A 105445-nucleotide genomic window follows, 5' to 3' on the forward strand; every position below is an offset into this window, starting at 1 on the left:
GCAGTTATCGCACCAAATGGAATAAATGGACCAATATTTGCCCTGGAATAATTTTCCAAGCCGCAGCAATCTTTCCCTTGCTTCGAGATACGAATCGCTCCTTGCGGATGGGCAGCATGGGTGTAATTATTAGGCCGCACCGAACCAGCCTGGTGCTGCAAGTTCTGCGAGGGATTGATGAAGATGAAGTGCCCGATCGTAGCGTAGCGGACCCAGCAAATCCGAGACGATGAGCCGAGCGCAATCTGGGTTCCAAGCAGCCGGAGGATGCAGCAGGGGTTCTGGTTGGCAAAGCTGTCGACAGCAATGTGACCTGTAACAAGCCCAGGCATGGAGGAGCTCATGCGGCCGCTCCACGCGCGCGCGCCCGTTGACTGGGGCACCTCATTTCCAGTGAGCATCGCCGAGGGGCCAAGGTGAGAGGAAGAGCCAGTCCAATTTGTTCAGCGAGGGGCCGCCATGCTCAGAGCTGAGGACGAACGAACGAGGGGCAAATGCCGCAGGGCGCATTCAGGCTGAGGCGCCTTGGCTGTGGCTGGGACTGGTCCTGGGATGCATTCTTGCTGCAGCTCACAGTGGCTCGCATTGGGCGGTGAGATATTGGAGATGGGAGACATCCATCCGTGATGGAGTTGTGTGGAGGTGGAGGCTCAGAGAAATACGACACGTGACGGACGCCATATTGCGATCAGTGCAACATTAGCTCTGGAACCGGCAACCGGAACAAGCGGGGAGTTTTTCTTGGAAGCTCAAGGATCAAGCCTTGAAAGAGAAAGGATCTCTGGGATAACGGGCCGGAATGTTGTGAATAGATCAACTGGCTGTGATGAGATGTTGCGGTTAAAGTACCCGCGTGTCAGGGCTTGGTCGGGTAGGAGCAGAGTACTAAAGTGGCAGCTCATAGACATTGACACAACTATCCATCCATCAACAACAATGGTAGGTAGTTGTAGTTCCACCACTGGATTAGCCGCTGAACTATTCGCCGGACCGGCACTTGTCTCGAGAGCGTTGGTAGGCAACAGACATCAGACTCATCAGACAGACGTGGGCCCGCATGCAACTGCAACGTTGTAGCCATTGAGAATCAGAGAAGAAGACGAGCGACTCCCAAAAGGGACTGATGGGATTTGTGGATGCAGCTTGGCGGGATTGTCGATAGCCTAACTTGGCCGCTGAAGAGGGGAGGGCTTATCACCACCATCGTCATATTCATGCATCTCCATCATCATGCCTCAGGGCCATCATGAGGGGAGCTGTAGTAGGCTGCGCCTCGCCGGGACTACAGGCAGAATGGCCCAGGTCAGCTCCCCCAACAGCCCTGTGACCAACAGCCCGGGACTGCCGCACTCCTTGATAAGTCATGACCAACACCATGGAACACGAGACACAGTGACAGAAGCCCGTGCCGGTCCCTACGTGGGATGAAGATCGGCAAATACTGCACCGCCAGCCGGTCAGGGCAGGGGAAGAATGCTCTCCCGCGCGAGTGCCGCGGCGGCAGTCCAGGTCTCTTTCAGAGCTCCTAGCTCGGAGGCCCCCCAAAGTCGCCCCAGACGCCCACCATGTGTGTCTCACGGGAAGGCGCTAAGAGGCAGAAGTCGTTGAGAAATGCGCGTGGTCTCAATTGACATGGCCGTTGTCTGCGTGCCTGCAGATCACTGAGGGGAAGAGGGCGAGCTCGGCGGTGCTTATCGCGGGGCACATTTGCTCAGTGGACGATGACGAAGGAAATGCAACCCCACAGGGGATCACCAAGACATTGGATCCATGAGAAGCGTTGCTGTTTAGCCTCGATTGCATCCCTTGACGACCGCAGCAGCGTCCAGTAGGGCCGACGTCTCCAGTATGTCATGCCTTCATGGATGGCACTCCCCGAAGACCGGTGAACCGAGGGAAGGAGAGCAACCCCGGGAAACAGAGTTTTCAGGCTTGGACTGAAATGGTCGAAACCCGAGAAAACTCCCTGTTGAGCTAACTAACGCTGGACCTTGCTGGCTCGGCAGAAGGTTAGAGATCGAACCCGACGACACGGTGATGGCTCAACTTGGGGGGCAGGGGGGCCATTGCCATGACTGAGGGACCAGGGGTTGACAGGAAGCCATCTCGATCGCAAGACGGGCCTTCTGGGTCCCAGGAGAAGAAGGAGAAGAAGCAAGCATCTGCGATGGCGTCTAGACGAGGCTGGACAAGGGGAAGGGGCCTGACGTCGTCTCCGGGCGCCGCCCCTGGGGAGGGCTTGAGGTCTAATTGGCAACGCCGTACTCCGTAGACCGGCTGGGCTTGTCATGTACAGTAATGTCAGGGCTCTGGTTTGACCGATGGCAGGGAGGGCAGTTGGTCTTGGCAACCTAGCAAAAACAGTTTCGTTCCGGACATCCAAGGCAATTTCTCGAGTCCTGCTGGAAGAGGCTCTCACAGCCGGTCTTGAGCGAGTCAAGTCGAGTCCGGCGAGTCGAGTCCAAATCTGCTAATTACGTACCAGATCCCCCAACGTTGAAAGGATGCGGCTACCTGTTCCCAATGAAAGCCCACTCCCCAAAAGCTCTGACGGGATTTTCGGGGAATTTCTCATCTCGGTGCGGCAGTTGAAGAGCCACCCACTCACGACGACTCGCATCTCTTTTGGGAACCCTACTTCCGCCAAGATGCGAGCGCACAAGAAGATGCCATTAGAAAATTACATTGACTTGACTGCGGTCCTCGCACATGTACAGTAGCGTCATGTGTACGTCCACCTTGACCAGTTAGAAGAGAAACCGCCCGGTAGGTAGCGAGCCGACGGCGGCTTCCAAGGGGGCTGGCCGACTACGACGTACACAAAAGCAACTTGTCGGAGGTCGGCCATGGATGTCATGGCCAAAAGGAGGCCATCAAAACGCGGTGGGCAGATGGCATATCTCGGCGACTGGGATCGTCGAGAGCCAGAGGGTTGGGCTTCAAAGTCGACATTCAGCTTGACTCACCGGTTGATGCCCTATCGAGGGCGTCTCGTCGAGTCGGATGGAATCCTCAGCTTGCTTTGCTTACCGACATCTTGTTCCCTTTCATAAGAAAGCACAAGGCAGCGCCGGCCGACGGAGGACAAGGGGACGTGACCGCGGCACCGTTACCCATGGCGTTCTCTAGCCGGCTTTTGCTGCGGCTTCATGCCTGGGCTCGGCACGTCTAGGCTGGCACTGGCCTGCCATCGGCACTAGCGTGTACGACTTGACTTTTAGGCTCTTGGAGATGTGGTTTGTGCAACGCAGGTTTACATCAGAGAGCGGTGTTGCGGTGCGTATTCGGACATTTCATTTCATCCATCTCGAGGCCTGGCCTGTGCTGTGCTGTATGTTGTTGATGAGGCTGCGCTCCACCATAGCCCGGACCATGCTCACGGAGAGTTTGGTAATGGGTGATGGATCCGCGGCCTTGCGCCCACGCCGGACGACCCCAGCAAAGGAGACCTGCACGAGCCATCAATGAGCCAGGGCACGCGACGAGGTCCCACTATCATGACCCGTCGCCATGGGAATTCATGGACCAGAGGCAGAGGGATTCGCTCGCCTTTGTGCCCGTCCCGGGGAAGGTCGTGACGAATGAAATAATTGTGCAAAAGAACCCGAACGACACACACTTGGCTTCCGTGCTTGGGATGGCTCACCCGGGCCTTGAGGCCTTGGCCACACCGGGAAGGGAAGACCCCTGGTTGAGCCGACGACACAAATCTGGTTGCTTTCACCGCATTTTTGGGGGTCAGTAGCCTTGGGGATGGAGCAATGGCTTTTTTCATACATACTGGACGGGGGGTCCTTTTCCTCATGTGTGCTTTTTATTCCTCTCTGTCAATTTCTGCTTGACAGAAGCAGCAGCCGGGCTCCAAACCTTTGATGGAGCAGCTCCTCGGGGCAGCAGCTGAATGATCCACCACTGCTTGTCACATCTTTGACTTGACAAACGAGTCGATTCTTGGGCCTCGACCGACGACCCGGCCCTCTTTTTTATTTTATTTTATTTTTATTTTTCTCATATTTTTACTCATCATCTTTCTTTCCTACTAACACCCGTTACCCACGCAAACAGCGAGAATACCAGAGCCGCTCCCGTTGCTGTGCTGGGCCCGCCGTTGTTTCCCCTAACCTCCCTCGGGACAGCCGCTGTGGAATGAGATCGCGCACACCGACGATTTACTTATTAATTCCGTATTAGCCACGCCCTCCATAGTCGCCTCCTGGGATCCGATATTACCTAAATATCGCCGCTCCCGAAAGACCTAGTCATTGAACTTGCGTGTTAGAGAGAGAATCCACACACCAATGACTATGGCCTCGACTCAAGCCCGTGCTTGAACTCGACACAACCAATCAACCGACCAGCAATCTGCTTCTAAAGGAATAACGAAAGGGGCGCTTGTCTTGACTTTGATCCAAAAGTCTCGGCCCCCCGGGTTTCAGTGCCAGCCACTTACCTTTCCCTTGTTCATGTCCAGACGTTTTCTGTCTCGACGTACGTCTTGTTATCTGTCTGGCAGCCAATCCAAACATTGTCGTCATCCCGGCATCAGCATTCTCATCACTCAACTTCTGAGACTCTGGGGAAGGCAAGCATAGCATTGGAAACAAACATGCACCCCCATTCCACGACTTGAACCCCTCCTGGATCTTCTCCTCTTTTGCCTCCAGCTCCATCTCTGCTCCGTTCCCCTCTCCGTCTCCTCTCGGCCAAGGTAAGGTAATCCACATTTCTTGTCCTGTCCTGTTGATGGTTGTCTGCTCTATTCCCTCGTCCCGCCCCTCCGATCAATATCCACCCGTCCGTCTCCATCAGACCAAGTCCCCATTGAGCTCCAGTATCCATCCAATCCAATCTCCACTGGGCCTACCTATCCATCCCACCTTGCCCGCCTGGGCCCTGCTGACGACGATCTAAAGCTCGAGCTAGGAGGTACCGGGCGCCTTGTACCGCGTGGTTGAGCCGCCACCAGCGCCAATCCCCAACCGCCACTAACGAGTACTTACACTGCGGTACCGCAGCCGCCTTGCTCCCGCTGGAGTTGCACCTTGCCTTTCAGTTACCTCGCTCTCTAGTGGGCGCTGGCTTGCTGCCACACACACACACCAAAACTCGCTGCCACCCGCCCGAGCTGGCGGCGTCCCGGCCATCTGGATCAACCACCAAACATCGATCTCTCTCACCTCAACCTGGACGCCTTTTACACCCTCACAAGTTGGTTATTGTTTGCTTCGAGAAGCAGCAATAGCAACAACACCAGCAGGAACGCCCCCGAGTAACACGGCAGGATCAACAACTACCACCCCCCACACGTAACCTGGGCCTCCCAGCTCCAGTTTCTCCTGTTGATCACCCGCCCGCGAAACCACCTCCCACCCGCGCATATCGTCGCCTCCACACACGATCAACCCCTCACGCTTCGCTTCGCTTCTCTTCTCACAGAACTCGCGCAACTCTGACAACAAAAATCCCTTGTCTACTCCAGCTCCAGCTCGAGCCCGTGCCCGATCCTACTTCAGCTTTGAATGTCCTAACCAGCATTATCGTCACCTGCACCTTACCTACAGCTCATCCTTGCTGTTTCTTCCACCTCTCACGTCTCTTCAAGGCAGCTTGCCACGCCTTGCCTCCCTGTGTGTGGACGCACGCGCCACAGCAATCAAGCTCCCTGACGCCGCCACCTCATTGCTCTCGCGACGTCGTGAGCTCCGGTTCATTCATCCATTGCTTGCATCTAGCAAACAAACAAAGCTCATAAATCACCTCCATCCCCGGATCTGTCGCCCTCTAGGACCTGCCCTGGGCTTTGCCCGCCACCTTGCGCCCGCTTGTTCCGCTAGCTGGGCAACTCTACTGGAAGCTTGTTCGTTCCATCACCTTCACATGCCACGCGCCGTGGTTACTATGCGATTACGCCCAGCTCAGAATATTTGGTCCTTCTCCCTGATGATGGCTCGCCGTCGTAATTAATTTCGACGGCCGCCCTCTTCACCAACCCCAACACTGCCGCCCGTTTCCCTTGGTGCCGCCCCCGACATGCTCGGCCGGCTCTTGCACCTGGGCTCCGGCGGTCCTTCGGTCACGCCCTCTCAGGCGACGGCCAAGACGTCGAGGCCGGTATCCTCGCTTGAATCTGTTCAGGAGGATATTCATACTCGCAATCTTCTTTTCCCAGACGCTCAAGCTTTATATCAACACCGCAATGACCAGGTGTTTCCTCTATCTACAACCCCAACTACCCCGGCAACATCCACAGCCAACGCTTTCGACTATAGCGGCGATGTCGACCTCGATGTGCGCGACGTCCGTGTCATTATTATGCAGGATGCTCTAGGTCCTACCAACGCCTCTCTCCTCTTTGACAGTCATCCAGCTCCTCCAGTGTCTCCGATAGAAAGGCCCGTTGTTCCTCAAGAGCTTCGCCGTACTCCAACCTCACCGCGCAAGAGCAGTCTTAGTCAACTCTCGCGCCCCCTCGTCATCCAGCCCGAGGGTCCTCAACCGCCTCCGCGGCAAGGCGCTTTTGACCGTCGAGCTTCCTTGCAGGGACGCAGCCAGGTCCATATTGAGACGGACGGTCAGAAAGCTGCGCGTGAGTATCGGGAGGAACTGGCAACCTTTTCTAGCTGCATTTTTGGAAACTCGGAGTTGATGTCCTACAAGGGGACCTCAACAAAGGTACATGTAGTACCAGGCGACTCCCGACCTGTCGATCCCTCCGGCGGTATTCTAGGTGATGGTAGGAGCTCCATTGGCCGCTCCAGTGCTCGCTCCAGCCGTCTTTCGCAGTCGTTTTCCTCAACGACCTTCTCACCAACCAACGTCTCTGGTGCAGCGCATGCTCATGCTCATACACCACGCCAGAGTGAGAAAAAGAAGGTCCTCATCACTCGCCTCTTCCCCGTGAATCTAGCTGCAGATGACGCCGACACCAACGTCTCGCCTCCGAGCCGCTACGCAGACGAAAGCGCCGGCTTCCCGTTTCCTTCGACGAATGACGAATCTGCGCCAAAGAAGAAGAAGCCGCAGCCCAAGCAACGGCGCACACCAATGTATGCCGTGGTTCTAGTTGTTCAGCTCCCCGCTGCTCCCCCTTCGACGCGTACGCCTGCCGCATCCCAGTCAAAACAGCGCGAATCCAGTTCCTACGACCAGGAGTTCTTCTCTTCATCATTTAGCTCAGCTCGACCTTCAGGATGGGCCATGGTTGGCTCTGGTAACTACGGCGATGGAACCGAGTCAAACTTCTCAGTCGATATGGAGGACCGAATCGATTCCCTAACCCGGCACTGGGACATTATCATGAGGACCTTGACGCATCTCCAATCCGTAGTTGCAACCATTCTAGGAACGATGCTCAGACACGTCGATATTTCTTCTCCCGGAGCCATGGCGACCTCAGTCACCTCGAACAAAACCGGCAGGACGCCGTCTTTCTCGGACCGACGCCCTGATATGCCTCGGGTTAAGCCCCCGAAGAGCACCACAAAGCTGGTATCATTGTGGCCTAACTGTCTTGCGGATGATGCCAATGTTGCGGGCGAGGTGGATGCCGCGAGACATAGAATTGTCATGGGCCTAAGCGCGGCCAGAGTCGTTACCGGTCAGGGGCGATGGGGAATATGGCGCGATGAAGCTCGATGGACGTGCAAGTGGACTTCTGGGATCGACCATCAAAACCAATTCTTCTACAACCTCCTGACCGGGTTTCTCGCTACTCACACCGACTGGCTTCAGGCTCTTTGCCCCCCTTCGTACCGAAGACGCCTCTTTTTGCAGCAGAAGAACCGAAACGAGGAGGATCTGTCCCTTCCGGCACGGACAATCATTGTCTCTGAAGATAAGATGGCTGCTCGACGCATGATCTTTCTCCTCTCGGCCTTCCTCCCCGCGAATTCCCAGATTCCTACGACCCGGGCCCATCGTCCTAGCACATCGACTTCAGTCGGCACGTTCTCGAACTCTCCTCCGACCTTTGTGATCCCCGTTCTTCGAGAGGAGTCTCTCCGCCGCAAGATTAATCGTCGTACTGGACTTCGTCGAGCTTCTCACTCTCGGACAACCAGTCAGAGCGCAAGGGCTTCTGCTGTGCCCATGCAGCTAGCTCACCTTACCATGGATCGTAATCATGAACGCCGCGTTTCGGATGCTGCCTCAATCCGACCATCTAACTTTGGCATGTTTGGTAGCGACATGGTTAGCAGGAAGAGCAGTGCCGCAACCACCACGACCGTTCTGCCCGAAACCACGGTGCCGCACTTTTCCACTATTCAGCGCGTCGATACGCATAGGAGGCCTCGACCGAGCAGCAGTGGAAGCGTGGCCACGGATGACCTGAAGCGCTCCCTCAAGCGAGGAGAGAGCACGGGTGGGATGAGCAATGCCAGCAGCGACTCGAGGAGCCAGAGCTCGCGCTGGGGCAGCGTTATCAGTGGTCTTTGGAGCACTCGCCGCCGAGATTCCACCACACTCAGCAGCTACGGACAGATAGATCCGAAGTCCCCCACCAAGCAGGCTTTCCCCAGGACAGACAAACTATCTCAAATGGTGGAGGAAGTGGCTCTTGGCGAAGACCTCCACGCCCCTTCGTCGTCGGCTGCTTGTCCTTCGACGGAGGCTCGCGAGACGGGCACACCACGAGAATGCAAGGGTCACAGTAGGGAACCATCGATCCGACCGGAACGAACACCAGATCCCAATGGTGCTTTCGAGTCACCGGTCAAGACATCCATTAATGCCGATGACGGGGTCATCGACGTGGACATTTCTTTCCCGGACTACATGACATCTTTTGAGTCTGCAATCAGCTCTCCCTCCAGCAGTGGCTATCTTTCCACCCCAGGATTCCAAGGAGGACTAGATTCTTTTGAACAAGCTTCCCGCCTGTGTATCGATGGAGACCTCCCGCTCAATGCTGCGGGCTGGCTCAATCGCTATCACCCCGACTTCGCAGTTCAAGCAATCCCCCCTCAGGAGGACCTCATGGAGCAGGTCAAAGCGTCTCTTCGGGCCGAGCCAACCCCTGCCCCAGCTTTCCCTCTGCTCGACCTCTCGGAGCGTTGGGTGGAGGTGAGCTGTGTCATGATTGCTGACACTACAACTAACTCGATTACTCGTCTCCGTTATCGCCGACTGGTGAAGCCACGGGCACCAGTTGATCGGCCAGCTTCCGGACCTGCAGCCTTCTCCACGTCATATGGAGGAGTTTTGACTCCCTCGATTCTCCCCTATGAGACCCAGCTGGAAGAGGAGTGGATCGAGGAGCCTGTGCTACACTCGGACGAGACTCTGACTGAGGCTGTTGAGAGGGTCATCAGCCTCAACCAGGATACTAGCAAGGACCACTCACTGGCCTCATCGCAGACACATAGCGAGGTCCGCATGAGCACCGAAGCTGAGGAGCCTGTCTCCATCACAGTGCCCGAGACACCGGCATTGCCCAATGCACCCTTGGAGATTCCCCGTGTCCAGTGCAAGACTGTGGTGCTCTCTGCGCTGGAAGACTGCATTCGCGAAGTTATCGACGTGCGCGAGAAGAGGCACCTCGAGACAAATGGCAATGCGAGAAACACATCATCCCGAAACCTACTTCATGATGCCATCAACATATGGCTGGACAACTTGGATATTACCGATGGATGAGGCTGATCAAGAAGCCTATTTAACGACTTTATGACCTGTTTTTCCTTTGCGTTCGTTATTCGCCTGTTTCTTTATTATGCGCAGATGTACCATCACCACTATTTCCTACCAGAGACGTCGAATGATACCCCCATGGAGGTGCGTCTTGAGCACGCACGAGATTTGGAAGAGGCTGCGGCCCTGCCTCGAGAGGGAAGTGGATACACACAGACCTCGTTTCTTTTTTTTCGTTTTTGTTTTTCATTGTTCATGATTTAAAGATTTCGAGTTGATTTCATCATGCATTCGGCATGTCTGGTTGGGTTCATACGGATGGAAATGGAAGCGTTCGGCTAGCGAAGGATTTTGCTTGCTTGTTCTTTTTGCACCTGAGGCTTGCTTCCTGGCGAAGTTGACCTGGATGGGGGTTGGGTTGGCGTTTCGCAGAGGGAAGGGATAGCCTAGGAGTCAGGCGAGCGATTCAACATGGATGGATGGCTATTACAGGGAGTAATAATAGACTTGCCCTTTTTTTCTCTGAATTTGTTCTCTCCGTGACTTGATGGGTTGTTGGCCCGGGTTAAACTCAAGATGGATGTGTCTGTTATTGAATCATCCCTTGTGATAGAGGTGACCTTGAAGCGGCAACTTTGATCTCAGTTGCCTTCCGGATAGTGACATGAAACTCGCTGCCCTCGGAGTGTTGAGGACTGTTCTGAAAAAGCGAAAGAGCAAGAGGGTTCAATAGACACTCGGGCCATAGCAAGCCACCTTGCAATACCATAAGATACTCCATATCTCCTGGGGGGTTGACTGTATTGAAGATAGGGGTCAGGGGTCAACTCGGAAAACTTATGACTTGAAAAGTTTAGCCGCTGTCTCACTCCAATATTCATCATCTAAGGACATAATACTAGGCAACATAAACACGTCCTTGAATAAGAAAAGTTGAGCCTGGCTTGTCTTTGGATTCATCGTAGGCAACCTCGCAACATACCTATCCAGCTATTCTGCATTGTCATGTAGGGTGGTGATCATTAACATAACGCAAACCAAAAGGAACGCAGGCATCGTCAAAGCCATACAGATATGGCTCAATTTGATATTCTACACTGTCAGTTGTCAAGTCCTTGAGGCCTGATGCTTGGTAACCTGACAAAAATATACAAAGGTGAAAAGATATGCAACAAAGGGGGAAAAACAAAGGAAACCAAGACCTTTGGGGTATATCGACCAGTTATTCCCGACGCCCATCCATCCATACGACCACTCAAGCGTGGCTCGTCATTACCCGTGTCCCATCATCCATTATATCCTCCCTGATCCAGTCACTCACGTCCGTACATGCCGGGGACTGGTGTCGGAGGGGGTAGTATCTCGTTACTTCCCACCGAACCTGCTACGCTACTTCTTCTCCCGGATCGTCCCGACTTGCGAGTTGAGAACCGGGATAAGACACCGCCTGTGGGCTTGTTCTTCTCGCTGCTAATGACGCTTGCTCGATCGGAACCAACGCCGAAGTCTCTCAGTGTACCAATATCGATAAAGGCCTGTGGGAATATTCCCCATTTGCCTTTTTGATTTGTTCCAGACCAGCACCAAAACTCCTGATACGGATCTGTGTTGAGGTTAGCGGTTGTCACATGATACACATGCGGTGCCCCGGACCCGGACCCGGCTGTGGTGGGCCCGGTCGGCCGGTCACGGAACTCAAGATGCCGATAAAAGGGAAAGAGGTTGGGTGTGTTTTGAAGGTGTGGGGATATACATGACGGGATCAGTCTTGGGGCAGGAAACTTACAGCTGATATTGGTGATGATCTCGTCCTTCTCAAACTTGAGCCAATCACCCTTTGTCTTGTCCTTGACGTTGAACCTCCACCTCGCCGTGACTTGAGTTGGGCTGGTCCCATCCATCTTGATATTCTCGGGAGATGGAGGATCGAGCCTCATTATCTCAAATGGCACAGAGGCGTAGACAGCATCATGATAGCCCATGCACCACTCTCCCAGGTATTTTGCTGGCCATTCGATGCCGGTGATCCTCGCGCCTTGCACCATCTCGAGCGCTGGCGTCCGATCATACAAGAGCCTTTGACCGTACATCCTACGTGCCGCCTCCTTGGACGTGGCCGTAGGCATGTTGCAGATCTCGTTTGACTTTTCCACCACGGGATGTGTCTCGACAGGGCTCTTGAAATGGAGGTCATAGTCATTTCGATATCGATCTGGTACTTCGGCCTCTTCAATGACAGTGAATCCGGGAACGGCTGGCAGAGGTCTTGGGTGACGAGCCAAGTGGGCAAACAGGGCCTTTTGGGAGACAAAGACTGTGGCATCACTGGCGTGAAGGGTCCGGCCTTGATGAATGCAAAAGATGCACCCATACATGACATCGTCAGAGCGTCGTGTCGGCAGATGGCTTTTCTGGAGGAACCTGATACGGTAACCAATGCCATTCTTGATAAAGTTGCCGCGTGCTGTGGGAAAGTCAGCATTTGAGCAATGTTGAGTCATTGTTCAGTAACACACCTGCTTTGTTGACGTCCAAGTCAATTTCGTTAAAGTCAAGTTCAAAGTGACACTTGACACACTTTGCAATGGAAGCAGCAGAAGCGAAGCCCTACATTGGTCAGTATGTGATATCAGAGGAAAGGGGAAGCAAACATACAGCCTTTACCGTCTTCTTGACACCGGCTCCTCCATTCAGAATCTCCTTTGCGCCATCGCAGAACCCCTTGTGAGTATAGAATGAACTCTGAGGACTGAGCTTGCAATCAACGGCAAACGGGTTTGGAGGGTGCTCGGGTGTAGGTGTCTCAGTCTCGACAGGAATAGGAAGATTGTCAATTTCAGGCACCCGCACGACCTGAGGCAGCTCAACCATGCCTTGGTAGTTGTTCACCGGAGGAGCTTTGAGCGGGAGAGTGCTTAATTCAGAAGAACCGAGAGTCGGGCTCGAGTCGGCAGCCGAAACAGCAGACCCGCGGTGCTCTGTAAGGGGGGTGTTGACTCCGTCGGTTCTAGCAGGGTCAAAGACGGAGCTCTGGTTGGTCTCGACTGACTCTGGACGAGACTTTGGCAACGAATGGGTTCGAGGTGGGGGGAGCCTCGATGATAGCTGAGCGATGTAACCTGCGCTGGATCTATCCGACGCGACATCCTCGGGAATGGAAGTGGACATGATGGAGTTGGAGTTTGAATATCGGCCGCGAGGAGTAGGGAAGATGCTATAAGTCCTCTCATAAGATGAGGGTTCGGCGCCTGTTGGGCTGAGTCTCGAATCATTGCTGATTTGAGATGAACGGTCTGAACCCATGTATAGAGGTCGTGGTCGAGATGTCGGGGACTCTCTAGCTCGCTGCGGGCTGAGAGGCGGCGAAATCGGCTCGATTGGGGATTCGACCGGTGCCACAGGTGCCCTCCTCTCGAACGAAAAGTCATCTGGGAAGCGTTGCTCCCGGTGTTGCGGCGGAGTCTTGACGTCCCACGGGTTCGCCGAGGGAGGTCTTGGAGGCGGCTCCATGGGTGGAGGTCCTTGCGGAGGCCCAGGCTTGAGTGACTCTGGAATATTGGCATAGAGGCCCTCGTCCGGGCCGGATTGCGTCTGCATCAGATGCCGTAGTTGGGCTGTAGCTGCTTCGACGGTTGGGGGGTCATGGACGGAGCGGGAGTCGGTGACAGACTCGGGAGCGCTGCGCTGGACGCTGGCGGGAGAAGCTGAATCCTTTCTCATGTCTGAGAATGGAAATAGTGGTGGGATTGGAGGAGCGTCTGGAGAGATTGGGCGTGATTGCGGGCCGGAAAGGCGTGTCATGATGGAGCGGGTATCATGGTCGATAGGCACCTCAAGCTTCATGCGCATTAGGATGTCGTAGATCTTGGGGGCCGCTTTTCGCGAAAGGCCTTGTAGCTCGGCAAACTTTTCGGGTTCAAAGTCTTCGAGCTCGATATAGTCGTCAAACTCCCACAGCAATTCGGTCAAATCTGAACGGAAGGTGGCGATGTCGTCTACCATGGTCAGTCAACCCAACGACAAACACAAACTGGGGGATACTCACCATTCTCCTTAAGGGCGTCGAGGAAATTGGAGCCATACTCGTCAAGGTGTTTACGACAGAGCGGCTCGATTCTCTTGAGGGCTCGCTCGCCTTCCTTGACGAGGCTCTGAGCGGCCTTGAGCATGACCTTGTCGTCGCCAGCATTCTCAACAGCTGTGCGGCCCTTGTCGACAATGTCACGAAAAGGGGTGACAACGAGGTCGGCGACGTCATCCATGGCGAGCTTGAGGAGAGCAAGACCCGTTATGGCAAGTCGCAGAACAGCAGAGAGAAAGGATGTGGTGTTGAAGGATCACGGTCGCAAACGGGGTGTGTGCGGGCGTGTAAGTCAATAAGAGGACAGAGGATGAGGGGCGCCAGACAGGGAACAAGAGACTAAGAGGGGGCACCATCACACGACAAAGAGATGGAAAAGGGAAATAAACGAGGCGTCAAGGGTGCCTGGGTAGGACGTAGACGCAGCGGGCCCGGAAGCCAACGGTATGGTATGGGCTTCTGCAGGACTACTCAGGACTAGGCTAGGATCGAGATTGGGAAGAAGGAAGAAGAAGGAAAGGAAGAGCTCCAACAAGGAGCAAGGGGGAGGCAAGGCAAAAGCCATGGGTTCTCCCATCTTGTCGGAGTTCAACTCCACCGAAAGGTAACTACGCCAGGGCACTCGCCGGGGCTCTCGCCAGGGCAAACCAGCACATGGGCAAGCTGAGGAAGAGGCCGTTTCCAGATGGATGTCAGTACAAGCCAAACCCCGCGCCTGTGCCATCCATGGTAGGTCGCTCTCATGGGATGGGGGGCGTGTCATGTCGCATGAGGGTGCGTGTGCGACGACGACGGACGATTGGCCGGCCGGTCTCCGGGCCCCGGAGGACCTTTAGAGCTTTGACACCCAAGTTCCCACTCATGGAGAAAGGAATTACCTGCTAGAGATTCGGATGCAGACTGAACTGATTAGCTAGCGGTCCATGACCCCAGCAAAATCACGACAAGGCGGAACGGCTGAATCGTAGGTGCCCCACTTGCCGCCGGGCACGTGTGGTAGATGATTGGACTTTGAAGACGGGGATCTTACACTATTCACTACCCATTACTCTTCCAGACTCCGAGAGACGAAACGAACCAACGGACGATGTGGGCAACCTCGCACCGTTTTATCGAGTCCTTGGCTCGGTCGATGATCTGGGCAATGGTGCATGGTTAGACATCTGACCGAGGCCTCTTTCTGGTCAAGCCCACCGTTCGTTCATTACCACTCTCCCATCTACAGATGCAACTTTGAACTGGACCCTGCGACACAGTTGCCCCTGACTTGGCGTTTGACACCCCTGGTTGATCCCAGTGGGGGAGGAGTGTTTCTTTCTTCTGGTTGCCACGGCATTCATTGTCTTGCCTGACGAAAGCAGAGCTGCGAGATGTGAGATTTGGGAAGTACAAGATGCATGTAGTGAGAGTCTCGAGTCAGCCAGCAACAGCAAAAGATGCGTATCAAAAGGACCAAGATATCTCACATAATAAAAACCAGACTCTCAAGACAACGTCTGACGCTTGTCAAGTTAGTTAGGGTCCATGTCGTCGGGTTTTTCTGCAAACCAGGCCAGGCCCTCTTGACGATCCATCCATCCAGTGGACCAAATCATGGGGTAAAAAGACTGTAGGGCAGGAAAAGCAACCTCGCGAATCGGGTCTTGACAGCGCAGATCACTTTTTGCCCTTAATCAACGGGCGGGCGCTTGACGACAGTCTTTATAAACAGGCAGCAGCAGTCTGATTGATCAATGGGGTCCGACGATCCTACGGTTGCCTAGAGGGGTTTCAACCTCTCAGACATGTTCATCTCTACATGTCTCTATCACGATCAGCTGAAAGACGACCAAATCAAAACGTCGAATCCTTTGCTGCGACCAGGAACACGAAACATTTACTATCAGGGGGAGCCTGGCAAACGCAACCCAAGACGCCGATCGCAGAAACCTGGACTTGCCGTTTTACACATTCCTTGCCTCGGCATGATAGCGCACACCGTTAGTTACTGTATGCCTCTGATCTACAACGCTTTTGCAGCCGCTACTTGATTCTGCCCTCCCCTCTACATGCAAAGCGGGCGACACAGCCTCCGCCCAGCTGCAGCGGCATCTTTCAACGACTGTATATTCACCTAACCAAGAGCAGCCAGAACATTGACGTGTCACCCACCCACGCAACGGCAATATCAATGAATGCCTTGGCTGGTGGCACGCCTGCCTCAGACGGCTGTGGCTCTTGTCGGGCGGGAGGGTGTCCCCGTGAGCCAAGCAAGCCAAGCAAGCCAAGCAAGCCCCCAAGGCCAGATCGCGAGGCAGCCTTAGCACGCCCTCTTCTTGATTAGGGTCGACAGGGCGTTCTAGAAGGTTACCCGTGACGCATGAGGCTGCTACATCTCTGTCGACGAAATAAGGTACGTATCTCCCGCCTTTGCTCTCTTGTTGGCCGAGATCAAGCACCATCTTTTCAAATACTGGTCGATAATATCCTGTCCTTCAAGGGGTTTCAATCTCGAACCGCACGAAACTCAATTCCAGGAAAGTACCCAAAGTTCAAGCCAATCATAACCTCGTAACCATCCATATGCCACCAAGTCGCCATCCCAACCCCGTCACTCCTCAACCAATGTCGACCCTTACTCAACATCGTGTCAACTCCTGACCCATTGCCTCACATCAAATGTTTCACGAAGCCTTTTCGCTTGGGACAGCGGAAGCGCTCTTCTTTCCGTTTTGGCTGGCAGCAAGCTGTTACCACCATCGTTAGCCTTTTCAACCCTTGTACTGAGCATGGGTAGATACTTACTTGCTGCTCAATCATTCTTCGCCCAACCTCAATTGTCTCCTGCATACCCCGTTGGCGTTGCCAGAACCTGCACCTTCCTGTCAGTATACCGAAATACATGGGCCTAAGTCAAACCTACATCTCTTCAGGAGTTCCATGGCCCCGGATCGACGCCTGTCGGGCCTCCTCCTCCAGGGCTTCACGAGTGATCTTCTCGCTATGCTCAATGCCGGGCGCCGCGGCCTCTTCAGCGGCCTCTTGCCCCAAGTTCTCTTCGAGCAGTCGCTTCTTCATCTGGAACCGTTCCTTGCGCTCCTTCTGCAGCCCGGGGCTGTCAAGTTTGCTGAGCACAAAGCGGACCGCTAGCTGGACAACCAGGAAGAAGTGCTCCGCAAACAGAATGCTCAGTAGTAGACCCCACGCCTTCAGGGGAGACGGCTCGCCTTGGGTGCCGTTCTTGGAGTTGCTGCAGAGGTATACAATAGCCGAGCTTGTGATACTGCCTAACCAGGAGAGGAAGCTCAGGGCCGTCAACCAGGGGCCAATCGAGTCGGTCCGCCAGGGGATGGGACGCCGGCTGCTGATGGCGATCTTGAGTGCGTCTGATCGCAACTCAACCCAGTTGTTGACAAGGAAGCAGCAGGCCGCCAATGGCCAAGCGACTGAGAACATGGCGACGTATCCTTCACGCAAGTCAGAACAGCGGCATCACGCATCCTCAATAACGTAAGCTTACCAAACTGCATCACCACCTCACGGTAATCTCCTGAGACGTCGTACTCCTCCAGAGTGCACTCTTCACGGACACGCTCAAGGAATTCGGCCTCCTCCTCGTGGTCCTCCTGCACCTTTGACCCGGACTTGAGCTGCTTGACCTTTTGGAATGCTTGTTGCTTGACGTAGGGCACCACAACCTCGGTCGCAAAGTTGACGATCTGGGCTGTCACGGTAAAGTAGAACATCTGGTTACTAATTCGAGCAGGGTTGATCTGAAACTCCCGCGTTGGCAACTCCTTCTCACTAAAGGTGAGGGTCTGGGCGGTCGCTCTCCAGAAGTTAAGGAAGGGATGCAGGATATGTCCAAACGGAATGTAGACAAAGGCCGTGAAGAACAAGGCCATGTAAGAAGTCATGAAGTTGAGCACAAACTGCTTCTGGATGAGAGCAGCATCGTGGGCTAGCATTGGTCAGTTCAACCGCGTATCCAGAGACAATACGAGTTCCTACCATCTACAGTTGCATAGTTTTCCATGACATTCAACTTCTCAGCAGCTCCCATGAGGACGCTTGAGATTGTTGGGGTTCCAATAACGAGGAAGATGGTGGGCAGAAATCCCTAACGAGGTCAGTGGCGCTCTCAGAGGCGAGGACTGGTACTTACAAGATACTGCTTGCCTGGGCCACTATAAACCTCATTGATGAACACCTCGAGAGAGTTGCAGGTCACGATGAGGGCACCCAGGGCAATGACACAGGCCAGAGCGAAGGGGATCTGGAGCAACTGGGTCTTGACTCGCTTCATAGGCGGGTAGACCTTGACAGGCTCGCCAGTGATGGGGTCCTCAGCCTCATGCTCCCACTCAAATTCGGGTCTGGACCGTTGAATGTTGGAGACTCCTCGGACGCCCCACTGGACGGCAAGATCGACTTCCTGCTTCTTCCAGTACTCGAAGAAGACTACAGACCAGAGGCCGCATAGAAGGGCGTAGAGGTATGAGAATTGGCCCAGAAGCAACCAAGCACCAAATCCAAAAGCGGACGGGATGACGAGGAATCGGAAGTAGGACCGCAGGAAGGCAAAGTAGAAGGCGACGCTCTCGCCAAACTTGTCTCTGATGTTGTCGATATCGGTCTGTTCCAGAGTGTACTTGCTACTCCATTTCTTGATCCATTCCTTGTTGAAGGAATGACTGTGAAGTGGAAAGATGGAATCGACGTGCTTCCACCTGGCATTGGTGGGCGTGACTCCAGCGCCGCCCTCCTCCCGGGGCTTGGTGATCATGAGGTAGATCAAGCGCAGACGTTCGGCCTCGACGACGGGCTCATCTTGCAGGGCCTGTGCGATATCATTAGGGGGAGCCGAGACGCGGACGCCGTGAAGCCAGTCGCCGAGGCGAGCGCGGTAGACTTGCTTCGCGAAGAGGGCGGGAGATGCGACTTTGACAAAGACGAGGAGGGATTCGTTTTCTCCATGGCGAACTTCGGTAGCTAGGCCGACGGCGGTGAGGGCTTGGATGAGTTGCACAAAGCCCGCTTCAGCTTCGTCGCGCTCTGTGGAGGGGTCATTGGTTATCGGAGGGGTCTTTGGCAAGGGAGAATGGCGGGAGAGGAATTACCTGCGGCAGGGACCTTGTAGTGAATTACAAAGTCGACGCTGGAGCTGTCAGCTGGGATTGATAGAATGTTGACCCTCGTGGACAAACCCAAAGTTGCTTTCGTGGCCGCTGCCGGGCTTGCTAAAGTCCTTTAGATTGGACATGGCTCGTAGGAGATGCTCATGCGAGGGAGATGTTGAAGCTGAGCTATTCAGAGGAGAAAGAGGAGGAGGTTATCGACAGAGGGAAAAGAGGGGGGAAACAGGATACGGTCGATGACGCTCCAACAGAACCCAAGCTTTGGAGAAACAAGCTTCAAGGCAGCTCAAGAGCAAGAGCTTGGCTCTTGGAGTCTTGAAGTAGCAGAGGGGAACATGAAAGTGGGAAGATTGGCGCGGGAGGCGACGTCACCATCCGATCTTAGGGCAAGAGCTAGGGAGGGTCCGTGCTTTCAGCTGGACATGGGTTCAAGTGAGAGGTCATGATGTATCAGAATTGATGCAGATATTCAGCTGCTGTATAAGATGAGGCCTCCTTATTATTCGGAGTATTGATAGATACAATAGTTGTTGTTCATATCCCTCTGGCCGTTACATTTGCAGGTGAGTGCAGCTTATTATAGAGCTGGGCTGCTGATCAGTGACAGTGACATTCAAACCATCTCATGCTAACGGACGCAACATGTGATATTCACATACTCAAGATGAAAGACTCACTCTTGTTCTACCCTCTCATCATGGCTCTCATATTTACATAAATATAACATCCTCGTCTCAACTGTCCTCTCACCCAGTGGATTCCTCGCTAAATACTCCGTAATACGGCGTGTTCCAATGGATCGCTTGGCCACCAGTAGATGCCCCCCTAAATGTCACCCTGGGAGCGCCCCGCAGTGACGCTAAAGGCTCAGTACCCCGTCGTCACCACCACGACCAAGCTCCATCATTCCCTGAAGCTCCATCTCACTCAGCATCACCTCTATTCTTTACTCCTGCCGACTCGCAATTAGACGCTCGCTCAATTGACACACTTCACGCTCATACCCTCCTCGGAGGCTCATCGCCAATCCTACAGTATTGCCATCATGGGTCTCCTCACCTGTCTTCGCCTCAGGCGACGCAACCAGTGGGAGCCCATGACGCTCATTGACCACCTCCTCTCGTCGCCTCTTACATACCTCTCATTTCTCTTCTACCAGCTAGTCCTCCTCCTTCGTGGTCGTCCCTTCCACCCACCTCGAGACAAGCCCGCCATCCGTGTTGTATGCATCTCAGACACGCATGACCTCACCGTCGATATTCCCAGGGGCGACGTCCTCATCCACGCTGGCGACCTCACTAACGCTGGCACCGTCGCCGACATCCAGAAGCAGCTCAATTGGCTCCGCGCGCAGCCGCACCCTGTCAAGGTCGTCGTCGCAGGTAACCACGATAGCTGGTTCGATCCCAAGAGCCGACCCGAAGAGGATGTTCGCTCTGGCGCCAAGCCTGACATGGATGGATTGATTTATCTTGAGAGCGCATTGACTGTGCGGAAGATCAAAGGCCGCACTATTTCCATCTTTGGAGTCCCAGACATTCCAGAGATCGGTCCTAAGGAATTTGCGTGAGTCCACCAACCACTGTATCTGCGATTTTACACTCAGACGCTGACTCCGCTAGCTTTCAATACACCGATGAAACTCAACCTTGGCTCAGCAAAGTTCCCCCTCAAACAGATATTCTCATCACCCACTGTCCTCCAGTAAGTTTTCTCGCCATCTATTTCATAGCAACTCTTCCCCGTCAACTTCAACTTACACCGCTCTCAGAAACATCACCGCGATCTTGGTCTCGGCGACAGTCATCTCCTTCGCGAGGTATGGCGCGTAAAGCCCCGTCTCCACGTCTTTGGCCACGTCCACTGGGGCTATGGTAAAGAATCTGTCTACTTTGATGATCTCCAGGAGACCTATGAGCGCCTCATGTCACGTCCCCGCCGCGGTCTCATCCGAGACTTTATCCCTAACGAGGCGTGGCTTGATATCCTCCGTCTTGTGATTCACGGCCTTCACAGTGTAGCTTGGAAATGGCTCATGTCTGGACCCGGGAGCAATAATGGCAGCCTGATGGTCAACGCAGCTCAAATGTATGGAAGCTCGGGCAAGGTAAAGAACCGGGCCGTTGTTGTGGACATTTAGAAGTCAAGGCGAGTTCGTGTATTTGTATAGAAGATCCCATCATGGCCACATCATAACATGATCACCAAGCATCATGGAGAGAAAAGTGTCAATATCTCGTCTTTGCATTAAGATTTATATGTAGTATTCCGGTACTTCGTAACGTAACCAAGACAAAGGAAAGAAAATGTTTGCAAAGGGTATACCCGCCTTACCAATGCCCGTCTCTCAACGTTATCACCCATTACATCTCGCGTAGAGACATCAAAGAAAACCAAACAAAGGAAATGGAATGGTTTGACAAACAGTCATGACAGCTCCTCCATTACAGCAACATTGCGAATGTCAGGGTCACAACCACAGACAGCGCAATGCTCGTCTTGAGGCCCTTGGTCGGGCTCCACGCCTCACCAACAACCACGGGTTGATTCGGCGCCCCCGGCGTTCCAGCAGCGCTGGGTGTTGCAGCAGCTGCGTTGGCAGGTTCTGTTGGAACAATAGGTTGATCCGGCGCTGTAGGCTGCGCAGGAACAACATCTGGGATGACATTGGTGTTTCCAGGAGAGTCGATCTGTGAATTGGCACTGTCTGAGGGCCGAACAACAACAACGATCGTCTGCTTTTTCGTCCTCGTCACCACAAGATTATTGTCCAAAGTTTCTTCGATTACCACTTGAATGGTCTGGTATGAGGTCAGGACGGTGGTGATCTCAGGTGCTTGAGCCTGGTTAGGCTGGGTCGGCTGGGGCTGGTTGTGAACAACTTGCTCTTGACCAGGCTGTCCCTGATTAGACTGATCTTGGCCAGACTGGTCTTGATCCGACTGCCCATCAGGTTGTCCTTGGTTGGATGGTTCCTGGTCAGATTGATCTCGATCAGGCTGTCCCTGGCTAGATTGGCTCTGATCAGATTGGGCCTGGTCAGATGGACTCTGGGGAGACTCTCCCTGGCTGTCTTCTCCATTTCCAGGCCGATCTTGTTGAGACTCGCCACCATTTGGTTGACCCTGACCAGTACTGCCTCCCCTCGCGGGCACAGTAACAGAAACTGTGATGGGAACAGTCAAGGTGACAGCGCTCTCACCGTTAACACCGCAGCCATCGCACCCGACGACCTTTGTCTCCATGGGCAGCTCCATCAACTTGGGGGTCTCGCAATCGCAGTCTTCGTACAACAAGGTTATGACGCTCTCTTGTGGGACAAGCGCGGCTGGATCCGAGGGGAAGACTGTAAGATACGTGACTGTAGTTCTGACGCCGGGACGGTTCAGGTCGGCGATGATGGGAGACACAGCTCCCATTCCAGAACGGCTAGGATCTCCAAGTACTCGAGTGACGGTTGTTGCGCCAGGAATCTCGAGCTGGGCGATGCCGTTGGTGGGGAAGTTGGCCGCTCCAGGGAGACCGAACTCAGTGATCGTCCGAGTCAAGGTGGTCGCTCCAGAAGCATCAGGCTCGACAACGACTTGAACTCGGGTGTTGACGTTAGGCTGAGCCAAGTTCCCGATAGTTCGAGTGACTGTCGTCACTTCAGAGGGACCGAGTTGAGTGATGACACGAGTGACGGTAGAGTCAGCGAGGGTATTCGTTACCACCACGACCTCCGTCACGTCATCAGTGACAACCGCAGTAGGCTGACCATCAGAGTCAGTCTCCCCAGCCTGGTTATCAGAATCATTCAGATCAACTCGACCACTGGACGTAGATGGGCGAGACGCTCCCATGCCGGGCGGTGGCTCAGGCGTCTCCGTGTCAGCGAGAGAGGCGTAGACGGTAAGGAGAACACTGCTGGGAGCATCTCGACGGGCAGGCATCCAACGACGGGAGTTACCGGTGCTTATAGCAGCAAGGCCACCACAGAGCTGCTTGTCATTGCCAGGGCATGGCACATCACAGTCGCTCTCGTCGGCAACAGCACGGGTATTGGCGTCGAGTCTATCAGCACAGTAGCAAGTTCTTCTATTGTTAGTATCCATGTCCACATATAGGAGGCTAAAAACTCACTCCTGATAGACGCCGATATATGTTGTACCATCGCAGGCCTGAATACAGCTCTCAATGGTCATATCAGCGCTCTGGGTCGTTTCGTCAAAGGTTAAGAAACCAGTTCTTGAGCCAAAGCAGCCGATGTATGAATAGTTGCCGATACGGTCAGGGTTGACTGAGCTGCCGCCGCCTACCACAGGAAGAGGACTGACAGTCGGGCTGCTAGTTCCCTGCCCGGGGATAGTGACCATGATAGTTGAGTGAGTCGTCATCGTCTTGGTCATGGTAGAGGTTGATTCCCCTGATATTGTCTGGTTCGAGAACATGGTCCGACGAGTTGAGCTAGAGGGATTGGCCGAACCAGGCGTGTCGGGACCGCTGGGGTTAGGTCCGTTGGGTTCACTGGGGTTGGGTTCGTTAGGTTCGTTAGGTTCGTTGGGATTGCTGGGGGCGGCGATAGGTGTTGTTGGCGAGATGTCATCCGATGACTCTTTGCTAGAGGGGAGAACCGGTGGGATAGTCTCATCGCGTGAGTACACATCGATGTAGGCGACATCCCAGTACCTATAGTTGTCAGTATCATACACTACAAATCAGACTATTCAACTCACGTATTCTCAAAAGCCTCAGGGTTGTTGGCGACATATTCTCTACAGGTAGGTGCCAGAGCTCTACACGTCTCAAAGCTCTGCCAGGTTCCCTCACCATAGTCGCCACAGAAGTTCTAACAGGAGTCAGTTCAGCCATATCAACTCTCTACCAAGTATAAACTCACGATATTGAGAACAATGTTCATATCTTGGTAAAAATCGTCGACATTGCACTTCCTCCCTCCAAAGAGGGCCTGTGGAAGTCCCCACTTCTTGGGATCAGGTCTCTTGGCTTCAATATCGGCAGGGATGGCACCTCGTGGAAAGTGCCAGATTTTGATGTAATCGGAGTCCCACTCCATGGCGTAGACTCCTCCGTTGGCTGCATTGAAGCCATCGCCATAGGACGAAGTATCACTCGAGGGTGGGTTGAAGCCGCATCCAATGTTGTCCGTACCAACAAAACAATCCAGATTTCGTCGTTCGCCTGAAAAGAGGTCCTCGTCTGCAGGGTCTAGTTGACAGCCCTCTGCAGTATGGCCAGACATTGTGTTGGTGTAAGCAAGGTTGGCGCCTTCAATGATGTCGATCTCGCCGCCCCAAGGCCAGTTGGGGCCATAAGCCCAGTCTATTAATTAGATGTTAGCGTAAAGTCCAGCAGAGTAAGTTTGGGGACATACAAGCTGGCCAGGTACCACATTCTGACGGCGGCATGTGTAGAAAGTCGGCGATGAAGAGACCATGATGAAAAGCCTGTTTACTCTCGAGTCGAATACTCGGTCTTCCCTCATTGAGTCCGTACTTCTCGGTATTGTCAACCCCTAGGCGGACGACTTGCGAGAAAGGTTCAACTGAATAGAGACCAAGATCAAGGGCGTCTTCCTGGCTTTGGTACCTATTCTCATGTTAGCCTGCTAGGTCGTCTCTTCTCGACGAGTACTTACTGAACAAATCCATTCGACAGGTCCATGCCATTATGCCAGTTGAACCCATACAACAGTTCCTCCCCAATATAGGAGGTGTTTAGGGAGTAAGCCATATCAGGCCACACAAATGAAACAACAAAAGAAAACTGAAGAAAAGACCAAAAGGAAAGGGGAGACTTCAGAAAACTGTTTGGAAGATAGTTAGGGCCAACATTTGAAAACAACGGCGGGCATCAGCGCCTTCTTTAACCTATTCAGTCGTCCTTGCCTGGGAGCGGCGAGCCCACCAAGGACGCATGAGGAATTCGATGCCTGGCTGGGCAAAACGTCTGAATGCATACGTCTGCGAGGCTGACGACGATGAGCCGTGATGAGACACCACGAGACTCTTTGGGCCAAGACTTGAGCACAATGGTCAGGTTATGGGAAAGAGAATGCTATGTGAGTAGACCGACCTCTTTGTTTGCCATCCCATACATTCCACCTCGGGCTGCTCCGTCTCAACATTGCACTCAAGTTTCTTGGGTCAGCTGCCAAGAATAGGTAACCAGAAACGTTCATCTTTCGAGGAGAGGACTTGGTGAGACATTTAACTGATAGTTCGGGGTGTGAGTCGGATGTTAAGTGAGACATGACATTCCAGGCATGTGGATGAGCAGGTTGGTAAATAGATGAGACACTAAAGGGCAGCACATAACTCGGTTGAAGTGCTCCTCGGCAGTATAGTAACATGCAAATAGGTAACAGGATGTAATATCCAAAGAGTTTTATAGTAAAAACCAATGCTCTAAATGCCTTGTTGTCACATCATGAGTCTCATGATCACTTCATATCCTTGGGTGTAGAGAGAACGATGCCTCTGATGCATCTGTACTGGTGTCTCATTTTAATTAGATTCCAATATCAACCCGAATTGAGACTCGATCAAGCCTCCTCAATTAAGGGTGAAACAACCCAAGACGCCCGGGTATTGAAAATTGCACGCTTTTTTTCCCACCCAATTCGCGTACTCGACGCATGCAGCTCGTTCCCTCTATACCATGATCCGTCTTAAGCCCTCAGTTCCGCCCAGCACACGCTTCCCAGTGACCGCGCATCTCCCTGCTCCGCTCTCCCACTTTCCTTCGTGGGCCTCCATGAACTCCTCCTGTTTCGGGTGTTGTCCTTCCAGCCACTTGTGGATGCATGTGTAGCAGTAGACGACTCCAGTCTGGCAGGCTGTCGGCGTGACAATCTCGTCAACGCAGATTGGGCACAATGCCGAGTCCTCTGGGAATGGGACTGTGAAAACAGGGAGCAATGATGGAGTGGCAATGGGTGCATCTTCGGCTGAAGGAGTCGTCTCGCCCTCATTGGCTGTATCTTCGCTCTTCTTCTTATCTGATCCTCCCTTGCGACCCAGCCCGGATATCACGGGTGGAGGGAGATCAACACTCTCCGTGGCCTTTCTTGATAGTTGCTTTGCAAAATCAGACTGATACCACCACTCTAAAAACTTCAATGCAAAGATGCTGGTCGGCAGCAGAAGAGACAGGCCAGAGAGTAGCCGGGGTCCCATCTCACGAGGGTTCAACAACGAGCGCAACCCAGGTCTATGTCCCCTCTCGGGTGTCTGGGTCAAGGCCTCGATGGCCTTGTAATCGGCACCCGTCATCCTCCGCACACGGGTGCCTATCAGCCACATGAGCGGGCTATGGTACTTGCTACCGTCGAAGAGGTAGGCAAGGTTGAATGCCAGCATGGCAAAGTAGTAGCCAGCATTGACGCTCGGGTATATGTTCCGCAGGAACCATCGGTAGTAATACAGGAAGCGGTCGCGAAGGGTCGGGTTATCGGGCATTCGCGTGTATGCCGCGCCGAGCAAGGCTCTGGGCGCATTCACCTCGTAGCTCTCGTCTAGCTTCCGCTTGAGATAAGGGATACCGACGAGAACGAGCAGATTCTTCCACACGTCCTTTGTGGACAGCTTCAAGGTCTCGCGCACGAGATCAGGGGCCGACATGCTCGCGCGGGGGACCTCGGCATGCAGACCCTTCTCGCGCTTGAGGCCGTAAAAGTGTTCTGTAAAGGAGCCGCCGCGGGTTCGCAGGTAGTGGCGCTCGACGAGCAGCATGGCGGCGGCGTAGATCTCATCGAACGAGTTTAGTATGCGCAGGAGGTATCGCGGGTGTCGATGGGTCGCGATGGTGAGGAGGTAGCGGAGGGTGGGCGGGAGGAGGGCGTTGAGCTGCTGCTCGGAGAGAACCTCGAAGAGGGACGGCTTCTGCTCGTCAAAGGTGCCCCGAAGGGCCGTGACGAACTCCATGAGGTTGCTATAGATGCGCGACTTGGGGGTATTGATGGATTGGGGTGATGAGAAGCTGGGACACGCGAGTTGAAGAGTTGCACGTGGTGGATTCGCAGATGATGGTTGATGATGGTGGAGTTGGGAGGTGGATTGACCCCCGAGAAACCCCAGATTCCGACCGCGATCCATTTCCCTTTCGGCGCGCGTTGCCGTTGGTGGAGGCCGGGGGCGCCTGTGACGTTGGCCGATGTGCCTCGGCAACTTCTGGCGTCTTTCCTAGAAGGGGTAATCATCAGCAGTTGGGAATTAGTTATATCAAGCGTAGTTATCAGCTTTTATTGTTAGTATTTGGGTATTTCTCTTGGCTCCTTGGTAAAAGGTTTCACCTGTTCATCTACCTCGGCCGCTCCCAATTCGGCAATAATACGGAGCACTCTCGATATCAACAACGTTCCCCCATCATCACTCACTCACTCACCATTATCACTCATTCACCATAATGTCTGACACACAGGAAAAGAACCTCAAGGCAGCAGCCGAGTCCATGAAGGGCCACCGAGAGGCAATCCTAGGAGGCGGACCCGAGGAAAAAGTCAAGGCATGGCTTCAGCTCACTAAAGATGAGAGCGGCCATCTCAAAGCCGGGGTTAGCAATGACCTGCATCTCGTAGAGTACATTTTCTAACACGCATCCCCAGGACTGGATGCACTCCCTCATCCCCCATCTCTCCCTGGTATCCGCCAACGCCAAAGGACCTCATCCGTCATGTGTCTTTTCTTACACAGTGCAACCCGACAACTGTAACCGCCTCAGGAACTTGCACGGAGGATGCGCGGCTACTCTGTTCGACTGGTGCACCACGTTGCCGCTCGCCCTGGTGAACCGGCCTGGATTCTGGTTGGGCATGGGCGTGAGCCGTACTCTCAACGTCACCTACATGAGGCCGGTGCCGGTGGGTGAGGAGGTGCTCATTGAGTGCGAGATTATCCAGGTTGGCAAGAAACTGGCAACTTTGAGGGGAACGATGAGAAAGAAGAGCGATAACTCGCTGCTGGCTGTTTGCGAGCATGGAAAAGTGAATATCGACCCCGAGCCAAAGGCCAAGATATAGATTTCATACGTCAAGAATCTCAAGGTTCACCCGAAGGTCGATGTTGGGGAGGCTGTGTGAAGGGGTGAGATAGTAACTTCCTCAGCTGGCAAAAGGCAGGGTGTTCATTTTCAATACAGCTGCTTAATGCCCGCCATTAAGATTATCAATACTATTGCATGAAATTTTTTGATATATCTAATGAATCGTTGGACTTAGGTTTTAAGCCTCCATTGTAGATATTAGTGAGATTGTTGTTGAGATGCAGGTCTGATTCCAGATTCCCCGTTTAGGCAGCCCAGATATCATCGAAATATATTACCCACGAATAGCACTATGACGCGTACACTGCAGGATATTCACGTGTGCAAGTCCAAATCTATTTAAACATTATTTACGAACAACTTATCTACATTGTAACCGCTATTAAAGAAATCCTATTATCAAATTCAACGGCTCTCATGTCAATCTAGGGTAGCGCTGCCGTCATCTCACAACCCCCACCTGCATGGACGTTTTCCGGCTCCGGACGAACCGCTTGGCTCTAACGTTAACCTCCACAAACCAGACAGTGGAGGCGTCCGCTGTCGAACAAGGGCCCCTCCGTTAAGTCCGAAGAAACACTCGAGTACAACAGAAACCCCGTCGATATCGTCATCTTCACCTTTGTTCACCTCTTCTTTCACTCACCTCTGAAATGGACGACGCCTTCTTGCCCGGCGCTGGTGAATCCAAGCTCCTCACTCTGCTCCCCGCAGAGGTGTTGCATCATATACTGCAGTTTCTCCCCCCCGCTGATCTGGTGTTGAGAGTGCCCTGCGTGTGCTCGGCCCTGCACGCTTTCATCAAAGGGAACCGTAACTTGTTCCGTCAGGTGTACCTGGATGTGCTTGTGCGTGCATCTCAAGATATACCTCTCAGAGATGATGGTTAATGAGATGTAGGATGAACCCACTGATAATACCGGTCTGAACTGGGAGCAAGAGGTTCGAGATCTTGTCCGACTTGAGACGATATGTAATCGCCAAGCTGCGGCGGACAAGGTGAGATTCAAGCGCGTCGCCGTCTTGACCACCGAAGAACGTCTGCTGAAACTCACCAGAGACACGAACTGGACTTTGTTCATCACATTGTCACTCACCTCCTCAAAAACGCCTCTCCCTCGGATGAATCCGTCAACCCCTCCCGCACACACGCAACCTCTCGCAACGCCGCCCTGCTGCAGCGCATCTTCCGCGATGGAACCACGTCAGAGGCCTTTCTCCAGCGCTCTTCTCTGTTTGAGCGTGTTCGTGACCATCACCACCACTCAGCATCTGCAGCTCCTCAGTCAGTAAATGCGGACCGTAGGGCCATTCAGCAGAAGAGCGCTCATCTTCACTGCCTCCATGGGCGGCCGATTCTGAATGCGGGCCGTCTGCGCTCTCACAGGACTTATCCATTTGCGTGCTCCAAGGTGTATGACATGCGCGAGTACACCATGAACTCCAGATGGGGCCCCTTTCTGGCTGACGGCTCCGATGGCGTCGACTGGGAAAAGGTCGAGGCTATCCTCGTGGTCCTGAGCAACAACGTCGGCCCCAGACGCAAGGTTCCTCAGATATTTGGTGAGATCTGGGACAAGCCATTCTCAGGCTCCTGGTCAGACAGCTTTAAAGTCCCTCCGCCGCGCGATCTGACCTCCCTCGAGGCCCGGGATCCCTACGGCGTCACAGGCACATGGTACCGCGTTTGTTACCCCCCCTCATCCCTCATCCCCTCATTCTTTTCCCACTTCATGATCTGGGCGAGACTGACCAACAAGGCACCAGATTGTCTGCTTCCTCGACTACAGCGACTTCTTCGCCTTCAACTTTCCTGATCACGATTTTGTCGCTCCTGATGCGCCACGACCTGCCCTTGACGTCGGCGAGGCTACTCGTTTAATAATGCTCCGTCTCCAAGTCACATCCATTCAGAACCCCGGACCGGACGATGGACAAGACCTGCCAGTTGTGCACTTCAAAGGCGTCTCGCGATCCCTGGATGACTCGTTCGATCACAACGCCAACTCAAACATCCGAGGTAAGTCTCTAGTTTCCTGTCTTGGCCAGCTTCCATCATGACTAGCAGCATGAGAGCTAACAAGTGAGCATTCGCCTCGAAAGGTACCGTCCGTCTAACCCGGGAGGGAGAAGTCCGCTGGACAACCTTTTCCATCTTCCATGGCGTCGAACGCTGGCGCAGCGAAGGCGTCCAGATCGGTGGCGTGCGCTCAGCTCGCGGTGTAGTAGGTAACTGGTTTGATAGGTTTGTCTTTCATTATCCCATCCAGTCTTCAACAGCTACTTACCCCATCGCAGGGACTATGATGACCATGGCCCCGCTGGCCCTACAGCGTTCTGGAAGGTAGGAACTGCTGATCAGGTCGCCAATATGGAGGATGACCTCCTGCCGAACGCCCTCTTCCTCCCATACGCAGCTCTCATCGACATGGATGCCGAGATTGACCTCGAGGCTGACATGTCGTACAACTCTGACGACGAGGATGAAGAGGATGAAGATGACGATGAGATGGACGGAGAAGAACTGTCAGAGTTGCTGCACGATGCAGAGTTACCTCTTACAGATGTCGGCGTTTCCGACTTGATAATTGTTCATCACCAACAACTATGAATGAATTGGCATTGTTAATTTATTAGACTCATCGAAAGTATCATGGACACGGGCAACACATCACAAGCTACACGATTGAAACAGCATAATGAGTGAGGATGGCGAATGCGCCCATCAGTTTTGTACTTCTCCTGCAACACCGAGGAGCTAGAAAGGAAACGCGCTGTCGTAAAGACATTGGGGGTATTCTAAAATACAAAAGCAGTCCATCATATGAAGCCTCCCACCCCTTCTAATCGCGACATGCATGTCGCGTTCATCATCAAACGTCTTGTCTCAAATCCATCATGCCCTTCCCTTGTGCCCTATATATTCCATCTCTTGATTCCATACGCCAATTTCCGTATATCCCAGTATATGTGTCCCCACGCCTTCAAATCACACCCAACCCCCTTTTAATGTATCGTCCCGCCCTGGTTGAGGATGATGCAGTTGTTCAACAGAGTTGCCGCTTCGTGCAAGAGCTCCCATCGTGTTCCCTCAAAAGTGTCCTTGAGGATCATTAGGAGTGCCGTGTTCGCGTTGATTCCTGTCCTGCCCTGCAAGTTGCCCGGGTTCTCGATGGTGCCGAACTTGATAAAGTAGTTTCTCATGTGTTGAAGTTTCTCCTGGCGATTTGTTGGTAGCGGCACCTCCGGACAAGCTCCCTCGAGAGCAAAACCGTAGCTCCAGACTACTAGTGCGGCAAAGTATAGCACCCAAGGTCGGTTCAGGAGAACGTCGTCACGCGCATCGTACGGCTCATCCAGATGGTAACCTCCTGCATGTGCGGGTGTCACCTGGTCAGGGGCCAGCACAGAGCACAAGAACTTGAGTGCATAAAAGGCCGCATCTCTCGCTCGAGCCGAATGGGCCCAGTGGTCCTTGATGCGCCTCTGAGCGCTGTTGAACTCTTGCGGGCCAATAGCACGGCCAAGAAGACGCTTCGCTCGCGCAAACATCTGGCAATCCACAATGTCCGCATGCATGGCCATGTGTGCCAAGTGGTGCAGAACCGTACGGCTCTCAAACACAACGTTGAACTCGTTTCGCTTCAGGGCGTCATCTCGATAGGGATCCGAAGATTCGCTGCGATCCAGATGCTTGTCAAAGTCAACCTTCCACGTGTCGTACGCGCGAGTAAGTGTGGCACGCCATCGGTCTCGGCCACCAAGAGCCTGGATAATACCACCGCCCAGCACATTGACTTGAAGATCCCGCTGATGCATGTGCCACGACACGCTCAAGAGGCCTGCCATCAACACGGTTCTCCCGAATGAGGTTGTGTGTACCTCCTGAGCGCTTAGCGTTCGCTTAAGACCTTCCAAGAACGAGGTCGGCTTGATTCCATTCGACATCAAGTTTGACTCGATCCGCCAGACCTCAGAGCTACTTCCAGCCCGCCACATGGATTCGTCACAGGGAAGGGGTAGTCTCATCTCGTGAGCGACCATTACCGCCGAGTGGCCAAACATAGTAGCGTGAATCGAGTCGACAATAAAGGCGGCAAAGGCTGCGCGCCTAGTGGCTTCGTTCGTAACCCAATGCTCCCACCACTTGTCGGCAGTTCCGGTCGAGCTCGAGGTGGACGACTGCCGTGATCCATTGGATCCATCTCGAGGGTTCGGCGGTGAGTCTAAGGCCGACTTTCCGATTAGGGAACGGCCTCGCCGCATTAAAGTGATGGTGGTAGCATGGTGGATATGAGCTCTCTCGTGCAGTTCTCTTGACGAGTACATCTTTTCGTATAGCTCGAGAAGAATGAGAGCTTGGAACACCCATAGCTTCGCAGGAGGCCGGAAGCTGACGTCCATGAAGATGTCCCAGCGCAAGTGCCAAGCAAGGAAGTTCGAGAGCTGAGCGCCAGCCTTTGTCACCTTGTGCCCATGCGTTCGATCTAGGCACGCAGCCCCGATAGCCATCATGGAGAGCAAAAGGAGGTTTGGTGTCTTGTCAGGAGAGAACGTTGGCTTGTGAAGGATAGGCATCTGGTCGCTGAAGTGATACCAGTAGGAGCCAATGTATGCCTGCATCATCCTCTTGCTGAGCATGTGGTCGTTGTTCATGCGGTCGCCTTCAAGAATATCATCCCACTGGCGTTCGGATGGAGAATGCTTGTTGTCATGGAAGCGCTCCCTGATAAAGTCGAATAGCTCCTGGCTCTTCTCCTCGGATATTGTCGCTTCTGGCACTTGTTGATCTAAAAGATTGTTGACGGCCATCACCTGCTGAGGAGCAGTCGGGAAATACCCCATCGAAGCACTGTCGGTGCCGAGAAGAGACATATTGAACGGGTTACCTTGCAATTCACTGTAGCTGAAATCATGTCAGTCCAAGAATCCCAGATATTCGTGTTGCGTGATACTAACTTTGTGTAGCTTGGGCCGACTACCGGGGTCATGGCCTGGCCGGGCGAATTGAAGAGATATGCCATAAAGTCCTCAGGCATGCCGACGTAAGGTGACTTGTTGAGATCACCAGCTTCTCCAAAGACAGGCACAGTCGCGGGCATAGCCATCTGATCCAACATCATCAACTCACTCGCCTGAGTTGTTCCAGGCTCCGTGTACTCTGCCGAGGTGCCGGTAACCGAGTTCTGGGGGTTGGAGTATTGTGCTGGAGGCAGGTTCATGGGCATCACATTCTGCTGACTGACAAATGTGCTGGCCTGGGCCATATTGTTTTGCTGGTTTGGAAAGACTTGCTGGTTTGCGATCGGCGACATCACGTTGAATGGTGTGTTACTGGCCGACATTGACTGTCTCTGTGTCACCGAAGGGGACTGTGGCTGGCTAAGCTGGGGTGTGCGGTTATCATAGCCCGGGTTTGGAGACATGTAGCTGCCCATGCCGTCGGGTAGTTGCCCATTTGGATACATCCCGGTGGGAGTATTTGCCATGGGCGAGTAAGGGTTCCCGTTCGCGTCTAGGGCTGTTTGATACGGCATGTTGGAGGGGTGAGCCTTTGAATAATCGACCGGGTTGCGATTAAAGTCGGGCGAGTTTGTACCAGCACCAACTCCCACTCCAACACCGGCACCATTTCCAGGAGCAATCACCGGGGCGATATTCCCTGCTACAGAGTCCCTCTGGTTGAGCTGAGAGCCTTTCGCAGCATGTCTGTCCATATGCCGCTTCAGCAGATCTCCTCTCACGAAAGTTCGCGTGCAGTTGGGGAAGTTGCAGTGGTAGGTCTGCTTCGAGTTGTGATTTAGCTGGTGGCGGTACCTGCGTATCGTTTGTCAGCATACAAGTCCAAGTGTTGCACTGAGACAAGACGTACAGATGCTCTGCTCTTGAGTAGCTCTTCCCACATCCCTCAGCAGTGCACTCAAATCTCTTGTCGAGACCTTTCCGGCTTCGTCTCCGTTTCCTGGCCGGTCCAGGGCCGTCCGAGTTGGAGGACGCACCGTTTTGGCCGTCATGGTGGCCTTCAGCTTTGATATCCTGCTCGGCGCCCTCATTCTCGAGTGAGCGACTTCTTTGCCGACCACGGCCAGAAGGATTCGATGCGTCGATGGGCGAGGGGTTCTGGGTATTCCCCATTGCGCCGGAGCTAACCGGAGATATGGGGAGGATCTGTTTCAGGTCGTTTGGATGTGAGGCTAGAATCGATGCCATGACCTGAGGTGAGAATGGAGGGAAACGGGGTCGAGAGCGGCGCGGGACGGGTGTCGAGAGGAAGGGTCAGATGGCCCAAGGTTGTGAGCTGTAGACAGGACTCCACCAAGGCAGGCAGTCATAAGCCCAGAAACGACGGGGGCGCAAAAGAGCAAGCTCCAGCAGTTGAGGCTGCACAGTCGCAAAGTGTCGCGGCGGCGTTGCCGCAGAGGATGGCGGGGTTGTGACAGCCGAGGGGCCGCGAGAGTGGGACAGGGCGGAAATAAATCGATAATTGCTTCGTTTAGACCCCTACGGATTGATGATTGGATATCGCGTGTGAAGCATGACAGCGCGAAGGGATCAACGCCGTCGAGCTGGCGGGATGCGTGAAGAAGAACAGCAGCGCCGCAACGGAAGGTCGGCGTGCGGCGTCGAGGTCTTGGACTCGGGGTGGCCCAAGCGGATGGGTCGAATGGGAGCTGGACTGGTTCCTTAATGTCAGCAGGCGAAGTCAAGAAGAGGTGTCGCGTGTTTTTGCGGGTAAAATGCTATGCGAAGTGGATCGAGTAACGACAGGCCAGCTTTGGGGAGACCGGGATGTGGGCCGCAACTGGAGACTGGGTGATGCCGAAACGGCGCGGAGACCACTTTTTAGTCATGGGCGCCGTGATTCGCCGTCTTGCCTGCGTCTTCAGCTTGTGACGTACGGAGGCTGTTGGGAGAGGCGTTGTCGAGGCGCGAGTGAGGCTTTGGTTGTCTTTGTGGTCCTGCCTGGGCCATGGAATAGTCCAAGATTTGGGTGTAACAGTCGGCTAGAATGCGGAGACTCCACGAGACGTAGTGGAGAGGAGAACCCTGGGAGGGAAAAAAAACACCCTTGTCCGCCCGGCAGGCAAGCAAGCAGGGTCGAACGATACACAGCAGGGACTCGGGCGGGTGCAGAGAGAGACAGAGATATATCCAGCGCGACGGTTCAAGGTGCTCGACGTTGACGGGTAGTGTATAACGGCCCGTTGTTGATGAATGTCCAGGCAACGGCAAGCTGCATTGGCGCTGCGCATGCAATGGACGGCGGACGGATACGGCCGTTCATGTGGAGTCGGGAGATGACCGAAGGAAGAGAAGAGGGACAGATGTGAAATGCGACAGAGGCCGAGGTGATACAAGATATGAAAGCACACGAATAGCTACCTTGGATGTATGTATGCGATGATGTGCAGAGGATGCAACACTGGACAAGTCGAGGCTGAGGCAGATGTAAAGATGGATGGCTGATGAGATGTGATGGTTCACATGAAAGGGTAAGGACTCGAAGATCGAAGGGCGGCAGGACGTGACAGGTGAGATGAGGAGGCGAGCGAGCGAGGACCAAAGGCGTCTTTGGCCGAGATGAGATGAGATGAGATAATGATGGCTGAGATAATCAGGAACCACGGCTGCGTAAAATGAAACGGGCCGTCCCCCAAATAATAATAGCTCAGGCACACGCAGCAAATGCAACAACAAGAGCCGCCCAGAAACCAAAAGAAGCAACACAGACTCTCCGAGGCTTCGAAAAAAAAAGGTGGGATGGATCAAGAAGTTGCTCTGGGGAAGTGGCAGCAAGCGGAAACGCGTGGACGCGGGTAGGGTGGGGGGTTCAAGAGGTTCTTTATGGCAGAGACAGACCCCTTGGACGACAGAGTCTCACCAACCGTCCAACCTTTAAACCCATCACCATCGCCATCACCCCCAATCCACACCCAAGGGTCCCAATGTCCAATCCGAACCTCGACAATCGACAAGCCTCTGCCCTTTTCGTACCAAGGCCTTGCCCTCCTGGTAAAGCGCCCGTCCGCCCTCCACTTGATCCTCCACCCTCGCCTCTCCATTGCTCCACCTTCGCCTCTCCACCCTAACTCCTTTTGCTCCGACAATGTGCTTCGTCTTGCGCGCGCACGCTCGCTCACGCCTCTCGCTGGCTACCACCTCCAACCATCAACCCTCCATTCCGTCTCCGCTCGTGACTAGCGTCGCCTCGTTCACGCCCTGGCCTGGATGTCCGCCCGGCCTCCGATCATTGTCGCCCTGATCTTGACGATTTGGCCCATGCTCCCGCAGCAGGCAACCTCGATATTGGCATCTGTGGATAGAGCAGCATCTCGAGTACGACAAAGCTGAACAGAAAAGGGCCGTCCAGACTCGGTAGTCGGCCGGGGGGTCTGCGGACCCATGACCGGGGAGGGGATGCCGGCAGGGGTGTAGCGCTTTGTCAAAGACTCTTTTGCTCGCCGTGGCCGGGCATCCATGATCCTTCCCTGACGATTTGGTTGTGCACTCATGGCTCGACGCCTAGACCTCCCACGGTCGACGGTTCCATGTTGCTGCATGGAGACCAGCAGGGAAACCCGATGCCGGGTTCTTCCTCAAGGCACCGCACCGCACCATGGAGCCCTGAAGCTGCGCTGTGCTGCGCCCAAGAGTATGTACTTGATCCGTAATGCTCATGGTCCCGTTGGTGGCTGATGGCAGTTGGTATGTTCACTCTGAGACATTCGCATGGGGGTCAGCCAACTGTTGGTTCTTCGCGATGTGGGTTGTGCTGGTGTTGACCGTGCTGGTCGTTGGACCTGCCTGCCATCTTTCAGCTCGATGCACCATGTCCTTGATATACACCACACGACAGGATGGATCGTCTACAAGCAGACCAGTCTGTGCTCGCTCCCGCCGCCGCGGGCAACCGTTGTTGATGGATGACGCCTCGAGCTTCTTCTTGACCGGCTGGTCAGGCTACGATGGGGCTAATGTCGTTCCCTCGCTCACGGGCCACCTCGACCTGGCGCTGTCACGTCGCCGCACAGCACCGGCCCTTGCGTGATGGGCTGCTAGTCAGCGGCCCGCTCTAGGCTGGCTGCTGGCTTTTCATCAGCATCAGCAGCTCGTTGCCCGTGGCATGAGCAGTGGCGTGCCCATCTGTACCCTCCTCCCGGGTCCTCGGGGTGGAGACGCGGCATACGGACGGACCACATACGGACTCCTGGGATTGTTGATGACGCCGGCGCCTCCACGGAGACGGATGCATCTAGTAATACGTTCGGGACTGAGCCAAGGCGTTCATCTAGCCCCTTGAAATGCCATTTGGCATGAGCCGGGTTCATCGGCAATCTGGCGCTTGGTCGTGTGCCTAAGTGCCCGAAGAGAGAGCCCTGGACAAAGCAAGCAAACCAAACATGGATCTATCAAAGCAACTGTAAATGACCACCGCCTGGGCACGCCGGTACCGGTACTGGGGACTGAGACATCCACCACATGAGCGGTTCGCCATGCGTGATGATGCTCCATGGCAGCGAGCCGCCACCGTACCTCGAGGTCTTTGCGCTCAACAGGACAGAATACGGCTGGTTGCAGCCATTAGGTATCATGCAAATGCGTGATCCATATGTCGGCACCGCAACCCCAGGTCAAGGCCCTGCATTTATTAACCAGGTGTGGTAGCATGCCATGCCTCCCAGCGTCCCCTCGGTCATCGGTGTGGGTTTGTCGATCGCTGATCTGCACCAAGACTCAGAAAGGGCATCTGGCAATGCTTCGCCGAGCAAGGCTGGAACAATGCTCCATCCAAGCTGAAGTGGATTGCGGTGAACGATATCGGAACCGCCGTGCTCTTCGAGAAAATCTTGCGATGGCACATCCTGGCCCGGCTTACTTCGGATTGTTCAAAGTTGGACGCACTTGCTGAGGACCTGTCATTGTGCTCCGAGGGATCTCGATAGTCGGACGTCAGCGCAGCACACAATGGAGCCAAGCCAATATCGAGATCTTGGACGAACGAATCGCATCCGCGATTGACAACTGGGCAGTGGCTAATTGGATCCAGGCGTGCCGTCGGCCTCTGATATGGCCCTCGGGCTTTCTGTTACGAGAGGGATTCGAGAGAATGAGGCTGTCGTCCATCAAGCTGGAACTGGAGCAACCGCCACGACAGCCAAGGCTCCAGGCGGCTGAGTTAGTGGGGTGCTGGCTGAAGCTTGGGCGGCCAGGGTGCGCCATTTTCTCCAACGCCCAACGCTCACGCGGTTTGCCAAGGCCCAGCGGCATGGTTAACGAAGAGGAGACTGCAAGGGATTGGCACTTCTGACGAGCATGTTCCCCTGGACCCTGCAAATAGAGAGTTTCAACTGACATGGGGCATAGGACTGACCTCCACGATGATCTGATGGTCCGGCTGGCAACCAGAGAGCTGGAACGCCAACTTGTCAACCAAGTTAGATGACAGGCTACCGAAGTCTGCCCGTCGAGACCGAGATCGGTCGACCTGCTGTTCGGTAACTATTATGGCTGCACTAACTAACATAGTCAGGCCAGCCCAATCAATCTCATTTGCTGCTAGTCTTGTTTCGAGACAGCCCATTAAACCGCTGACCCAGCGGTTCCATCGAAGGCCCAGAGAAACCAGGCATGAGTGGATGCAGAGATGGTGGGATTTCAGAGCTCACTACCCTTTCATCGCCTTAGTGCCAGCAGGTCGCTGCTAGAGTGGCCCCCCCCAGATTCTCGCTTCTCCACAGCGGCCGGCACGTTTGGCTGGGAATGTTGAATTACGATGTACCCAGACAGCCCTGCTGAACGCTGCGTCTCTCGCGTCTGCAGCTATTTCTTAGGCACGCAGGACCATTATAATCCGAAGAACCCTGATTTGCTGCCTCCTGGGGCCAGCAGTTGGGTCGTAGCACCCCTTTCGACAGAATCCTTATCTGCTGGAGATTGATTGGGCCCCTGATATCATATACACACAGACTGAGATTTTGTCGGCTCATCGAAATAGTCATACCGACGTAATGAACCCAAGGCTTGGATTCTGGGGTCTAGGGTCTGGGGTCTGGGGAACATGGCAATCAGTCACTCGCTACCGCCTCCTTCGCATGCACGTTGCGTGTCTGCCCGCGGCAAAGCACATGGTGCCATGACCCCCGTGACGAATTTCCCACTTGGACGTTGGACATGTTTCGAGTGGAGGGATCGCCATGTTGTTCGTTGATGAGGGACGATGTTATCCCTGCATGAACCGGTGGCATGCTAAAATCTCCGTCAGCAGTGGTCCACCGGTTGACTTGTACCTACATCGAGATGAGGCTGGAGAAAGCCTCATCGTCGAGTTGAGATTACGAGCACACTTGTGAGCCGTTACCCAATCGGCGCAGGAGATGCCCTCGCAATGTGCCGAATGTCGACTGATGGGCCGGCGGCCATCTATGCATCGAGCGAGTTGCAGTAGCGTGTCTGTATCCCAGCATGCAGAGGCTTGACCAGACTCCTCGGTGGCCTGGATAGTAAGGTGTTTAGGCAAGGTTGGCGACCCAACCATCGGGTGGAAATGCGGCACTGGAGGATTAGGGCGTTACCGGAGAGAAGCCAGCGAAGGACGAACTCGAGTCTCAGACGCCGGCAAAGTAATCAACGGCGTGCTACGGTTCATGATTTGTCGAAGCATGGCCTTGAAGAAGCAATTCTCCAAAGCCACATGGTTTGGACAAGATGCAGGTCGACGAAAAGGAAATGCGCTTTGGGGCGCCCCGTCCCGTCGGATCAGTGGTGGAGAATTGGGCCCTGGATCTTCATCCAAGTGCTGGGCGCAGCTGAGATTGGCGGCGATCCAGAGGAGGCTAAGATGACGAAGCGTGGGAAAAGCTCAAGGCCGCGCTTTGCGAACGAGTTAACAAAAGATGGATCGGAGATATCACATAGCGATTCCTTGGCCTCGGCCTCCCGACCCACACGGCAATGAAGCTTTGCAGCGTGGGGATCGTGGGGGTTATTGTTGGAGGAGATCCACCAGAGAGTGGGAGGCCATGTTGGGATGAAACTTGGAGCGTGTTGTCAGTCACATGGAGGTCTCGTGATGGGAGTTGGAGACATCCATATCCATGCGTTGATGAAGAGTGCTTATTCATCTGCGCCCTCTTTTTTGATTCCATGCCGGAATTTCGAGTCCTCCTCACGCTCCCTCGTTCTCCCGCTCCGAAAGCCCCGAGCTTTGCTGGCTCTCTGTTGCCTGCATCGTCTCAGACGCAAGTCCCTGGACCCTGGAAAACAAGTGACCGCGGTAGCTTGCCTTGGAGAGCATGAACAGACAGCAATGAACCAACGTCTTTGCACCTCACGAGCCTCTGCAGATTCAGAGCGCATGGCAAATACGAGATGGAATTCTTGGCTCACAATTTCATGTCTCATCTCATCCCATGGAGCAGCATGTATCGAATTCTTGAACAGAGATTCAAGAATGCCTCACTTCGACATTGTTCATGAGGGGCAGAAAGAAAGCCGTTCAGGTGATTGAAGTGGCTAGGAACAGATGGTGCAGTCAGTCCCTGGCAGCGGCAGTACAGACGCCGTCGCTCCGTATTCCCGCCCGGGCGGCCACATGACGAGGAACAGTTTCTCCATCTACTTATTTTTCGACGTCGCCTGTTCGGTTCTTGACGCCTCCCAATAAGAACGAGAAAAGGAACCGTCCTCCTTTCCACGCCTCCCCGAGGCTAGATGGATGCAAGACTCTTTCATCTAGCCCTGCAGAATGGCTTTCACTGTCGACAAAGGCCGGAATAGGGGCGATCTGCGCCAGAAAGCAAAGAGAAGCGCCCCTTTGGCAGCTTCCACGGGCTTGTCCGACGGTTGGACCACCGGGCCGGACCCTTCTTTTTTTTTCTGGTGCCGCTTCTGGACCCCAAATTCCTTCTGTCCCTTTAACCGTTTCTGGTCTTCTGGGTGAATTATGGACGAAGTGGAAGATGGCACGAGGGAGCGTGGGAGCGAAGTGGCCCCACTCATGCTCTTAACTCTGGCCTCTGGCTGGTGAGATTTTCTCTTCCAGATGCTGTGACGTCGGAGCTTGGTGCGGGCGGTGGGCGGTAGGCGATCAATCCAGCACGCGCCCCAGATCCCCGAAAATTGCCCATACCCACGCCCTCGCTCACGGTCACGCCCCCCGACGCCGGCCACTTCTCCTCCTCCTTCTCCTCCCACAAACCGTCGATCGAAGCTGTACTGCTATGTGACCGTCTGCTCTCTGCGATCTATTTGTCTGCTGTCTAGCACGAGTCCTACACATTTACGCACACATCAGCGCAGCTAGCCTTCATCATGCCTCCAGCAAAATCCTCGCGAAACCACGACGACTCCAAGGCCGACGGCCCCAATTCCAAGGAAAAGGGCGGCAACGGCCACTACTCGACCAAGATGCGTCGGGGCGCCAGCCAGCAGAATCACTCTCATCTGCGCGAAGTTACAAACGCTGCTGCCATTCCTCCTCCTCAGCCTGCTGCTGAGCCTTCTCCTCCTAGTGTTGGTCACCCCTCTCCGTCCTCGCACCATGATCCTCTCCGTCTGTCTCATGGAGCCCCTCCCTGAGCCCTCACACCCGGCTCCCCTCGTGTCTATTAATTATCATGGAACTGACTCGTTTTCTTCTCTTACAGCTACAATGGGCCACCTTCGAGCGAGATATCCTTCATGCTTACCGTCGCGAGCATCGCCTCAACACCCCGAGCTCCTTCTCGAACCCCTACCGTCAATGGATTCTCTCGCAGCCGAACGGAATTGGCCTCCATTCCCCAACCATGGTTCGACGTCAGCAAGCTCGTCGCCAGAGCAAGGACAAGCTTGCTCTGGCCGTGCGCAAGCATTTTAACGGAATGGGTGTGCAAGAGAACGACGTGATCGTCGACTTTATTTACAAGATTCGTCACGACACCACCCGCATCTCGAAGCCGTACTCGACCCCGACGGCCACGACGAAATAAGGTATTTTTTTCATGCAGGGCTTTTACAAGCAAGGGACGGACAAATTGGAACGGAGTTTTTAGGCGTTGGGCCATGGCATCACCAAGCGCAGTCGCTTTGGGACGACTTTTGATTTTTTACGCAAAGCTGCATAGGCAGACAGGCACGTTTGCATTGGTCGCATGCGCAGGTTATAGATGGGTATTGCGGTTTTGAATTACATCAGATACCATAACGAGCTGGAACAGAGTTTCTTTTTTTTTATGCCTTCATGCTACAGTCTTCCCCCTGAGTCTCTCGTACGTATTCGCTCTTAGAGAAAGTGCACACGGTAATTGTGTTTTCGAGAGCAAAATGGTGTTGTGGGCGCTTAGTGTCCGAGGCGCCCAGATCCCTGAGCTGACCGGTTGCGCCTGACGACCGCACACACCAACAAATACCGGATCTAATGCGTGCCATCTTGCTTTGGAAGTAGACAAATGGATGTTGACCGAGGACCTTGATCAACTCGCAGAGGTCATTCTGTAGGCCACTTCTTGAAGACCTTAAAGTAGGGAGCCTTGATCGCTGGCTACAGCTGGTCCCAGCGCTGGCCAGTGGCCACCAGCATCGGGACCGGCGCCTTGCACTTGAATCATGTTCTTACGTGGTATAATAGAGAACATGAGCCAAGCAAAAATATTGGTTCGTAAATAGTAGACCCGTTTACTCAGATGTGAATCAATTCCACTGAATATTGAGACACCTCTACCAAGAGCCGCTCGGCTTGTGACGGTGCGAATACCTCGGGGTAGTTTCGGCATAAGTTTCTTGATTGTTCAGCATGGCCGATATCGTCACCCGCTGGAAGATCGTCAGTTGTAGAATGACTGCGCTTGGAGATAGATCAAGCAGCGCAAATAGTGTTTCTGCTTGCAATATTTCCTACCTCGCCTCCTCTAGTATTTATTGATGCGAAAGTTGAAAATCCTCCATCGGCTTTGCATCGGCATTTCCCCTGTTCCTGAATTCAATCGCCTCTCAGCCAATAACTAGCCGACCTTACAAAGCAGGTGATCCGGCGTCGGCCCTATGACGAAGTTTGGTGGATGTCTGAGGCACCAAAAGCTCGGCTCAAGCCCGGTTGGGAGAAGCCTCGAACTTCAAAGATTTTTGAGGAAGCACGGCGAAGCTATTCCTAGGTACTAGTTTGCCTTGTAATGTTTCCCCGTTTTCTTATTTCTGCTCCTCGATATTTTCTTCGTTTTCGGGGCAGATGAATCACTGTGGTACAAGATGAATCCCTGCCTTCTATCAAAGGCCGCCGCTCCCGCGCGCGCTGCCCTGGCGCAAAGCCATCTCTGCACCTCCAAGATCCAGTGCTTAAGCAAAGGCGCACAGTTGCATACCGCGGCATTGCGCATCGGTTCCCGGGACCGGTCATCCTTCAAGAGAGATACCCGAGTCCCCTCGACCAAGCGGGTGAGTAATTCCCCTCAATGGATCAGCCCGGCATTTCTGATCTTGTGTAAATAGTTGTTCCACGCCACAAACCCGGTCCAGCAAAAGGATCCCTACCAGGCCCTCGGAGTCAGCAAAAGCGCATCCGCCGCCGAGATTAAGAAGGCATACTATGGCCTAGCAAAGAAATATCACCCTGATACGAATAAGGACCCCACCGCAAAGGACAAGTTCGCCGAGATCCAGTCCTCATACGAAATCCTCTCCGATCCTAAGAAGCGTGAGCAATATGATCAATTCGGTGCCGCCGGCTTCGACCCCAACGCAGGAGGGGCTCCCGGAGGTGATCCCTTCGGTGGTGCTGGAGGTTTCTCTGGTTTCGGCGGCTTCGGCGGACAAGGAGGATTTGGTGGTTTTGGAGCACAGGGAGGGTTCGGTGGTGGGGTCAACTTTGAGGATATCTTTTCGGCATTTACTGGACAACAAGGATTCGGCCGCCGTGGACGACAGCAAGCTTATCAACAAGAGATCCTGGTCGGCGAAAATATTGAGGTCCAAGCCAGCATCACCTTTATGGAGGCCGCCAAGGGCACCAGCAAGACCATCTCCCTCACACCACTCAGCACATGCGGAACATGTACAGGCAGCGGCATGAAGCCCGGCGCCTCACGAGGTGCTTGCAAGGCTTGCAATGGAACAGGAACCCGGGTTCACTTTATGCAGGGAGGTTTCCAGATGGCGTCTACCTGCGGAACCTGCGAAGGCACCGGCTCGACTATCCCCAGAGGCTCCGAATGCCGAACATGTTCAGGAAATGGTGTGGTGAGGGAGAAGAAGACGATTACCGTGGATATCCCAGCTGGAATTGAGGACGGCATGCGACTCCGCGTCGACGGAGCTGGCGACGCTCCCGCTACCGGCCGAACCGCCGACCCCAATGTTCGCGCCCAGAAGGGAGACCTATATGTCTTTGTCCGTGTCGCCAAGGACCCCAAGTTCCGTCGAGAAGGATCGAATATTCTTTATACCGCCAACATCCCTCTCACAACCGCTCTGCTGGGTGGCCAAGTGGAGATTCCGACGCTGGATGGCTCAGTTAATGTCAAGGTCTCTACCGGTACCAACACCGGTGACAAGATGACCCTGACGGGCATGGGCATGAAGCGCCTTGGTTCTCGACGTGGTGGCAGTGGCGACCTCAAGGTCGAATACCGAGTCACCATGCCCAAGTACTTGAGCGCCAACCAGCGGACGATTGTGGAAATGCTCGCAGACGAGATGGGAGATAAGACGGCCAAGCGTGTGATGAACGTCGGCTCTTCTGCAAGGTGAGTGTCCCCGCTGCAGGGAAGCCGTCGTCGACCTGCTAACCATACCCAAGTGTTGACCCCAACAACCCCGACTCGCACAAGAATGAGGGCTTCCTCAAGTCGATGTGGCACACGCTGACCAACAACCCGGCGCACCAAGAGGAACTTGGCAAGGGCACCGAGGGTGAGAAAAAGGAGGACCCGAACAAGAAGTCGGATGGCAGCAGCTCGAGGTAATGAATGGCCTGTATCATATGAATTGGAAGACCACGACATACTAGATGGGGAGCGCATTTGCTGGTGTTAAAAAGGTTGATATTATTTGTGTATGGCGTCGGCGGAGGTCACGACAAAACCCGACGACTCGTCTATGTAGATCTGCCAGATCTGTTGTATACCAATCCTGTAGTATAGAAAGAGGGGGCTCAAAGCTCCATCGGAGGCCACTCCCCTCATGAAATTGTAGTCGCATGACTGAAGGACAAGACCGTGGTCCTCTGGTTGCTTTGAGTGAATGCTACGCGAACATGGACATGTCATTCCACGATATGTAGAACCCGAGACATCACGTTGACAGCTTCATACTCACCTTGGAGACCGTAACAAACCTCTTTGAGTGGGACGAGGAGCATGGCCTGTTGGCGGATCTTGTCTGACTTGATTAGAGTCCAAACCGTTGTATATCATCATTTAACTCACATACCAGGCATCCATCGCATAGTTGTCCGCGTAAAACTCCATTGCAAAACCCCTTTCATCGCCCTCAGCCGATGGGCTTGAGCTTCTTCTTCTTCTTCTTTTCACCCCCAGATTGCCCTTTCTGAAATTGTCGCCAGCTGCTGATCCGCTCATCCCGGGTGGCCTCCCAGTCCTGCTCGTGCTGGCGCTTCCGCTTGCGGTCCTCTATCTCGGCGTCGGCGCGGCGCTGTTCGCGGCCCTCCTCCTGCAGCTGGGCCTTCATCTGACGTCGACGCCGGTGCTCGTTGTCGATGAGTACCTCGCGCGACTTGTCGCGCCACATGCGACGGAACTCGTCCGTCTTGAGTTCTTCGCTGTCCACCGTCCACTTGTTCTCGCGAATGAGGAGCATGCGCGCGTCTGCGATGGCCTCGTCTAGCCGTGCGCGATGCTTCTCATCCATAAGCTCTGTCTGTGCCTTCTTGAGTCGGTCGAAGGCGTCGGGCGCTAATGGGTTCTTTGTCTTGTCGGGATGGATGAGTAGCGACTTCTTGCGGTAACAGATTTTGATATCTGAGTCGGGGACACCAGGCTGGAGATCTAATACAGCGTAGCTATGTCATGGTCAGCCTAATTGCGTATCAATAGTCATGCATCAGGCCAGCACTTACGCGTCGAGTCGAAACGCCTTCAAAATTCGGTCTATCTCTGCATCCTGGAGCTGGATTAGCGGTGGTCATGATGTCGATGCGCCTCTCGCAGCGAACCTTGTCAAACTCCTTGGCCTCAGCCTCAAGGGCATCGAGAGCATCCTTGTCTTCTTTTGAGTCTTTGCCGGCCATTTCGATACCAAGATGTCTGATGCGATGTAGTATTTGTGGTTGAAAGAGTGAAAGGAAAGAACAATGGGAATGGGAATGTAGGTCAGCTTGAGTGTTGGTTGCGGCAGGCGAAGCCGGAGGGAAGGGACCCACTTACCCCACGAGATAAGATAAGGCACCCAGAAAAAAATATTGGCTGGTCGACATTGAAGCTCTCACCATCCGCTAACACTTGAACAACCTCTACAACATTGCTTCTTAAGGCGCGTCAACATGCCACGCCGCGGAGCCTCACCAACCCCTTCAGAGGGAGAGGTTGATATCCTCGGATCCCTCTACCCCGGCGACGGAGACGGCGACAATGGTACCAACGGCAACGACGCTGGCCTTGATCTCGATTTTGACGGTCTCTTGAACGGCCCCGAACCTGGCAATGATGACGGCGACGAGGCCTTTATCGCCCTGCAGCAGGCGGCTTCCTTTCGAAAAGCTTCCAATCTTAAGGGAAGGACGGTGAAGAAGGGTGGAGGCTTTCAGGCGATGGGTAGGAGTTTTGCGCGTCAACTGCAAGCTATGTACTAATCTTTCCCAGGTCTGAACAGCAATCTTCTAAAGGCCATTACACGAAAAGGATTCTCGGTCCCAACTCCGATTCAGCGAAAATCAATCCCCTTGATCCTCGACAGGAAAGACCTGGTGGGCATGGCGAGGACAGGTTCCGGAAAGACTGCCGCCTTTGTGATACCTATGATCGAGCGATTGCGCGCCCACAGCGCCAGATTCGGAACGCGAGCCCTTATTCTCTCACCGTCTCGAGAGCTTGCGATCCAGACCTTGAAGGTTGTCAAGGAGTTCGGCCGTGGAACCGACTTGAAAAGTGTTCTGCTGGTCGGTGGTGACAGTCTCGAGGAGCAGTTTGGGTACATGGCCGCCAATCCTGACATTGTGATCGCTACACCTGGTCGATTCCTTCACCTCAAGGTCGAGATGTCGCTGGATCTCTCTTCGATTCAATATGTCGTGTTCGATGAAGCCGATCGCTTGTTCGAGATGGGTTTCGCTGCCCAGCTTACCGAGATTCTCCACGCCCTGCCCCCTTCGAGACAAAGTCTGCTGTTCTCGGCGACGCTGCCCGCATCTTTGGTTGAATTTGCGCGCGCCGGCTTGCAGGACCCCAGCCTTGTGCGACTAGATGCTGAGACCAAGGTTTCCCCCGACCTTGAAAGCGCCTTCTTCTCCGTCAAGGGTGCTGAAAAGGAGGGCTCTCTATTGCACATTCTTCACGATGTGATCAAGATGCCGGTTGGACTTCCAGAGGGCGCAAAGGAGAAGGAATCTGAAAAGGGGTCCAAGAAGAGGAAACGAGGACCCGAAGGTGGCAGCGGCAAGCCAACGGAACACTCCACAATCATTTTCACAGCGACCAAGCATCACGTCGAGTATCTGGCAAATCTCCTTATTGAGGCAGGCTTTGCGGTTTCCTACGTTTACGGATCTCTCGACCAAGTTGCCAGACGTATGCAGGTTGAAGACTTCCGACGAGGAAAGACAAACATCTTGGTTGTCACTGATGTTGCGGCGCGTGGTATTGATATCCCGGTGCTTGCCAACGTCATCAACTTTGATTTCCCTCCTCAGCCCAAGGTCTTTGTTCATCGAGTTGGTCGAACTGCCCGAGCGGGTCAGCGTGGTTGGAGTTACAGTCTCGTGAGAGATACCGACGCTCCCTACCTGTTGGATCTGCAACTATTTTTAGGCAAGAAGCTGGTCATTGGTCAAGAGAACACGAGCCCATCGTTTGCCGATGATGTGGTTGTGGGAGCATTGAAGCGAGACTCGGTAGAGACTCACGTGGAATGGTTCAACAAGGTTCTCCACGAGAACGATGATGTTTCTGCACTGCGGGCAGTTGCTGGAAAGGCAGAGAAGTTGTATCTAAAGACAAGGAACTCGGCTGCTAGCCAAAGTGCGAAACGAGCAAGGGAGTTGGTTGGATCCCAGGGATGGACGCAGCTCCATCCCCTCTTTGGCGAGGATGTGGACGGAGCAGAACAAGCGCGAGCCGATATGCTGGCAAGAATCAGTGGTTTCAGACCCCAGGAGACAATCTTCGAGGTTGGCCACCGCGACAAGTCAACGACGGAAGCTGCCGAGGTTATGAAGCAGCTGCGCAAGAGGATTACACCCAGAAAGCGACAGGAGAAGAAGGACGAGGAGGACGACTTTGAGGGTCTGGACGATGTACCATCTGGCGCACAGATGGATGTCGACTCTGACGAAGAGGAAGAGGAAGAGGTTGATATGGAGGACGATGAGGAGGATTCGGATGACGATTTGGAGGTGACCGTCTCCAACAATAATTCCAAGAAGGGACAGACGGATTGGCGAGACTCGGAGGTCTTCATGTCATACACGCCACGGACATTCAACGCCGCCGAGGAGCGCGGATACGGTGTCCAGTCTGGTGGTCAGGGCTCAAGCTTCGTTGAAGCAGCCCGTGACGTGACCATGGACCTGACCAACGATGAGAGCGCCAAGGCGTTTGGAGCACCAACTCGGGCCAAGATGAGATGGGACAAGAAGTCCAAGAAGTACGTGTCACGCGAGAACGACGACGACGGCTCCAAGGGCGCCAAGATGATCCGCGGCGAGAGCGGCGTCAAGATCGCGGCCAGCTTCCAGAGCGGCCGCTTCGACAAGTGGAAGCGCGCCAACCGCATGGGCAAGCTCCCGCACGTCGGCGAGGTCGAGCGCACCGGCGGCAACACGGTCGCCCAGCTCCCCTCGGGTCCCCGGTACAAGCACAAGCAGGAGAAGGCGCCCAAGGAGGCCGACAAACACCGCGACGACTACCGCGTGCGCAAGAAGCGGGTCGACGAGGCGAGGGAGAAGCGCATTGGAAGATTCCGCGACGGTATGGGCAGCAAGAAGGAGCTCAAGGGCCGCGACGACATTCGCAAGGCGAGACAGGAGAAGGAGAGGAAGAGGGCCAAGAATGCTCGGCCGTCGAGGAGGAAGTAGTAGTTGCGAGCGTGGTGCTCCAGCGGCGAGGTTGTGGTTGCCTGTGCATGGCGTTTATTGGTTCACATGTAGAGAAAATCATGACATTATTTCGAGACCGAGCTCAATCAAGATATGTTGGATGTCACCTTGTTTCCTTCCAACCACCTCTGATGCATCATTGAAGGGAAACGCTCCCCATTTCCGACACATGTGTACTCTCCTTTTCTTCAAGTGCCTCGTGGAGGTCTCAAGGTTCCGACCATAACATGCAGAACCTCACCAACAGCAGGACCAACCCCCGACGCAGACCAGCCGCTCTTCAGTCAGCACTAGATGGGCTTCCCACAGTCTCCATCACCAACAACACAACATCCCATCCTCTCGAACTTCTCCAAGGGCGAAATTCGTCGTTCAGCAAGGGAAATATTACACGATCCTCACGTAAGTAGTAGGTGCCTTGAGCTCATTACTTCTCTGATGGAGATACTAGATGTGGAATCCACTTGCGCACCTCACCAACTCTTCTTTTCTCAACGACCAACGAGGTCCGCACAAGAAGCAGAGCATGTTCAACAAGCAATCCCGGAGCCCCCGCCCTCATGTCTCCAATACCAAGAAGGATTGTATCACTTCGATCTATTCGGTGTTAAACTTGGCGTTTTGAACAGATCGAGGTGAACCGAACCCATCCGCAATAACCACCAAGACAAACCCGGCTGCGAAGAACACCGAGAAGCCAAACCTGCTGGTGAAGAGCGCCGAGATAAGCCGTGTGGTGAAGAAACAGCATCACATGGCCAAATTACAACGTGAGTACCCACCATGAGCACTTCTCCCTCTACTAACTCCGGCAGTAGAGGTTGCCCGAAACTAAGGAGGGTTGACTCCGGCTCAGGCTATAAAGCCCCTCTGCCTCGGAATCGATGGTTATCCCCTCGGGAGTGGGCAATGAATGCGAATTTGAATATCCATGGTCACGTCGCTGCAGAAAGACGGGCGGTGGTTAGGTACTAGATCCATGTTAATCATAGTTAATCTACTTCTAGGGTTCCACGGTTCAAATAGAAGGAGAGTGCAAACCCGGGCTTATCGATACCGCCACTCCTGGGTGCATTTCTCCATCTCAACTGACTATACCAGTACAATTCGCAAGAGCAAAGAACACGCTTCACCTGGCTCCAGCGTTCTTGAGCTCTACTTGCTCCCATCCATTGAAACCCGATATTGCAACACTTGGCAGCCGGTATTGTCAATCAGCCCGCTGAAATAATCTTGTGTGAGAAGCCTTGTGTAGCCTCCTTTGGCCAGCACGCTCATGTCACTCCTGCACGACACAACGTGGCTGTTCCGTATATTCGTGTAGGGTGGTGATCATGGCGATATAGACTGTCGGACGCAAGTTGTCGGTGATGAGGGATTGGGATATGGGAAATTGTTGGTACATGGCAATAAGACGAAAGAACGATTGAAATGTGATGGCTCATAAAATGCCCCAACTTCTGCAAGTACCCATCATAGATTGTCTAGAGAATGTGCGCTGGTCATGGAGGATAAAGAGTGGAGGACTTGCAGAATGGGGTGGATCTGTGACACCAACATTCATGGCTCCATTACCTGTTCGATGACCATGTGTCTCCGTGTAAAAAGACTTGGAAGATTTTATATCATGGTGAGTTTAAGATTGTATCTGCTTGAGGTTATTTTTATTTTACTTTAGGTTGACTTTACCCTAACAAGACAAACAGATATTGATGAGGGTTGCTGAGGATAGACTCCTATCCATCTTGAGAGATTCCTGGATTCAGTGGAACAACTGAGGTGCTCAAGCTCCAGCGTAGTAACATCAATACCCAGGTACCTCCCTGCACAACACATGCCGTGCTCCATCAACGAGATCTTTATTAGGGCTAGCTCCGCCTGGTTTGTTTCGGAGAAAAAGACAGGGACCGAAGGGACGCTCGAGCGTGGGTCGATTTAAACGCCTGTACGGCTGGCTGCCGTCCTAAATGCGGAACATACATGATCAGTGCTTGCTTCTGTTGAGAGGGCCTCGGCCTTCAAAGAAGCTCGTGGGTTCTCTGTAGTGTGATTCACTTATAGGTAGAGAACGGTAGATGGAGCTTTGACTACCTCAGCTGGATTTCAACATGAAACGTACAAAATCCTCTCAGTGACAGCTGGCACCCGCTCACTGCCTCTTGAAAGTGAGCTGCGCGACCTTGAAAGATCCATCTGCCTCCCCAAAATTCTCTGATCCATGCGATGCGTTGGATGCTTGTACCTCTGGAAAGATGGTCCGCTGGGAGATCGGCACGGGGACCTCCGTGGCATGGACTGCTACGACTGTGTAATTACACAAGACTATGCAGAAAGTTCCATTGTTCGATCATGTCACAGAGCGCTTGTTCGGGGATGTTGTCTGGCCAGGGTCAAGGCATTCTAGCGCCCGTCAGGTTGGCGCTGAATATAGCAGCACTTTGGCCAAGTCTGAGCGGGAAATCCCCAGGGCTGCTCGGGGCGCTTGGATGACCCTCCCGAGGCCAAGGCCTCTTGCCGATTTGAACCCCAAAGGCCGTGCTTCTCGCCATACTATTCGTAGGTGCAAGGTTGATGTTGGAGTGTCAGGTTTATCAGTGACCGCCGCCATGGCCCTCTCGCAACTTCAAGCCAACATGCCAAGATAAAGAAAGAGGGTACAATGAAGGGGCGGCCAAGTTATGTTTTCGTACTAGCAAAGTACCCGGGCAGGAAGGTCCAGTTTCCATATCTTGATGGCTAACTCAGTAAGCCCTCAACGAGAACTCGACTCTTCAGGATTGATCACACCGTCTTTTCCAAATCCTTCATCCTCCTGGGCTGTACTCTTCTCATACCAAGGTATAGAAATTAACAGAGAGAGTATTGCAGATTTACAAGAAAGCCTGCCTGTCCAGCCACGAAGAGTCTGACGTGATGCGATCAGCAAGGCAACTCGACCTCACCAACACTGCCATGCTGACCAACGAGGCTTTTCACATCTGAGTTGGCAATGAAAACGCAGGATGGGATGATTCCGAAGCATGTCAAAGGGTATAGCACAGTCGCGATAAGAGATGCCGTCGGAGGTTTGGGCGAATGGCGCATAAGGATGCTCAAGCTTGAAACACCAGACCCTGGCTCCGAGCCAAGACCATTCCATTGACAGCGCAACAACAGGAAGAGGTGATGCCAATGCGACATGGTTCACACACACACTCGCTGCGCATGACGTCTGAAAATTCGGTCTGCATGGGTTTGCTCCGGGCGTGATACCCGAGATCCTCCCCCAAGAGACAACGCATCGCCTGGAGGTTTCAATCTATGCACAAGAGGAGATCTTGGGCTTGCTTCCATGAGTCTCGACCCAAAGGATCTACCATGGAGAATGTCCCCGTGTTCTTAAAGAAACATAGCAAGGAACCGTTGAGTTGCAAAGCACCTCGACCTTGATCATGTACCTGTGTATCAGGTTCAGCAAACGGCTCGCGCAGAAGCTGAAAGCACGTGGCGACGAGTGGCACAGCGCCCGGCAAGGTAACGCCGACGAGATGGATGAATGCGATAGAGGAGCATCAACCTGTGCCCTGAGGCTCTACGTGGGAGGACAGGGGACCGGATGGAGAAGCATGGGCATCACAGGGGTTGCATAGGGTCCACATGGCAAAAATAGCTGCAGCTTCTCACTGCACGTAGCGCCAGGGGCCATCCATTTCTTCACTAACACCGGGCCTCGCCAAGCACGGCCAATGCCCAGGTCCTCGGCACCTCTTGAGTGTTAGCATGACAGCTCAATCTCTCTCTGAAACATCACAGCCGCCCCATCACAAGTCAACGACCAGCTTCTCGGCGTCACATCTTCACCATCAGCCGCCGCTTCTCCAATCACCGTTCCGCGCCCGGCTCCGAAAGTGTCCACCTGCTCCACCGGCATCATGGTACATCCGCCACCCCTTGTTGGGGATGCTTAGGTTGTGCTCCCTCTTGCTCCTATCTCCATGGTTCTGTGTTGGCGGCCGGACAGCTCAATAATGCAAGTCATCGGGAACCCGGCGTGGGTCTTAACATGGAGACATCCACTTGGCTGGGCGGGCAAGAGTTGGGCTTGTATATAGTCTCCTTGGTTGTCCTGTCTTTTCAACAGTCATCATCGTGATTAACCCATCGAGCCCTGGGCCGAGTATATCAAGGCCACTTTCTCCCTATTCTTTCTCCCCAAACATTGCTCATTAGCGGCTTCCTTCACTTGTGCCTATCTACAAGATGCTTCACGGCTTTTCTTGGGGAGGGCTCGTCGCCCGAGCAAGTCTCCTTGCCTCATCCACAACCCATCTCGGAGCTCGAGAGGTTGATACATACACCGAGAAAGCCTCCATCGCTATTCAGAGGCTAAACGACGACTGGTACAACGCTGCCACCGGAATCTGGGATGGCGCGTGGTGGAATAGCGGGAGTGCCATGGCAACACTCGCCGATTTCACGATGCTGAGGCTAGATGTGGCCAATCAGCTCAACCTTGGAGGAATTATGAGGACTACCTTTAATAATGCCCAAAAAACACAGGTGAAAACCCTCAAAACAATGACCAACGGGCTGGTTTTCTCCACATACTGCATCGATTCCGACTCGGGCTGCATGGCCAAGCGGGACTTTCTGGGCAAGCGAGGCTTTGATGATTTCATCAATGAATTTTATGATGATGAAGGTAAGTTTACCAGGCGGTGTTGGAGGGTATAAGACTAATGAGACAAAACAGGTTGGTGGGCGCTGGCTTGGATTCGGTGTCACGACGCCGCGGGCGATGCCGACTTCCTGGAAGCGGCAATTGACCTTTTTAATGACATGGGAACGGGCGCGGGTACACCCTGCGGCGGTGGCATTTACTGGAACAAAGACCGGAAATATGTCAACGCCATAGCCAACGAGCTGTATCTTTCCGTTGCCGCCTCTCTGGCGAGGCGAGTCCCTGGCAACACCACTTATCTGGAGATTGCCAAGAAGCAGTGGAAATGGTTCGAGGCCAGCGGCATGATCAACAAGAACGGTCTTATTAATGATGGCCTGAACGGTTGCAAGAACAACGGCCTTCAGACATGGAGTTACAACCAGGGCGTCATCCTCGGTGGACTCGTCGAGCTTGCACTAGCGACTGGCGACGGGGCTCTGATTGAGAAGGCGCATCGAATCGCATACGCAGCCATCAAGGAACTTACCAACGACGCCGGCATCCTCATCGAGACCGACGACTGTGAGCTCAAGGACGGCCATTGTGGTCGAGATGGGCAACAGTTCAAGGGCATCTTTATTCGAAACATCCACTATCTTCACAAGGTCTCGCCAAAAGACCTGTATCGCAGGCTGATCATTAAGAATGCAGACTCGATATGGAAGAACAACCGGAATAAGCGTAACCAGCTGGGTGTCGCTTGGACAGGTCCATACGTCGATGCCACAGGGCCTTCACACAGCAGTGCCTTGGACGTTCTCGTGGCGGCTATTGGAGTGGCTCAGTGAGAGATTCATGACTGATAATATGATGGATGGGATATGGGTTATGGGTTATGGGAGTTTTTTTGATACCCTTGATAATGATGAATTTAATGTTCTTGTCCGCCTTTTCAGAAAGGAGCTACTCCAACGTGTGTACCCACAGCTAACCGCTCCTACAACGGCGTCACGTGCAACCGCAACTGTTAATGTGAACGCGGTGCAATGATACTGGATTTTACATGAAGACCTGCGTGACTCGTCTTGGGTTATAGAGGTCTTGGAGACTCATTGCCCTCTTGGAGGTAAGTACAGGATACATCAACATCCTTGTGATCGTTGAGGATACTCCGATTTCGGGAGGATGTTTGAAGTCTGAATTTTTCTCATATGAGGGCTAATGTTCTCATTGAAATACATCATGATAACGAATAATGATCTTGGTATGCTAACAAAGAGATATCATGAAAGGCAACAGTTCTGATGGCAATGCAAAATTTGGAGGCCTGGTGTTAGAGCTGGTGTCCCGGGTAGCTACAGTGTTGACCTCTATATACACTGTACAATCAACCACAACCTTATGAATAGTGGCTCGTTGCATTCTTAAATGTCATTAATATTTCACACGAAACAAAGCTTCTCAAAGCCTGTGCTGTTCAATGCAGATTTGCTGAGATAACAGGTTGAACCAGATTGCCTGCTGAACAGCTGTCAATCATCACGCCTTGGACCCGCTTCTCCAGCATCACATTTACCTTGGTGCCTAGAAGCTCCAACTCAGTCATGAACACATCCTGAGCTGCACACACTCTCACAACCACAGAGGACACACAAACTCGCCCCTTTGCGGCGTAGATACGAAAATGGACGAACCAGAGGCTGACATCAAGCTGCAGAAGATCTCGGCCGATCTTCTCAGCGACTTTGACCGCTCCCTGCCCCATTTTCTCTGGAAGCCGGATGGCCACGGCGGCACTCGAGTCCGCTCGCGGGTGCGCGCAAAGGAGACGTTCCGTCTGACCTCAGCTGTAAGACTATTCTATCAGTGATTGAAACTTGTCTGACCATTCTATACAGCTTCTGGACCCCTTCCAGGAACTTCCTCAGTTGCTGGATCCGTATCTGCCCAAGTGGATTCCCCTCCTCGCCGAGGCGTTCCTCAAGCATCTGCAGACACGCCACCGTGGAAAGACGCTCTCGTCTCGCTCCAAGCTGTTGGTCTCTGTAGAGTTTGCAATCTGCAAGATTCTGTATACTTTCTGCAAGATTCGTGGCGAAAAGGTCATTGTCCGCTTCCTCAACGTTGAGGCCAAGTACCTTGAACTGCTGCTCCTCGCCATCGAGGAGTCGGAGCAGGCCTCGACAGATGAGGATTCTCTTGGGAAGTGGTCATGGGAGGAGCGCTATGTTGTTCTCCTGTGGCTTTCCCACCTTCTTCTGGCGCCCTTCGATCTTTCAACCATCTCATCAGTTGACTTGCAAGATATCACGGCACCGGAAATCCCGGGTATGGTTTGGCCTGACAACCTTCCCGCTATTACTGTCCGGATGATCCCTCTGGCCATCAAGTACATCGGTACACCAGGAAAGGAGAGAGATGCTGCAAAGGCTCTCCTGGTTAGGATGGCTACGCGGCGCGACATGCAGCAACTTGGAGTTTTGGAAAGTCTCGTCAACTGGTCCCTGGCATCTCTACGCCTGCAGAAGGACCGGTCTCCGCAGACAACTTACTTTTACCTCGGAATCCTGTCTTTTCTTGCTGGAGTGCTACGGTCATCGTCAGATACTTCCGACATGAACCCCTACTTGTCGTCCATCTTCTATGCTATTCACTCTATAGCCACCGGCGAAAACGAGCTCTCGAAAACCATAGTTTCCTTTGCCCTGGCAAGGAAAATGATCCTTAAGGTCATCCGATCCGTTGTCGTGCTTCTGCTCCGTCAGACACCCCAGGACATGGCTAGCACCGAGATCACGGAGACGGCAATTGGGTATTTCCTCGACTGCGTAGCTGACAACGACACACCAGTGAGATTCGCAGCGAGCAAGTCTCTGAGCATTATCACTTTGAAGCTGGATCCCGAAATGGCCTCTCAAGTCGTTGAAGCCGTTCTTGAATCACTTAATCGAAACGTTCTCTGGACCAGACCAGCGGGAGGCAAGCCAGTCAGAGACCTCTCTGCCGTCAACAACCTTGAATGGCATGGCCTTATGCTTACACTTTCTCACCTACTCTACCGACGATCCCCACCAGCTGAACAACTCTCGGACATTGTCCATGCCCTTCTTCTGGGTCTATCTTTCGAGCAGAGGAGCATGTCTGGTGGTAGTATCGGCGCCAACGTGCGGGACGCAGCATGTTTCGGTATCTGGGCACTCGCCCGCAGATATGCGACTGATGAGCTCCTCGCAATCCCGACCCAGTCTGTCTTTGCCGCCAAGGCGCACCCTGCCACAAGCTCAATCCTTCAAGTCCTCGGAACTGAGCTTGTAGTAACTGCGTCTCTGGACCCTGCTGGAAATATCAGACGCGGTGCATCAGCAGCTTTGCAAGAGCTGATCGGAAGACATCCGGATACAGTGGATCAGGGCATCTGGGTCGTCCAAGCTGTTGATTACCACGCTGTTGCACGACGATCAAGGGCTGTCGAGGAGGTGGCCGTCAATGCGACTAGGTTGTCCAACCAGTATGGCGAGGCCATCATTGATACTCTGCTCGGATGGAGAGGAATCGGTGACCTCGACGCCCTTTCCAGACGTGTTTCTGGCACCGCATTCGGCGTTCTAACCTTTGAGCTATCTGATACTAAGTCCGATGACACCCTTGCTCGCTTCAGGGATTCAATCCAGCTTCTCACTGACCGTCTCAAGACCCTTCAAGTTCGTCAAGTTGAAGAGCGTCATGGTCTCTTACTGTGCTTCGCTGCAGTCTTGGACAAGTTTCCCGCCTTGGCCGCCTCAGGCACAGTGAATCTTGACTCGTCACTGATTCATCAAATTCTCTCGACAGTTTCGACCATGTTGGAGGAACTGCAGTCGACGGCTTACCGCAAGCCAGAGCTACTAGCTGAAGCTGCCAGTCGTCTCGTTGTCTCGACGCTGCCGATCCTTCAGGTGGCACTTCTGGGCATCAAGTCAGAAGAAGCTCTCCGCCCTGGCCAAGAACTACTTCATCCCGATAACTCGTCTAGTTATCTGAGCCTTGTTTCTGCCCTCGACTCGCTCGACAGCACCGCGGATGAACACGTATTGCGGCTCGCCTCCTCACTACGATCCATTATTCCAACTTGGCTCAACCGCAATGAGCAAGAAACTGTTGAACCCGCCGCTGCTGCATCTCTTGTTCTTCTGATATTCAGCGGCCCAACAGAGCGCAAGGCGATCCTGGATGAGTGGGCTGAGACGGTCAAGCACCGCCCTACAAGCCGTACTACAGTGCATGGCAATGGCTACTTCCATGCCCTCACCATCGCGCAGCCATTAGCCGAGCTGTCCGAGGATGTCGCCTCCAAGGCACTACTGGAGCGTTGGGAGTGGGACACAGAGGTCGAATCGAGGGTCGCTATCCTGCAGAGCCTCACACAGAGCCGCGTTCTGCGAGATAAGCCCATGATTTTCCTCGATCTGATCGCCGCGGGACTCAATGATTACACAACCAATGCCCGGGGAGATGTTGGCTCACATGTCCGTGTTCAAGCTCTGAAAGCAGTTAGGGCTCTATGGTCCAACCTGGACGGGGTAGTTGAATGGACAGGGGATTCTGTTAGGTCCCTCTTCTTCAGTACTCTTCGCCTCTCTGCGGAGAAGCTTGACCGCGTTCGTCCAGAAGCCCAGGCCGCCATTGCACTTGTTCTCAAAGAAGGGTATGTTGATGAAGGGAGATGGTCTCTACAGCAGTCTACTAACACCGTTCTAGTGATGCTACGAAATTCCGCGAACTCACATTCTCTTCAAAGACTTACTTTCAGAACCTTCTGAACCTTCACGTCGGAGACCGTCTTCGACCCCTTCTTCACGATGTAGCTGAGGCAGACCCAAGCGCATGGATGACTGAGCTCATGGCTGGGTTCGTTACATCGGCCGATACGGGTAATGAGGACTTGGTCATCGCCAGCCGAGCCGCACTCTGCGACTTCTGCGAGGCTAGTCAGGAGAATCTCGAACTCGTCTGCCAGGCGCTGCTTCAGAATCTCAAGACCCGTCAGGGGCAGGACAGGGTCATTGTGCCGACCCTCGAGATCACTGCATTCTTATTCCATGTGAAGCTCTTCCAGGGCAGTGCCGTCAATTTTCGCAGTCTTTGCCTGCAGACACAAAAGGCTGGCTACAAGACAGGTAACGTGCGCAAGCTCGAGGCGTGCATCAGGGTCTACAGCGGCGTCGCATCCATGGGTGACCATGAGGGTGCCGAGACAGGCGTGCAGGAGGCTAGGAAACGGCTGGGTGCACTGTTGTATCATCCCTGGCCCAAAGTCAGGAGCATGGTGGTGGATGGGCTCTGGGGTCTCGTTGGGGATGAGGAAGAGGCTGGCGAGAGGCTGAAGGGTGTGGACTGGGGCCGGGCTGGAAAGGAGCAGATCAAGACGGCCGTGGAAGAGCTGCGGTTGGTCTAGCGTGCTTGTAGATCATGGCCCGGCATGGCAGCTGAGGGTTTTGTTGAACAAGTCGAAGGACATCTGCATTGCAGCAACACAACGCATACTATGGTTCCTGATCGACCCGCCTTGACGGGGGTAGAAGATCACAGCTGCCGCTGGAAATCCGGTATCTACCGATCGCAACAGTGACGTCCAACAAGTGTCAGCCTCGCACGGTTGACGGGTTGTAAGGGTCTATGAGACGCTGTGTCCGAGAGAGGAAGGTGAGTGATACAACGACAGCCACACGAATCTGCAAGTAAGCCTAAACGTGACGATGATCATCGGGCTTGGACAGGGTGACAGGACATCCAGTGATGACGGATATGTTGGACGGTGGCTTGTGTGGAGATTGGGGTAGAGCGAAGCCACGAGGCCGCTAACCAAGCCAGACTGATATCGACGACTTGTCAACACTTGTTGGGAATCGGGTTGTGGGCGTTTGTTCGTCTCTCTCCTGAAGCTGATCGAGTCAGTCAAGGCGTCCCGGTATCGGGCCCATGGCAATCTGGTTTGAGTTTTTCGTCGTGTTTCTAGTCATGTTCTAGCCAAGCCCGTCCAAGCCATCTGCTGCTCCATCGCTTCGCTAGTGTGTTGCATGACAAGCTAATTATCCCTGGGCGACCGTTGCGCACGCAATAAGGTGGCGGCCATGATCAAGAGGACGCGGGGAGGGAAAGTTTGTAGAAGCCCAGCTGCCAAGCTAGGCAAAGGCATGAATCATGTCGTGGGGGACGGTGGCATGCGCCAGGCGAGATGGCGAGGCAATGCGAAAAGACCTGTTTATCTGCTACGGATCGCTCGGCTGAGCTGAGAAGCCAGAGCAGGGTAAAAGCTTCCGGAGGCTGAGATGGCGCTGGTCTAGAAAGCTTCCAGATGCTGAATCTCGTCGAGCTAGTGGATAGAATGGTAACCCAGTCGCCAGGCCTATCATGATGGCGAAACCTCCATCCAGCCTTCAATAATATTCAGAGTTAAGGGGTCGCCAGTGCTCCCCACCTCGCGTCCGCTGGCCAATGAATGAATGCCTATGAGAGCAGCAAAATGGCAACGAGCCTTGAATTCAAGCCTTGACCAGAAGGCGGTCACCAACTGACATGGTCGAATTGCCGGCATCGTAGACCACCATGCAGAGGCGTGGCAGACCAGGGCGCAATACTCCGGAGAGAATTGTGCAACAGGGAGCAGACAAGGTGGAATTCGCTAGCTATGTGCCTGGCTCTTTTGGGGACCGTAGACGCGCCGAAGGTAGCAAGGGCATGTGGCTGATGGGATGAGACGGGACATGGCCATCACGAGTACGCGCATGCCCCTCCTCTGCCTCGGCTGGGGCTTGGGGAGGCGGCACAACGAGACGAGGCAGAATGAATACGTGAACGAGCCGGTGATACGTGTTACAAAGACACCCTGCGTCGCAGTCCCAGGTGTTTGGTGCAAAGGCCTAGCGAACATGGAACGGAGAGTATGAGCCTGAGCGCAAACTGGGCGCGTGCTGTGAACGGAATCGGGCCGCGCAGCGATCCCCTCGAATTCGTTTGGAGGGTAAATTCCAGGGCTGAGGGCATCACCCGTGTATCGAAGTACGGAGCACTGGAAAGCCTGAACTCTGTTAATCGACAAGGCCAGCACACGAGCACGGCTTCTCGGCCAGTAGCTGGAGGGCTTGGCACGGGTAGAGATTGGAGCTGTGGCAGGTCTGATATGACCCCCTGACTTGATATCAGACAAAAACCACACCTGGGATCATTGCTGGGAGTCGCATCGCTGTGCTTGGTTTCTTGATCAAACGGTAATAGCTCTCTGCGCTGCGGGCGCCAGTCGACGGGAACGATGGAGACAGAAGCACAAGCGCAGTCCAGGCACAGACAGGCCGCAGGTGAATCGCCATCAGGTGCAGCCCAGGGAATCCACCCAAGAGATAGGACAGATGCGCGCATCGTGAGGTGTGGAGATGGGCGCAGATAAGAGAGGGGCGAAAACCCATTCGGGCGGGAAGCTATGATTAAGTGGTGATACGTAAGAATCCAAGACCCTCGTCAGGATCGTTTTTCGACATGTCGTGTGAAGGGGTCGTTGTGGGATGAGGCGTTGATGCTGCTGCTACTTCTGCTTCTGGAGGGTGTGTTTCCTAAAATCTCAGGCACCAAGTTTCGATATTGGTGATGGAAGGAGCAACGAGAGGACCTGTTCGTTTCAAGGAGAACTCAATTTGCCCTGAGTGGTCTGTCACAACTTGCACAATCAATCATTCCCCCTCCAAACAACATCCTCTTTAAGCTCCCACCCGTTGCCGATTGAGCATGCTCGCACCCAGCAGATCAGTCCCAGCAGAACGGTTGGACGGGGGGCGGGTGACGTCTGGAGCAGCCACTCGGGAGCATACGCGGTACGGCTTGAAAGCACTTCTGGGATGTGACAACCGAGACGAGTTGCTCAATCAAGGGGCCGGGCTTGCTCAGGGCAACTTGGATGAATCCCAAAGGATCAAGGTACGACGTCAACCAGGGAAGAGAAACTGGGCTGCCTGCTTGGCTCACATTCAGCGGCGGGCAGTACGACATTGTCGCGTGATGTAATGGGCCCTGTTGAAGGGATCCCTGCTGCACGTTTGGACCTGGGGGGAATGCCCGCCTCGTATTGGACGCTTGATTTCTGGCAGTGTCTTTGTTCCAGCCATCCAAGCCATCGAACCAGCAAACGGGCATATCCCCCACTGTCACCTGTGCTGGAAGGCTAGGACAAGTTTCAAGCCGTGAGCCATGATGAAAGACATCGATGTCCAACGACGGCTGACAAGCAACAGAACAGATAGATACTGTGTCTGACGGCTGGTAACATGGCACGCCATAGCCCCGCCTTTCCGCGAACAAAAACCTAAAAAGAAAAAGCTCATCATGCTCGAACCGAATGGGTGAAAGCGAAACCTCGAAATTCGCCGCGGCAGTCTCTCGGAACACCAAACATGGTAATCAATTTTCCGGCTCCAACAGCCATCGGCCACTTCCGCCTTGACAGGTGAAGAAGCCTCACAAGATTCCCTCAGTTATCGGTGCAGCATCTCAGCCATCCTGGTCCAGCCCAGGCAAAAGGCCTCAGTGACGGATCTCGAGTCGGCCAATCCCCGGCGATTGAAAACTCAGGCCCCGGTCATGACTATCTCTCGGCATCCGGGGGGGTCGGCTACGGAACCGCACCGCCCACCGAGAGGCAGCCACAACGGGGCAGCTATCGGTACATTGCCTGGTACAAGAGGGCAGAGTGGCAAATCACCAGTTTCCCTCTCCTCTGCGAACAGCATCAGGTATCTGCATGACCAGTTCCAGGTACCCCGGACCCTCACAAAGCCTGACCCGCCCTGTCGCCTGCGCCCAGAGCTGCAATCAGTAATCCCCGTTCAAATTTGAAGCAGCAGAGGGAAACCCTGAAAAGATGGGGGCCACGAGCTGTCCTGGAGGTGGACTCTTGAGCGTCAGTCAAACCGTGCTGTCGGCACTCTTTTGATTCCACAACAATTTGGGTGCAAGTCTCACTTGGCGCAGAGACACACTTTGACGCGCGGAATGTGATCGACATGGCGCCGAGATCTCTTCAACGCAACGGTTTCTTCAAGTATGGCGCTACGGTAGTCCAAGACCATAGCCAGAACGCCCACGTCGCTTCGCCTGCCCCCTCGTTGACAGGTCCCCGGCCCCTGCCCGAGGTTTTCATCAACTTAACCGGCTGAAGCTGGAGGGCTGGAGTGGCTGTTGTGATTCTCTTGCAAGTATCTATGCATTGCTGTACTGTGTCCTGGGACCGCGCGGCTCTAACAGCCGCCAGCGTTGTTCACATCAGACACATGTCGGTGTGAAGAGTGAGCCTAGCTATCTTTGAAGGTTCTTTAGAGTTCCGGGTCACCGAGCTTATCTTTTTCCTGACTAGGCAGGCTATGCTAGGGATGTGCAGACGGTCAATGTCTAGACGCGGATGTCGTGTCTTGGGACGTCTCCTGATCCGATCCTCGCATCAAAGGTGGCTTTTGTTCGCTCTTTGCCTGCTGCTCACCGTCGACGGTCGTGTCAACGCAACGCCTCATGGCTGAGTGAGCCGCCGAATCACCAAAGTAGCGTGCCCCCCAGGTCGTGCGAGTCCCGCGACCCCAAGACCCCAAGACCCCAAGCGCGCTAAGCCAACAACATCTTCGTCAGGACTTGTTGGTCTAGCCCCGGTGGAGCACGGAGCAGAGGCAACGGATGGGTTGCTCTTGGATGCCCTGGCCTCTCACTCCCCATCCTTGGCCCTCCCCACAGGCCCAGTCAGTGGGTGGTGGCCAACGCCCAAGACACCCTCCTCTCCAGAGCCCACAGCCCAGGGCCACAGATGACGGACGGGGCTCCGGGCCTTGGGTGACGGGCGTTGTCGTCTGTGTGCAACTCGAGGACTCGACCGTCGACGCTACTGTGCCCTCCGGATAGACAACCGGGTCGAGTCGATTCGCCCACACTCCTCGCCTCCGCAATATCTTGGGGACCAGCCGCACCTTGTCCGCATCCACTCTTGGACACTCCCACTCATCTCTTATCTCACCCTCCCAACTCTCTCCTACATTCATTCTTCTTGACATCCTCTTGGGCCTTGTCCACAGCCTTCTGCCTCACTCCTTGACCGACTGCGAGACGATTGACCGGCGCGAACCATCACCTTGGCCCCTTGCCACTCGCAGAATCAAGTTGGCCATCCCGGATCGACCATCTTTGCGAATGCGTCCTCAACGACTCTCGCTACCCAGTCTTTGACCTCGACCTTGACGGCAATCCTGTCCTAACCCCCCATTGTCCGTGCACCGATCTATCGATGCTCTTGATCTCGCACCGAAGGCCTCTATTTTCATGCATCCATCGCTTGTGCCGTTACTACCACCGCTCAAGTGCCATCGCCGGCCGCCTCATGTCGAGCTGAATCCTCGAGGCGTATCAGATCCAACTGCCGGCCCAACAGTACCGCATCCTCGGCCTCCTGCGTCGGCCCATCCGCAACCTCTGATCGAGTTATAAGCCCGAAGCCGTTTCGTTCACCTCGCTCGTCGAGCCCTCTGCGGAGGACGACGAGCGCGGACCGCCGACGTAGCCATGACGCTCTACTCGGATCCTCCAGCCCTCCGCGAATTCAAGTACGACAAGCCGACATTGCTTGTCTGCTGGTGGGCAACCTCGTTTTGCACCCTCATTATCCTGTTGCGACTTGCTGGCCGCTTCATCCGAACCGAACGACTCTTTACCGAAGACCGTGTCGCAGCATTAGCCCTGATCCCATTGTATGCTCGCATGGCATGCGTCCACTATATCCTCATATACGGAACGAACAATGCTCAATTCGACGGCGTCCATCTCACAGATGAGCAAATACGTCAAAAATCCATCGCAAGCGGCCTCGTGTTGGCCAGCCGGGTTTTCTACGCCGCAACGTATGTGGCGCGCCCTTTTCTCATCCCCTTGCCTTGCCCACATCCCGCCACGTCTAACCGTGCGCCAACGTCGAGTTTTAGATGCTGACTCTCCTTGAATAGTCTCTGGGTGCTCAAGACGGCCATTCTTGAGTTTCTCCACCGATTAACCCGTGCCACGTGGGAACGAGCATGGCAAACTTCTCTATACGCCATCCGAATTATCCTCGCAGTCACCTTTGTCGCAGTTGTCATTAGCGATCTCATCGAATGCCGCCCTTTCCGCGCTTACTGGCAGGTGTTGCCCGACCCCGGTGGCCAATGTCGCCAGGGTTATGTGCAGCTTATTACCATGGCTGTCTGCAACGTTTTGACGGATCTGCTGCTCGTCATTTTCCCCATCCCGATCATTGTGACGAGCGCAATGACGCTCAAGAGAAAGTTCCAGCTTGTGCTACTTTTCTCTCTCAGCTTGTCGGTTGTGGGCGTTACTCTTTACCGAGTACCACACATTATCAGAGAAGATGGCCGCCAGCAGTACCGATCACTTCTCGCCTCAGTGGAGCTCCTGTTTGCTACGGCCGCGGCTAACTCACTAGTTCTGGGTTCCTTCATGCGAGACCGAGGCCTGAAGAAGCAAAAGTTCCGACGAACCTCCGTGGCCGAATCTCTGGATCCCTCGCTCCATCCCAGGCGCCCAACTCTGCACCGTCATTGGGGAAGTGACGAGGACTTGGTCCGAGATGTTGGCATGACCGTTGACCCCGAACTCCGTGATCAGCCAGACAACAACAGCGACAGCGGCATCTTCCAATACACTCCCGCTCCCATCGCTCGGAAACTCGACCAAGATCTTGAACGTTGGCAATTCCCACAGCGGCAGCGCAGCAATGCAGAGCGAAGTGACGACTCTTTGTTGCCGCATGATGCTCTCGCTCTCGCCCAGGCAAGGAGTGATTCCGGTATTACACCAAGAAGAGTCTCATTCTTTGACGTTGGTGGGCTACTGGACACTCCTAGAGAAGGTAGCGGAAGCTTCCGTCATGACAGCCGCGATTCTTCCAACAAGGACGAATCAACATCAGAGCACACTCCTCCTGCGCCATCATTGCCGGCTAGCACGGGAGGATTCCGCCGTGGCTCTACCGCGCTCCTCCAAGACCTCGGAGGGATGTTTGGCCCTCTTAATACGAGACAAGGCCGATCCAAATCCAAGTCTGGAGGCACTGAGCTGCAGCCGATACCCCAGTCGCAGCAAGAGACACGGTACAACGCTCACGGGAAGCCCGAGGCGGAGCTCAGGGATCCAGGAGGTCTCCTGAGTTAGGAAGCTAACTTCCACCAACGATGAGGTCGGAGATTTCTGTCCTCTACGATATACTTATACTATGGCCGACGATACGCCTTACGACGATAGCGACATGTTTTTACCACGATTCTTTTTTTCCCGGTCCGCTCTTGGAGTAGATATAGCGGCAACCGGTTGGCGTTTATAGCATGGTGTCGGAGGATCCTCACGGAAAGGGATGGATGGCACGACGGGGTAATAATGTGCAAAGATGGATGCCATGATGACTTTTCTTTATCTCAGAGGCATATGAGAGAGGCGCGGGCTTTGGGCGCCTGCGCAAATGGTTGATACCTAGGGTTTATTATTCCGACCGACGTTTTTCACGTCGGCTTCTTTTGGTTTTGGGTCATCCGGTTGGTCTGGATGAATGGACGAATGGGTTGATGGATATTGGTTATATATACCCCGGCGAAAGCCAAGTTTACATTGGATGGAATTGGTAGGATTAAGGACATTGTTTATTGGCTCTGAAGAGCATCCAAATAGGATAATATTGATCCATATGATGGCATATGTCTTATCCACATTTATTGTATTGCCTGTGTTGATGTTTTGTGATTAACGTGATAATGGTTGCCTGTTGTGGCTACCTAGAGATGATATGCTCTCGAACACTGACATCGCACATAGCAGCTCTCAAGGTAGATGATAATCCTTCATTGGCTCTGCTACGGCATCGCGCAACATACATAAAACCCCTGAAACGCCAGCTTTTTAGAACCTCAATTACAGTTGATTGACGCCTCCATCCTTCCTTGATCTAACCAGACCTCTCGTCTCCGCAAATATAACATCCCCGTTGCCTCCTTTGTCCTTCGTCTATACACACAGCCGGTAACTGGCATACCGTCCGGCCGTCTCACTGTTACGGATGATCTTGACGACCTGGCCTCTCTTCAGGCCTAGGTAGCGAGCGACAGGATCTCGCTGCAGGATACGGGGCAGCTGGGTCTCCTTGAGGCGGTACCGCTTGAGGAGGGCAGTCTTCTCGTCGCGGGAGAGCAGGACGTGCTTGGGGACGAGCTCGTGGTGGGTGATATTGACCAGCAGATCGTCCTCGAGGAAGCACTCAATCTTGGCCAGGGACTCGACGCTGGCGAGCGACTTGCGGGCGGCGGGAGACAGGGGAACGTGGGTAACCATGATGCCCGTCTTGTAGTGGTTGGTGATGACGTACGTCGCGAACTGGCGGATCTGGCTCACGCCGAAGGTCTTGTCGGCGAGGAACTCGACCCAGATGGGGCCGCAGTCCGGGACTGGGTCGGGCTTGTCGGCCGTGGCTGGGGGGGTGAACTTTCTCAGCATGGACTCGCTGGGACGGGCGGAGAACTGAAGCTTTGCGCGGCTAGATGTTTGCGAAGAGATGTCAGCTGTGCTGCCTTGTGTATATGTGGTGTGTCTTTTGCAATCGCGAGAACGGGGGTCTTTGTTTTCTTACTTGATGGAGCCGTCGGGGTTGCAGTACTCGTCGCGGAAGCGGTCGAGCGAGATCTTGACTTCCTCCTCGGCGAGCTCGTATTCCTTTAGAGTCCATGTCAGTCTCGTGTGTTTCAAGGCATAACAAGAGACGCGCGACAGGTGTTGCGCCCTCATTCAATCAAAGACAAAGACATACTCGATCCGCGACCATCTCGTGGACGGTCCTCCACGCTCGCCAGAGCCGGACGACCTCCTTGGACCTGGCATCCGTAGGCACGTGATCGATATCCATGATGGTATGTTTCGGAACAAGATAGCAATTCGAGGTCGAAGGTTGTGATCGATTACGAGGGTGTAATTGTTTGGTTTGCGGTCGCGCGGGCCTCTCTGCTTCAAAAGTCAAAGTTTCTGCGGTCGCTCACAGCCTTGCATGCGTCGGCGCCGCAAAAGTCCAAAAAGTCCTTGAGCGGGTCCAAGCGTCAGATAGGGTCATGTGATTTACGCCACAGAGTTGGCAGATACGCCACAGTTGGATTGTGGACGTAGGGGTGCACCAGCCACGACGCCCAAGTCTAACCTAGAGTCAAAAGTGGAAGGAACAGCCCCGACCCCTGCCCACCAGTGCCAGCCCGCCCCAGACGGACGGCGACCAGGTCCGTCCAGGCACCGGAGGACCAGGTCCAGCGGCCGGGTCCAGTCCCTTCAGTGGTCTCGGGGCTTCCCTTCCAGTGGACGCTAGGGGAGACGACCCGACTCCAAGGGGAGGGGACACCCCTAAAAAGGCCACCGGCAGGACCTGAGCAGCCCCCGGAGACAAAGAAAAACAGCCCGTGAACGCACGGGCCAGAGCCCCAACGGCGGGCTCAAAATTGATCGCAAGTCAAACTGGAACCAGACACGGGTCCAGAAGCAGAAAGTGGTGACTTGGGTACCTTAATTACCTACTTTGGGGGGGCATATCCTTTTTTTTTCGTCCACCTCCTCCCGCCATCTCTCTCCTCTCTTACTTTGACACTTTCCCTTCTGACAACACGTGTCGTCGCCCTCACCTTCACTCTTGCTAGTCAAAGCCATCTCGAGCAGCTTCGCTCCCGGCTTCAACCTTCTCCCCGTCCTCCTCACCGTATCCTCTCCGGTACCCGCTTCTTCGCAATGGCCGAGACTGCGACTGCTCCCGCCCCTTCGGCGGACAAGCAAGCCCATACTCGTCCTACCAAGCCCGACGAGAATGCCTTTAAGGAGGCTCTCGCAAAGGCTGAGAAGGACCACAAGGTTTCCATGGACCACCTGGTACGGCTTCAACCCCCCCCTTCCTCGAGCAATGGTTATACCTATCAGCCCAGGTTCCACACCTGTGGGCTCATGTGCTGGCCAAGGGGTTTACACCGACTGACACTCTACTCTCTATAGGCTGCTGTCAAGGCCAAGATCGAAATTGCTATGCCCAACAAGAACAAGGACCAGCCTAGCCCGACCCAGAAGCGACGACAGGAGCTCATTGCCCAGGCCAACGAGATCCGCCAGAAGCAGGCTGGAGGCAAGAACGCCCGCACCACCAAGCTCGACCAGATCAAGCGCCTCGATGAGCAGGTTCGCAGCAGGATCGCCGAGCAAAAGACTGCCAAGGCCAAGGTTCCCTACAAGTCCCTCGAGGATGTCGACCGCCAGATCGCCACTCTTGACAAGCAGGTCAACTCCGGTACCATGAAGCTGGTCGACGAGAAGAAGGCTCTTTCCGACATCTCCAGCCTCCGAAAGATTCGAAAGAACTTTGGCCAGTTTGAGGACTCTCAGAAGCAGATTGACGATCTGCGTGCCAAGATCAAGGAGATCAAGGACAGCATGGATGATCCCGAGCAGAAGGCCATGTCGGAGCAGTACACCAAGATCCAGACTGAGCTCGATGCCATCAAGGCCGAGCAGGACGAGGCTTATAAGGGTCTGTCGACCCTCCGTGACGAGCGCACCAAGCTCCAGGCCGAGCAGCAGGAGAAGTACACCGCCATCCGCAAGCTCAAGGACGACTACTACGGCCAGAAGAAGGCTTTCCAGGCCTACGAGCGTGAGGCCCGTGAGCGCTACCGCGAGAAGCAGAGGGCCGAGCACGAGCGTCACATCCAGGAGCGCAAGAAGGCCGAGGCTGAGCGCCGCTTGGGCGATGCCAGCGACCCTGCCTACCTTGATGAGATTCGTCGCGCCAACAGCCTTCTCCAGTTCCTCGACCCTAACCACAAGGTTGAGAAGGGCCCCCTGATGGCCGATACTGGTCTCGGAGCTCAGGCTCAGCGAAGTGTCGATGAGGCCGGCCTTAAGGGCACCAAGCTCGTCCGCAAGGAGGACCGCGAGGAGGAGTACTTCTCTGCTGTTAAGAAGGGAAAGAAGGGTAAGAAGGGTGGCCATGCTGCCTCATCCAAGTTCTTCAATGTCCCTCCCTCCGTTGTCGAGGACTGCGCCGCCATGGGTATCGACCCTCCTATGAGTGCTCTGGACATCCCCGGCGTTACTGAGAAGGTTCGCGCCAAGCTCGACTTCTGGAAGAACGACCAGGAGGCCCAGACCAAGCGTGTAAGTATCCTCCATTTTACCCCCGAGTTAGTCATGTGGAGTCCAGTATACTGATGTCGAATGCAGAACATTGAGAAGGCCAAGAAGGAGATCGCTGAGCTTGAGGCCGCTGAGGCCAACGGCGAGAAGGTCGAGGAGGTTACCTCTGGCCTGAAGGAGACTTCGATTGCTGAGAAGCAGGAGTCGTAATCCTCTCCCACGCAGTCTCTATTCCGCTCGTCGGTATTCTCCCATGCCGACCATGCTGGGGCCATCCACAAATCTTCCTACCACCATCCTCACCACTTACTCCCGTCTTTCGTCCTTTCGGCATCCACCTCTCTGAACGTTCCTCGCGCCACCCCTCGGTATATCGAATCAAATGTTGAGGCGCCCTCAAACGTTATTCGAAGCTCATCTGGCCACTGAGTTAATTATGCCGAGTCTCTTGCCGCTTCCACCCTTTTCCCTCCCTCCCTATATAACCTCCTGGTCGAATATAAAAGCGCTTGTCGTGCTGTTTTGTAATTAGGCGCTGTTTTTTCACGAAGGTGATGCGCAAGAAAGAAGAACGAGAGATGAAGAAAAAATACAGTTGGTTCAATCTGGGAATGCTTGAATATTTGCGTGATGTGATTCATGTTCGGCTATCGAATATCTTGCCGATCTCGACCCTCCCCCAAGTCAATCGCTCGCTTACCACTCTATGGGGAGAACCTGATGAAGGGTCATGAGGAGTCGAAAAGAGTAGACTTGAGTTCGCATGCATCGGGCATATGCGCTCGCTTGGTTGATCGTCTCCTTTGGTGTTGCCCTGCATGCGTGCATCAATGACCACCAGCCGCATTCGAACCTTACAAAAGCCCCGTCGTCTCACTGCATTGCAGACACATAGATCCGCGGATAATATGTTGAAGCAACATGCAGGTATGGGCATGACACTAGCCAGCCCCCAGCTCGTCTTCGGCCTATCGCCATGGCCTCAGCTGCTCTCGGACGCCCCTCTTTTGATCAGCCATCCCCCACTCCTCCAGCCAAGAAATGCTGCTGGCCTTGCTCGGCCGCTCGCTCGCTCGCGTGCGTGCGGCAACTGTCTCGTTCGGCAGGCCATTGGGTCTGTCTGTGACCATCCATGATGGGTTGGGGGGTGCTCGTGGTTGAGTGAAATATTGCCTTCTGCGGCGTGGTATTTTGCTTGACTTCAAATACAAATATGCCCAACTTTGGTAAACCCCAACCAAATACTCCAAATGAAAATACTGCCAGACCGGGGAGGCTTCTAGTCCAACACAGGTGGAAACTTTGGCCCAAACTTTGAGAATCCTCGATGATGATGCCACTTTGGTCTGTTATGCCGGTAATACTCCACGCCCCAATTATGCGATGGTCGTGATGTTCGTAGTAGTCGTAATGATATGATTTGGCTGCATTGTATGCATGCCTTGCAGCAGCTGTCTTGTGTATGGATGGCTTTGGCAATGTCCGTCGGTCGTGGCCGCTTTCAGTAGCTGGGATAGTAAGACGCTGCAGGCGGTGGTGGAGGAGGCCCGAAGCCAGCAGGTCGCCTGTCTCGGGGGCCTGGAGTGCGGCGATCGAGTCGGGGCATGGGAGGAGGTGGTGTTTGAGAGTGAAGTGCGGCCGGGTCGCGGTATCCGACGGGTGCAACGGCTGCAGAACCACCGCCTCCTGGACCACCACCGCCGGCGCCGCCGCTTCCGCTTCGACGGTTTACTTTGCGGAAGTTTGACAGTGAACCTAGGGGCGGATCCTTGACCGCGGGCTCATCCTCCGCCGGCAGGGTCAATTCAACGAGGCCAAAGAAATACTCAAGAACTTCGGGGTATCGCTGTACGCTCGCTTGCCAATCTTCGTCAATGCCGCGCTTGAGGGAAGCCTGAGCTTCAGCAATCTGCGTCGGGTGAGGTGGTGCGTGGTAATAGTGATATGCGTGGGCGGTGATACGGTCCAAGTGGGCAGAGTGTGCCGTCTTACGTTGATCGGTGAGGAGGCGGAAGTACTCGAGGATGTAGTCCTGTGCGTGTCCTCGGACCCAAGATCTGTCAAGAGGTAGAGTTAGGATTGATTCGACGTCGGGATTGATAATCAGTCGGGCTTGCGAACCGTATCTCTGTGTATATCGACCGCATCATGCGGTCTTCGGCCTGCTTGACGGCGACGTCAAGTCCCTTGGCCTCGCAATCGCATGCCATTGACGCCGGAGCGTGGCATATCGCGCAATCGGGGTCCATCCTGTACGTGGTGGGCTTGCCAAACGGATAATTTCTGGTATACATCTTAGCGGAGGCGTCAGACAAATCGGCGGCGACGAAGCCGGAGAGAGTCGAGTCGAGTCGGGGAAAGTAGTAGGTAGGTAGGTAGATGGGTAGGATCGTGTGCAACGGGGCGGTCAACTCATGACATCGACGTGAAGGTAGGTTTGAGATCCCCCTCCAGCCCCGCAGGCGTATTTCATGAGGTGTGATGTAGGAGAGAGGGCCAGTGATGACGAGATTGCACGACGTAGGCCGGGGATGGGGGCCAGGAAGTGTAATTGCAGAGGAGAGAAGAGTCAAAAACTGACCTACCAGTAGCTTAAAGGCACGAGCCGTCCGTGTTAGAGTCTGTCGGGCGTGGCGGTAAGGAGATAACGAGACCAGGCGTGAAAATGGTCTGGTATGCCCGTTCAACACCAGCAGACGGGGGAAGAGAGCAGCTGTTTCGCTGGAGCCAGTATGTATCCTGCAAGGCAAGCACCAGCAGCTCTCGGGGCTCGAGCTGGAAGGGGAGGGAGAAACTGAAGAGCGAGATGGAAGAAGTCGCGTGGGGAAGCGAAGGAAGCTATGTGGAGAGATCGAATGAGGACGGCCGGACCACGTCTACAGTCGTGGCTCGAATGCGGGACCACGGAGCGTATGCAGGCTGACCCAATGACCTCGAGCTGGTACAAGGGAGGGGTCGATGGCGGCGAACCGTCGTTGGGCGATGCTGCGGCTCTCAGGTGTCTCTGCCGGGAAGGGTGGTGTTGATGAGCAGCAGCAGCAGCAGCAGCAGCAGCAGTACCACTCTGGGAGGGGGTGGAGGTCGAGCGCGAGTGGAACGTGGACGTGAGGAACTGGGACGAAGTTGACCAAGTCCGAGAGATGGAGGGCTGCTGGGCTGGGCTTCATGTAGAGAAGCGAGTCTCAGAGCTGAACCAACCGACGAACTTAAAAGAAGGCGGGAGATGGTCAGGCTTGACAAATGAGGAGTCGGTTGGGCTGGAGGTGGTGAGCCAGGGCACCGTTTGCCAAAACTGGACGAATAGAGATCGAGGTCAGCAGCAAGGAGCCCCAGCGAAGAGGCAAACCGGCGGCAGAGAGGGAACAGAGGGCTCAGTCCACGGATGTGAGTGAGAGCACAAGAATCTCGTTTGGTTTCGTTGGCGCTGCCGTCCGCTGCAACACCGATTCACCGCATTTTGGCGTCAGCAGCCGCTTGCTGCTCCATATCACTATCGGGGGCTGGTCGGTCGGTCTCAGTCCACTTGCTGGCCGAATGGCAATCGGCGCCAACTATGGGCCATTACGGTCTGGCTGCAGGATCCCGACGGGGCGAGGCGAGACGAACGACCAGGGGACGTTGGAGAGTCCATTGATTGGCAAGCCATCGAGAAGGGTCGCTGATTCGCGAGCTATCAGCATTCACTGTTAGTTTCCAATACTAGATGAAAGACAGAATCCCATCAACAAGATACTGACATTTGCGTGGTTGTACAGCCTGGCTTGTGCGTTCAGAACCGGCCAAAGCGCTCGGCAAATCGTACAGCTACTTCTCGGGTACAAGGTCCGTGAGGACAATGCATCGACTAGTGGCAATGGGACGTTGATTGTGTCAGATGAGCGAAGACGGTCGAAGCCCGGTATCGGCTATCGTCTTTCGCTTCCGGCGAAGAGGGACGGAAGAAGAAAAGGAAGAAATCCGTGGCTTTGAGATGAACGATCCTGACAGCCTTAGTAGTTTCACGAGAGAGTCCTAGATAATAACCTGAGGCATACAGTGCCTGGAGGCATGCGCGGTTGCCTACATTCACTAAAGTCCTCTTTCCCCTTTGGGACGTATTCCTGACCACGGCGGGGAAGCGCGGTAACATAGCGATGAAGATTGGACGAGAAGGAGTAGAGCAGGGCAGTCTTCTACAAATAGAACGATTCGAAGACGTGATTCAACTTAGTCCTCCCCTTCTTAACAATTAGACTTTCCTAGGCTGAGATATCCGTGAGATATCCGTCATGGATGGCTCTCCCGTGAACGCACCTGCCCGCCCAGGCCCCGCTCTTATCGGAGAAATTTTGGCCAAGCTTTGGCGTCAATGAGCTTCAACATCAAATCGTTGCTTGATTCAAGCACGAGCTTGTCGCTCAATTGTCAGCCATGGCTCCGCGTTGTCCGAGCGCGTCGGCGCCTTTCCTCCCCTTTCTCTACCCGTCGCTGTTTGCGTCAAGACACGCTTTTGCAAGCGTAACAGCTCTACGACGACGCTACAACTCGACCGTCAACGACCTCCCAGAGACACGACTCAACCCAGCTCCCGACGACTATGCCGCCCCAAGCTTCTCCGATAAAGCTCAGCTAAGCCTATATGCTGGCCGAGGTGGAAACGGTTGCATCTCCTTCTTGCGTGAGGCATATCTCGCCGAGGGCCCTCCCAATGGCGGCGACGGTGGTCATGGAGGTAATGTCTACATCCAAGCCGCCCATGGCGAGACCTCGCTACACAAGCTTGCGCGTAAGCGCTTTATCCGTGCGGGTCGGGGGAAGCATGGCCAAGGAAGTGCAAAGAGCGGTACTCGGGGAGACGATGTCATCATAACGGTGCCTGTGGGAACGGTTGTGCGTGAGCTGGAACGTGAGGATCCCGTCGCTGAGGAGGAGATGGATATGCGGCTGTGGCGTGTCCAGGAAAAGCAGCGCAAAAGGGAAGAGCGATTGGCTGCTATGGAAAGGCAGAAGAGGGAAGAGGAAGACGAGGAAGTATATGAAGAGGAGGAGAATGAGATTGAGGAGGATGAGGAGGAAGACCAGAACCCTGAGCGTCGCAAGTGGTTGCTATACCCCGGCCTGTCCAAGACTGATGTCAAGCAAACCGTCTTCCCTCGACTTCCGAAGCGCCATCGCCTCTATAAGCAACCTCCGCCCAAGATCCATCTCGACCTGTCTCGTCCGACGCCCAAGCCCATTCTCCTCGCAACCGGCGGTATCGGTGGCTTGGGGAATCCTCACTTCACATCGCGAGCGCATCCCCGCCCAATGTTCGCGACCAAGGGAGAAGACGCCATCAGCATGAAGATTGAGCTTGAGCTCAAGCTCCTCGCTGACGTTGGACTGGTGGGTCTCCCCAACGCTGGGAAGAGCACCCTCCTTCGTGCCATTACCAACAGCCGTACTCGTGTTGGTAACTGGGCTTTTACGACTCTGCAGCCCAATATTGGCACTGTTGTTCTTGACAAGTATTCTGGTCGACCTACAATCAAGAGCTATCGCCGCTATCCCGCTCAGATGGGACTGCCCGAGGAGGTCGAAACTGAGCCTCGCACTCGTTTCACCATCGCTGACATCCCCGGTCTGATTGAGGGTGCCCATCTGGACCGTGGTCTCGGAATTGCTTTCCTGCGTCACGTTGAGCGTGCTGGTGTCCTCGCCTTTGTCATTGACCTGGCAGCAGGCAATGCTGTCAAGGCTCTGGATGCGTTATGGCGTGAAGTCGGCTTATATGCGCAGATGCGCGATGAAGAGGAGGCAGACCGCGAGATTGACTCACGCGTTGACTGGAACCTTGAATCAGACCTGGACGGTCCCATGAATTTTCCCCCTGAGTTTGAGACCGGACTTCCTGACTCTACGATGACCCCGGCTCTTCAGATTGCTGGAAAGCCGTGGTTCGTTGTGGCGACCAAGGCCGACCTACCAGAAACCCAGAGTAACTTCAGAGAGCTCAAGGAGTATCTCGACGGCATCACCAAGGGCGATAAGCCGCACCCCAGCGGCGTCGAGAATGCCTGGACCAAGGACTGCACTGCCATCCCGGTGAGTGCTATCAACGGCCAAGGCGTTGACAGAATTGTGCACTGGACCGTCGGTCTTTTGGACGAGTAAATGGACACGTTGGGGAAGCCCCATGTATTATACCATCTGTATCAAGAGTTCATCCCTGGCCATGATTTAAACATTGTAACAACACCAAAATTTAATCAAACACGTTTACACCCAGTTTACCATTCTCATTTCACGCGGCCTCCTCCGCCTTGGTCTCACCCGCTGCCTCCTCCTTCACTGGCTCCGCAGCAGGCTCCTCAGGTGAAGGAAGATCCGCAACGTCGACCGCCTCCTTCTCACCAGCCTCGGCCTCGTTAGCTTGCTGGGCGACCTTTTGCTTCTCTAGAGTAACGTTGATAAGAGGGGAGGTGTCGTTAAAGATACGTAGAAGCATAGCAGATCGGTCCTCCTTGGGCAACATGAGGTTGAGCGAGTGAATGCTCTTCCAAATAGGCAGAGCCATACGCTCAGCAAAGTCGGGATCCGAGCCGTCAGGCTCAACACGGAGGACGGCGCAGCCCATACCGATGTCGCGGACACGCTCGCCAATCTCATCGAATCGCTCCCACTTGCCATCGTTAATACGAGGGAACATCTCGATGAGGAGCTTCCGGAAGGTCTCCTTGTTATGGAGGTGAACGACGCGGGGCTCGCCAACGTAACCCTGGAGGATGGGCATGCCCTCAGCCTGGATGCGCCATCGGCAAACCTCAGCGGACGGGGCGTCCTGCTTCATGTACATGCGGACACCACCGTGGATGAACTTGATTCCGCGGCCCTCGTTCTCAGTCAGGATATCCCTGAGGAGAGCGCTGGTGTAGTAGATAGCCTTGGCGGGCTCACCCATCTCGTTTCGCACCATGTATCGATCATCGGGGAAGCGGCTAGAGATGTGGTAAAAGTCCTTGATGTTCTGGACGGTTGGGTGAGCTGGGTCAAGGTACTTGAAGGGCTCCTCAACGGGGCCGTTTCGGCGAGGCTTGCTGCCCTCCTGGTTCTTCGCCTGAGCCTGAGGAACAGGCGTGGCACTAGCTGACGACTCAACTTCGGTCTTGGCCTTCTTTGCGGGCTGATCCTCGGCATCCTCAGACTCCAACGGCCTCTTATGTCCGTTGGTGGATGCATCCGCCATAGCGACATCCTCCTGCTTGGCTTCCTCAGCAGCAGGGGCGGCCTCAGTGGCAGCGGGGACAGCCTCAGCCTCCTCCTTAGCGGGCTCCTTCTCTTCGGAAGCAGCCTGAGCCTCGCCGTTGGCCTTGGGCTGGGCCTGAGGCTTGGGATCGTTCTCATTTCTAGCCTTGAACTCTGACTTCTTTTCCAAAACAGTGATGAAGAAGCCACCAGTATCCTGCATGTGGGGGTAAACTCTCATGCAGCGTTCCAGAGGCAGATCAGCGCAGTCAGAACCCTCAACCCGAGGGAACATGGTCTCAACGACTCTTCCGGGGATGACGTTGTCGGGGCTCTCCTTGGCAAAGTCCTCAACCTCCTTCCAAGAGCTCCAGATCCTGGCGCTCTTGTCCATAATCTTCCAGTCCCTCATGCCAGGGTTTCGCTTCAGGTTGGGCAACTGGTCACTGCAGTCGACGATCTCGACATTTTCGGCGCCGCCACATCGCTCAATGGCAGAAACAACGACGGACTCGTTCTCGACGGGGTTCATGCTGCAGGTGGAGAAGACGACTCGGCCGCCAACCTTGAGCAGCTGAAGAGCTCGCACCAGGATTCTGATCTGAGTCTGGTGCAGACCCAGGGCGCTTCCAGGCTGCCAATCCTTCCAGATGTTGGCGTTCTTACGCAGAGTTCCATCACCGGAGCAAGGAACATCGGCCAGAATACGGTCGAACTTGAGATAGGTGGGCTTGCTGTTACCCTCCCTGGGGGGAAGCCTGATGGAGGGGAACTGAGTAGCGTCGTGGTTCGTGACGAGAAGGTTGGGGGAAGAGAGTCGCTTCAACTGGTGAACAAGCATGTGGCCGCGCTTGTAGTCAGAGTCGTTGGCGATGAGCATACCAGTAGCTCTTCCGGCATCGCTGGGGTCGGCTTCCAGATCGGCCTCGAGCTCGTCTTGCGTCTCAGCGCCCAGATCCAGACCGTCATCCTTGGCGAAAGATCGGAGAACCTTGCGAACACGAGCCTCCTCGCCCTGGTGGATCATCTCAAGCAGCTGCGCCGCCTTGCTTCCAGGCGCGGCACACATGTCCAGGACGGTCATGCCAGGGTGGAGGTCCATCAGCAGAGGAGGAATCATGCTGACGACTTCCTGTCGGCTAATGTTTCCAACGCTCGTCTCGGAGACCAGGAACTTTTGGAACGCGGCGAAGGGAGGGAACTTGCGGATGACGTTCTTGGGAGTGGTCATCCACCAAGCCAAATCGTCGGGGTACCAGGGCACAGGCTGAGGGGGCTCGACAGGGCGACCATCCTGGTGCTCGATGTTAACGATCTCGGGAATGTATCTGGTCTGAAGGAGGCCCTTGACGGTGAGGGCGTGACTGTGTGGCGATCAAGGTTAGCAGGCAGTTCGCGACACCGCGACACGTGAGACGCACCCTTTGGAACCGCAAAACCTGAAGCTGTTGGGGAGCTCGCGTCTGAGAGCCTCCCAGTAAGCGTTCTTCTCCTCCTCGGGGAGCTGGAGCAGGGTGTCGTAGAAGCGCTGGAGCTTCTCGTTCTCCTTGGGGATGACGGGATAGTCTCTCCAACCGCCTCCGGCCTGCGCGCCTCCTCGGCCGCCGCCGCCGCCTCTCCTGTTCTTTCCCTATGTGTCGCGTCACGTCAGCAGAGCGCAATTGGCGCGTTAGGGGTCGGGGGAATGCGTACCCTGAAGCTCTTCTTGCCCATGGTCGCAAATGTTTTGGAGTGATTGAGCTGAGCTTTGCGACAGAAATTTTGACGGCAGAAAAAAGACCCAGGCCATGCCCCGCCGCTTTTACGCTTTTCAGCACCCCGCCTGCGCGCTAATGCTAGGTTTGAGGCTGGGCTGCAGGTCCGTGACCCACAGATTATCCTCAGGGAGAGCATATGGGTTGCAAGATATACTCAGACTTTTGTTCGAGGTATGTCACATTTTCTCTTGTTTTCTCCAATTTTTTGCGTCTAGTTGGTTAAGCATGGGGACAAGTGATTATCAGTTTTCTCAGCCCTTGGTGGGGGCCGCCCACACCTCCCAACGAGAGAAGAGTGTTGGTATGTTCTCCTCCAAGAGCAGCTCTGAAGATATTATAGAAATACTAAAATCTGAAATAAAAGATCTGAAGTATCACCTCTCATTAGGATATTCATTTATCATTTCAGTATTTTTCTTATCAATTGTTCTCATAAAACTGAGGCCTTTGAGAGGAGTCAGAGCTCAACCTTGCACCATGGGCTAGTGCGCGACTCAAGAAACCAGGATGTGATATATCTCGGTATCCGAAAGACTGGCATAGTTGGAAAAATCACATTCATTGACGATTGGTCAATTGTTGCATCCTCAAAACGATATCTGAGGCCAATAGAAATTGTTAAGCAGGCCAAGCCGAAGCCGAAGCCGAAGCCGGATACCCAGTTTTCGAGGCAGAATGAGCCAGTAGCATCTTCCTCTCATGGTTTCGGTCCGAGCTACTGCAGCTTAAACACGAGGAGTTCCTCACCTTCAGCTTATACGTGAACTTCACCTCATAGTTGAATCTTTTCCAGAACATGAAATGAGAACCACTCAAAATCATCCGCCTCGAAGGCCGAACGGTAGACCGGAAGCTTGTGATCCATGTCGAGCACGCAAAGTAGCCTGTGATCACACCCGACCCAGCTGTGATCGATGTCGAAAGCGAGGAGAGGCCAGCCGATGCGTCTATACAACAACTACTTCACGCTCGAGGAGCAGAATTCAATTTTACTCGGAACAACCTGAAGTATCTTCTCCGTCATCTCAGTCTTCCAGGACGGTAATGCGCAACTCTGTTTTTGGTCCAGGCTACCTCGGGTCTACAAGTCATGCTTCTGTCTTTAAAGAAACCAGAGACAGCCTCTCCATCCTCGAACAGCCCGACTCTCAAAATATTGAGTCAGAAACATCTCGTCAGCAATCCCAGTTGGACATTGGATTTCGCGATCTGCCTCTCCCGACTCGTCAGATGTGTCTTCTCGTTCTGCAGTACCTCCCAGGCCAACAAGACGCCTGCATGGTTTTCCACGGTGATCCTTCGTCCGCCAGCAAGAAATCCTGGACCCATGTTGCGGTAGCTCGAATTATTCAATCGCTTCAAGACATATTTAGGTACTTTGCTCAACACGATTCCCCTCTGGAAAAGGTTGCCGAAGTGCTATGCCACAACACAGCAGGGCCTATGAGAGATGATTTGACCAGTGCAAAAGACTGGATGGATCAATTTTGTGGTCACAAGCTACGATGGGAAGCGATCGGTCTCCTTTGGGCTCATATAGAAGGTCTATCAGATGCTCTTGGGTCTCTTGATCCTCGTCAACTGCAGTGGGTGCCGGGCAAAGAATCAACCGAACTTGCTTTAACTAGCCTGGGCTACTGCATCGAAATCTCACGTCACTTTACAGCGGGAAACGCCCTCCTTCTTGATCTCTGCCGTCGAAAGGGTACACTTGGGACGTTGATTTATGGAGACGCGAGTAAGTCCATGGCTGCATGCCTGAGAACTAGATGCTGAATCAAGATAGGCTCTACGTTCTGGGAGTCGCACAGCTTAGCTGTGTCCATGATGATTTTCCTCGGGCTTCACGCTCAGGACGGTGCCTCAAAATCACAGGTCCAGAAAGAAGTACCTTCATTCTGCACCGAATATAAGCGGCGTCTTTTTTCTTATATCTTCTTCACCGACAAATCCGTCGTTTCCTTCTCTGGCAGACCCCCACTCATAAGTCGCCGCTACTGCTCAACTGCGCTACCCTTGGATCTTCAAGATGAGGATTTAATGTCGGACGAGGCTACTCTGGCCGAGGCTATGAAGACGCTGGACGACAGAGGATGGCAAACCCAAGGAAGGGTTCGCAGCGTCACGCTCATGAGGGCACGCATAATGATGTCTTATGCCCTCGATGAACTGGTCGAGGTTGCACTCGGTAACGATACTAATATCACACTCGATTACCTCGAGTACGTTGACTGGCTTCTTAGAGACACATTAGCTGACATTCCGCCAGAAGCATCAAGGCACGCCAACTAAAAGTCTTTTCTGAATACCCCTCGAGCCTAAAATACAACCACGAGGATCTGTCTGACCCCGATCTTGACATTAAAATTCTTTATGTCAGGATCCTGACTTATCTGGCTCATCTGCGAAACATCTTTTTGGTGGAGAGGCTGCTCCTCCAGCACGGTGGGGTTGACGAGGGCAACTTGCTTGCCACCAGCTTTGATTTAGTCAGAGTCACGGTTGTCCTCTGGATACACAAGGATCGATTCGCCGAAATGCGGCGTAATTTCGAATGGCTGGTGAGTTGTTACGGCTCAACCAAGTGTTGAGTGTCTAACGGAATAATAGTTAATGGCTTATGCCGCTCCAGGGGGTGGCATCCTCTGTCAAGAGTTACTTCGACCAACGTTTTATGGCATTCACCCCCTAAACTCTGAGCTATCACGGTCGAGTATCGTCCAACAGCTGAGTTTACTTGCTGCATTTCTGAATTGGGTTGGCCCAACTGCGCCAAATAGCATCATGTGTAGCGACTGTCAGGTCATCATTCAGCGCGTGCTTGATCAGCATCTAAACACCGCTACAGAAAACGACTGGGATCTGGAGTCTCTGGGATCACTACTACCGCATTCATTGGGGTTTCGGTTTGATTTGTTGAATACCTTTGACTGGCTCCAGAGTGGCATACAATAGTACAATGCTGCTTGTCACGCAACTCTTTGTTTGCTCCCAGACATACTCCATAGAGAGGGCAGAGCAACTTTGAAAGGGCACTGAGAGAATTTATTTGCCAATATTAATCTATTTATCCGTATCGCCAATGACTGCTCATAAGCCCTTGCAGCTCCGCCGATCAGGGGACTTGGGCTGGGCTAGTCTCTAGCTCGGCGCGCTATTGATCTGATATGCGCCATTCTCGATTTCTGGGCCAGCTGAAACAATAACGGTCTTTTTTTCATTTATCGGGAGGATTTAGCTGGGGTGCAGAGTACGAGTAGTTCAGAGACCATTAAGTACCCCTGCATTAGCATTTCAACCACTTGATCGCTTCTCGCCATGAACCAAGCTGCTAGATCCTCCAAGTCAACTCCACAAGACCACACGACATGCTCTCCATCTCGTAACAACGCCCCGTTGAAATTGTGGAATGTCGCCAATCTTCTTCATCGGGAATATCGGCCGTTGAGAGGGCTTTCCAAATGCCGTATGGGGAATGGATAGCCCGGAGCCGTCCGCGAAACTATTTGAAAGCCACAAGGCTTCGCATGCCACTATCGCCGTTCTAGCGCCTCTAAATGAGCTCGCCCGTGTAAGCCAGGTCAGGGGCGGGTCAAGATGCTCCCTATATGAAAGGCTCATTCATTCTCTGCCGGATCTTCGAGGCTCCATCATCCAACTTTTGTTGTCCACTCTTTTGATCTTTTCATTCTCTCGTTAACCACTCGCTCACGATGCGTTCCATCGTGTCCCTGGCGGCCTTGGCCCTCTCGGGTTCTGTCCAACTCGCCTCAGCTAGTGTTTGCAGACCCAGCGCGACTACGGATCTTGCGACCACGACGACGTCTACGAGTGCTCCTGTGGTGACCAACGAGCTCAAGGGCGCCAAGTTCGCCCGCAGAGCTCCCGATGGTGGCATCGTTGACTTTGAGGGTAGCGGTGATGCTCAGCATGCGGATGAGGGATACAAGGGCGACGGTAGCAAGGATAATGGCTGTGTTCAAATGCATGCCGACTCTAGTCCGAAGCGAGCTCTGGGTCCGGATGTTGGCATCTCACAGCAGGTGACTGGTCTGAACCCGTCTACCCCCTACACTATCCGATTCTATACCGCCATTGTCCTCTATCCCCAGACCACGGATAGCTGCTTTATCAGAGCTTACCTCGGTGGTGATCCCTTCTACGAGCAGGCGCTCTTCACCTCGGGCCCTACTGCGGCCTACAGTGCCGTCGTCAAGCAGGCCAGTGCCCCGGCCAGCTCCGCTACCTTTTCTATTCAGATGCAGTGTAGCGGTGGCAGCGCTGCCATGATCTACGTCGACTCCATCTTCATGTCCAACCAGGTTACTCCTCAGAACATTGACGACTATGACCTCGTTGGTGATGACGACGATGTCGAAGCCCCTACAACTACTGCCGATGTCGAGACTTCGCAGGCCAGCTCTACAGGAACTGTGCCTCCTGAGACTGAGACTGAGACTGCTACCAGCACTGAACTTCCCGAGACGGAGAGCCAGACTGTTACTAGCACCGAGCTCCCTGAGACCGAGACTCAGACTGCTTCCAGCACTGAGCTTCCTGAGACGGAGAGTCAGACTGTCACCGGTACTGAGACCTCGCAGACTGAGAGTGCTGAGACGAGTGCCACTACTGGCGTGGAAACTTCTCAGACTGATGTCGAGACTGGAACGACTACCGGTACCGAGACTAGTGATGTCGAGACCAGCACGGCTGCTAGCACTGAAACCAGCGATGTTGAGACTGGCACCACCACCGCCACCGAGACATCGCAAACAGAGGACTCTGAAACTGGCACGACTACTGCTTCTGAGACTTCACAGACTGAAGATGCCGAGACTGGCACAACTACTGAAGCCCAATCCACAACCGAGAGCGAGTCTACCGTCACCTCCCAGGAGGCATCCGAGAGCACCACTGCTTCTGAGGAATCCACCACGGCTTCTGAGGAGTCGACCACTACCTCGGCGGAGTCGACCACTGCTTCTGAGGTATCCACCACTGCCTCGGAGGAGTCCACCACCATCAGCTCAACTACATCCTCTGCATCATCGGAGCCTACAATCAGCAGAATCTGTGCCAACGTTGGATCCAACCCTGATGCCGGCAAGGGCTGCGACAAGAGACCTGTCACAGCGGACCCAGATTTCTACTTCTCCTTCGTGGGAAACATTGAAAAGGAGCAGTGTGCGGCCCGCTGCCTCGGCGATGATGAGTGCGGCCATTTCGAGTATCGCTATGTCAATGATTGCCACAAAGAATGCCGCATTTACTCGACCAGACTGTCCGCCGACTCGCCCACCGGTCCTTCTGGCGATACAAACATCTGGGCCTACGACCGCAGCTGCGCCTGGCAAATCCCCTGCTGGCAGCCCCCAGCTGATAACGTCTGCTTAAACAAGTTTGCCGATACGCCAGCGCCGACTTGTGTCCGCCGAAAGGCCACGCTCAAGCAGTGTGCGCAACCCTGGCTCAGACTCACCGCGCCAGACTGCACGCCCGAAGAGACGTGTGCTGGAGCCTGCGCAACCTACACGGGCTGCGTTGCCTTCTCCCTGTCCTCCGATCCGAATGATCAGCGCAACTGTCTCTTGTACACGGACCGCGTTGAGGATATCTCGGAGGCCGACGATTCCAGCCTCCTCGAGTTTGTTGACCTCGACTGCTATGCCTGCAACGGCAAGAACATGGCTTTAACCACCTACGCTCAGCCTAGGAATGACAATACTCCCAAGCCTGACAACACGTGTGCTGCTCCGAACAATGCCAACTTCTTCCTGGCCACCCCTGGGGCTAACACCGCAACAACTCTCTTGACCTCGACCCGTGCTGCCACTACAACTGAGGCTGCAAACTTTGCCTAGAACCAGTTTCTCATAGAAAGGGAGAAGCTAGATGTGTATGAGGATGGAAGATCGTTCAGACGACTAGCCATAGAGAATACAAGGGCCTATATATGGTCACCCTTCCTTAATGTATACTTTTCTTTCAGTTCATTTGCATGCTGTCGGCATGTTTATAAACTCATCAAGTGTATTGATACATTCTCAATTGATTTGGGTATTCAAAGTACAGTCATTACATGCTGGCTAGCAGCTGTGTTTCAACTTGGATCCCTTGTGAATGGCTCTAGGCCGGCGATCCGTTTTGCTCTTGGCAGTAAAATTCCTCCATTCTCACAGACAGTGATCATTCTCATAGTCTGAGACCATCCCTTTTAGATGTCCGTTTACATCATCAGACCGCCAAAGAAACCAGCCATGGCGACACCCAGGCTCATGAGTCCCCAACGGATCTCGCCCCGGGCCTCCATGCCGGCATTGGGGGCTGCGCTCTCGGTCGAGCTGGCGGTGCCGGAGGCGGCGCTTCCAGTCGATGTGGAACCCTCAGAAGAGCCTGAGGAGGCCGTGGCAGCAGGGCCAAGCTCGCCGCCGCCAGTCGACTTGGGCTCGACGGTCTCATCAACATCGGCAGCGGCCTTCTTGTAGGCCGCGAGGGTCCTCTGTCCGCTGGATCTAATTTAAAGGGTCAGTATGCCATCGAGCTATTGAGTGTCGGAGCAAACTTACGGAGCATTGATGACACCAACCATGCCATTCTGGCAGTGGCCCTGAACGGCGCAGTAATACCAGATGGGGGTCTCGGCCTCGACGGTGACGGTGAAGACCTCATTGCTGACCTTATCCTTGACGTCAAAGTCACCGCTGAAAAAGCTGGTGCTGTTGAGGGGCTCGCAAGGCTTGTCGAAGCTGCTCTGGGCGACAGAGTGTGTGCCCTGGTAGAAGTGGAACTCGACAGTGTCTCCCACGGCGGCCTTCAGATCGGCAGGCGAGAAGGTGAGGCCTCCGTCGCCGACCTTGACCTTATGAACTGCGGCGAGAGCGGCCGGGATGAGAGAGAAGAGGAGGGCAGAGGAGTGCATTGTGATTGGTTGATTGATGTGCTTGATGGTGAAAGACAGGTGGATAAATAGAGGTGCAAGGCTGGCTTGTATATACAAAAGATGAGTGTGATTAAATTGATTGATGATCAAAACAAAACCGAGTCAACCTTCAAGCTCTTTATACTCTGAATATCAAGACCAAAAACAATACAGCATCCCCAAACCCGTCGAGGGGTTAGCCTCAAACAGGGATGAAGCAAGAGGCGGCCGCCCCTGGACGCATCTCTTACACAGCCACGACGACGGACAGTTTGATGTGCCCGAGTCGGGGTAGAGCCAAGCAGCGTTTCACTCACTCAAAAGGCGCGCTTGATCAAACCGGAAGCCCCCAAGAGCCGAGGCCTCACCCTCTCGTATGCACTAATTGCCCTTGAATTGCCTTTGGCGCCGGCAGATGCATGCCGTCGAAGCGACCCCCAGAAAGGGACAAGGTTTCGCCAGGGCAAGGGTCTCAGGCCCAATTGGAGACGATGCGACAGCCGTCATATCCAGCACAGCCTCTGGCCAGCCAAGCTTGAAGCTTTGCATCCATGCTAGTGAGGAATTTTGGTTTGGCTGGTCGAATTGAAACTCTCAAGGCATGGGCAATATTTCAAATCAAGCCGGGTGGGAGAAGTTCTCTAGGCCTCCAAGGTGCCGCCATTCCCCCTCCGTGTCTGTTTGTCTTGGAATTCTCTACCCCAATGGCAGATGCATCGTGAATGCAGTGTAGACACAGTAATGCTGACGTGTGCCATGACTGCTGACAGACAGCACACACCTTTGTCTGCGAAATTCAACCTGCACATATACATGGCTTAGCTCCTGTGCATAGCATATAAGACACGGGCAACTTGATGCGCTGTGTTTCAGCTCTGCAATGTTGGTCTCAGGTTTCGTTTCCATAAACAGATACTTGACCCAAAAATGCAACTTGCAAACAGGGTTAATTAGATACCTAGCTTAGAATAAATCTCGACAGAAGACACTGTTAGCCACCCTAGAGCATCATGAGAAAGGGCGTACAGGATGATGTACACAACCACCAACCCTGCAGGTGACACCAACAGTAGAGAATGAGCCAAACTATGATGCCTTTGACAGTTGATATCGAGTTAGGTTATTTAGTGTTATTCCCGTCGGCGCTGGCACTTGGTTCGTATTATATCCGATGTTTGAACGTAACCGAGACAACCCTTGGCGTAAAGGATTAATATATTCAAACTCAAACCCCAACTTGATTTTTAATGGTAAATCTAGACTATCAGCCCATTAAAACTTTGTATCAAATTACTAAGTAAATAAAAAATGGCATCAAGTCGTTGCATATTTCAAAGCATTAGGCCTCATGGTCTGGGACCTGACAACAGTTTGAGTGGCCATCTCGGCTGAGTGTGTCTTAGATATAATAATACACAGAAAGTGAAAAAGACTTGGTTTCGTTCTTTGAGATCGACCTTTACCCAAAGAGTGCCATGAACAAATCTCAAAGCACCAGGGGCCCAGGCCGCCGTCAAGTAGATCAATATTGGCCATGCTTCAGCTCGACCTTATACTAGACAGCTTTGCAGGCTCACGCTCATCCACCAGAATTACTCTACACAACTCCAGGCCTCAGAACCCCTCGGATCGCCCCCTCGGTAGACGTTGTGCAATGGATAGCGGCAATGCTTGCGCTGAAATTCCTCGCCTAGACTGATCGTATCGTTGATGTATTTTGTCCCCGTGAGCGTATCGGGCGCGATGCCCTGTTCTACCCAGCGGACGATGGCAGTAAGGACGTTGCGTTCGGCGTCCATGTGCGTGGTAGGACCTGACTGTCCAAAGTTCCATGCCCCTGGACCCAGGGCACAGTGATTCATGCCGCCGATTCTGAAGAAGCGGTAGAATTCGTCTAGCTCCTTTGATGAGGACTGCATGGACCTGGAGACATACTCATAGTATGTCTCTGAAATCCCAGACGTAATCACCGAGTTCATCTGACCGTGGTAGGTGATGACTTTCCCGCCTCTGTTGCGGAAAGGGCTCAGATCACCTTTCCAGGCGTTGAACCCAAAAGGGTTCTCGGCCCAAAAGTATGAATAGTCGGATGAGTTGAGCGTGGCTGAGTCCCATTCCGGATCCTTGAGGTATATGTACCGAATCAGCTCGTATGACAAGGATACAGGGGCGCCGCTGAACCATATGGACGCCGTGTTGTCTTCGGAGCCGGGGTTCATGGCAGGGTAGACAAAGTTGCCATGGTGGTCGAGGAGAGGGCTGTAGATCTTGGCGACGGTTTCTGCCTGCTCCTTGGTGAGACAGTCTTTCGTTTGCCCGTCTTTGCAAATGAGGCCGCTCGGATCGTAGCAACAATACTCAGCGGTTTCAATGACTCCGTCGACAGCCCCATCAAGTCCATCACACTGGGCATATACGTCACGCTTAATGGCGAGCCACATGGTCTTGGGAACAAATCTGGGGCTGGTGATGTTACCAGTGAGGGGGTAAAAGTGGCCAGTCCAGGATGTCAGGTTGCCCAGGGCATGTGCTGGAGCCCCGGCGATGATACCGTCAAAGTCAGCCGGGAAGTCTTGTGCCTCCTTAAAACCTTGGCGTCCCCCCATGGAGCAACCCAAGTAGTACGACTTGGTATGAGGTTGGCCATAGAATATTTCTGTGATCATTTCCCCCACAACCACGCCAGTGTGCACTCTGTAGATCGAGTTCAATTCTAATAGAAGTGTGTTTGAGAAAGGTACACTCACGATCGATATGAAAAGTCCGTAGTCGACTCTGAGTTGTTGAGTAGCGTTTTTACCGTTGTTCCATTGTGCCCCTGGAGATGTTATTAGTCTCGGTAGCAACCAGACACTTTTGATGCACACACGCTGTTTGCACCAACTGATGTAAATCCTTGGGACGTAGTGTAGGCCATATCTCCATACGAGATACCTACAGTCATAGTTTCATTAGCTGTGTGGTCACCATTTCGCCGAGGTATGCAACTGACATCCACCTAGTCCTCCATTGCCGACACTCAGAAATCTACCGGTCCAGTTCCGCGGTAGCCAGGCTTCCATGCTTATCTCACTGCAGTGAGAAGTCTTGACTACGAGCGCGATACGGCACATATCTGCACTGACTACCTACCACGTCGCGCCGCAGGACGGGTCCAGGCCTTCAATGGTCAAGTTCGTCCCTGAGGGTACATACTCGGAGAACCAGACGGTTGTATTTTCCAACTGTAGGTCTGAGGCGATGGTGGAGCATGTGGAACCGAAAGGGGTTGTCGCGCCGGTGGTATATGGTGCCAAGGTAAGCCAGGCTGCCCAACCTGTGAGGGAGAACATGGCCTTTTTTTTTTTTTTTTTTGACGATATCTCGGCGATTCTCTGGAAAGAAGATGAGTTTAGAGGCCGGTATATAGACGGAAGGCAAAAGAAGGTGTTCAAAGAAGCCTTGGCTCTTCAAGAGAAACGGGTTGAGACCCTTTTATACCCGGTACCTAAACGAAAATAGCATCCCTTAAAGTTACTTGGCCCCTTGATTCTTTAGTTCCTTGCACAAGATGGGCCTTCTCAGATGCACCGTGTCATCCAAATCAAATGAGACGGCCTTTACGTCACGGCATGGCCATTGTTCTACACATAGCTGCCCACTAGCTTGAGAGTATGCGCATAAGGCACGCTAGAAGATACCGTTGTTAAGGCGACTTGAATTTTCGTTTATTCGTATCAGGCGCCTCTGAGATGATGGGATCGAGTCTGCTGCTGTTGATTCATGCCACCCAATCGCGTAGTTTCCGCTTGTTGGGGTGGGCACCTCTTGACAGGGGTTGAATGAAATCTTGGGGATTTGGGAGGGGCCTTCGACATGGAGGCTGAGCAGGCAAACGTATTTTATACTGTGTGATGCGTCATATGGGACGTTAGCTATGCCGAATGCCGAGCCAAGGCCCGACTGCTGGCCGGCTCATGTCCCTCGCCTAGATGGAGATGCCCCCACATCATGTACGGATTAACCAGAGAAGATGAAGGTTGCCAATTCAGTGATCCAGGCTTCGGCTAGCAGTTGAGTGCTCTGCTAGAGGATTTGCAGGGACCCCAGACTCTGCACTTGCAAAGTTGCGCTACCTCACCGGAGAGCAAGCAGCTGTTGCGGGGGGATAGACTCCCTTGGAACCGAGCAAACCAGCCCAAATAACAATAAATGAAGACATTGGGTCAACTTGCTCATCTCACTTATTTTGTGTGCCTAGGGGCACATGTATAGCCTCGCTAACCTTTGTACCGAAGCAGCGAGGGTGCACCACACTAACCATGATACTCACTGTACAACCTACAGGCCACGATTACCCCACACAATCAGCCACTTCACTCTTCCCGATTCCTTGCCTGGAAGAAATCCCATGGGATGGGTATTCTACAGATCTAGGGAACGAAGGCTAATCTCATAAGAGAGCTGAATCCTTTAGCCAGCAGCTCGGAGAGGGTCGACATCCAGGCACCTTTGATTTCCTCTCAACGGGGTGCGCTTCGAGTTTTCTCATAAGTTATAGATAGCATCCACCAAGTACGAGCAGCCTGTACTCTTGAGTTAAAGAGGCCAGTCAGATGCCGATCACGCCGGAAGTCGATAACCCTACGCCTATACGGGCAGCTCTTCTCGCCAAAACCAACAGAGGTTAGTAGCAAGATGTTCTGCTCTCATAATATGAAGTAATGCTTATATAATTACGAAGCGTACTAATCTAACGTCTGTTTGATGCAGATCGAAACATCCCTAAAGGTGCACTCGCAACTAGCGTCCCCTTTCTTGTTCGTGGCAAAGACACCCACACAAGGACCAGTAAAGTCCCGATCTGTCAGATCCAAGATATCAATATTGCCAGCCAACACCCAGCCGGTGTCTCCTGTCTCAGGGTGCTCAGTCATCCACGTGAAATCAAGGTTTGACTCCGAGTACATCAACCTGAAGTGAATGTCAAAGGCGCCTGTTGGATTTCCCGTGTCCTTCGGCGAGGCGACTTCGGTACGACTGCATATGGCCTTGGCTCTTCCGGCGTTCTTGATTTCAAAGTGAATATGATGGTCGGAAAAGTCATAGAAGACTCTTGCGTAGCGGTGTTCGTCCTTGAAGCAAGCCAGACCTGCGATCACCGAAGACGAAGATTCCGCCTGGTCTATAGTGAGAACCGCACGATCTTCTCCGTGAAGAGAGCGTTTTCTTCGGCCCACGAAGGACACGGTAGCCGAGGGTTCGGAGAGATCTGTCGAAGATGCTTGGATGGTGATCTGTCGAGCATCATCACTGATTTGATAGGCGCTGAGGTCTGGGTCGCGTAGGTAGACCAAATCAACCGTGGGATTCAGACGAGAGGGAATACTATCCTGTTTGCCCTGAGCGGGAAAAGACTCAATAGGTTGCTGGATCACCGGCCACGAATCTCCAGTAGGCCATTGGACTGGCGTCAGGAAGGTTTCACGGCCCATTCCGTATCGTCCCTGCTGGTCCTTTCGAACAGCTAGGCACACCATCCACCAGTTGCCCTGAGTATCCTGGACCAGGTCTCCATGGCCGTTGTGCTGAATATATTTGTAGCCACTGCTCCCAGGGCTTGGTGCCAGAACGGGGTTGTTAGGACAGTCCTCGTACGGCCCCCAGAGGTCTCTAGAGCGGGCAGCTGAAATCTGATGGCCTTCGAATGTTCCGCCCTCGGCAATGAGGAGGTAGTACCAGCCGTCTCGCTTGTAGATGTGAGGGCCCTCGGGTGTGATCTTGCTTGAGCCAGTCCACATGAGCCTCGGGGGTGCAAGATGCTCGCCGGTATCGATATTGATCTCAATGCCGTGGATGGTGGGTTCCTCTACAAGATCCTTGCTCCATAAACATCCAGCGATAAAGACCCGACCGTCATCATCAAAAAAGAGGTCCGGATCAATACCCCAGAAGTCCACATAGACCGGGTCACTCCACCGGTCAGACGCGATATCATCGGTGAAGATGATAAAGTTCTTTGTCTCGACCAGCTCGGAAGGATGCGGCGGCTCCTCACCGGGCTTCAGCTCTAGGTCCAGGTGACAAACGTTTGTGCAGATGATATACGTCCTCCCACGATGATGGCGAATGGTTGGAGCCCAGAGGCCTCCTGTTTCAACAATGACATCGCTGGGAGGGCCGTCTAGCTTGTGAAGCCGTGTGGTAGCTGCTGACAGAGAAAGCTGAGACGGCCTGTTGATAGCGTTGCCTACAACAGTCAGTAACCATTGCTTCGTACCCACGAGATGGGATTTGAGTGAGATGGCCGCGTACCAATATGTTCCCAGGAGACAAGATCCTTTGAAGCGAAGATGGGCAGGCCAGGGAATATGTGAAAGCTCGAGTTGACAAGATAGAAAGTGTCGTCGATACGGACAACTGAAGGATCCGGCGCGAAGCCGGGAATAATGGGGTTACTCTCGCCCATGCTTTACCAATAAAGACAAACGATGCTAGTATTTCTCTGGGCGAGGGGCAGGGTTTGGGTGAAATAGGTACAAAAGAACTTGAGATGCCTCTGAATCGCCTCAACAAAGTCACCGCTTTAAGGAAGGGCAAATAACCGTCCGGCTAAACAGAACAGCCCACTACTCGGTTAAAATGATCCCGAAGGCGGGGCAAGTGAAGAAAGAGACCAAGGGGTGGCCTAGGAATGAGCGCAAGCTGCATGAATGCATATGCAGGTGACTGAATAGCACAAGACGTAAGTCACCCGTCCTGAGGGGGTCAACATAAACCCCAAGGAGCAACCAAATTGCGTGCACCTGTTCAAATAGAAGCTCGGGAATCATTCAAGAGTGAATAATACACCTTATTTCACTGACCATCATTTTAGACAAACTGACAACTCGGCTAGAATGCCTAATACGTGATCTGCTCTATGGGACGATGCATTGTACTAGGCGCCGAAGGACTCCAGCTTACCATGATCGGCCCGTATGGCGTCGTAACCGTTCCCCTTGCTACCTCGACAAGTTTCGGTGCCGGATTTACCTGGGCCACTCTGAAGCCCTGGTCTCCTGGGAGGACGCCAAGAATTATCGACGATATCACATAAAGCGGCGCTGAGCAGATTAGCATCGAGGTTCAATCTGATAACTAAAGTGAGGCGGAGTGCCTTTGCAAGGGTCGACGCTGATGCAGTGTCCATTGAGGAAGAGACGGTAGCGAGTATCGGCGATAACGGAGATGCTGAAGGCGGAGAGTTGACTGGGAAGACGGAACTGGCGTCGAAAGAGAACAATACAGCTAGGGTTCCGGGTGTCGTCATAGTCTGGGAGGAGGATCCAGCTCGCATGTCTGTCCCGTGAGTCATCCATCGTATGTTCATGAAAAGAGTCTCTCTATCACCTTGGTCAGATATTTGGCAACACGACGCGACCGACTCTTGTACAGGGCAACAGTGCTGGTAGCAAGATGCCCATGGCGGGATCAAATTATCCGAGGTTGGTCTATTTCGCACTTCTTTCCCCCGAAACATGCCAGTTTTCCGGGATATGGGTAGTAAGGTGGTGCAGCCTTAGCGGCTTGCATGGCGCACTATGGCCCTTGTGGTGTGAATCCTGAGGGCTGCTCTTGGCGCATCACTCTAGGTGTTCCAAGGCTTGATCAATGGAAGTCATAAACCCGCTCATTGGCCCTACGGTTAACTTATCCTTCTTGGCTGCCAATCCGCCAAAAACCAGTAGCCGTAAATGCTGCGATTGGCTCAATACGAATGAGCGGCCAAACTGATCAACCACAGCTGAACCTTGTTGCAATATCTATGCATGGCATTCAGCCAGAGCGGCTGATCCCGGCTAAAGTCTATTCGGGCTCAGCTATACCGATTAGCGATGAATGATGAGAGAAAAGACGGCGAGTTTATCAACGCACTCAAAGCGTTTCATCACGGGAAGCCTTTCCTTGTCAGGGGAGCCGAGCTGCAAAACCCGTCACTTTCAAGTGCAGAATACATGGAACGTGTGTGGCCCACCATGGTAGAAGCCAACATTAACACTTTGCTTGGCTCAGTCGGTTAGGAGCAGATTGAGCCTGAAGAGGGCGAGTTTGACTTTGAGCAGCTCGATCTCTCGATCCAGGCGGCTCGAAGACACGGGCTTCACTTGATTCTTCTCTGGTTCGGGGCATACAAGAACGGTTCGTCCTCAGCTTGGTTTCACTACTGGGTAGTCACTAATACATATGAACTAGGTGCTTCGACGTACACACCGTCATAGGTCAAGACGAATCCAACACGTTTCCCCCCCAGCACTGGTGAAGAACGCATCCGGTGGTGTGGATATCACTCACACTCTCTCGCCTCTGTCTTCTAAACTTGTGTCGGCCGACGCCAAAGCATTTACGAAATTGATGCAACATCTGAAGCAAGCCGACCAAGAGCATTCTACTATCATCATGGTTCAGGTTGAGAACGAGCCTGGACTTCTTGGGGGCTCCCGCGACCACTCTTCGCTGGCCAACAGAGCGTTCACGTCCCCAGTGCCTAAGGACCTGGTTGACTACTTGCGTGAGGACTAGGGTGACCTTGAAATCACTTTTAGAACAGAGTTTGGGGGGGGGGGGGGGGAGGGCTTCAAAGACCGCCACATTTCTTCCCATGACCCCTGGGGGTCGGCGTTTGGTCCCAACACAATAGCAGATGAGCTGTTTATGGCATATCACTTTGCCAAGTATGTTGAGACTGTGGCTGCAGCGGGAAAGGCTGCCTACCCGCTCCCCTTGTACACCAACGCTTGGCTCAGTGCCGGAGACGAGGCGGATCTATAATTGCCCACGCCTGTGACTGGTGAAGACGTACCAGGAGAATACCCATCCGGAGGCGCGGTGGTCAAGGTCCTTGGCCTATGGCAGCGTTTCAGTCCAACCCTGGACTTTATCTCCCCAGACATCTATGTTTCAGACTACGCCAGTATCTGCCGCAAATACAAAGCTGATACGATATTCGGGATAGTGTTTCTCGCCCCTCCTACACGCTGTGCTACTTTTTGACCCACAGCTTTGTCACTCTGGCAGAGCCGCTGAATCAAAAGCCCTCCCGGCATATCTTTTTGGTCGATGGGGTGTCGGCGTCCTCAGTAAGCTGCCGCTTGGTAGACTCTGTTCGTCTTAATCAATATAACATCTCACTGCCTCGGAAGGTTATTAAACTCACTTCCGGGTGAATCAACCTGGTCTGACTTGTTCAGCCAGCCCAAAAGGGACGTCTGTGCAGTCTTGACAAAATTCTCCGGCCGCCATCCTCCCTCGCGCTCTGCCGCTGGCCTGCACAGCTCGTCGAATGCAATCGATAACGACCGAGTTTGCAGACAGTCTTCCAGGCCTCGATGATTGAGCCCTATAAGATGGTGGCGGGGATAGAATAGAGGAAATAGGAATTCTAGCGCCAGAGGGAAACACCCGCACCCAGGTGGTGCCTCCTTGAGGTTCATTCGGAAAAGCTGCAGCAAAGATATGCAGTTTTCATCGGGCGGCAGAATTGCATCATGCCCGGCCGGTTCCAAGAATCGCTTCAGTAATCTCAAATCAGTCGCCCCTGAATGCTATACAAGCGGCAGCGAGGGTAGGCCGAAGGGCGTTCAGGGGCGTCATTTCTCGCTCACCTACTACTTCCCCTGGATGGCAGAGAGGTTTGGCCTTTCGGGGCGGGACAGATTCACGATGCTCTCCGGCATTGCCCATGATCCGATCCAAAGAGACATTTTCACGCCGCTCTTTCTGGGTGCCGTGATAGTCGTCCCTCCAGCTGAGGTCATCACGTACGGATTGCTAGCCGAATGGATGCATGAGCACAAGACCACCGTCACTCATTTGACTCCTGCCATGGGCCAGATCCTTGTTGGTGGTGCCACAACTCAGTTCCATTCCCTTCGGAATGCCTTCTTTGTCGGAGATCTTCTCACCAAAAAGGACTGCAAGAAGCTACGCGATCTCGCACCCAACACCACCGTCATAAACCTCTTTGGATCGACCGAGTCACAACGCGCAGTGTCCTTTTCCGAGGTCCCGAGCAAAGCCAAGGATCCGGCCTTTCCCGAGTCCGTGCCGGATATCATCCCGGTTGGCCAAGGCATGAAGGATGTCCAGCTCTTGGTCGTTGACCGTGAGGACAGGCACAAACTGTGCGGAGAAGGCGAGCAAGGCGAGCTGTGGATCAGGGCTGGAGGTTTGGCCGAGGGATACCTCGGCGATGACGACAGGACGGCAGAACTCAACCGGTCCAAATTCGTTCCCAAATGGTTTGTTGACCCTGCCAAGTGGGCACAGCAGGACAAGCACCAGAACTTCCCCCATTACAAGGGTCCGCGAGACCGTCTGTACCGAACTGGTGATCTTGGCCGGATCCGCCCCGACGGAAGTGTCGAGTGTACAGGCCGGATTGATTCTCAAGTCAAGATCCGCGGCTTCCGGATCGAGCTGGGCGAGATCGACATCAATTTGTCCCAGCACCCATTCGTACGCGAAAACGTCACGGTTGTTCGAAGAGACAAGGACGAGGAGTAGACCCTTGTCACGTACTTTGTCCCAGAGACGAAGCGGTGGTTCCAGCACCTCCAACCCCATGACGATGGGGAAGCCATCGAGCAGGAAATCGCCTACGAGACCATGGCCGGAATGCTCAGACGATTCAAGCTGTTGTCTGACGACTGCAAGAAGTTCCTAGCGACCAAGGTTCCCAAGTACGCTGTTCCCAGCATGTTTATTCCTCTAGCCCGAATGCCCTTGAATCCGAACGGCAAGATTGACAAGCCCGCACTCCCCTTCCCCGACGAAGCAGATCTTCTTCAAGTCGTCAAGAGGAGGGCTTCGTCAGTGGTTGCCAGCATGACCGACACTCAAGCTCGACTGGCCAAAATATGGGCATCAGTTCTCCCTAACCGCACTGCACGTATGTTTGTGCCTGAATCCAACTTCTTTGATGAAGGTGGCCACTCAATCCTTGCACAACAGATGTTTTTCCGCCTCAAGAAGGAGTGGAAGGATATCGATGTACCAGTCAACGTTATTTTCCGGTCGCAGACTCTCGAAGCCCTCGCCGCAGAGATCGACAGAGCCCAGGACCCTATTGGCCTGCGGCTGGACGCGATGCCTCTTATCGGAGATGGCGCCACGGAGGACGAGGCATACGCCGCGGATGCGAGGGATCTAGCGTCTCAGCTTCCCGAGTCCATCCCGCAAGCACCCGGGCCTCAGAGCTACACAGAGGCTGGGCCCACGGTGCTTTTGACGGGTGCGACAGGCTTCCTCGGCTCCTATGTCCTACACGAGCTCCTCGAAGGCCCTAAGAGAGCGCATGTAATCGCGCACGTCAGAGCTAAGGATGCAGCGGCAGGCTTGGCACGCGCCGAGGCGGCAACAAAGGCCTACGGCTTGTGGTCCCCAAGCTGGACGAGCACAAACAGACTTGAAGTTGTGGTGGGAGATATATCCAAGCCACGCCTCGGCCTGCTCGAGGAGACATGGGATCACCTCTCCAATACGGTAGACCTAGTCATCCACAACGGCGCCCAGGTCAACTGGATGCTGCCGTACTCCAGCATGCGGGCGGCCAATGTGCTGAGCACGCTGGACTGCATCCGACTTTGCTCGACAGGGAAGCCCAAGCGACTGGCATTCGTCAGCTCAACTTCGACGCTGGACAATGACCACTACGTGCAGCTCTCTCGAGATGTCGAGACTGGCGTGCCTGAGGCTGATGACCTTGAGGGCAGCCGCAAGGGCCTTGGCACAGGCTATGGCCAGTCCAAGTGGGCGAGCGAGTTTGTCATTCGCGAAGCCGGGCGGAGGGGCCTTGTAGGAGCCATTATTCGACCCGGATACATCACAGGCGATCCAGCATCGGGCATTTCCGTCATGGACGACTTCCTAGTCCGCCTATAGAAGGGCTGTCTGCAGGTGGGAGCGCGCCCTGACATTGCAAACACGCTCAATGCAGTCCCTGTTACGCAGATCAGCCGCATCGTCGTTGCCGCAGCGTTCCATCTCTCCGCTACTACTGAGCAATCACTGGGCGTGGCTCAGGTCACCAGTCACCCACGCTTAAGACTGAATGAGTGGATGGGTGCCCTCGAGCTGTATGGATATGGCGTGCCCAAGGTATCGTACCAGGAGTGGTGCACCAAGGTCATCGACTACACAAGTGACGATAGCAAGGAGGAACATGCTCTGCTCCCGCTGTTCCACTTTGCGACGGGCAACCTGCCCGCAAACACCATTGCTCCCGAGTTGGATGATAGCAATGCCGCAGCAGCTCTGCGGTCATATGATGAAGAGAACGAGAGTCGGGATGCAAAGTCTTCTCCAAGCAGACTTGATATGGACATCCTTGGCATGTACTTGGCGTATCTGGTTGCAGTTGGATTCCTGCCACCGCCGACAGAGAAGGGCGAGCATGAGCTGCCAAAGGTTGACGAGGCAAGGTTGCAGGCCATTGCTGCAGATAGCTTGGGTGGTAGATCTGCAAGGCCGTAGATGTCGTAAAAGGGATAGTACAAGGACCCCATCAGTGGGCCAATGTTTAAGCGGGCATGACAACACTGTCGATTGATCTTGTTGAGGCGCGAGGGGCATGAACATGCCGTTGCGTTACTGCAGGAATGAGACATGCAACCGGTACAATCACTCCAGACAAAGCCAGGTATAGTAGTGTATGCTATTGATCATGGCTGAGGTGCCGTGCTACCTTGGCAATCATGTTTCATCTTGGGATATTGCACTAGCTGACAACCTACCTCAGATATGACGAATAGATACCATGCGAGTAGGTAAGAATGAGTTGGTGATTAACTCTGTGCGCAGGTATACACACGCCCGATTCTCCAACAATCAGCTTGCTTTTCTCGACCACAGTCGAACTAGTCTATCCCTTTCTCTTCCTAGGAGGGGTCCATCCAAATTGGCCTCAATCTCACGCCCAGAACGAGTGCAAATATCAAATGACTTGATCTCTAGACTGAACGGAGATGGGCAAGGGCTTGGAGACTGATTCTACATTTTGAGTTTCAAAAGGAGTGGTTTCATTCGTTCCTCATACCGGTAGGTTCTATTTAACTTTGAAAATAGTCTATTACCTAGGCGCCTCTACATAGTAACTAGTATCCAACCATCTCTTGAAACTTAAACATAGATCCCCACTTGGCAATGACATAAATCATACCTCCATTGAATTTAAATCGAGTCCTTGAAATCAAGTGATACCGCAGTGCAACAGGCCCATAGTGGCGGCTACAGAGCCTTGGTATTGACTCTGTGGGTGTGTATTAACATTGGATGGGCCAGGTAGTAGGGGCGAGCAAGAGTCAGACTAACCCGGAAAACTGGGACCCTACTCCAAAGAGTTCAAGGTCCATCTCAGCCTGGGAACGGCCACCAGAAACGCTGCCAGCAGGTACAGCATCACCTTTTGATAAAAGGGAGCCTCGGCGGCATCTCATGCTGGATGTCTCATCCTTGGCCCCGCTGGAGACAATGATGCTTGCACAAGTTAGCAAGAGGGTGTATCCACAGCCGTGACATACTCATTGCTTCCTGAGTTGTGTGTCTGAGGGTCCATGTTGGCTGTAGGTGGCAAGTGAAGGAGGAAAGGAACGATGGTGGGGAACGTGATGTTGAGGATAGGGATTCAAGCGAAATGGACTATGCTGGAGAACATGGATAAAGGGAAGAATAGAACAAAGGAACAAGGGAATGATCGAGTCCCTTTAACGTTTCTCTAGCCCTTTCCCTCGCCTGCTTTCTTCGCCCGACAATGGCGTCCTCATGCTAACAACAAGCCATTCTCCCTCTCGTTTTTGAAAGCATCCCTGCTCTGGCAGGATCCAGCTCGGTCAATGCACCAGAGACGAATATCAATTGGGCAGTCTTCTTTTGATTTCAGGCATCCTGCAACCGATCCCTTTCTTGCCCTGATTACGTAGCTGGCAGGTTTGACGGTGAATGGACAGTCACTTTTTGCAATTGACTCCCGAGCCTCACTCTGTCGGGGTGTGATGTGTCGTGGGAATCAGGGGGGGCGGTCTGGTCCACAGTGGCTGTCAAGACTCCTCGATAATTGGGCTCTCGCCTTTTGCAATGCCGCACAGAGCAGGGCGGTGACTTGTTTTGAATTTGCAGTGCACTGCCAGCTGACGACTGGCCGAGCATGTCACAGAATGGCAGGTCGTGATTGGCTTCTCATCTTTTGTATCGAGCCGTGATTGACTTCTCATCTTTTGCAAACGGTCTTGGCTTTCTCCCCTAGTAGTGGGGGCACCAAAAGCGCCCGAAAGGCAACCACATGTCCGCGAACCATGGGTCGTTACACAGGCAGGCAAACATTGGTGTATAAGAAGGCTCCCCGAACACCTTTCCTCAAATCATCCAACACGCTCCATAAACTCCTCAATGCACTTTCCATAAACTCATTAGCCACTCTTTATAACCTCATTAATCTCTTTTTACAAACTCTTTAATATATTCATACCGTTTATTTACAATTTTCTCCTATGCATTACCTCTTGTTCTTACCCAGCCTCTTTCTGGTCCTTTCTTCACCATGCTGCTTTCGCAAATCCACGCCTACATACCTACACACTTCCCGCCTTCAAGGTACAAAAGCGCACCTCAGCCTGACCTCGCCAACATGGATTCGGACCCCAAGTTCTTGCACATCCCGTACAACCAACGATGGGAGTACCTGAAGGACACCATCATCCAGCTGTACACTGAGGGCAACAGCGCGGAGAAGGTAGCCTCCAGAATGAAGTCGGAGTATTCTTTTGATGCATTGTAAGTCCGGTCTCGACTTGAGCTTCCAGTAGGTACTAACCTTGGCAGGCCGAGTGCCTACAAGTATCAATTTCGAAAATGGGGCATCAAGAAAAGCACTTCATCTGCGGTCAAGGCGCAGGTGGTCAAGGTGCAATTGAAGAGGAAGAGAGATGCAAGTACCTCGGATCTCACCATTGTTGAAGGGGGGCGTGGGAAGGCGTTGAACAAGAAGAAGCTGAAGCGCTTTCTCCAAGACGACCTGAGACGTCGCCATGAACCCACACCGGCAGGCGGCATGTGAGTTCTCCCAGCTACATCCAAGCCCGTTGCTAATTATTTACCCTAGCTTCTTGCGTATGAATCTTCCATACAATGCCCTTGTTGCCAATTTCATTCACTCAGGCGGCCCACCATCACCATTTGCTCCCGTCTCTCATGCCAACTCTCCGGCGAACATCATAGTCAACAGCCCCGGCAGCCATCGTACCCCTTCTTCTCGGCCAGTTGAGCCTTCGCCAACGGCCCAGCTGATACGAGATAAAGCGCATCTGGAAAGAGCAGATCTCTTCATCCAAGGGCAGTATCAGGAGTTGCTACTCCAACTAGGTCGGGATGAACGCAAGTGAGTGGCTATGAATCATGATAGATGGTTTTGTCGAGCATGACTAACTTTACTCTCAACATAGAGTCGTGGCGGACTGGTTACATGACTTCTGGATTCATTCCTTCATGACCGCCAAGTACTGGGGCAGCCTGATACCTGGACTCCTGGCCTCATTGCTGCAAAGACGCTTGATTCAGTCGAGTCGGAAGGCTCGTCTGCTACTCCCGGTGACGCAGCATCAACACCCAGAGCTTCTCGCATCGCAGTCGATCCATCATCCCAGCTCTGTCGATGGAGTATCCACTACCGCAGTAACATTCGATATGAGTCTGTACCGTCACCGCCGCCAGAGAGTGACAACGAGCAGGACATCGAGGATGAGTCAACATGGCTGCCATGGGATGCTTCCCGTGATCGCCCCACACCTGCAGACACAATGAGGTCGGCGCTCTCAGACAACAGTTTCTCACGCATCGACGAGCACGATGTCCCGCTCTCCACGTCGTCGATAACGAAGGCGGTACATGGCTCTCAGAACCAGATCGAGGTAGACTCGTGGGGGTTTGCCATCATGGCGAGGAATTTAGATGCTCTACGGGGCATGGAGCCTCCTGAGGGCTTGAAACATGTACACCCTTACCACCTTGCTGCCTCACACTTGGATGGAGCCCACAGCTGCTGTTTGATCCTCGATCATCTAAGGAGAACTCTCCAACATAAACTTCCCTTAGAGGACGATTATAAGAACGATCTCGGACACACTGTTCTCGACTCACTCATGGTCAACATACTCCGGTCGCACACCTCAATCAGCCCTAGTGAGGTTTGTCAAGGCTTCGAAAAGCAAAACCAATTCCCGGGAGAGGAGGTGGACATCTGCGGTCGCTGGGACGCTGATTCGAAGTGTATCCGACAACTCTACTCTTCGGGCAGATGCACAATTCCCTTCGAATGGAAGCACCCCTACTGTCACACGTCGGTCCAGGCTATTTGCCATTCAATCATTGCCTTGTTCATGTCAGACTACGCTCTCGATATTAATCTTCCCAGTGGTCTGTTTTCAAAGCGTTGTGGCTGCTGCCGCAAGGACCTGAAGCTCTTTCCGCTCCATACCCTCGTTATGGCGGCATTCTATCTGGGAGACCGTGGGGCCTCGGGAGAGACCATGTTTGGCGCAATTGCAACTCTAAGCTGCATGCTTGCTACTGGTGCAAACCCTTGCCTGAGGGCCGAGATATCGGTTTCCGCGCTACTTGAAACCGGCACGGGCGAGGAATGCACCCATAGCTCCGTCACGCCTTCAGAGCTTGCCTCAAACGTGCCAAATGAGATCCTCGAGTCATGGCCGCATGAGCAGCAACTTGGGTGGAGAGCATTTGTTGCCGTACTGGACTTTGCCTCCTCTGTAAACGGCCCTTTTTCATCTCTTTCAGAGGATAGATTCTTAGGGAGAGAAAAACTTGGAGTCCTATGGGCAGCTTCGCAGACCGAGATGCTAACTTATCGTCGAATCAAAACCGTTGACCCTTGGGTTTCCGGCAGATTCGACATCCAGCAGCTACTGCAAGGCCTCGACGATGGGCAAGGGTCAACCAACGTCCCACTCTACAGGGACGGTTTAATGCGGTCTTTTGACCTGTATGGCTGGTTCAACGGGCTCCTGCCGGCAGCTGAGGATGTGTGTGATCACTACTTTATGAACTTGGAGGACTGGGGCCGTACAACCTTCATCTAAGCGGACCATGGTCATAATACCTGGTAAATGCATAGGTAGTTATTAGACAGCCTTTGTCAAGTGCCCTTGGACCTAGCCAGCTGAGAAATGCACGCTCTTCTCATTCTCACAATAGTATCCCCTTGAGATGCGCCGGACTGTGATGATCGCCCTTTACGCTGCATAGTTTGGCCTCTGGGTCTGGATGTGCCAGTTGCACAGAGGATAAAATTGAAGAGTGTGTACAATATCCACTGAATAAGATGCCTTGAAGCGAGATGATGAATCTCATTGAACCGAGATGAAGAGCTCGGTCGAGATGGGGAGCATCAGTGGGTCGGTCCGACTTGGCGGTGGTTGCCTAATCAGCTTCCCATACCGCCCGGCAGAATCCATCTATAAATCTCCGCCTCGCACCCGGCCTTTGCATGTTTTTTCTCTTTCTTCTTCATACTTACCTTATTCCGATTTGCCTCGCTCAAGAAGGAGGGAAATCAGCGTGGAGGGCCTGCATTGCACATCGCGGAGTCGCTCCATGCTCCATTGTCCTTCGGGGCCATGGGGGGTGTAATTTTTGATTTATCACGTTTTCATTGTGCGCTCGGCTTGATGCTGGGACATGAGGAAGACGTTGAAGTGAAGCCGAAATGCAACCCTGCATAATGCCTGATCGCAGATGCCTGGTGGATGGAAGGCATAGACACATTTCGAGTCAACAGGCGCGCGGAGAGACGCGTCTGTTTTAGAGTTTACCGTTGACGTGGTGACAGGATTCCGCCACCTCAACACAAAGGATCATCAACCACAGGGCGATGGTATGTCACGGAGATTTGTTCTACAGGTCACTTTACACGTGGTGATTGAAGAAACGTTGCTCGCATTCATTGATCGTGCAAGTTGTTGTACAGAATAACCCAAATAATCCTACACTCCATCCATACCAGTCCATGTCCCAATATCATTACAGTCTCCCATTCCTCCCATCATAACTTTGTGTGTCCTCCATTACTGCTTCTTCCATTGTCCGGCATTCTCGACGCCCTTGGCGACGCTGTCAAGTCCGCCCTGGACGCCGGTGCCCAGGTTGCCCACCGCGTCGCCGAGGGGACGGCCAAGGTCGCCGGTGGCAGCTGTCACGGTGTCGCCAACGCCTCGGGTCGCAGCGCCGGTGACGTTGCCGACTGTGCGTCCAAGGCCGCCGACCGTGTTGCCCAGCGTGCTGGTGAGGAACTGAGCGGCTCCGGTAACGCCTTCGGTGGCCGAGTCGGCCGTGGTCTTCTTGTCGTCGGTCAGACCCATTGTGGATGTGTGGTTTGTTTGTTTGGTAGTGGTAGGTGGTTTGTTTTGAAGTTGATTTTTTGTAGATGGCGAATATTCGCTTGATGATCTGGTAGAAGATTCTGTTCTTTCCGTGGAAGCTTTCGCCTCTTTAAATCCCCTTGGTGGCGCCCATCTCAAGATCTCGCCCAAGTGAAGCAGGTCGAATTACATCACCATATGACGTCAACCCGGGCTGTCATCTCGACGCCTCGATTGGATTCGCAGGATCGACAATTAGCCGTCAACCACCCCCCAGGAGCTCTAAAATGACGTCCTTGGACACATAATTACGCGGTCAGCGTTTGAGAATCGCCTGGAGGTGCCCATGTCCGCGATATTATAGGGTAGCCGAGGTCCGGCTAGCATCATCTCGAGACCACGGCGTCGTGAGGCTTGATGTCATTCTCCGAGAGGCGTCACTCTCACCGGACCCTTGATGATCGATGGAATTTGTTGGGGACACCCTCTCGCGACTGACTTCACATGAGGATAATGTCAGATTAATGGGACGGACTGTTCACCGGGATCTCTGTCAATATTCCGAGTGTTGACTTGTGGGACTATGCAACCCTCTTGGATGGAGGCAGACGCAGTTATCACGGTAACCTATCATCAAAGCCATTACTCGGGGCAGATGACGGCAGAGAAGTAACTAGATAGGCATTCCTGCGCCGATATGAGAAAGAGGTGGCATTTCCACGAGTAGCCCTTAACAGCCTCCACGTTCCATCAATAGCATCATTCGAGTCTATAACATCAGCGATTATCCCCCAGCATGCAACCAGACCCATCTTGGTTCGAAAAGTGAACTTCGCAATGGATCATCAAGTGTTTGAGTTTGTATTTGAGCTCAAGACACGGTTGCTTCTTGGTGGGTGGTGACGGAACTGCCCGCAAGCTCGTTGACGAGGCGATAGTCAATCTAAGAGATGCTTTTGGACTCGGAATGGAGGAGAGGAGAGCCACAGAGCCACAGACACATGGTTCACTTGTGGACAGCCTTCTAGATCCGATCTGGCCGATTATTCAACCTACAGCGTAATACCGTTGGGTTGAACCAAAGCTGACCCGAGAAGCACCCCGGCTGGGTGATTGAGCAGAACTCGTTCACCGATGAATCGCCCCCTTGTTATAACATGATATCTCACAGAATGGTTTGCTGCATTGCGTGCTTCCTCACAATCTACTTCCTGCATGCCTGCTTTCTGGTTT

At 53.8% G+C, this 105445-nt stretch overlaps 28 protein-coding genes across 28 annotated transcripts; 15 read left to right on the forward strand and 13 right to left on the reverse strand.

The window, feature by feature from the left end:
- Positions 1 to 6030: 6030 nt before the first annotated feature.
- Positions 6031 to 9636, forward strand: LRP88_13661 (folliculin-interacting protein N-terminus-domain-containing protein; the record flags this gene model as incomplete). Its single annotated transcript, XM_083250019.1, has 1 exon — positions 6031 to 9636. One exon carries the CDS (start codon positions 6031 to 6033, stop codon positions 9634 to 9636), a length of 3606 nt encoding a protein of 1201 aa, XP_083094353.1.
- Positions 9637 to 10943: 1307 nt separating this feature from the next.
- On the reverse strand, positions 10944 to 13892 carry LRP88_13662 (uncharacterized protein; the record flags this gene model as incomplete). The annotated part of the gene is made up of 6 exons (XM_083250020.1): positions 10944 to 11233; positions 11417 to 12094; positions 12147 to 12237; positions 12289 to 12314; positions 12372 to 13625; positions 13676 to 13892. The coding sequence occupies 6 exons, from the start codon at positions 13890 to 13892 to the stop codon at positions 10944 to 10946; spliced, it is 2556 nt and encodes an 851-aa protein (XP_083094354.1).
- Positions 13893 to 16374: 2482 nt separating this feature from the next.
- On the reverse strand, positions 16375 to 18953 carry LRP88_13663 (calcium-activated chloride channel-domain-containing protein; the record flags this gene model as incomplete). Its single annotated transcript, XM_083250021.1, has 8 exons — positions 16375 to 16437; positions 16496 to 16562; positions 16614 to 17157; positions 17211 to 17651; positions 17702 to 17810; positions 17886 to 18745; positions 18811 to 18848; positions 18898 to 18953. The coding sequence occupies 8 exons, from the start codon at positions 18951 to 18953 to the stop codon at positions 16375 to 16377; spliced, it is 2178 nt and encodes a 725-aa protein (XP_083094355.1).
- A 920-nt stretch (positions 18954 to 19873) lies between these two features.
- On the forward strand, positions 19874 to 20968 carry LRP88_13664 (Metallo-dependent phosphatase-like protein; the record flags this gene model as incomplete). Its single annotated transcript, XM_083250022.1, has 3 exons — positions 19874 to 20394; positions 20451 to 20532; positions 20600 to 20968. 3 exons carry the CDS (start codon positions 19874 to 19876, stop codon positions 20966 to 20968), a joined length of 972 nt encoding a protein of 323 aa, XP_083094356.1.
- A 304-nt stretch (positions 20969 to 21272) lies between these two features.
- On the reverse strand, positions 21273 to 24561 carry LRP88_13665 (uncharacterized protein; the record flags this gene model as incomplete). The annotated part of the gene is made up of 6 exons (XM_083250023.1): positions 21273 to 22902; positions 22951 to 23496; positions 23544 to 23656; positions 23708 to 24150; positions 24203 to 24417; positions 24467 to 24561. The coding sequence occupies 6 exons, from the start codon at positions 24559 to 24561 to the stop codon at positions 21273 to 21275; spliced, it is 3042 nt and encodes a 1013-aa protein (XP_083094357.1).
- A 920-nt stretch (positions 24562 to 25481) lies between these two features.
- On the reverse strand, positions 25482 to 26753 carry LRP88_13666 (pex2/pex10/pex12 family protein; the record flags this gene model as incomplete). The annotated part of the gene is made up of 1 exon (XM_083250024.1): positions 25482 to 26753. The coding sequence occupies one exon, from the start codon at positions 26751 to 26753 to the stop codon at positions 25482 to 25484; it is 1272 nt and encodes a 423-aa protein (XP_083094358.1).
- Positions 26754 to 27234: 481 nt separating this feature from the next.
- LRP88_13667 (HotDog domain-containing protein) lies at positions 27235 to 27847 on the forward strand (the record flags this gene model as incomplete). Its single annotated transcript, XM_083250025.1, has 2 exons — positions 27235 to 27381; positions 27434 to 27847. The coding sequence occupies 2 exons, from the start codon at positions 27235 to 27237 to the stop codon at positions 27845 to 27847; spliced, it is 561 nt and encodes a 186-aa protein (XP_083094359.1).
- A 676-nt stretch (positions 27848 to 28523) lies between these two features.
- LRP88_13668 (F-box protein) lies at positions 28524 to 30481 on the forward strand (the record flags this gene model as incomplete). The annotated part of the gene is made up of 6 exons (XM_083250026.1): positions 28524 to 28718; positions 28771 to 28869; positions 28929 to 29555; positions 29638 to 29890; positions 29974 to 30115; positions 30169 to 30481. The coding sequence occupies 6 exons, from the start codon at positions 28524 to 28526 to the stop codon at positions 30479 to 30481; spliced, it is 1629 nt and encodes a 542-aa protein (XP_083094360.1).
- Positions 30482 to 30876: 395 nt separating this feature from the next.
- On the reverse strand, positions 30877 to 34080 carry LRP88_13669 (transcription factor domain-containing protein; the record flags this gene model as incomplete). Its single annotated transcript, XM_083250027.1, has 3 exons — positions 30877 to 32776; positions 32830 to 33687; positions 33743 to 34080. 3 exons carry the CDS (start codon positions 34078 to 34080, stop codon positions 30877 to 30879), a joined length of 3096 nt encoding a protein of 1031 aa, XP_083094361.1.
- Positions 34081 to 41181: 7101 nt separating this feature from the next.
- LRP88_13670 (uncharacterized protein) lies at positions 41182 to 41840 on the forward strand (the record flags this gene model as incomplete). The annotated part of the gene is made up of 2 exons (XM_083250028.1): positions 41182 to 41382; positions 41517 to 41840. 2 exons carry the CDS (start codon positions 41182 to 41184, stop codon positions 41838 to 41840), a joined length of 525 nt encoding a protein of 174 aa, XP_083094362.1.
- A 1255-nt stretch (positions 41841 to 43095) lies between these two features.
- LRP88_13671 (uncharacterized protein) lies at positions 43096 to 44807 on the forward strand (the record flags this gene model as incomplete). The annotated part of the gene is made up of 3 exons (XM_083250029.1): positions 43096 to 43281; positions 43336 to 44588; positions 44642 to 44807. 3 exons carry the CDS (start codon positions 43096 to 43098, stop codon positions 44805 to 44807), a joined length of 1605 nt encoding a protein of 534 aa, XP_083094363.1.
- Positions 44808 to 45333: 526 nt separating this feature from the next.
- Positions 45334 to 46090, reverse strand: LRP88_13672 (uncharacterized protein; the record flags this gene model as incomplete). The annotated part of the gene is made up of 3 exons (XM_083250030.1): positions 45334 to 45862; positions 45920 to 45963; positions 46016 to 46090. The coding sequence occupies 3 exons, from the start codon at positions 46088 to 46090 to the stop codon at positions 45334 to 45336; spliced, it is 648 nt and encodes a 215-aa protein (XP_083094364.1).
- A 252-nt stretch (positions 46091 to 46342) lies between these two features.
- LRP88_13673 (ATP-dependent RNA helicase DBP10) lies at positions 46343 to 49090 on the forward strand (the record flags this gene model as incomplete). Its single annotated transcript, XM_083250031.1, has 2 exons — positions 46343 to 46613; positions 46662 to 49090. 2 exons carry the CDS (start codon positions 46343 to 46345, stop codon positions 49088 to 49090), a joined length of 2700 nt encoding a protein of 899 aa, XP_083094365.1.
- Positions 49091 to 53350: 4260 nt separating this feature from the next.
- LRP88_13674 (glycoside hydrolase) lies at positions 53351 to 54601 on the forward strand (the record flags this gene model as incomplete). The annotated part of the gene is made up of 2 exons (XM_083250032.1): positions 53351 to 53792; positions 53844 to 54601. The coding sequence occupies 2 exons, from the start codon at positions 53351 to 53353 to the stop codon at positions 54599 to 54601; spliced, it is 1200 nt and encodes a 399-aa protein (XP_083094366.1).
- Positions 54602 to 55437: 836 nt separating this feature from the next.
- LRP88_13675 (tubulin folding cofactor D C terminal-domain-containing protein) lies at positions 55438 to 59187 on the forward strand (the record flags this gene model as incomplete). Its single annotated transcript, XM_083250033.1, has 3 exons — positions 55438 to 55599; positions 55652 to 58437; positions 58491 to 59187. 3 exons carry the CDS (start codon positions 55438 to 55440, stop codon positions 59185 to 59187), a joined length of 3645 nt encoding a protein of 1214 aa, XP_083094367.1.
- Positions 59188 to 64319: 5132 nt separating this feature from the next.
- On the forward strand, positions 64320 to 65960 carry LRP88_13676 (uncharacterized protein; the record flags this gene model as incomplete). The annotated part of the gene is made up of 2 exons (XM_083250034.1): positions 64320 to 64654; positions 64757 to 65960. The coding sequence occupies 2 exons, from the start codon at positions 64320 to 64322 to the stop codon at positions 65958 to 65960; spliced, it is 1539 nt and encodes a 512-aa protein (XP_083094368.1).
- An 843-nt stretch (positions 65961 to 66803) lies between these two features.
- On the reverse strand, positions 66804 to 67695 carry LRP88_13677 (DNA-directed RNA polymerase core subunit RPB5; the record flags this gene model as incomplete). The annotated part of the gene is made up of 3 exons (XM_083250035.1): positions 66804 to 67329; positions 67423 to 67505; positions 67600 to 67695. 3 exons carry the CDS (start codon positions 67693 to 67695, stop codon positions 66804 to 66806), a joined length of 705 nt encoding a protein of 234 aa, XP_083094369.1.
- An 860-nt stretch (positions 67696 to 68555) lies between these two features.
- Positions 68556 to 70157, forward strand: LRP88_13678 (uncharacterized protein; the record flags this gene model as incomplete). Its single annotated transcript, XM_083250036.1, has 3 exons — positions 68556 to 68693; positions 68814 to 69968; positions 70035 to 70157. The coding sequence occupies 3 exons, from the start codon at positions 68556 to 68558 to the stop codon at positions 70155 to 70157; spliced, it is 1416 nt and encodes a 471-aa protein (XP_083094370.1).
- Positions 70158 to 71448: 1291 nt separating this feature from the next.
- LRP88_13679 (uncharacterized protein) lies at positions 71449 to 72196 on the reverse strand (the record flags this gene model as incomplete). The annotated part of the gene is made up of 2 exons (XM_083250037.1): positions 71449 to 72004; positions 72069 to 72196. The coding sequence occupies 2 exons, from the start codon at positions 72194 to 72196 to the stop codon at positions 71449 to 71451; spliced, it is 684 nt and encodes a 227-aa protein (XP_083094371.1).
- A 2161-nt stretch (positions 72197 to 74357) lies between these two features.
- LRP88_13680 (protein MTG2) lies at positions 74358 to 76079 on the forward strand (the record flags this gene model as incomplete). Its single annotated transcript, XM_083250038.1, has 1 exon — positions 74358 to 76079. One exon carries the CDS (start codon positions 74358 to 74360, stop codon positions 76077 to 76079), a length of 1722 nt encoding a protein of 573 aa, XP_083094372.1.
- Positions 76080 to 76209: 130 nt separating this feature from the next.
- LRP88_13681 (tRNA (cytosine-C5-)-methyltransferase) lies at positions 76210 to 78863 on the reverse strand (the record flags this gene model as incomplete). The annotated part of the gene is made up of 3 exons (XM_083250039.1): positions 76210 to 78514; positions 78572 to 78780; positions 78843 to 78863. 3 exons carry the CDS (start codon positions 78861 to 78863, stop codon positions 76210 to 76212), a joined length of 2535 nt encoding a protein of 844 aa, XP_083094373.1.
- A 3757-nt stretch (positions 78864 to 82620) lies between these two features.
- On the forward strand, positions 82621 to 84768 carry LRP88_13682 (PAN/Apple domain-containing protein; the record flags this gene model as incomplete). Its single annotated transcript, XM_083250040.1, has 1 exon — positions 82621 to 84768. One exon carries the CDS (start codon positions 82621 to 82623, stop codon positions 84766 to 84768), a length of 2148 nt encoding a protein of 715 aa, XP_083094374.1.
- Positions 84769 to 85133: 365 nt separating this feature from the next.
- Positions 85134 to 85826, reverse strand: LRP88_13683 (Cupredoxin; the record flags this gene model as incomplete). The annotated part of the gene is made up of 2 exons (XM_083250041.1): positions 85134 to 85419; positions 85474 to 85826. 2 exons carry the CDS (start codon positions 85824 to 85826, stop codon positions 85134 to 85136), a joined length of 639 nt encoding a protein of 212 aa, XP_083094375.1.
- Positions 85827 to 87418: 1592 nt separating this feature from the next.
- Positions 87419 to 88432, reverse strand: LRP88_13684 (uncharacterized protein; the record flags this gene model as incomplete). The annotated part of the gene is made up of 1 exon (XM_083250042.1): positions 87419 to 88432. The coding sequence occupies one exon, from the start codon at positions 88430 to 88432 to the stop codon at positions 87419 to 87421; it is 1014 nt and encodes a 337-aa protein (XP_083094376.1).
- Positions 88433 to 90553: 2121 nt separating this feature from the next.
- Positions 90554 to 92274, reverse strand: LRP88_13685 (glycoside hydrolase family 43 protein; the record flags this gene model as incomplete). Its single annotated transcript, XM_083250043.1, has 2 exons — positions 90554 to 92055; positions 92121 to 92274. The coding sequence occupies 2 exons, from the start codon at positions 92272 to 92274 to the stop codon at positions 90554 to 90556; spliced, it is 1656 nt and encodes a 551-aa protein (XP_083094377.1).
- A 3233-nt stretch (positions 92275 to 95507) lies between these two features.
- Positions 95508 to 98318, forward strand: LRP88_13686 (uncharacterized protein; the record flags this gene model as incomplete). Its single annotated transcript, XM_083250044.1, has 3 exons — positions 95508 to 96302; positions 96351 to 97715; positions 97797 to 98318. 3 exons carry the CDS (start codon positions 95508 to 95510, stop codon positions 98316 to 98318), a joined length of 2682 nt encoding a protein of 893 aa, XP_083094378.1.
- A 2149-nt stretch (positions 98319 to 100467) lies between these two features.
- LRP88_13687 (Clr5 domain-containing protein) lies at positions 100468 to 102934 on the forward strand (the record flags this gene model as incomplete). The annotated part of the gene is made up of 5 exons (XM_083250045.1): positions 100468 to 100613; positions 100662 to 100892; positions 100942 to 101217; positions 101282 to 101426; positions 101483 to 102934. The coding sequence occupies 5 exons, from the start codon at positions 100468 to 100470 to the stop codon at positions 102932 to 102934; spliced, it is 2250 nt and encodes a 749-aa protein (XP_083094379.1).
- Positions 102935 to 103918: 984 nt separating this feature from the next.
- On the reverse strand, positions 103919 to 104212 carry LRP88_13688 (uncharacterized protein; the record flags this gene model as incomplete). The annotated part of the gene is made up of 1 exon (XM_083250046.1): positions 103919 to 104212. The coding sequence occupies one exon, from the start codon at positions 104210 to 104212 to the stop codon at positions 103919 to 103921; it is 294 nt and encodes a 97-aa protein (XP_083094380.1).
- Positions 104213 to 105445: the final 1233 nt, after the last annotated feature.

Source organism: Fusarium phalaenopsidis (genome assembly GCF_050370095.1).
Source record: "Fusarium phalaenopsidis strain FUZ10S chromosome Unknown contig_32332, whole genome shotgun sequence".
Taxonomy (NCBI): domain Eukaryota; kingdom Fungi; phylum Ascomycota; class Sordariomycetes; order Hypocreales; family Nectriaceae; genus Fusarium; species Fusarium phalaenopsidis.